Source organism: Astatotilapia calliptera, chromosome 17 (assembly GCF_964374335.1).
Source record: "Astatotilapia calliptera chromosome 17, fAstCal68.1, whole genome shotgun sequence".
Classification (NCBI taxonomy): Eukaryota; Metazoa; Chordata; class Actinopteri; order Cichliformes; family Cichlidae; genus Astatotilapia; species Astatotilapia calliptera.
Genome location: NC_137438.1, coordinates 9,466,602 through 9,610,780, shown reverse-complemented (window position 1 = coordinate 9,610,780; position 144,179 = coordinate 9,466,602). Strand labels below are relative to the sequence as shown.

The 144,179-nt window shown below is 41.3% G+C and overlaps 5 protein-coding genes across 20 annotated transcripts; 3 read left to right on the top strand and 2 right to left on the bottom strand.

Annotated features, from left to right (window-relative positions):
* Window positions 1–47,530: 47,530 nt before the first annotated feature.
* On the top strand, window positions 47,531–98,570 carry atp11b (ATPase phospholipid transporting 11B). 8 transcript variants are annotated; one of them, XM_080291742.1, is made up of 31 exons: window positions 48,717–48,838; window positions 57,181–57,297; window positions 59,095–59,184; window positions 60,952–61,032; window positions 61,370–61,477; window positions 63,473–63,601; window positions 64,209–64,312; window positions 65,544–65,591; window positions 65,789–65,853; window positions 65,986–66,067; window positions 66,148–66,298; window positions 67,325–67,522; window positions 67,820–67,978; window positions 68,115–68,302; window positions 69,802–69,870; window positions 70,071–70,144; window positions 70,390–70,493; window positions 71,328–71,509; window positions 74,322–74,525; window positions 74,656–74,809; window positions 74,966–75,068; window positions 75,165–75,310; window positions 76,190–76,249; window positions 76,758–76,885; window positions 77,196–77,334; window positions 78,705–78,770; window positions 79,448–79,551; window positions 82,235–82,400; window positions 83,412–83,497; window positions 87,082–87,218; window positions 90,044–90,179. In XM_080291742.1, the coding sequence occupies exons 1-30, from the start codon at window positions 48,788–48,790 to the stop codon at window positions 87,167–87,169; spliced, it is 3,444 nt and encodes a 1,147-aa protein (XP_080147868.1). In that variant the 5' UTR covers window positions 48,717–48,787; the 3' UTR covers window positions 87,170–87,218; window positions 90,044–90,179. The 8 variants fall into 8 exon arrangements, 6 of the variants coding, with proteins under 6 accessions (XP_080147869.1, XP_080147867.1, XP_080147870.1 ...); XR_013902776.1 differs by lacking the exon at window positions 83,412–83,497 and adding an exon at window positions 95,190–98,570 and having other exon boundaries at window positions 48,718–48,838; window positions 90,044–90,207; XR_013902777.1 differs by lacking the exon at window positions 87,082–87,218 and adding an exon at window positions 95,190–98,570 and having other exon boundaries at window positions 48,719–48,838; window positions 90,044–90,207.
* Window positions 98,571–99,784: 1,214 nt separating this feature from the next.
* On the bottom strand, window positions 99,785–114,839 carry mccc1 (methylcrotonyl-CoA carboxylase subunit). 2 transcript variants are annotated; one of them, XM_026147630.2, is made up of 19 exons: window positions 114,254–114,839; window positions 113,723–113,766; window positions 113,320–113,459; window positions 113,097–113,192; window positions 112,847–112,968; window positions 112,606–112,753; window positions 112,285–112,406; window positions 110,642–110,753; window positions 110,343–110,424; window positions 110,099–110,226; window positions 109,841–110,024; window positions 109,458–109,567; window positions 109,046–109,262; window positions 108,878–108,964; window positions 104,134–104,183; window positions 103,804–103,941; window positions 103,265–103,372; window positions 101,724–101,795; window positions 99,785–101,635 (listed from the first exon to the last, which is right to left on the bottom strand). In XM_026147630.2, exons 1-19 carry the CDS (start codon window positions 114,307–114,309, stop codon window positions 101,504–101,506), a joined length of 2,148 nt encoding a protein of 715 aa, XP_026003415.1. In that variant the 5' UTR covers window positions 114,310–114,839; the 3' UTR covers window positions 99,785–101,503. The 2 variants fall into 2 exon arrangements, with proteins under 2 accessions (XP_026003415.1, XP_026003416.1); XM_026147631.2 differs by lacking the exon at window positions 114,254–114,839 and adding an exon at window positions 114,019–114,037.
* Window positions 114,840–114,991: 152 nt separating this feature from the next.
* On the bottom strand, window positions 114,992–119,192 carry lamp3 (lysosomal associated membrane protein 3). The gene is made up of 7 exons (XM_026147632.2): window positions 118,953–119,192; window positions 117,388–117,504; window positions 116,887–116,966; window positions 116,167–116,292; window positions 115,913–115,985; window positions 115,637–115,807; window positions 114,992–115,318 (listed from the first exon to the last, which is right to left on the bottom strand). The coding sequence occupies exons 1-7, from the start codon at window positions 119,038–119,040 to the stop codon at window positions 115,179–115,181; spliced, it is 795 nt and encodes a 264-aa protein (XP_026003417.1). The 5' UTR covers window positions 119,041–119,192; the 3' UTR covers window positions 114,992–115,178.
* Window positions 119,193–123,393: 4,201 nt separating this feature from the next.
* Window positions 123,394–130,938, top strand: ankmy1 (ankyrin repeat and MYND domain containing 1). Of its 7 annotated transcripts, none has more exons than XM_080291736.1 (20): window positions 123,394–123,791; window positions 123,933–124,079; window positions 124,146–124,340; window positions 124,534–124,578; window positions 124,662–124,900; window positions 124,979–125,195; window positions 125,301–125,462; window positions 125,579–125,634; window positions 125,782–126,280; window positions 126,386–126,564; window positions 127,907–128,078; window positions 128,213–128,353; window positions 128,455–128,556; window positions 128,689–128,796; window positions 128,885–129,007; window positions 129,191–129,292; window positions 129,525–129,654; window positions 129,738–129,863; window positions 130,072–130,160; window positions 130,379–130,591. In XM_080291736.1, the coding sequence occupies exons 1-20, from the start codon at window positions 123,558–123,560 to the stop codon at window positions 130,451–130,453; spliced, it is 3,141 nt and encodes a 1,046-aa protein (XP_080147862.1). In that variant the 5' UTR covers window positions 123,394–123,557; the 3' UTR covers window positions 130,454–130,591. The 7 variants fall into 7 exon arrangements, with proteins under 7 accessions (XP_080147862.1, XP_080147865.1, XP_080147864.1 ...); XM_080291738.1 differs by having other exon boundaries at window positions 123,395–123,791; window positions 125,782–126,019; window positions 129,797–129,863; window positions 130,006–130,160; window positions 130,379–130,938; XM_080291735.1 differs by having other exon boundaries at window positions 123,395–123,791; window positions 125,860–126,280; window positions 129,797–129,863; window positions 130,006–130,160; window positions 130,379–130,937.
* Window positions 130,939–131,936: 998 nt separating this feature from the next.
* Window positions 131,937–135,617, top strand: LOC113009069 (E3 ubiquitin-protein ligase RNF14-like). 2 transcript variants are annotated; one of them, XM_026147139.2, is made up of 7 exons: window positions 131,937–132,203; window positions 132,663–132,793; window positions 132,915–133,850; window positions 134,036–134,114; window positions 134,255–134,464; window positions 134,927–135,093; window positions 135,181–135,617. In XM_026147139.2, exons 1-7 carry the CDS (start codon window positions 132,050–132,052, stop codon window positions 135,313–135,315), a joined length of 1,812 nt encoding a protein of 603 aa, XP_026002924.2. In that variant the 5' UTR covers window positions 131,937–132,049; the 3' UTR covers window positions 135,316–135,617. The 2 variants fall into 2 exon arrangements, with proteins under 2 accessions (XP_026002924.2, XP_080147462.1); XM_080291336.1 differs by having other exon boundaries at window positions 131,937–132,254.
* The last annotated feature ends 8,562 nt before the right edge of the window (window positions 135,618–144,179 follow it).

The window sequence follows — 144,179 nt, the reverse complement described above, 5'->3', positions numbered from 1 at the left end:
GTCGGACTGGAGCTCTCTGCCCTTTACCAATCCAGCCACGGGCCCATCCATCTGGCCCATCAAGACTCACTCTCATTTCATCAGTCCATAAAACCTTAGAAAAATCAGTCTTGAGATATTTCTTGGCCCAGTCTTGACGTTTCAGCTTGTGTGTCTTGTTCAGTGGTGGTCGTCTTTCAGCCTTTCTTACCTTGGCCATGTCTCTGAGTATTGCACACCTTGTGCTTTTGGCCACTCCAGTGATGTTGCAGCTCTGAAATATGGCCAAACTGGTGGCAAGTGGCATCTTGGCAGCTGCACGCTTGACTTTTCTCAGTTCATGGGCAGTTATTTTGCGCCTTGGTTTTTCCACACGCTTCTTGCGACCCTGTTGACTATTTTGAATGAAACGCTTGATTGTTCGATGATCACGCTTCAGAAGCTTTGCAATTTTGAGACTGCTGCATCCCTCTGCAAGATATCTCACTGTTTTTGACTTTTCTGAGCCTGTCAAGTCCTTCTTTTGACCCATTTTGCCAAAGGAAAGGACGTTGCCTAATAATTATGCACACCTGATATATGGTGTTGATGTCATTAGACCACACCCCTTCTCATTACAGAGATGCACATCACCTAATATGCTTAATTGGTAGTAGGCTTTCGAGCCTATACAGCTTGGAGTAAGACAACATGCATGAAGAGGATGATGTGGACAAAATACTCATTTGCCTAATAATTCTGCACTCCCTGTATGTGAGAACATAGCTCTTTTCTAACCTTGTGGTTCTTCACGCACCTGTACCTTTGCCTCTCGAGGCAAAGGTGCCGTTTCTGTGTTCTTTGTTTTCTTTGGTTTTTTCTGAGCCCAGGACTGGATAATCTGCTCCAGCTGCAGAACATCTGGGCAGCCTAAAAGACAGGAACTCTAGTTCATGACAGCTACACCTAAAACTGTTTATTGGTTTCACATACCAGGGACAATTCACTGGATTGGACTTTACTTTGAAAACTGTAACTATTTTTTTGGTTTGGATATTCCAAATAATGTGATGAAGCTGTGTTAACCTTAATTGGTCTGCTGTATTGTGAACTTTGGGCCCTTTTCCAGTGGCTATTGTGGTTTGGGAGGGGTTGAGAACTCACAACATTGGGTCATAAAAGCCTATTTGATTTCTTTTATTTGATTTCTTTTATTTCTTTGGTGTTGAGGGGTTTCCTTTCTGTCACCCGTGTGCTCCAGGGCCCCATTACAGTTTTTCTCAAATGCTAAAACACATGTCACAAACGTTACCACCAGGTCCCCCAATGTCCAAACACAACACCCTTCTCTAAAGCAACATAAACACAACCACACCTTCCCACTGCAAAACTCAAACTCCCACACCAAGAGAGCAGCTCGAAGCTGTCAAAACTGTAAACACTATACACAGCATTACACACTACAGCAAAACAATTGAAAACATAATGCTCAATTTGTGAGAAGGTTCTTTGTTCCATAACTGCCAATGCATATTTTAGAAACTATACAGTAACGGATCGTCGTAGATCTCTGCAGAGGATTAGGCATTTAGATTTGTGAGTTTCATATGAGTAGTATAAATCTATAGAAAATCCTGCATGTACGTACACTACTGTAACACAACTCAATGCAAAAACAGAATCTATTGCACACAACAGTAATCTTGAAAACATGAACAGGGTGTGAAGTGTATTTACGTTACGGTATTCACACCACACACACCACAATCACTGTGCGGCATCATGTCGCTGAGCTGTTGCTCGCATCTCGTCCGTAATGATGGTGCGAGGTTGTCTTGCTCTCCCTCCTGGACCTTCTCCTCTCCCATGTTGGCCTTCTCCTCTTCCTCGTTGGTTGCTCCTCTTCCTCCTCTCATTTGAACTCCTCTTCCTCATTGGCCTGCTCCTCTTCTTCCAGGGCCAGCTCTTCTCCCTCCTCTGCATCAAATTCCTCTTCCCCTGACTCTGCCTTCATCCATTGTGTTTGTTTGGAATCTTCAGCATACTGTGCACTCTGAACTTGCTTTTACATGAGGGTACAGCATTAGCAACAAGTGTCTTCAATTTTGAGTCATTGTGTGTAGTGAATGACGCCAGGTGTGTTCCTGTGTTCAAAGATTGGTGACTGTGGCAAGCATTTTGCATCACATGGGCTTTCATTTGAGAATATGAGCAGAGTTGTTTTGCAACATGTGTTTTAGCAAGGAAAAATGTGTTTAGATTTATGAGTACAGAGGGTTGTGTTTTGTGAATTGTGTCTTCATGTGACATGTGTTTATGGTACTGGAATATGGTGGCTACATTTAGTAAATGTGTTTAGACTACTGGTCATTTGGGTTACAGGATTGGCTTTTGTGTTTTAACATTTGAGAAAAACTGTAACATTGATAAACAGTCTTGGTTCATGAGAGCCATCTGAACAAATAAAAGGTGCCACGTTGTTTAAAAAGTGACTGTTGCATACTTCTGTCAAACCCAAGTTGCCTTGAAGTAGGGGCACCCGTCTTGTCTGGTCAGGTACAGAAGAAACGGAGCCCTGGAGCCCTTCTTCTGTGCCTGTAGCAGCCGGACAGCTGAAACCATTCTTACAGTAGTAAGTATCAGGGTCAACTGTACCGGGGGGGGTTATGGACTCAGATCCCATCACCTCTTAGTCGTCCAGGGCAGCCTGTGCATTTCTACACCCCTACATAGCGGGGCTAGTAGCCCCTTACATAAGCCAATATAAAGCAAGCACCTACCTACAGGTATACAGTAACAATTGGCAGACTGAGGGATGTTGTAACTTCTATGGAAACACATACAGGCCAGCACTTTTGGGTGGATTGAAGGTACTCACAGCTTAAACAGGAACTGAACCACTTCTTCTAATAAATATATCATTAAAATGTCATTAATATGAATAAGGTGTGTTTCTGCTTGTCAATGAAGTGTCCAGCAACTTTATACTTGTATTTTGTATGATCTAAAAAAAAAAAAACGCATGAAGAAACCACAATCATAAAACTGGCCTGCTCATTGCTAAGTATGTATCACCATCTAGTGAGGGGAAAGAGAACTGCTGGACCAAAGGAATATTATTTGGTACAGTTGACTGATTAGTGTATCCTTCACAGAGCGATCCAGGATAAACTGTATAAGTAAGTTCACATTTTACTCGGAAGCAGCTTGAGTATCCAGCCGTCCTGAGGACTGACAGTTCTGCCTGTAAACAGAATATTGAAAGAATATGTGATCAGAGAAACTGCATAGGGCAATGCAATTAAATCTGCTTATTTCTGTAACATTAACTTGAAAACATAGGCTGCAACTGTCTGTCAAGCATTAAGTGCATGCGAGAACTTTAATTACACAACATGTAACAGGCATTTATAAGGTTTACCTCAGTAAATAAGGTTATAATTATTCAAGGGTAAGTTTTAACCTATTTGACACTTACTGTGTTGAAGTACATGTAGAAACTGTAAAATGTCACCACTGTGTAAGCAGCATTTACACACACATTTATATATACATACACTTTTCAGAAAGCCATATCCTGCTTTGGTCATTGACAGCTGTGGGTGTTTAGTAGCACGCTGCCTCTTCAGAAGAAACGATATGGGGGTAACAAGAGGGACAGAAGGAAAACCAGGGGAAGAGGGAAACACAGATAAGGCACATGTTTGGTCTGGACGTGATAGAGGCTTCAGATAAACATGCCTGTCTGTCTGCCCCCAAACCCACACCTGACTCCATATGTAGCAGCGAGAAGAAGCACAAGCACGTGATCACTGCCTTTCTCCTTTCATCTCCATTTCTATCTAAAGGAGCAATCCAAAATCTGTGTAAGTGTGAAGTCCTAACAGTTTTTGGCATAATGCAGTAAGGTAGAGCATCTTATTGCATTATTTTGTGAAAAGTAGCCTGATTTAAAGACATCCCAATTCACACCATGCATTAGGCCAGGTCTATCAATGGATACTGGTTGGTGTGGATTTTTGGATGCTTTTTAACTTTTTTCCCCCATTAACATGACATTTGATGACTTGACTGTCACATGTGTTTGATTTCTAAACCATGGCACATTTACAGTTTCTTTTTATTGGTTTGGCGCAGTTTTCACAAGCAATTGGTACATTTTCAAAACTCTTAGTACTTATATCACAACAGATCATCAAAAGTGCACCTTTTTCAAACATTTCAGCATATTTCCAATTGTGTCAGTACAATACACATAATGACAAAATATCCTTTTCACTACACAAAATAAGTGTTTCATCTAAATAAATGTTTTGTTCACAGTTACTGCCTTTCATAATGTTATCACTATCAAATTTTTGATTTGCACCTCTTATTATTCAGTTTAATACATTTGTCTATCATTTAATTCAACTGATCTTAAAGTTTAATCAATGAATCATTCATTATGTCCATGGATTTTCAACTTGACTGATTGTTGTCTGGTCATTTGTAAGTTACACATTGCTGCAAGAGCTTTCAATCTAGAAATACTAATTGCTAATTGTTTCCCCCTGATGATCACAATTAGTTACCATATAAGTAGAACTGTGTTTGAGACTTTGCACTGTTCAAATATGGAGCAGGATAGACTCGTAGGGAGAGGAAACCTTCATTGAAGAGGTGGTGGTGGTGCTCCTCGACAGAGAGGTGGTCTTCAGAGAAATGTAGGCAGAAGACAACGCACCATCATCTCTAATGAAGTCCGGGCCATCATTGTTGACCATGTGGTTACAGTTTTTTTTAATTGGTATGGTACTATTTTCATAACTAAAATGTGCATTTTCAAATCTCTCAGTACAAAACTCACATTCGATCACATTTGTAACACCACTAGTCATCCTTCCAAATCTGATGTCATGAGTTCATTGTATTTGCACATATTTTCATTCCACTTAATCATTGTTGCAGAACATATGATCATTGTGATATATTCTGAGAACATTTGCTTTACTCACCCAAACAAAACAGTAAGATCTTTTTTCAACGTATTACTTTTACCAATCATTTCATACAGGAGCAAATAATACAAGGTAAGCGTTTCAAATTGTCCTTAGTGATGAATGAGTGTAACTGAACTGTAAAACTTTACACAGCAAATATTACACTTATGTTCAGGCATAACCAATATATATATATATATATATATATATATACATACACACACACACACACGAAAAAGGGAGAAAAAACAACAAGTCATTTACGTAAGCACAATATATTTTTTATTTTATTTTCATCACTTTTACACAATTAATCAAGCCGGTCATTAACATTGGGCCATGAGTTTTCATCAACATCACAGTGGATGTCTTCATTGTTCAGGCACCGTGGGAAAAATCTCCTGGCATGACGAATCCAGGCTTGACATTACTCAGCAGTTATATCACCACAAGCTTCACACATGGCTTGAAGAAGGGAGACATGCTCATGAGGATGGCGATCATACACCTTCCACCTCCATGTAGAGAAGAATTTCTCAATTGGGTTGAGGAAAGGGGAATATGATGTGTTTGAAACCATTCCTGAACCAGCTGTGCATGGTGGAAGCTCACATTGTCCCACACAACAACATAGATGATGTCTTCTCCTTGACAGGCCTGCTCCAGTTCATTTAAAAACAACTATCAGGTGTTCAGTGTTGTATGACCCTAGAACTGGTCTACAGCCTACCACACCATCTTCAGATATAGCTGCACCCATTGAGATGTTCCCCCCACGTTGTCCAGGGACGTGGATAGTAGCCCAATAAGGTTATGTCCTCTGTGTCTAGTTTTTGCCAGATTGAAAACGGCCTCATCAACAAAAATATACTTGTGATGATTCACAGCAGCGTCCAGCTCCATCACCCTCTGTTACAGTAATTGCATGCCAGTTTAGTGTTGTACCTGAATATATTCTGAACGCAGTTGTTTCACCTGGACATTGTTCCTCTCAAAAGGAACTTACAAATGACCAGACAACAATCAGTCAAGTTGAAAATCCATGGACATAATGAATGATTCATTGATTAAACATTAAGATCGGTTGAATTAAATGACAGAAAAATGTATTAAACTGAATAATAAGAGATGCAAATCAAAAATTTGATAGTGATAACATTATGAAAGGCAGTAACTGTGAACAAAACATTTATTTAGATGAAACACTTATTTTGTGTAGTGAAAAGGATATTTTGTCATAATGTGTATTGTACTGACACAATTGAAAATATGCTGAAATGTTTGAAAAAGGTGCACTTTTGATGATCTGTTGTGATATAAGTACTAAGAGTTTTGAAAATGTACCAATTGCTTGTGAAAACTGCGCCAAACCAATAAAAAAAACTGTAACAGAGGCTTTACCATGGCTGAGGCTGCCAGGTTGGTACAGCCTAATTTACAAAGGTCAACTGTCAGCTCTATCATCAGAACTTTTCGCCAAGAAAACTGGTATGTCTGCTATAGCAACTTCACTTCTAAAATATAGTACTCTATTGTATTGATGAACAACATGTAATTGTCAGTTTACAGTAATGTAATTTGTAATACTTCAATATTGACAGTATATGATTGTCCTCAGAATTAACAGGAGACAACCTGGTGGTGGTCGCCCACGTGTTTTGACTGACCAGCAGGAGTTGGCTGTGGTGGGAATGGTCAGGGCAAGGAATGACAGACGGCTGTCTGAAATCAAACAGGCTATTGAGAACAACAATGACACCTTTGCCAATGTGCCATCAATTAGCCTTCCAACGATTGCCCAGCTTTTGAAGAAGCACCAGGTTTCCATGAAACAAATTTACTTGGTTCCTTTTGAGAGGAACTATGTCCGGGTGAAACAACTGCGTTCAGAATATATTCAGGTACAACACTAAACTGGCATGCAATTACTGTAACAGTACTGACAACTATCAGTACTGACTTCTTAGACAACTAAGAAGCGCTTTGGGGTTCTTAGGGACTAGTAAAGCGCTATATAAATACAGGCCATTTACCATTTACCATTTAGTTGTAAAAAAAAAACTAACTAAATTATCATTTTAGAGGGTGATGGAGCTGGACGCTGCTGTGAATCATCACAAGTATATTTTTGTTGATGAGGCCGGTTTCAATCTGGCAAAAACTAGACGCAGAGGACGTAACCTTATTGGACAAAGGGCTACAATCCAAGTCCCTGGACAACGTGGAGGAAACATCTCAATGGGTGCAGCTATATCTGAAGATGGTGTGGTAGGCTGTAGACCAGTTCTAGGGTCATACAACACTGAACACCTGATAGTTTGTTATTTTTAAATGAACTGGAGCAGGCCTGTCAGGGAGAAGACATCGTCTATGTTGTTGTGTGGGACAATGTGAGCTTCCACCATGCACAGCTGGTTCAGGAATGGTTTCAAACACATCCTCGCTTCATGACACTCTATCTTCCACCATATTCCCCTTTCCTCAACCCAATTGAGGAATTCTTCTCTACATGGAGGTGGAAGGTGTATGATCGCCATCCCCATGAGCATGTCTCCCTTCTTCAAGCCATGTGTGAAGCTTGTGGTGATATAACTGCTGAGCAATGTCAAGCCTGGATTCGTCATGCCAGGAGATTTTTCCCACGGTGCCTGGACAATGAAGACATCCACTGTGATGTTGATGAAAACTCATGGCCCAATGTTAATGACCGGCTTGATTAATTGTGTAAAAGTGATGAAAATAAAATAAAAAATATATTGTGCTTACGTAAATGACTTGTTGTTTTTTCTCCCTTTTTCGTGTGTGTGTGTGTATGTATACGTGTATATATATATATATATATATATATATATATATATATATACATATATATATATATATATACACACACATACATATATATACACACACATACATATATATACACACACATACATATATATACACACACATACATATATATATATATATATATATATATATATATATATATATATATATATACATACATACACATATATACACACACATACATATATATATATATATATATATATATATATATATATATATATATATATATATATATTAGGGGTGCAACGATACACAAAATTCACGGTTCGGTTCGGTTCGATACTTTGGTGTGACGGTTCGATGTTTTTTCGATACAAAAAAAAATGTTCATGACTTTTTAATTTGTCATTTATTAAAATTATAAATATATATTTTAACTCAAAAGTACAGTTTTTAAATTTAACCCTAACCCTTGTGCGTGTTTTTTATTTTGACAGCGAATGCGCACCTGCGGACCACTTATGTGCAGCCCTGGTTATATAGCTCGTCATATTGCAGCCACAGAAATTCTTTTGTCCATGAAACCATAAAGCTGCACTTTCTTTTTGCCTTATAGTCTGATTTGTCATAACTTCTCCATTTTGTGGTAAGCTTTTCTTTGGCTGTCACTTCTTCACCCTGACCTGTCTTATTTGGCTCAGCAGAACTGAAATGCTTTTACACACGGACTCACATAAGCTCAGCGATTCTCTGCGCGATCAACCTCTCACATGTTTAAGCTGCGGGAGATTTCACTTGTCATATTTGCATAGTAAGCTAACGATTAATAAGACGATGTCAGAGGAATTGGTGCACAAATTATCATCACTCACAGATCAGTGCTGTCGCTCTCTATACACAGTTCGCGCGATTGCAAAGTGAAAGCAAAAAAACAAGCGCAAATTCAAACGCGATTTCAATATGTCACATATTGACAGTGGCTCACAGATGCCAATGACATAATTACCCAGCTACATTTCTGAAAGAATGCAAAAGCATTGACATATATTTTTACTTCCTACAATAGCCCGACGGGCAGGGAAGAGATAGATTTTGGTAGCCCGACTGAAAAAAATCGCTAGCTCCAGGACGTCGGGCTAGCGATATTGCAAGCCCTGTATCTGATTGAGGAATCACTCATCTTTGGAAAAGAGAGTTTATTACAGAGAAATGCCTCTTTCCAAAATAAAAGCTATACTATCCGCTTCTTCTGGGCTATATTCTCAGCAGCATAAGGAGAATCATGTGCTAACAGCTGTCTAAATGACTCGGCTAAAGTTAGTAGCATGCTTGTTGTTTTTGTCTTTGCACTAGGATGATGTCGGCGTAAATGTGCAGTCATATTCGTTGTGTTCCTACTAGTGCTTTCAGGTTAATCTCGTTGAAATGACCTTAACGCCACAACACGGCAAATCTCCATTAACGAGCTACCGCCGATCGCTCCGTGCATGGGGCTAGACGGCCAACACGTTAACGAGCTAACTGCGCTAACACACTAGTTCCCACCCATGTAATTGAGCATTGCATGGCACATCCAACATACTGTTTTACTTTAGTCCATGACTCGCTTACCTTCAGGGTCATACGTCACATGAAAACCAAAATAATTCCAAACGCCAGATCTGAATGAGGGTGGGGGAGGTCCATGTGTCTTGCTAGCTTGCCCTGCGCTCTTCCTTCTGACTATGCTGTCTGTGTTGAGTGCTCAGTGGATCTGCGCTCGACAGTGCAGCCTAGGCGGAGTAGTCGAACGCAGATTCACTGAGCGCTCAACACAGACAGCATCGTCGGAAGGAAAGTTGATCAAATAAATTACAAATGTTGTATTGTTCGATACATATGCGTACCGAACCGAAAGCACTGTATCGAACGGTTCAATATCGATACGAATATCGTTGCACCCCTAATATATATATATATATATATATATATATATATATATATATATATATATATATATATATATATTGGTTATGCCTGAACATAAGTGTAATATTTGCTGTGTAAAGTTTTACAGTTCAGTTACACTCATTCATCACCAAGGACAATTTGAAACGCTTACCTTGTATTATTTGCTCCTGAATGAAATGATTGGTAAAAGTAATACGTTGAAAAAAGATCTTACTGTTTTGTTTGGGTAAGTAAAGCAAATGTTCTCAGAATATATCACAATGATCATATGTTCTGCAACAATGATTAAGTGGAATGAAAATTTGTGCAAATACAATGAACTCATGACATCAGATTTGAAAGAATGACTAGTGGTGTTACAAATGTGATCAAATGTGAGTTTTGTACCGAGAGATTTGAAAATGCACACTTTAGTTGTGAAAATAGTACTAAACCAATTAAAAAAAACTGTAAGCAACCGAAGCTGATCCAAAGTGATTTAAAGGAAGATCTCCAAAAACCCCACTTTCAAAATACATGAAAAGCTGAAAGGTCTGTTTTGTTGTGTTAACTAATTATTGTAGAAAGTAAAATTCACAGTGATTTACTGGTCATTAAAATGTCCCCTATATAAGCTTCCTTTATAAGTTACCAATACTGATACAGGTAACTTTATCAACATTGCTGGCGTCGTATTTACTTCTGAACAATACCAAATTTAGTAGTGTCACACAGTACTACCAAAAACTGCTGGTTTCAGAAAAGAGCTTTGAGGGTTACTCCTAGTAATATTCAATAAACAAGACTTGTTTAAATGTTAAACTCCTTTGCCTTGGCTTCCAAACAATTCTCAAAGGTGTTAATCTGTTCAGACATCATTTCATTTCAGTCATCTGACCCCAAACACCTGGCTTTGATTTTTTTCTCCCTATTAGCTTCTCACTTAAAAGGTTATCACTGTCCCCTCGAATCTTATCTCATGCTCAGACTCTGCAAACACACCAAATCCGGATGTTGTGTGCATGCGCCTATAAAACGTGCTAATCTGTCAGCCCTTGTTTTATCCTTACTAAATTCTGTTTATCAGTTATTACAAATGCAAAATACAGTAGTAGCATTTACAGTCACCCCATGAGTGTGTGCACACACCAATATTCTGTCTCGCACACACACACAGTAGCAGAAGTAATGGCAGTATCGCGCATTACTTCAGTCAGTGCAGATAAGAGAAGTTGTGAAACGAACTGTGCAAATCTTTCCACTTCAGCTCAAACTCAGTCTCATATCAAAGGTGTGGAGCGATAACAGCTCGCTCTCGCTCACATACAAGGTTTTAGATAGAATTGGTAACTATGCTGGTGGTCTCTCACCCCACCCCCCTCTCTTGTCTGCCACTCTTTTAGATTAGCTTACTGACTGACTGGTATGCATGTCTCAATTACCAGACATAGAGTCAGACTTTAACAGCTGTGTATGTTAAGGAGAAGGTCGTGCATTTAGACAGAGGGAGCAGTTTTAGGTGTTTTTGTGTCTTCAACTGATACTTTTATGTTCTGTTAAAGGTTCCGTGACAGTTTAAAGAACATATACATCTAACGAACTGGCTCATAACTTTGATTGGACAAGAGTTTGTGGTCACATGATCCAAAAAGGGTATATTTTCCATGTTTTATGACAGTAACATGCTTAAAAACACAAAATCTTAATAGCAAAATCAGTGAATCAATAAAGTACAAAAAAGCATAACGTAAAATTTTGCACAAGTTCGCACGCAAGTTAGCAACGCTAGCGCAATGCAATTCCCTGCTGGGATTGAGCTACATAAAAGCAGGTCTCTTGAAGATACTAATCACCGCCTCTGATGATAAATGACTACTGCACAAACAGGATGTGTTAACTACTTCTACTTTTTTGCACAGCATGTATGCAGAAGCAGAGCTCAGTGTGTGTGTGTGTGTGTGTGCGTGCGTGCGTGTGTGTGTGTGTGTCAGGCTGCAGGTGTGCCATAAGTGTGCTTGTGTGTGGGACATTCTCTTCTGGTGCTGGAGCAGAACAAACATGGATTAGAGCCGCACCACCATGCAGGTACCAACAGCTCCCCGTTGGCCTGCGCGCACACACCTAGAAGCACTCATGTTCCAAACAGCCAGCTGCTGCGGCTTACATGATGTCAGGGCCATTAAAGTCATGTAGCTAGAGAGAGCTGGCAGATGAAAGGCTTGTCATTTAAACAGAGCAAACTATTAGAAGGCTCATAATCGCTGATGGACAGGCAGGTTTACGGCCTCAGGCGTGGAAGGGTGCAAAGGCCTGTAAGGTGGAGAGGATGTTAAATATCTAGGGTGTGTCTATGGAGGGGGAGGGGTTATGCCGTGGCTGAAGTTCAACACTTTGTAAAAATAGGATTATTCACTGTTAAAATCAATGATGTGATAAAGATGGAAAGAGGAAAAAATGCTCTGTCTGACTCAACAGGTCTGATTGATGACTCCAGTGTTGGCTAAGTCCTTTTCAAATATGCACTCATACACTCGCCCACAATCTGTGCAGCAACCCACTCAGAGTTCAGCCAGAGGTTCTCCTGATAACATTTACACATATGCTCAGTTGCACATGCACACCTTTAATTTGGCTGGCCACTGCTTCACACACACGCACATGTGTTTTACTCTTACTTGACTCCTGGAACAATGCTCAGAAAGATCAGAAAGATCATCACTTTGTTTCCTTCTTCTTAGCTGCACTGGAGTGTTTCTACTCTGTACGGGTTCAGCTGCTTTGCATTGCACCAATGTCATCTCTGCCATGCCATGCCAGAGTTATGACACATGTCCAGCTTTGAGAAAGTCATTCATGTGGCATGGATCACTGCTTTAGATACCGCCTGATCACTATGTCAATGAAATAGACATTTCTCATGTGGTAGAATATTTGTGGGGCCTTAACTGCTTAAGTAGAAAAAGGACTTATCGCTAAGTTGGCCATCTGCTAAAACAAACCATGCCACTGAGCATGTCTGAACTCATGGAGACACACCCGTCCAAACCAGCTGCGGCTCAGCCGGCCTCTACCTGGGTAGCCAAGAGAGGGAAGGAGCGAGAGAGATAGGGGCCTCCAAAAGGCCAAGGTCACCTGGGTCAAATGTTTCCATAGCGATGTTAAACACACAGACACACACACATATACGCACAAAGCATTTACACAGGCAGACATATGATTTGAGCTACAGGGTTACCACGGTGACTTAATGCCAAACGCATACGCCTCATGGAGAAGAGAATGCACGTGTTGTTGACACAGGTGCTTTTATCGCAGTTAATTTCGGAAACCTCTTCTGCATGCAGGTTCTTTCACCAGCGTCTCTCCTCCAAACCTCTGCTCTGCTTGTGGCTCATTTTCAGTCATCAAGCATTCCCATATGGAAAAGAAATAGTAAAAACTTATATGTGATTACTCATGAAAGTGGCCACTTTCTCATTACTTTCATACATTGTTTTAGTAAGTATCCAAAACATACAAGTTTCATTATATAATTTTTCAAGGGATCTTATATCTGTTTTCACTCTTATATGCTTTTCATACAAGTTTCACACAAGACAGATACAAACTTTATAAGATTTATATATATCTTTTCCATATGGGTTAGCTATTCCTTCCATAGCAACAAAAAAAGAGAGACGGTAAGTTGAAAGTTCAAACAAAACAGCAGATGGCGAACCAGAGTACAGTTTTTTTGCCAGCTACTGTGGCAAATTTCTTTTCAATAGAATGCCCTTCAGTTTTAATTACATTGGTAATAATTTAATAATAATATATAATGAGATAATGATAGTTTTCAAGTAAAGTAATTCTTTTCATTAGCAAAAGGGGGAGCTATATTTAATGGAGTCTTTATTTAAGCGTTTTTGGTGATTGGCAGTGCACATGTGGAAATTAAATCAGATCAAACTATTAGTTTGTGGGCATATGTGGATGAATTTCTCAGTTCTCAGTTCTCATTTTTTTGTCCACACTGATGCGTTTCTGTCATCACCTCTGTTTGTGTTTGTCTGAAGTTTGAGTTAACTAACCTCACAGGCAGGCAGGATTTCACCTACACCAAACCTCTCTGAAAGTGTGCATCTGTCAGAATGATGGAGAGCCGAGGGTTTTTTAAAAAAAAACTTTTTTTGCACTTTCAAGCAGCTGCTTGTCCTGGTAGAAATGAAGCAGATCGAAAAAAGCAGAGAAAGCGCACACAGCAACCTTCGTGCACACATACCAACCTTCACCATCTTACAGAAGAAGGAACCTTGTGACACATGAGATACCAAACAGTTTAGGAGCTCCGTGGGTGGTTGCACTGCGGCAGCTGCCACATGGCGTCACCCAGAAAGTCATGTGTTATCTCCAAGATTCTTGTGTGATTGCAATAAATGCTTTGCAGTGGTGTAAACACGAAACGAAGAAAATTGAGCAAACTGCTCCAAACCAAACTGTGCAATGTGCATGCGTTCGTGATGTGTCATGTGAAGGATCAATACAAATCGGAACTTACCTACCATCTCCACGTCCTGCTCTAGTTCTCAGCCCTGTTTCTCTATGTTCAATATTTGCCTGTTTACATTGCTGAAACCTTGCTAGGTGAAGTCACTTCCAACTGGTTGTCATGTCAATGTTGAAAGACCACTGGAAAAGCAGCAAACCAGACTTCAATACAGTTTGCTGCAAACAAATGTGTGGCAGTGACTCAGAAGGTTGAGCAGGTCATCTGCAAATTAAAATGTTGGTCGTTCAATCCCTTGCTACTCTAGTTTGCATGCCAAAGTATCCATGACGAAGATCCTGCACCCTGAGTTGCTTCTAAAGTGTTCACTGGGTGTTTGATAGAAAGCACATGCGTGTGAATGGGTAAATGACTTGATTAGAAAAGTACCATAAGAACCTGTTATTCATTACAACTGCTGAGACCCAATCTCTCTTTTCTCAGAGCTCTAAACAAAAAGTTTCAAAAATCTTAGATACTGAGCTTTGATGATGCACTACCTCAAAAAATACAAGTGTTCAGGATACAGATTGTCTTTATAAACAAACCTGGCTGTATTTCAACCCTGCAAAATAAGAATTATAAAGTGGCCACTTTCACATGTTTCTCCTCCACCATAACTACAGTACAGTGTAAGAAGTAAAAGTCAAGTAAACACTAAGAAAAAGTGTAAAATCTGGGATTTTTATAAGTGATTCATAGTGTGAAACTTTTGGTCATCGCTTCTTTTGAGATGAGAACTTTCTGGGTTCTAATCTCAACAGTAGTGCAACAGCTGGGGTGTAGTTTAGCTCAGTGGGTGAGCAGGCAACCACATGCCACAGTGGCCCAGGTTTCAATCCAACCCATGGGCCTTTGCTACATGTCCTCCCCCTCTCATTCCTCCCACTTTCCTGTTCTCTCCACCATATCACTATCCAATAAAGGCAAAAATGGCCAAAAACATAATGTCTGCCTACAACTCACCCTCGCTGGTTGTGCACAGAAGATGGATACATAAAGGCATGTACATAGTCAGCAATAATATTCAGGTAGACCGTCATGTTGACCTTTGGCATCAACAACATATTTTGACTCGTTCATTGGCTATTTTCTCTTTTGTTCTCATTCTTGGTGAAGCCTGTGAGATGGTCATGTGAGGGAAAACCCAGCATAGCACCATTTTCTGAAATGCTCAGACCATCCCATCTGTCACTAACAACCATCTAATATTCAAAATCACTTAAATCATCTTTCGTCCCCATTCTGATGCTCTGTTTGAACTCCAGCATGCCCACATGCCTAAATGTACTGAGCCGTTGCCATACCATCAGCTGATTAAGTCCTTGCATTAGTAAACAGTCCAAGACGCATACCTAATAAAGTGGTCAGTGAGTGTGTTTTCTATTGTCATACTGTTTTATTTGGCTGTTTTTGTATTCTGCATTCTGTTTTGGTCTATTTACTTTTAGAATGAAGCATATCTTTGCTTTAATTAGATAATTAGCAACAAGAGTGACCGATTATGAATTAGTGTTGTTATGGCATGCATAGGTTCTTTCTCTTCAGCACCCTCTGCTGGTCATAATGGGAATTCTCACCTGCTTTTATTTTGGTGGGGTTTTTCTGTGTTCCTGTGGGTAGAGGAAACAGGAAGCTGGTCGCTTGTTAGCCTGCAGAATATGTTGTTGCTCTTTAAAACGTTTCTGCCTTGGAGAGTTATTGCTTTTTTACGGGAAGAAAAGAATATCAATCATTGAACTACTGACGAAGTAAAAAGCCTTAAACTTACTTCCGCCTCCAATGTTCATTGAAACCGTTAGCTGTCTGTCAAGTTGGGCAAAGGGACGCACAATAAGGACAGAACAGTAAAAAAGCAGCTTCTCAGCGAGCAGAGATAATCAAAGACAGCAACTTCGTCTGCCAGCACGTCTCATCTCTACTACTGCTTACGCTTGCCACACAGCAGCATTGTGGGATGGAGGACACACAAGCCACAAAAGAAATAACGCAGCTGTCGGCTCTAGAGACCAGGTCAGTGGCCTCTATAGCATCGAGTGGATCATCAGCCAGTCAAGCCGCTGCTGCAGCTCGTGCTAAACTGGAGGCAGCTCGCGCACGAGCCGATTATGCCAAAATAGAGTCAGAAATGATGATTGAAAAGGCTCGCATAGAAGCCAAATTGAACACTTTACAGTATGAAAAGGAGGTAGCAGCAGCTATGGCTGAAGCCAGCATCCTTGAGGTTGCAGCAGAGGAGTCTGTCAAAACTGAAAGGAAACGAGCCTTTGAAGAGACTGCTGAAAGGACACGGCAGTATGTGGAGCAGCATCTACAGCCAACCGAGAGTGCTAAACCAGAGGAAGAGCATAGAGAGTCAACTGTTCATGAGTTGAAGCCCACGATTCAACCCAGGCAAAGCTTTGGTACTCCATATGTTGAATCTCACTTGTTCAAAATGAGAAACAAAGCCATTCCAACATCAGGGCTATCTCAGGAACCAAAGTCTGGTATTTATCCCCACTCAACACCGCACCCACCAGAGAGCACAAGGGAAAGGTCGCCTGATCGAGTCACACCTCAACTCCTACCATATGGCAGTGCTCAGGTGGGTGATATAGCAAGGTACTTGGCACGGAGGGATCTTATTAATGCTGGTCTCACAAAGTTTGATGACTGCCCTGAAAATTACTGGGCGTGGAAATCCTCCTTTCTGAATGCAATCAGTGGACTAAAACTCAGCCCCAGTGAAGAGTTGGACCTCCTTATTAAATGGCTAGGGCACGACTCAGCACGGCACGTGAAAAGAATAAAGACGGTGCATGTCTGTCGTCCTGAAGTTGGACTGGACAAAGCCTGGGAGCGTTTGGAGGAATGTTTTGGCTCTCCAGAGATAATTGAAAAAACACTGTTCGACAGGTTTACAAACTTCCCAAAGGTCAGTAGCAAAGATCCTGTTAAGCTGAGAGAGGTTGAGGCAGCAAAATCAGAGGGTTATCTCCCAGGGCTAAGCTATCTTGACACTGCACGTGGTGTCGCTCCAATTGTGGACAAGTTACCACACAATATCCAGGAAAAGTGGCTCTCTCAGGGTTTTAGGTATAAAGTTGACCATAGTGTCATTTTTCCGCCATTTTCATTTCTCTGTGACTTTGTCTGCAGAGAGGCACAAGCCCGCAATGATCCAGGCTTCAGGCTCTTAGCATCTACAACAGACCACTTTAGATCAGATACTACAGTGAGGAAGACCTATAAGGGTTTGGTCTCTGCTCACAAGACGGAAATATCACAGGGGAAAGCTGGCCAAGACAGCGTGAGAGAGCAAACCTGTGATGTGGAAAGGCAGTGCCCTATTCATAAAAAGCCACATCCCCTCAAGCGCTGCAGAGGGTTTCGCAATAAACCCATTGAGGAGCGTAAGACCTTCCTCAAGGACAATGGTATCTGTTTTAGATGCTGTTCTTCCACTAGTCACATGGCCAAGAACTGTAGCACAACAATCAAGTGTACAGAATGTGAAAGCAGGAATCATATCTCTGCCCTTCATCCAGGACCACCTCCTGCAACTCTCTTTGGTCATGGCGGGGAGGGCACAGAAGAGACAACTCAGCCTGTTATAACATCGACTTGTACCGAAGTATGTGGAGAAGCTCAGAGAGGAAGATCCTGTTCTAAGATCTGCTTGGTAAAGGTTTTCCCAAAAGCGCAGCCAGAGCGAGTGACAAAGGCTTATGTCGTGCTCGATGATCAGAGTAATCGGTCACTTGCCAGGTCAGAGTTTTTTGATGTTTATGGCATAGAGGGGTCAGAGTCTCCATTCACACTTCGTACATGTGCGGGAACAACAGAAATGATGGGTAGAAGAGCTACAGGCTTTGTAGTGGAGTCACTAGACGGAGCCACATCAGTCACGCTGCCGACAATAATTGAATGTAATAACATTCCGAGTAACAGAGCTGAGATACCTACCCCTGAGGTGGCAGCAGAACATGCTCATCTAAGGCCAATAGCCCATCTCATCCCACCACTCGATCACAAAGCAGAGATCCTCCTTTTACTTGGAGTGACCTACTTAGTGTCCACAAAGCGAGGTAGCATAGAAACGGTCCTCACAATGCCCCATATGCACAGAAACTGGACCTGGGATGGGTCATCATTGGTGACGTCTGTTTAGGTGATGCTCATAAGCCTGCAGCTGTGGATGCCTATCACACTAATGTGCTTGAGAACAATCGCCCATCCTATTTCAGACCATGTCCAAATATGGTTCATATCAAAGAGAAGTATGGGTCCAAGTCTGAGCGTAAAGCCTTCCCTACCACCGAAACACCTATAGTTAAGGCATGCACTCTTGGAAGCACCATCTTTGATACATCCGAGGACGATAACAAAATCGGCCTTTCTATTGAAGACAAACTGTTCCTAGAGGTCATGAAGAGAGAGATGTTCATAGATGACAGCAACAGCTGGGTGGCGCCACTTCCATTTAAGGGACCTCGCCAGTGGCTGCCCAACAATCGCGACCAGGCCGTCAAACGCTTATCCTCTCTTCAGCGCACCCTTGAAAAAAGGCCTGAAATGAAGAGGCATTTCTTTGCTTTCATGCAGAACATATTTGATCGTGACCATGCTGAACTGGCTCCTCCACTTGAGGTGGACAAGGAGTGCTGGTACTTACCTACGTTTGGGGTGTACCATCCTCAGAAGCCGGATCAGATCAGGGTTGTGTTTGACTCAAGTGCAAAGTGCCATAGCGTCTCTCTCAATGATGTTCTCCTCTCTGGACCTGACCTCAATAATAGCTTATTGGGAGTATTGTTGAGGTTCAGACGTGAAACTGTTGCAGTAACCGCTGACATTGAACAGATGTTTCACAGTTTCATTGTAAGAGAGGACCATCGAAACTATTTGCGCTTCCTCTGGCATGAAGACAACAATCCTGCCAATGACATCTGTGAGTATCAAATGAAGGTTCACGTGTTTGGCAACAGCCCCTCACCATCCGTAGCTATATACGGCCTTCGATGTGCAGCAGCTCATGGTGAAGAGGAATTCGGATCAGATGCACGACGCTTCATTGAGAGGGAGTTCTACGTTGATGATGCGCTTATGTCAAGGCCCACAGCCAGTGAAGCTATTGATCTAATGAAGAGAGCACAGGAAATGCTTGCCACATCTCACCTTCGCCTGCATAAAATAGCATCAAACAGCTCTGAGGTTCTTGATGCATTTTCTCCAGATGACCGTGCAAAGGGGCTTAAAGAGCTAAATCTGGAGACTGATGTGACACCTACACAGCGAAGCCTTGGTCTGATATGGGACCTAAAGAAAGACGCCTTTACCTTTCGAGTAGCAGAGACAGTGAAGCCCTTTACAAAGAGAGGTGTCTTAGCTACAATCAATGGTCTTTTTGATCCCTTAGAATTTGCTTCACTGGTTACAATCCAGGGAAAGATGCTGCTGAGAGAACTTTCAAGTGAGGCCCTAGACTGGGACACTCCACTGCCTAGAGAAAGGGAGGCCGAGTGGGATACATGGAAAGAATCTCTTGTCGATCTCAAGAATGTACATATTCCAAGGACCTACGCTTCTGCTACGATGTCAACAGCAATCAGAAAAGAGTTACACATCTTTTCAGATGCCTCCACTAAAGCCATTGCAGCAGTTGCTTTCCTAAAGACCACTGGCGAAAATCAGAACCATCAGGTGGGCTTCGTTCTAGGGAAAGCAAAATTGGCCCCACAATCTGCTCATACAATTCCAAGACTGGAATTGGGAGCTGCTGTTTTAGCTGCAGAGCTTGCTGAAGTCATCACAAGTGAACTGGACCTAAATCTTGAGGCAGTTGAATTCTACACAGACAGTCGTGTGGTTTTAGGCTATATAAGCAACCAGACGAAGAGGTTCTATGTATATGTTGGCAACAGGGTGCAGCGAATCAGGAGGATTTCAGAACCAAAACAATGGCACTATGTCCCTACGAGCTCTAACCCTGCTGACACACGCTCGGTGCCTGCCGCCATGCTTGGTGACAGTGCCTGGCTTAAAGGACCTGCCTTCTTGTTACAAGCTAGTGTTACAAGAGAAGCTGAAACCTATGACCTTGTGGACCCCGAGTTGGATGATGAAATACGCAGCTTTGTCACTCACACGAGTAATGATGGGTCTCTGCTTGGATCGCAAAGGTTCAGACGTTTTTCTTCTTTGAAGAAACTCCTCAAGGCCCTTAGTTTGCTCATTCATATTGCAAAGGTCTTCAAGAGCAAAGATGAAGGTCCCTCTTGCAGTTCATGGCATCATTGCAAACAGTCTCGCACAGCAGAGGAACTGACAAAGGCTGAGATTGTCGTCATCAAAAGTGTGCAGAAGGAAATGTTTGAGGAGGAACTTGCCTGTATTGCTAATGGTAAAGACATACCAAAACACAGCTCTTTACAAAAACTCAGTCCCTACTGTGATGATCAAGGACTCTTGAGGATAGGTGGAAGGCTCAAACACGCCAACATCGACTACAAGGAGAAACATCCTCTCATTATTCCAGGTGGTAGCCATGTTGCCAAGTTGATAGTAGAACACCATCACCAGCGAGTAATGCATCAGGGACGGGTGTTCACAGAAGGTGCAGTCCGTACTGCTGGATATTGGATTACAGGAGCAAGGAGGCTAATCAAACAGATTATCCACAACTGTATCACCTGCAACTGAGCAAAGAATGGCAGATCTGCCTTCTGATCGTATCAGCACCGAACCTCCTTTCACCTTCGTGGGTTTGGATGTATTTGGCCCTTGGTCTGTGGTCACAAGGCGCACAAGAGGAGGCCAGGCAAATAGCAGAAGGTGGGCTGTTCTTTTTACGTGTCTTAGCACACGTGCTGTGCACATTGAACTGATTGAGTCGATGGACGCATCAAGTTTCATCAATTCCCTGCGTCGATTCTTCAGTTTGAGAGGGCCTGTTAAGCAGATTCGATCCGATTGTGGGACTAATTTCGTTGGTGCTTGCCGGGAGCTAGGTTTCACACTGACAGACCCCGACGTGTCAAGCATTAAAACATACCTGGGAGAAGAGGGATGCACCTGGATCTTTAATCCACCTCACTCTTCTCATATGGGAGGAAGCTGGGAACGTATGATAGGATTGTCCCGACGTATCCTGGATGCAATGCTTCTCCAAACCCCGCACTCTCACTTGACACATGAGGTGCTTTCTACTCTAATGGCAGAGGTAACAGCCATCATTAATGCTAGACCTTTGTCTCCTATCACAACAGATCCTGACACACCCTTCCTGTTGACACCTTCCATGCTTCTCACTCAGAAGGTGTGCACTCCTCTTCCCCCTCCGGGAAGTTTTATTGAGAAGGATCTCCATCGAAAGCAGTGGAGGCAAGTTCAACACCTTGCAAACACATTTTGGACCAGATGGAGACGGGAGTACTTAGGGACACTGCAAAGCCGGAACAAGTGGCAACGTAACCATGCAAACCTCAAGGTGGGAGATTTGGTGCTCATCAAAGATGCACAAGCGAGGCGCAATGAATGGCCAATGGGACTTGTCAACCAGATCTTCCTGGATAAGGATGGCAGGGTCAGGAAGATTGAAGTGAGGGTCTCAAGAAATGGAACTATTAATACTTACCTGAGACCTGTGTCAGAGACAGTGTTGTTGATGTCCCCAAAGGACTGAGAAGTATGTGTGTCATGATGGTAAACATTGTATTCAGATATAATCTGTAAAATCTTGCAGTTTATGATGTTTCAGTTGGTTCATAATGGTATTTTACAATACCAGACGGGGAGTGTTATGGCATGCATAGGTTCTTTCTCTTCAGCACCCTCTGCTGGTCATAATGGGAATTCTCACCTGCTTTTATTTTGGTGGGGTTTTTCTGTGTTCCTGTGGGTAGAGGAAACAGGAAGCTGGTCGCTTGTTAGCCTGCAGAATATGTTGTTGCTCTTTAAAACGTTTCTGCCTTGGAGAGTTATTGCTTTTTTACGGGAAGAAAAGAATATCAATCATTGAACTACTGACGAAGTAAAAAGCCTTAAACTTACTTCCGCCTCCAATGTTCATTGAAACCGTTAGCTGTCTGTCAAGTTGGGCAAAGGGACGCACAATAAGGACAGAACAAGTGTGTTTAAGAAACCTTATTTCTGCAGCAGATTTTAGGGGGGTTTCCCCCCTCTGGTGGTTTCCATTGTGCATTACAAGGGAGCCAGTGCAAATTGTGTTTGTGTTTGAGTTTACTCATCCAATTTAGTGAACTGGATTTTGTGTGCTACTAGGGTTTCATGTTTTGGCAATAGAGTGAATAATTCAACAAACTGGAAAGAATACAGAGAATGTAGTTCACAGAAAAGACGTCAGTGTTTCAGCAACTCAGAAAAACTGCACAAAATTTCAAATTGAGTGTTAAGCAGTGAGATGCATTTACAGTTTTGCCCCCCCCCAAAAAAAAAAAAACAGGAAAGTGTAACAAATGCACAAAGAGTGTGTAAAGCTCAGGGTGTGCATTCAGTGTGATAACTGCAATCCTATTGGGTTTCCACACTGACCAATGTGAAAACACAAAATAGGTTCACCTAAAAGTCAGAGCTTGCACACTATAAATATTGCAGTACTGGACATGGAGGAACAGTGAAGAGAAATAGAGGAGAACGCTGGAGGAAGTATGGTTGAGGAGAACAGCTGAGGTAGAGCAGAGGCTGCAAATGAACAGATTGTGGTGTTTCCATGTAAGCTTCTCACGTGGTGCTGCCAGCTCTTCTCTTTCTGTCTGTTCAAAACTCACACTGCCCTTATATTTGCTGATGAGAGGGAGTACCAGCTATAGCTGGTGGCATGGTGTAGGTCCCGGGATCAAACCTTTGGCTGCTCGGACGCAGCAGCGTGTTGAGGTCTTTGTGTGCACGGGCACACACGCTCACACACATGTACACAAACTCACAAACCATTATCCAACATGAAATATCACACACACTTGTCATTTCAATAGCAAGGCACCCTTACAGAAAACAGAAAAATTATTATTATTATTATTATTATTATTTACTGCATGCTTTGAATGGTAAAAAAAATAGCGCCACCTGGTTGACAAATATGAAAAATTAAAAATTTAAAGGTAATAAAATAAAAAGAAAATCTTAACATAAAAGAATGCATTAGTTGATGTTCAGATAAATGTGATATCACACATTGTATTTTCAATTATTTTTACTGGGACATTTGTTTTTGGCCCTGAGAATCAGATGTGGTGTTTTTTGCATAGCTTAGCCATTTAAAACTAATGTCACAAGCTGAGACAACAATTTTAAAATTTTAAAATAAAAATTAATATCCACTGGCAAATATGAGCTATATTCATTCAGCACAGCCAAAATAAAAAACAGAATGACACAAAATGTCTCGAGGATCATCCAAGAGTTTTAAGGAAAGAACAGAATTCATGATTCTGCATTTACAGCGAGTCAAACTGGTCCAAAAGATTTTGTTCAGCGGTCTTCAGATATTTTGGGGATCTTTAAGATGTTTTTTGGCAAATGTAAGATGAGCATTTGCGTTCTTTTTGGTCAAAAAAGAACGAAATCTCTTTGGATTGATTCCACTGTTGCCAAGATTCTTTCTTATAGTTGAATCATGAACAGCAATGTTAACTGAAGCAAGTGAGGAGGTTGTATATAGGATTACACCTCAAAGTGCTTTGTCAGTCAAGATGTCAAAATGTCAATCTGTGCTGAAGTAACTTTAAAAGCCATACAGACATTTTTATTCCCCACCCTCCTTTTTTCCTTAACTTTAATTAGTGAGAAAAAAAGAATGTTCAGCTGTTCTTTTCTGGCTCTTCTGATGCTTCTCAATGAAAGGAAAACCCTCCGCGATCTGTGTGGATTATTTATGAAGGTTCGTTCAGTGGTGATCCATTTAACACAGACACTCACAGTTTGCCATCCATGACCCAGTCCAGTGAAGTGGATGAAGAGATACCCCCCCAATCCCCCCTGTCTCACTGGGTCACAGAGTAAGGAGGGCAGGGTAGCTCCTTAGGAAATCTAATACCACACACACGTACTTAGACAGCAGACACAGACACAGAAAAGAGCCAAACTGCAGTCATTTAACCAGTTTTAACTAGCTACTTGCACAAATGTGCAAATGAAGGGTACCTTGGCCTCTGGTAGAGGACTCAAGGTTGAAGGATAAGAGAAAGGGAAATTTATAGATAGATAGATAGATAGATAGATAGATAGATAGATAGATAGATAGATAGATAGATAGATAGATAGATAGATAGATAGATAGATAGATAGATAGATAGATAGATAGATAGATTATATATATATATATATGTATATATATATATCATTCTCCACCACCCTAGTTTTAACCTCGGGACTTCTAGGCCATATTCGGCACAGATGTTCCTGTATATTATGCTGGCCACTTGGTTATGGCGTTCCATGTATGCCCTGCCAGCTAGCATCTTACACCCTGCTGCTATATGCTGGATTGTCTCAGGGGCATCTTTACACAGCCTGCACCTGAGATCTAGCCAGGTGTGATAGACCCCAGCCTCTATGGATCTTGTGCTCAGAGCTTGTTCCTGTGCTGTCATGTTTAGTGCCTCTGTGCTGTCTTTCAGTCCGGCTCTGTCAAGCCACTGGTAGGATTTCTGGATATCAGCCACCTCCGCTATCTGCTGGTGGTACATACCGTGCAAGGGCCTGTCCTTCCATGATGGGTCCTCCTCTTCCTCCTCATTCTTGGGTTTCTCCTGCCTGACGTACTTACTGAGCTCAGTTGGGGCCATCTTCCTAAATTATTTGTGGATGTTCCTTGTCTCATCCTGGACCGTGGCGCTGACACTCACCAGTCCCCGGCCTCCTTCCTTCCGCTTAGCATACAGCAGGGGTCAGCAACCTTTCTGATGATGAGTGCCATCTAAAATTCCCTCAGAAGTCAATGTGCCATATGATTGCATTAGCAATAAACTTAATAACGCTCTATATCAACAGTTACACACTATATACAACAACTTTATAAAATTATATTTGTCTGCAGATGTTGGCATAGTGCAGATCAGCTATTTTGAAAAATCCATAATATCCATAGCAAGAACTCCATAACAGCAAATGAACTGTACAACAAAAAATGCAAATGCTATTTATGGTCTCCTCAAAACAATGATAAGTAAAATAAACTGGGCCAATATGGCATGTTTGTTAATACAGGGATACACATGTTAATGGCATCTCTGGTCTCCCACTCAGAGACACACGTCTCCGAGTGTCCAGCGTTCAGACGGCTACCTGAGGACACTCTTCATGTGAGAGAAAATCTGCTCACACAGATATGTAGAGCCAAATACTGTAGATAAAGCCTATGCAATGTTCTGAAGACAGTTAAACTTGTCAGGTAGTGATGTCCAGCAGGTGAAAATGGAAGCTCCATGAACACGCACAGCTGTGGATTCCAGCTGCGTTCGTAGTTCTGCAAACTTTGACCCCCACAGAGTTGAGGTTTTCAGTTCAATCAGCATTTCAATCTCCTCTGTGTCCAGGCAATTAATGCGAGACAAATCCAGCTGCTCATTAAAGCTTTCTGGTTTGCTCATCAAAGAAAACATTGGTGCATACACCTGAAAATGCATTGTGAATTCTGTCTCGAGTCTACGGATGTATTTCCATGGTGCTGATGCTGAGCGGACAGCTCCTGAAGCATTTGAAGTGTCGGAATGTGGAAATTTTAACATCGCTTGAAAAAACTGCCAGCTAGCAGCGTCCCTCTCACCAGTAGGCTACGTCATTTTTAGCCAATTGCAAGTTGAATCTGGTACTTGGGGTTGTTAGTTAAGATACCGTCATTAAGAAGCGGCACAACTAATGTGTCTATGCTAGTTAATTTGCGATGTGCACCACTGGCCCGGCCATTTATTTTTTTAATGCACCTTCTCAGATTAATTCACTGCGTGTCATGCCATCAGTTGACCCTTTGCGTGCCAGCTGTGCCACGAGTGCCCAATGCTTGTTGCGCACGAGACGCAAGGTCGTAACGCAGCAAGACTGCATCAAAGCGCCCCCTTGTGACATTAATAGGCAATAGCTTAAGATGACAAGAGGGGAATTTGCAGCCCTGTATTTCGCATGGGTTAGACCAGGGGTCGGTAACCTTTGTCTGTCTCTTCCTGTGAGATCTTCGCAATAATGGAGGTCGAGTGTATTTTCCTCAGAGTATGCACTGCTGCAAACCAGTTAATGAGACCAAATTGCTTATTAGATTAGATTAGATTAGATTAGATTAGAACTTTATTAATCCCTCGGGTGGGTTCCTCTGGGAAATTCGATTTCCAAAAAAGCACAGCACCGACAGAAGTTACAGAGTTACAGAATATTATATATATATATATATATACACACACACACACACATATATATAAATACAGAGACAATATAAATAAAATATACGAAGGGGATAAATAGAATAAATAGGAATAAAAAATAAAAATACAAGTGAATTGCACATTTCAAGTATTGAGGTCTATTGCACTGTTGACTATTTACAAAAGTATTGCACAAAAGGTATTGTACAGTGAGGTGAAGAGGCACTACAGCTTAGTTGTTTCCCCCTCCTTTGTCCTCCTGTTTCCCCTCCCTCTCCCCTCCAGAGAGGAGTTAAACAGTCTGATGGCGTGTGGGACAAAGGAGTTTTTAAGTCTGTTAGTTCTTGTCTTTGGGAGAAGCAACCTGTCACTGAACAGACTCTTCTGGTTGTTTATGGCCGTGTGCAGAGGATGCCCAGCATTGTCCATGATGTCCATCAGTTTCTTTAATGTCCTTTTCTCTGCCACTGTCACCAGAGTGTCCAGCTTCATGCCGACCACAGAGCTAGCCCTCCTGATCAGTTTCTCCAGCCTGGATGAGTCCTTCTTTGCTGTGCTGCTCCCCCAGCACACCACAGCATAGAAAAGTACTCCAGCAACCACCGACTGGTAAAACATCCTCAGGAGCTTCCTGCAGATGTTAAAAGACCTCAGCCTCCTGAGGAAGTACAGTCGGCTTTGGGCTTTTTTATACAGGTGCTCTGTGTTGCATGACCAGTCCAGTTTATTGTCCACCCACAGCCCGAGGTACTTGTACTTGTTGACCACCTCCACCTCCTCCCCCTCTATCTGAACCGGCAGTGGACCTGCTCTAGACCTCCCGAAGTCCACAACCAGTTCCTTAGTCTTTGAGGTGTTGAGTTGCAGGTGGTTTGTGTGACTCCATGCGACAAAGTTCCTCACCAGACTTCTGTACTCCTCTTCCTGATCATCCCAGATACACCCCATGATGGCTGTGTCGTCTGCAAACTTCTGAATGTGGCATAATTCAGAGTTGTAGCAGAAGTCAGAGGTGTACAGGGTGAAGAGAAGAGGGGACAGCACAGTTCCCTGTGGTGCTCCTGTGCTGCTGACCACTGTGTCAGACGTGATGTCCTTCAGCCTGACGTACTGTGGTCTGTCGGTGAGGTAGTCGGAGATCCAAGCGACCAGGCAGGGGTCCACCTCCATCCTGTTCAGTTTTTCCTGAAGCATACAGGGCCGGATGGTATTAAAGGCACTGGAAAAGTCAAGAAACAGGATCCTGACCGTGCCTTTTCCCCCATCCAGGTGTGAGTGGGCTCTGTGTAGGAGGTACAGGATGGCATCCTCCACTCCGACACCCGCCTTGTATGCAAACTGTAGTGGGTCCTGGGCATGTTGTACCTGTGGTCGGAGGAGGTTGAGGAAGAGCCGCTCTAGAGTCTTCATAAGATGTGACGTCAGTGCCACCGGTCGGAAGTCATTCAGCTCATTGGGCCGGTTCTTTTTGGGGACCGGGACGATGCAGGATGTCTTCCATAGGGCGGGCACTCTCCCCAGTCGCAGACTGAGGTTGAAGACTCGTTGTAGCGGCTCCCCAAGTTCAGCAGCACACGCCTTTAGCATCCTAGGACACACCTTGTCTGGGCCTGCTGCCTTTCTGGGGCGAAGCTTCCTCAGTTGTCTCCTGACCTGATCCACTGTGACACTGGGAGATGTTTGGGAGGAGGGGAGGGGGGGAGATGTCTTGCTGCTGAGAGAGGGATTGGAGGAGGGGGGTGTCATAGTGTCAGGAAGGGGGGGAAGCGAGGGAGGTAGGAGAGTGGGGATTGGACTCTGTAGTGAAGGTGAGGGTGAGGGTGAGGGTGGGGGGGTTGTGGGCTGGTCAAACCTGTTGAAGAAGTTGTTGAGTTCGTTTGCCTTCTCCACAGTCCCCCCCACTGTGCTTTTCTTGGTGTTGTGGCCTGTGATGGTTTATTACATATCAATGCTAATAAGCTACTCTTTTATTAGGCCCCGAACTCTGACCATAAATGGAATAACATCTGTCGAGTTATTTGTGTTGGAAAATCCCGGTGAGTCACACGCTTTCGTTAGCTACCTGTTAAGTTTAGATAATATCATTTTCCAACACATGCAATCGGGAGCTATAAGAATGTAATGTGTTGTTTTACTTATCCTGTTGTTCCTTACAGTGTGGTGTAAGTGTTGCATGTTCAAAGCTACAGATGTTACTGCCGATGCTGTAACATCTGTAGGTGTGATACTGCTGCTATGTGCGCTTAGCCCCACCTCCCCGCGGCCATACTACGATGGGGGAGGTATTCATATATAAATAGAAGTCCTGCCATTAATTAATTCTTCGATCTTAAATATGATCAACCTATCTCTAATGATCGGCTATGTACCACAAGCCTTCAAGCTAGCTGTAGTTAAACCTTTACTCAAAAAGCCATCTCTAGACCCAGCAGTCTTAGCTAATTATAGGCCAATCTCCAACCTTCCTTTCATATCAAAAATCCTTGAAAGAGTAGATGTCAAACAGCTAACAGATCATCTGCAGAGGAATGGTTTATTTGAAGAGTTTCAGTCAGGTTTCAGAGCTCATCACAGCACAGAAACAGCTTTAGTTAAGGTTACAAATGATCTTCTTATGGCCTCTGACAGTGGACTCATCTCTGTGCTTGTCCTGCTAGACCTTAGTGCAGCATTCGATACTGTCGACCATAATATCCTATTAGAGCGATTAGAACATGCTGTAGGTATTACAGGTACTGCGCTGCAGTGGTTTGTATCATATCTATCTAATAGACTCCAGTTTGTTCATGTAAATGGAGAGTCCTCTTCACACACTGAGGTTAATTATGGAGTTCCACAGGGTTCAGTGCTAGGACCAATTCTGTTTACATTATACATGCTTCCCTTAGGCAGTATCATTAGAAGACATAGCATACATTTTCACTGCTATGCAGATGACACCCAGCTCTATCTGTCCATGAAGCCAGATGACACACACCAATGAGTTAAACTGCAGGAATGTCTTAAAGACATAAAGACCTGGATGGCCGCTAACTTTCTGCTTCTTAATTCAGATAAAACTGAGGTTATTGTACTCGGCCCTGAAAAGCCTAGAAATATGGTATCTAACCAGATTCTTACTCTGGATGGCATTACCTTGGCCTCCAGTAACGCTGTGAGGAACCTTGGAGTCATTTTTGACCAGGACATGTCCTTCAACACACATATTAAACAAATATGTAGGACTGCTTTCTTCCATTTGCGCAACATCTCTAAAATTAGAAATATCCTGTCTCAGAGTGACGCTGAAAAACTAGTTCATGCATTTATTACTTCCAGGCTGGACTACTGCAATTCATTATTATCAGGATGTCCTAAAAACTCACTGAAAAGCCTTCAGGTGATCCAAAATGCTGCAGCAAGAGTCCTGACAGGGACTAGAAAGAGAGAGCATATTTCTCCTGTTTTGGCTTCCCTTCATTGGCTTCCTGTTAAATCCAGAATTGAATTCAAAATCCTGCTCCTCACATACAAGGTCTTAAATAATCAGGCCCCATCTTATCTCAATGACCTTGTAGTACCATATCACCCTATTAGAGCACTTCGCTCTTGCTCTGCAGGCCTACTTGTTGTTCCTAGAGTATTTAAAAGTAGAATGGGAGGCAGAGCCTTCAGTTTTCAGGCCCCTCTTCTGTGGAACCAGCTTCCAGTTTGGATTCGGGAGACAGACACTATCTCTACTTTTAAGATTAGGCTTAAAACTTTCCTTTTTGCTAAAGCATATAGTTAGGGCTGGACCAGGTGACCCTGAATCCTCCCTTAGTTATGCTGCAATAGACGTAGGCTGCCGGGGGATTCCCATGATGCATTGAGTTTTTCCTTTCCAGTCACCTTTCTCACTCACTATGTATTAATAGACCTCTCTGCATTGAATCATATCTGTTATTAACCTCTGTCTCTCTTCCACAGCATGTCTTTTATCCTGTCTTCCTTCTCTCACCCCAACCGGTCGCAGCAGATGGCCCCGCCCCTCCCTGAGCCTGGTTCTGCCGGAGGTTTCTTCCTGTTAAAAGGGAGTTTTTCCTTCCCACTGTTGCCAAAGTGCTTGCTCATAGGGGGTCATATGATTGTTGGGTTTTTCTCTGTATCTATGAAGCGCCTTGAGGCGACTTATGTTGTGATTTGGCGCTATATAAATAAAATTGAATTGAATTGAATTGAATTAAATACTTGCTCTGTTTATATTTAAATTTTTCAGTCTTAATAGAAACTGCATATTTCAGGTTTTAATTGTATTTCCAATGTAAATTACGTTATTTTTGCTTGTTAAGAGTTAAGAATGATAAACGTCACTGTCATTTTAAATCGATTATTACTTTTTAAACTCTTTATGTTCTTTATTGTGACATAATTGTGGTAAAATCATTTGTAAACTGTAAACACTGCAATAGTTACACCCTTGTTGCACACACTCCTTTCTACCCAGTAATGTTGTTGTCAATATTCTTGATATTTATTTATAATCACCTTTGTCAATCCTTGATATTTATTATTGAGTGATTTGTATATATTAGTGCTTTTTTCTTTTATAAATCTGTAGCATACTATGTTTTTAAATATTATAGTCTGTTTCTGTCACTGTTACTGTACTGGAGCAACTGTAATCCACATAATTTGCTTAGTGATTAATAAAGTATTCAGATTCTGATTCTGAAATACTGTAAGCTGTATCCTTCAAATTATTCAGTTATTTAAAATTAGTTCATACCACCTGTTTGAGCGGTGTGTTATTACTTGACAAATACAAAAATATAATACGTTTAAAGTAGTGCTGTCAATAGATTAAAAAAAATTAACTAATTAATCTCACAATTTTCTGATCAATAGCCTGGTCACGATTACATTTTTTCAACTTTATATTTAACCTTGTAACTGACATTTATGCAATATAATGAAGTAAATGCACGATAAACACAAAGGATGTATGCTTAAATTCAAAGAGAATTTGAATTGTTTTCAATCTTTTTGCACAGATTTTCTCCTGTAAAATCCAACTTAAAAAAAAAAACAAACCTATATACTAATAGGTAAAAAAAACCCACTAATATATAATATAAATTAGTGCTGTCAAACAATTAAAATGTTTAATCAGACTCATCACAGGGTTACTGTGGATTAATTCTGATTAATCACAATTAAATATCATTCATTTTTGTTCTATATTAATCGCATTTCATTTTGCATGAGCAAAAAGACTCGTGAAATAAAGGAAAATATATGCACACTTAACATGTTTATTGAACATTCATGTTAACAAAAAACTCTGTAAACACTTATCTCCTCTCTCTGTCACTCTTGGGGGGGCACTTCAAGTCCTTGAAAAGAGGAACCAAAGCTATGTAAAGCGCGTGTTCTAAACAATATTAATAGGTCTGCAGTTTGTTGCAATCCACTTGACATTGTGTCAGTGAATATTTCCGAGGTAGACTTACTGAGTCCCCGATGCTCAGTGAGTGGTTTGTCGCAAGCTGGGTGACGCGTTAGCCAAAGTCCTAGCAGCATACCTGACTAACGTATGCTTCACATCAATGTGATATTTTAAGCTGGAAGTGCTTCGGTGAAAAGGAAATTCCTTCTTGCACAATACTTTATGTCGGTCGACTGTTCCGTCTTGTTATTTTTTTAATACTCAAATTTTCCATCGAGGGGGCCAATGTGCATTTATCATCTTCCATATTGAGTTGATTGGTTCAGCTGCCCGTCACTACCAGATCAACTCCCCATTTGCCCATGTGCGAAAGTAACTACTTGGACAAACTGCCTGAAATATGTTGACAGAAACATTTCAGGGATTTTGAGTCATTCTGCACTCCAGATGCGTTAATTGCATTAAAAATTTTGATCACATTGATTATGATGCCAGATTAATGTGTGTTACCGTGTTAATTTTGACAACACTAGTTTAAAGTCAAAATGTGTGTAAAGCACTTTATATACAATTCAATTCAGTTTTATTTATACAGCGCCAAATCACAACAACAGTCGCCTCAAGGCACTTTATATTGTACAGTAGATCCTACAATAATACATACAGAGAAAAACCCAACAATCATATGACCCCCTATGATCAAGCACTTTGGCAACAGTGGGCAGGAAAAACTGAAGGCTCTCCCTCCCATTCTACTTTTAAATACTCTAGGAACAACAAGTAAGCCTGCACTGCAAGAGTAAAGTGCTCTAATAGGGTGATATGGTACTACAAGGTCGTTAAGATAAGATGGGGCCTGATTATTTAAGACCTTGTATGTGAGGAGCAGGATTTTGAATTCAATTCTGAATTTAACAGGAAGCCAATGAAGGGAAGCCAAAACAGGAGAAATATGCTCTTTCTTTCTAGTCCCTGTCAGGACTCTTGCTGCAGCATTTTGGATTAACTGAGGCTTTTCAGGGAGTTTTTGGGACGTCCTGATAATAATGAATTACAGTAGTCCAGCCTGGAAGTAATAAATGCATGAACTAGTTTTTCAGCGTCACTCTGAGACAGGATATTTCTAATTTTAGAGATGTTGCCCAAATGGAAGAAAGCAGTCTTACATATTTGTTTAATATTTGCATTGTAGGACATATGTTGCTCAGAGAGGGGCAGCCATCTGTTATGAGCGGTTGTGGTTGAGGGGAAAAATTCTTTGAATTTGATATTTTAATCGTTGTGTTTTAATTAGCTGTAACCTCCCCTGTGAGTGTTAGTCTCTTGTCTCTGTGTGTAATTAGTTCCGTTTTTATTTTGAATTTTTTGTCTCTTGTACTTTGCCTTTAGTTTTATTTTCATGTGCTCTATTATTTAGATTGAGCTCAGCTGTGTCTTCTTGCACTTATTCAATTCAATGTCAATCACAAAATCACAACAACGGTTGCCTCAAGGCACTTTATATTGAAAGGTAAAGACCTAACAATAATGCAAAGGAAAGAATGAAAAAGAAAGAGAAAGAAAGAAAGAAAGAAAGAAAGAAAGAAAGAAAGAAAGAAAGAAAGAAAGAAAGAAAGAAAGAAAGAAAGAAAAGCCCATGTCACAAACTGGAAATGAGCGTGCAGGTGGACCTAAGAGCAGACTCGATCGCTTGAAGTATTTACAAGATTTATTCATGAGAGGAATCAACTTAAACAAGAGCACGGTCATAAACATAAACTCAGCACAGGTGCTGTGGGAAACCAGGGGACAGAGAAACGGTCGAGCACGCGGAACACAAGAAGAGCACGGGCTGGAACTTCTGCAACAGAGGAGAGAGGTGTCACTGGACTGGGAAACGAGTGAGAGAGACAAGGCCAACTTTTACAGACAGGTAAGAGAGCGCAGGCTGTCATTAGCATCACAGTGGATTCTTTTGTCACACATTAGGTGATCAGTCAAACAGCTCTATTTATGGAATTCACGTTGAGTATAGATGGATATTAAGAAATATAAAATTTCCACTACTGAATGGACATTAAGGATTAAATTCAACCGTAACTGTAGCAACAAATCACATCTGTTGTCTAGAGGCACTTCACATTGGAAGGCAGAGACCCTATACTATACATGAATCCCACCAATCAGAGAGCCCACTATGAGTAAAACAATCAACAACAGTGGGAAAGAAAAACTGTTGCAACCTGTGGTAGAACCAGGAAATCTGTTGACACGCATTAGGTGTTAGGGCAACAGGTGCAAGTCTTCAGAGCAGTGACAGTGTGACTTTCTTTGTGCATACTTTAAACTGATTTAGTTTTCAGTTTTCTTGTCAAAATGCATCATGAGTAAAAACCAATCCTTGAAATGGTAATGAAAGAGTATTGTCAGCAAAGTTGAATTAAACAAGTTTTATTTTGATGGAAGTTTAAGTTAATTGTTCTGATTTTTACTAATTTTTATTATTTTATTATTTATTTAAGCCAATTCAAAGAGAGATCCCCTTTCCTGGGATGGCTGGGGAGGTTACAGGAATTCTAGAATAGCAAACTTTAGAATAGGCCAAAAAAAAACCAAAAAACAATCTTTTCCTGTTAAAAAAAAATGTAAAAAGACAAAAAAAAAGAAAGTTAGGTAATGTATCACATTTATATGATAGGTCCCCCAGCATTGGGTGCTTCTCTGGGACATTGGTTAAACATGTGTCCAAGACGTTCCGGCAGTGCGGAAGGAAAGAAAGAAAGGAGAAAAAAGATGAAGATGATAGTTCCAGTGATCCAAGCCATCAATCAATCAATCAATCAATCTTTATTTATAAAGCACTTTTCATACAGAGAAAATGTAGCACAAAGTGCTTTACATAGTTAAAAGCAGCCCACCCCACCCTCCAACTCACTCCCCACACTCTCAATACACATATATCCCCCCACCCACACACACATACACACACGCGCACACTTAAAGAGTAAAAATTGGGCTGGGCTCGCATGAGCCAAGTGAGGAAACACTATAACAGGGAGCCGTCTGCACCGGGAGCCGGTCACAGACCGCAGCCTCCAGGCTGGGCACACAGCAGGAGGGAGGCAAAGGAGCCCCCCAGCCAGTCTGAGAGGACCCCAGAGACCCAGCAGCCACGGTCAATAACAGCCCCGGTGCAGAGAGCGCCCTCCGAGGAAACACTGGAGATATGACGCAATACAATATATATAGGGTAAAATGATAAAATAAATAAGAACAGGATACAATATAAATATAAATAGAATAAGAAGATTAAAAAACGAATAAGAATAAAATCAAACAAATATTAGGTAAATCCTAAATTAATAATAGAATAACAGGATAGAATAAATAAGCATAAAATAAAGTGAATCAGTGAATCTTGAAGTGTGATGTGTTTTTTACGTGGGGATAGATGCTTGTTGAATTCCAGTTCCTTTTGGAGGAATGTCATGGTATTAAAGTCCCCCACATGAAGCACTTCATACAGCACCACTCCCATTTGCCACACCGTGGTGGGTCCAGGCCTGTATTTTTTGCGCCCGTAACATTCGGGAGGGGGTGTGAATAGGTGTACCTAATAAACAGACACAATTAACAACAACAAACAGCACAAATTGCTACATCTGTGAAGAGCAGGAGCTAAATATGTTACCATGGAAGATGCGGTACAACGATCGCTTCTTAGCAAAGCAGCTCAGTCCAAAGTCGATGATACGAACACGAGGCACATCTGAGCCGGTCTCAATCAGAATGTTTGAGGCCGTTTTGTGGTTCCCATTTGCCTGTGGGATCCCCAGGTACTTGTAGCTATCCTCCATGTCTGTAATGTTGCCTTCTGGTAGTTTGATCCCCTCATTTCTGACTACCTTCCCTCTCTTTGTTATCATACGACTACATTTCTCCAGTCCGAACGACATTCTGATGTCATTGCTGTATATCCTGGTGGTGTGGGTCAGTGAATCAATGTCTCGTTCACTCATGGCATACAGCTTGATGTCATCCATGTACAGGAGGTGGCTGACAACTGCTCCATTCAGTATCTTTAGCCAGTCCTGTGTGCGGCTTTTTGTCATTTACGCACACATAACATCCCCCAGGAATCAGTGCACCCCCTCCGGACCAACACTGCTCATCCAACATAAACCTGCCCACCTTATTAACCGGATGATGTCACTAGAAGGTGGGCTGGCCCAAATTTACAGAAGACTGAATATTAAATGAACTTATATAAACTTATAAACACCAATAAAACTATTCTATGAACTTTGGGGCCTTTTATACAGCCACCTCCAAGTGTATGTAAGACATTTGCTCATCAATAAGGCAACAAAGTTCTAGGGTTGTGGTGAGTTCGATGCAGAGCTGTCCTCATCTTCCCCAGAGGGCAGCGCAGGGAGGACAACCAGTCTGGCAACTGGCTGAGTGTAGACTCTCTCCTTCACCTTCACGTCAGCTGACCTGATGCGTCCATCAGGGCTAGGATGAGTTTTAATCACCCTCCCCACAGGCCAGAGAGCCCTGGGAAGCTGTGGATCAGCGATCATCACCACAGAGTCCTCAGCCAAATCAGCTGCTGTCGATTGCCACTTCTGGTGAGTCTGCAGACTGGGAATGTACTAACGGATGAAACGTGACCAGAAATGGTCAGCCAAAACCTGGGAGTGCTTCCAGCGACAGCGGCTGAGGAGCTCATTCTCTGGGTATACTATCAGAGGTAGCGATCCATCCGGCCACCCCATCAGAAGAACATTGGTGTTAAGAACATCCAAGTGGACTGCCCTGGTGGTAAGGCACTTGAATATGATTCCCCATCTCTTCTTAATACGCTGACCAACCTTGACCTCAAACGGCCCAAAGCAGTCCATTCCCGTAGAGTAGAAAGACGGTTCAAATAGACGTAGCCGGGCTGCTGGCAGGTCTGCCATCCTTGGCACTGTAGGTCTAGCTTTCCACCTTTGACAATCAGCACAGAGGTGTTGGTAGCGCCGGACAGCTTCACGCCCTCGCAGAATCCAGTAGAGCGCCAAAGTTCTGCGAACACCCGTGAGCTCCTTCAGCTTCTTCCCACGTGTCACATTGTCGGCTGGATTCCTTCCAGAGTCGACATATCTCCAGGAGTGCCTGTCTGTCAGCTCTTGTATCTCAGCTACACAAGTGCCAACGAAGACCTTAAATCGGCAGGATTCAGACCTCAGCCAGGTCAGCACTGTCGTAGAATCAGACCACAGGAATGTCTGGTCGATTCTAAGGGTGAGCTCCCTTTCCAGCACTTGTGAGAGCTGTGCCCCACTGAGTGCAGCACAGAGCTCCAATCGGGGCATGGAGTGGAACCGCTTAGGGGCAACCCTGGAACGTCCCACCAAGAATGACAGATGCACTTCACCATTTCTGCCAGTGGTCTGGAGGTAAGCTACTGAGCAATAAGCCGCTTCAGAGGCATCACAAAATATGTGTACCTCTCTCTGACAGCCGAAGGGGTCCACTTCCTTAGGCACATATGGTCGGGGAAGAGTAATTTCAGGTAGAAATTGCAGCTCTTCCTCCCAGGCTGTCCACTGCTGCATAAGCTCCTGAGGTAGGTGTGGGTCATCCCAACCCCTTTGCTCGTCCCAAAGATGGCAGATGATTACCTTCGCTCTGGTTGTGTAGGGTAAGATGAACCCTAGGGGGTCGTACTGGCTGACCAGGACCTTGTAGATATTGCGCATCGTGGTGACTGCATATGGAACTTGACGATGCTTGTAGCCTAGGACATCTGTGTGGAATAGCCAGCTCAATCCAAGGGTAGATTCTGGGGTATCTACCTTGTTCTGGGCCAGCCATAGCGCCACACTAGCAGAGCAGCTCTCTTCTGGTAAATGACTGATGACGTCACGTTCATTGCTGGCCCACTGTCGTAGGTCAAACCCTGCTGAGGCTAGGATGGCCCGTAACCTGTCGACAAGGTTCCTTGCCTCTTCCACGGTGGGGAAACTCTGAAGGCAGTTGTCCACATAAAAACACCTTTCGACTGAGAGTCTCACATCATCATCTGGCTGGCTGTTATCCATGACATGACGCTGCAGGGCGAATGTGGCACAGCAGGGGCTACACGTGGTTCCAAACGGGAGCACCTGCCACTCGTAGACTGCTGGAGGGCTCTCGTCGCCGATGTCTCGCGAGACAAATCTGAGCAGGGCACGATCTTCTGGTAAGAGACGAACCTGGTGAAACATGCCTTTAACGTCCCCACTCACTGCAACTGCATGCTCTCGGAAGCGTAATAGAACTCCCAGAAGCGACGCACCTAAGGTGGGCCCAGGCAGCAGGTAGTCGTTCAAGTTCTGTCCTCTGTACTGAAATGAGCAGTTGAAAACCAATCGGTTCTTGCCATTATGGCTCACCATGTGATGAGGGGTGTACCACGCCTCCTGACCTTCTGTCACAGGTGTCCCAGAGCCACACTTAATGATGGAGCCAACCTTGATAAACTTCTCCATCTCCTCCTTGTAGGCTTCAGCTTGTTCTGGGTCTTTGGCCAGCCTTCTCTCCACACCCCGTAGACTTGACATGACAGCGTCTTTAGTAGCCTCCAGTAGAGGCATCCCCTCCCGGCGAAGCAGTGGGGTGGCATAGCGGAGTATGCCTTCAACCTCTATTCGGACAGTTCTGGTGTCCAGAATGCGTATGGCCTCTTGGTCTTGCCTTGAACGAGTAACAAGCTTCTCGTTTTGGAATGGAATGACGTTGACTTGCCATAGTTTCTCCACATGTTTCATTAACTCACTGACCTGAGGTGCCACAGTTGTCAGCAAGCACTGCTGTGGTTGGGCAAGCTGGCCAACTATACTTGCTGGCCCTTGTAGCGCCCAACCTAGCCTGGTACGAATAGCAGCAGGCCCTCCCGGAGGTCCCAGCCTGACTGGTTCAACGGGGGTAACCAGATGGGGATGATCACTGCCAATGAGTAGCAAAGGTTTCACATTTATCAAGGTGTGGATCGGAAGGCCAATCAGGTGTTTATACCTTTCTCTGAGTTGCTCCATAGGATAAGTGTGGCCTGCAAGTCCGATGCGTGCAGCAGTGAAGGCCCCAGCAATCTTGAACCTGGTCCTCGGCCTTGAGGGAGAGGAAACAGAGAACGACACTGACTCACCTCTGACAGTCTGCACGTCCTGCCTAATCGTGCGCAGTGGGACGTCCTCTGTGATCCCTTGCATGCCTAACTTCTCGGCAGCCTCTGGCAGAAGCATTGTCCTCTCTGACCCGTCATCCAGTACGGCATAAGTGCTGATTGTTCACTTGCCATAATGAATGCAGACTTTGACGATCTTTAGAAGGACTCTGCAGCCTTCAGTGGGTCTGTCTAGATACAGGATGTTGGTCGCCGCCTTCGAGTCACAGCTCACCACCGCTGTTGTTGGTGACCCTTTAAGTGTTCTAACATTGACATCATGCAGTACCTGCAGGTGCTTCCCTTGGCAGAGGCTGCACGTCTTTCTGAGATTGCACTGGGCCGCCTGGTGTGACCGTGTGCAGCGCCAGCACCTCTTGTTACTCTTTATCCAATCTGTTAGCTGGTACTTTGTCAACTTGGATACCATTGTGCACTGACTGAGGTAGTGCTCTTCCATGTTACAGAATGGACAGTATGGCTTGTTCTTACTGGCCACACAACCTGGCCTCACAGCCTGTGGCTTTGTCGTTACCTCCTCAGGAGAGAGTATGAGCGTGCAGCGTTTAAAGCGTGGAAGTAATGACCTTTGATTGCATAAAAAGTGACAAAAACATTAGTGTCCGTTGTGCGTGGGAAGAAAACTTCTTTTTACAGCGAAAAAAAACCCCTAAACTTCCAAGCAAGCACCGAGTGCGCCACGACGTAATGGGAAACTCACAGAGAAACTCGCGGATTCTTCCACTGACCGCTGCAGCACACCTGCACCAGGGTAAACCTCCGCCTACCCTACTCCTGCTTTACAGGTGAAAATAGAGCAAAAGGACCGCTAGTCTTTGACTTTATTTATTTTCTGCTGTGTTTTACTTGCATCTATTTGAAAGAGTGAGTGTAAACACACACAAAAAAAAATTCTTCCAGTCAGAGAATGCATATAATTAAATTTTTGCTTGATGCATAAAGTTAAAAGATTAAAACTAATAAAATAAGTTTTAAAAAGGGACTTTTCCATTTGATTACATTTTGTATGATGGATTATGTAGAAAAAGTAGAATTGGGCTGAAAGATCTAACGCTTTATCACCCATTCAGGTTGTAAATCGTGTTTTTTAAAAGTAACTAAGTAACTACGTAATTAATTACTTTTGAACATAAGTAATCAGTAAAGTAATGGGATTACTTTTTGGGGGGAAGTAATCAGTAATTAGTTACTGATTACTTTTTTCAAGTAACTTGACCAACACTGCTAGGCAGTGGTGTTTCCTCAATTGGATCTGGCCACGGTGGTGGGGCAGGCCAGTCATCATCCTCCTCAATCTCTGGTGTATCACCCGGTAGCGGTGACTGCATTAACTTACTGGTTTGGAGAGAAGATGGGCCCTGTAGGCTCTGGACAGCTTCCACTAACTGTCTCATTTCTGCTCGCAGTGCCTTGAGTTCGACCAGATCTGATGACATACGTTGCTGGGTCTGCTGGATGAGGTGGCGCTCCTGATGGATATCCTCTAACTCTGCACTTATTTCCTTATTTGGATGTGTATAGGGGAGCACGAAGGGTAGAGGAGTAGAGGGATCATAGGCTTGTTCCCCATGCCTTCTCTCTGGATACAGCTGAAGGACCAATTAAATGTAGTGGAGATATCAAAGATGGCTGTGGCACTGATTCAGTCTTTGAGCACTACGGTCACCCCGGTGTGTCGGCCAGAACACCACTTAAGGCCAAACTGTCCCAGAGTATGAAAGAAGAAGGGAGCTTGAGGTTCCGTTTGAGGCACTTTATTGTCACCACTCAATTTCTGGGGCTGTAAACACAGCGGGTGTACATAGGTGTGTGTGTGTGTATGTGGCTTTTTGTCATTTACGCACACAGGCTGGAGAAACTGATCAGGAGGGCTAGCTCTGTGATCGGCATGAAGCTGGACACTCTGGTGACAGTGGCAGAGAAAAGGACATTAAAGAAACTGATGGACATTATGGACAATGCCAGGCATCCTCTGCACACGGCCATTAACAACCAGAAGAGTCTGTTCAGTGACAGGTTGCTTCTCCCCAAGACAAGAACTAACAGACTTAAAAACTCCTTTGTCCCACACGCCATCAAACTGTTTAACTCCTCTCTGGAGGGGAGAGGGAGGGGAAACAGGAGGACAAAGGAGGGGGGAACAACTAAGCTGTAGTGCCTCTTCACCTCACTGTGCAATACCTTGTGCAATACTTTTGTAAATAGTCAACAGTGCAATAGACCTCAATACTTGAAATGTGCAATTCACTTGTATTTTTATTTTTTATTCCTATTTATTCTATTTATCCCCTTCGTATATTTTATTTATATTGTCTCTGTATTATATATGTGTGTGTGTGTGTGTGTGTATATATATAATATTCTGTAACTTCTGTCGGTGCTGTGCTTTTTTGGAAATCGAATTTCCCAGAGGAACCCACCCGAGGGATTAATAAAGTTCTATCTTATCTCTTATCTTATCTTACATAACATCCCCCAGGAATCAGTGCACCCCCTCCGGACCAACACTGCTCATCCGACATTAAACTGCCCACCTTATTAACCGGATGATGTCACTAGAAGGTGGGCTGACAGAAGACTGAATATTAAATGAACTTATAAACACCAATAAAACTATTCCATGAACTTTTGGGCCTTTTATACAGACCCTCTGCAGGTAATTGGTGGTCGCAGCTTTCCTAGGGGGATGGATGTATATATCCATCCATCCATCCATTCGCTTCCGCTTATCCTTTTCAGGGTCGCGGGGGGTGCTGGAGCCTATCCCAGCTGTCATAGGGTGAGAGGCGGGGTACACCCTGGGCAGATCGCCAGTCTGTCGCAGGGCTAACACACAGGAACAGACAACCATTCGCACTCACATTGACTCCCGCATTCAGACCTATGGGCAATTTAGAGTTTTCAATTAACCTATCCCCACAAAGTGCATGTCTTTGGACTGTGGGAGGAAGCCAGAGTACCCGGGGAGAACCCACACAAACACAGAGAGAACATGCACAACTCCACACAGAAAGACCCTGCTGGCGGAATTGAACTCAGGACTATCTTGCTGTGAGGCAACAGTGCTAACAACCATGCCACCATAGATGGATAGATATAGAGAGAGAGATAGATATATAGAGAGATATAAATATATACATAGGTATATATATATATATATATATATATATATATATAAACCGCCCGCAGGGGCGTGCTGGGTGTTTTGTTTTTTTTATATATATATAAAAACACCCAGCACGCCCCTGCGGGCGGTTTATCCTTCAAGCTCGGGTCCTCTACCAGAGGCCTGGGAGCTTGAGGGTCCTGCGCAGTATCTTAGCTGTTCCCAGGACTGCGCTCTTCTGGACAGAGATCTCCGATGTTATTCCCGGGATCTGCTGGAGCCACTCGCCTAGCTTGGGAGTCACTGCACCTAGTGCTCCGATTACCACGGGGACCACCGTTACCTTCACCCTCCACATCCTCTCGAGCTCTTCTCTGAGCCCTTGGTATTTCTCCAGCTTCTCGTGTTCCTTCTTCCTGATATTGCTGTCATTCGGAACCGCTACATCGATCACTATGGCCGTCTTCTTCTGTTTGTCTACCACCACTATGTCCGGTTGGTTAGCCACCACCATTTTGTCCGTCTGTATCTGGAAGTCCCACAGGATCTTAGCTCGGTCATTCTCCACCACCCTTGGGGGCATCTCCCATTTTGACCTCGGGACTTCCAGGTTATACTCGGCACAGATGTTCCTGTACACTATGCCGGCCACTTGGTTATGGCGTTCCATGTATGCCTTGCCTGCTAGCATCTTGCACCCTGCTGTTATGTGCTGGATTGTCTCTGGGGCATCTTTACACAGCCTGCACCTGGGGTCTTGCCTGGTGTGATAGACCCCAGCCTCTATGGATCTTGTGCTCAGAGCTTGTTCTTGTGCTGCCATGATTAGTGCCTCTGTGCTGTCTTTCAGTCCAGCTTTGTCCAGCCACTGGTAGGATTTCTGGATATCAGCCACCTCCTCTATCTGCCGGTGGTACATACCGTGCAGGGGCCTGTCCTTCCATGATGGTTCCTCGTCTCCCTCCTCTTTCTTGGGTTTCTGCTGCCTGAGGTATTCACTGAGCACTCGGTCAGTTGGGGCCATCTTCCTAATGTATTCTTGGATGTTCGTTGTCTCATCCTGGACTGTGGTGCTGACACTCACCAGTCCCCGGCCCCCTTCCTTCCGCTTAGCGTACAGCCTCAGGGTGCTGGATTTGGGGTGAAACCCTCCATGCATGGTAAGGAGCTTTCTTGTCTTTATGTCAGTGGCTTCTATCTCCTCCTTTGGCCAGCCTATTACCCCAGCAGGGTACCTGATCACGGGCAGGGCGTACGTGTTGATGGCCCGGATCTTGTTCTTACCATTCAGCTGACTCCTCAGGACTTGCCTGACCCTCTGCAGGTACTTGGTGGTTGCAGCCTTTCTCTTTTCAGCCTATGCAGCTGTGGGGCATTGAGTCATAGGCCTTCTTGTAATCAATCCAGGCAGTGCACAGGTTGGTCAGCCTGGTCTTGCAGTCTCGGCTGATTGTTCTGTCTACCAGTAGCTGGTGTTTTGCGCCTCTGGTATTCTTGCCAATTCCTTTCTGTGTCCCGCTCATGTATTGACCCATGTGCCTGTTCATCTTAGCCGATATGATGCCTGACAGGAGCTTCCATGTAGTACTGAGGCAGGTTATTGGTCGGTAGTATATATATATATATATATATATATATATATATATATATATATATATATATATATATATATATATATATATATATATATATACATCCTGTATTTACTTATAGAAGTTGCAGTTTCACATCTCCAACATAGTCATAAGTACATAAGTAAACTAAGTTCTATAATAAAAATGAAGAGCTTTAAGACTCTTCTGGAACCTGATCTTAGGATCTTCTTGGCCTCTCACATTGTTTGCAACCATTGTTGGTTTAACCACACCTTTGCTAGCTGCACACTCTGAAGTGCCGTAAAATGGTAAATGGCCTGTATTTGTATAGCGCATTACTTAGGACCACACCAAGGACCCCAAAGCACTTTACACTACATTCAGTCATTCACCCAGTCACACACACATTCACACACTGCCGTATATCATATAAATGACATCAGTATGCCTGTGTGTGTTATTTTAATATACGTGCTGTAGTTCAGTTTAACTTCCACCTCCTGTGGCTTCATTTATGCATCACAAAGTTTGTCACTGTGGAAAAGATGTCTTCCAGTGAGTAAAAGGGGCTTAAAGTTTTTTCTCAAAAAGCCGAATGATTCAGTAAATTAGAAAAGTAAATTAGTAAAATTAAGGTTTTGGGCCTTAGAATGAGATTATGGCTTTGGTACTTTAGAACAACTGTAGTGTCTGTTTTAAAGTTTACTGAACTGCTGTTTTATATTTGCAACACCTTCTTTTGTCCTCAAGAGGGAGACTTATACCACATGTTAGATCTCCCCCACAGCTCTTTCCTTTGGATAGATGATTTAAAAACCTCCCACCAGTGACTATCAACTAACTTTTTCCCCCACTGCTGCCTCTCTCGAGGACCAGTGTCCAGCATTGAGAAAACTAAATTAAACCATTTCCCTTTTTTTCACGCCAGTATTCATTCTGAAAGCAATGTTTTATTTATTTATATTTTCAAGACTAATGGCCATTTTGTATTGATTCAGCCATCCACTTTAAAAGCCAGTCCATTCATTTTCTATCTCCCTAAGAGGCATAACGACCAATGTTAGGCTCCCCTGAGTCCATTATTCTTTTTTTTTTCTCTCACAGTAAGACATTTATTCATGCTAACGCAACAAGACAAATGCTAATATACCCACATATAAAGTGGTAACCGAAACTTGAGCAAGTAAGCTGGACTTGGAGGGAGCAGAGTCTGAGCTGATAGTGAGTTCTTGTCCTAAGCCTATTAGTACTGCTGGGGATACGTGGTGGTAATGATTGAAAGCCACTTAGCGCTGGTGTATTTACCAAGAGGATCATCCAGGGCATGGTTAAACAGGCCTGATGAATTAATTCAGTTTAATGTACATTGACAAGGAAAGGAAAGGAAAGGAAAGGAAAGGAAAGGAAGTTTTTAAGTTGTCCTACTAATTCAGGCTCTCATTGCCTCAAGTCATTTCGAAACAAAACAGGGTGTGCCTCACGCAAATGTAAGGCAAATCCAGAGGTCAAACACCCGTGCTTTCTTTCCTTGCACAGTTTACATGACAGCCTTTTTAGTTTAGTTTTGTCCATTTTTGATTTATTGCTTAAATGGATTATGAAGACCTCGTACCTGTATCCACATATCTACTTTCAACAAAGAACTCATGCAGTATTTCCTTTTAATGGAGTAAACGTACACCACAACACGTGGTGCTGGATCCCCCTCTAAAATAATGTGTGTCTAGAAACACTGCCACATGTTATGCAGACATAAAGATGCCATCTTTTCTACAGTGTAGCCCAGCCATGGTTGGAACATGTCTCACATGACACATGTAAAACATGTGTGGCCCAACAGTGTGTGAGGAGGCACACATGCAGGTAACTGACTTGTTTCTTGAACGGTGCAGTATGGTGAGTAATATTAACCTGTTAGACCACAGTACTGTGTTGCAAGCGAGATTGCAGTATAAGTTGAATTCAATACAAAGCTGGGCAGGCAGCCAAGCAATGTCTGGTGCCTTGCCATCCATTTCCATGACAGACATAGAGGGCATTATGAATCACTGGCCAGTCATCTCATGTCTCAGGTACAACACACACATTTCAACTGGCAGTTTCTATGTCTATGATCACTATGCAGCTGACCATAAAACTTAAGGTAAAAAAAGTACACTTAGATTACACAAGACATTTTCCTGAGAGTAAATGATTCAAATCAAAATAAAGGATTGGTTCTTTTCTCTTTCATGTGTAGGATGAGCTTGAATCACTATTTTTAGTTGCTTTGCAACCTCGGCAAACAACAGATTAACTGGAAAAAGAATTTCTCTGACACATTTTAGAAATGTAATGTTTTCATCTCAACAGCTGAAATATGCACAGCCCTGGCAGCCTCTCACATTAAAAACTGACATACTGTTTCCAGTCCAGCTGTCAGGTAGGAGCACCCAGATGTTGCTGCTGCAGTGGCGTTATGTAAGCCAATGTAAACCAGAGATTTCCCTTGCAGTCACATGGGCAGAAACACTGAGCTTCAGTCTCACACACACATGCAGACAGATAGCAGATTATCTGCAGGATTTGCAGAGTAAATCTGCTCTTTTAAAAAGTGACATTTCTGTTTTTACTGGATGCAGAGCAGAAACACAAAGCACACAATGGGGCTTGTGTCACTGGTTACTCTGTACGTGATAGATGACGAGTCCTTAAAGGCAAGACGTTGCGCACACAGTCACTCTCGCCTGCTGCTGACCTAAAGCAGTCTTAATCCCGGGTAAATGCATATCGGTGGCTTTTGGCTTAGTTTGTCTGTTTTTTGTTTTTTTGTAAGACTGCCATCATGAAAAGTCCAGCAGAAATCAGATAAACTGTGTGCTGTAGACATTAGACTCACTCTGGCCACTTAAGGAGCAAAGGTGAAGGTACTGGGGATGATGCAAAAGCATGCAAATACATGGGCGTCTTTCCTTTTGACAGCAGGCCAGAAACAGAGGAGAGGAAATGCTTGGGCAGCTGCAGCTGTTCTGGTCCAAATATAGCTGCTCGAACACATTGATTACACAGGATCATTATCACTTGCCATTTGCTCTTCTTCACTCTTCATCAATAGAAGTATCATGTTGGTGCTTTCGATCACGTACAAAGAGCACGGTGCAGTCCTGAAACTTACAGATACATAAATTCTCAAGCATTCCACGTTAGGTATCATTTTCTCTCTATACATTATCGACTGACTGGGATGCAGCCAAGTATTCAAGGAGGGAGGGGAAGTAATGGATGGACTAAGATGACCTCACTTTATGTGAGATGCCTTACAAGAGAAAATCTGGAACAACTGGTAGTTGGGCAGTTTTAGAAGAAAGAGATAAAGGATAAAAGATAAACCGACCAGTTTTTCCAGCTCATAGGTAGTTAGGTTTTACTTCAGGAGATGATAAATAAACAGTCTATTAAGATATTTAAGATACACTAGAATAAAACAAATGCACCTAAACACAATTTCCAGCTCCAATTCATACAAGATTCGCTAGCTGCCTAGTAAGCTACCTGGAGAACCTTGCACGATCCCTATTATACCATACATCTGCACTTTAATAGCACAGCTGAAATTCTTATATACACTATGAACTATGTGGAGTGAGGTCTATCCCGCACAGTATGGAAAATATCTATCCGGCTACTGTATCTGTCAGTCTATCTAGCTATCATTTTTAATTGCAGACAGGCAGGGGGCGTGCAAAGGCCACCGGAGAGCAGCCAGAGCTGTATCTGCACAGGCTGAGGCTGCTGGCAGAGGAAAAGTGATCGTGGCAGAGGAGAGATGTAGCAGCGCTGCTCGGTGGGACTCTGTGGCCAGCCGTCTGTCACTTCTTTTAAAACCAGAAATTGTTTTTGTCGGACATTACCGTGAATGGGAAAGATTGAATGCATCTTATAGCACAGTGGCGCCGTGTGAATGTGTCGTGTAATGCACCGAGAAGGATTGCCTCTCGGGGGAAATATTTATGTTTCGGGACGGTTTTGTTGGAGTAGCTAGTTGCTAGCGCTGGGCTAGCGACTGTGCTGGCTACTTGGAACGTATTCTGCAAGGATGATTCGGTGGATACGACAGCAGCTGGTAAATGAAACCGCACGTTCCATCTTCTTCATACATACCGCTTTCCTCTTATTAGTTCGCCACAGCAGCCAGTCTCCTTACGTATTGTAAGGCTTAGCCCGCGGAAAGCAGAATAAACTTTATTTAGAGAGCAAGCTAACATAGCCAATTGGCTGTTGCTGATGTGTTCAAAACATTCCATTTCCCCTTAGTGACAGTCAGGTGTAGGTTACGTTAGCTAACAATTACCTTATCTGCTAGCTGTCAGTAATAAAGAGTTTAGACCTCAACAAGGGACATTGGTTGAGTTAAAATTTGAGCTTGAGGTATAAGTTTGGTTCGAACTTTGATAGCATTTTAACAACTGTCGGGTGATTTCCGTTACTAAATGCACCTGAGAGTTAACTACCTTAACACTAGCTAGCTGGCTAACAACGTCAAACTTGGCAAAGTTATAAAGCGTCTCTGGCTTGCTTTTATCTAGTGTTAACGCACAACTTTCGCTTAGACTGAGCTCAGTTTCAAATGTTCTATTTAAATTTTGTTCAGGGGACTAATAAACTATCTTTAACTGAGCTAGTTAAGACGTAAGCCTCAACACTCGAGGGTAATAATTGACGTTAGCTTGTGTTATTTTAACTTTATTTCGGCCCACTTCTTTGTTCCCTGCTTTCCTTACATGATCTATATCTGTATGTATTATTTGAAATTGAACTGATTTGATTCGTCACACCGTATCCTGTTTCTGCTGTAATCACCTGTTGTTTGTCTGCAAACATGACGGTCGCATTGACGGGCGAAGGCATCAGTTAAACCACAATAGTGGCCCGTTTTGGTACAGTAGAAAGAACGAGTTCTGAATTATGGCTGAAGAAAGCTACAGTGTCACGGTGCTTGTGGCTGTAATCATGAAGGTCTGTGTGGTTATTTCACTATGTTTAAGCAGAGTTGGGATAAGAAGCACATTCAGTGATCGGCAAATGAGAGTGGCGTGACCAGTGGTGAAGAGCCATGTGAATGAGTGATTGCATATTATGAGATTAGCCACACACAAACGGTTGATGTCACCATGTCTACTGAGTTTAATCAGTGTTGGGGGTGTTTTTGACCTCTCCCCGCTCACTGTGCACTCTCTGTAGTTAAGGTTAAGTTAAAGTGACACTTATTAAATTTTATGAGTCATGCTCAGCTTCAAGTTTGCCTGTTTAAAAAAATCATTTTTGCTTTTGGAGATTAAGAGCACCACAGAGAGTTAGGGGTCTATTTAGAAATGGTACATAGTCTCCTCCTAATTTAAGATAGCTCAGCTCATTTGACCCATCCCGCCTAATTGACCTGGCTGCTTAATTAAAAGTGTAATTAAAATGCACCTTATACAGCTGGCCTAATGAAAACGTTTGTTGAGGGGCATTAGTCTGACCCAAATATCAGCTGGACGGTAGAATGGGGATGTTTGTTCACTCATACTATTTATCAGCTCTTTCTGGTGGAATGAAAAGGGAGAGGGGGGAGAGAGATGTGACAGGTTTTCATTGTCAGTCTTGGTTCAGTTACACTATAAAACAAACCAGAAATTAAAGCATGAAGAATGGTAGCAAAAAAGCAAAGTCTTTGACATACTAGTTTGCAAGCCTGGGAACTGGGTTTTCTAGATGTCTTTATGGAGACTTAAAGTCTGTATGTTATTGCTGACAGATATTAAAAAGACTGGTATAAGTCTTCCTGAGGTTTTGTATATAGTTTAAGTGCACTATGAGAGAAGTATTTAATGAATTACCCTTGCTTTACCAAGTCACGTTAATCATGATATAATCATGAAAAATAGAGCAACTATCAAGAGCGCAAATGAGCAAAAGGAAAAAAAAACATCTGTCTATAGTACTCATCTGTAGTCCATTGAGCAAATGGGAGTTTCCTACATTTTTTTGAGTCTCATTCAGGCTCTTTCCTGGATATTGCTGCAGCAGCCCTTGTAATAATCCACTGACACGCAGCAATAAAACATCCTTATGTCACCCATGATAAAATATCATTCCTTACTCTCTAGCCCTGCTCTGACTACTCTGTTGCTGTGGGTTGTACAACAATATTTTTTTTTATAATATTTTATATTTGGTGATGTAGTCCATCAGTTTAGCTTATATGCAGTTTATTTTATTGTATTGCTGTTGTCATCAGTCTTATGTTTAAAACTAGTACCCACTGTACATGAGTACATACTGTTTATTGCCCCCCCCTTTCTTTTTTCTTTTTACAACCATCTCACTTTTTTGTTAACATTTCCATTTACCGGTAGCTCATCGCGTTTGATTAAGTGCCACTTAATCTGTAATATGACCCCTTGGTTGTGTTGCGTTGCCATTATTCAGGGCTGTTCCCCCAAGGCATTGTGGGACTTGTAGGCTTTATGTGGGGACTAATTACCTGTCAGCCTTCAAATTGATGGGGGTATAGAGTCAATGGATGAAAACAAGCTGATTTCAGCTTTATAGTTTTTAGTTATAAGCCTACTTTTATCTTCATTTTCAGTGGTATAATGTTCATTTTTCATACAATGTTCAAAATATATTTAATGCATATATGGTTACGTGAAGGTGTTTAACTCAAAATTGTGAGGTACACCTGGTAGTGGTGTTAAAAATTGAGTAAACCCAGCAGGAGTAAAAGTATCTGTTACTCATCTGTTACTTGTATCCATCCACTCTCAGATTGGCAAGCAGTTTTCAGACATTTGTGCTATAGAAATAGAATGTCATAAATTACTGCACTTTTCACTCTAGACTTTACCTTATGTGTTCGGCTTATTACCGCTGGTCCTCAAAACAACAAACCATGTTCAACTGTTTAGGAATATTTTATTTTAAAATAAGTCAACCTCTTCATGTTATGTCTATCCAAACAAATGTCTGCAGAGCCTTCATTAGATAAACTTCCTGCTGCACTGCAGAAATCTGTAATCTTATATAGCAGAGCTGCATCGGATCCACAAAATGCTTTGGCAGCTACCTTGTGAATTGAATTAGCATAAAATTAGTCATTTTTAAGCACAAATGCCAAGTTTGTGCTTTGTGCCAAATGTCAAAATTTTAACTTTTTCTGTATCATATACAAAAATACAGAATATCTTTTAGTCCTTGGACTGTTGATCAGGTAAATAATCCAAAATATTTCCATAGCCATAGTCACACTAGTGGTTGCAGACTGCAGCGCGACTAAAATTGTAGGGCGGTGAGTTGTATCTATTTAACTTTGGTATGTGTCAAGATGGCTAAAAGATGGTGTCGGTCTGTTGTTAGGTTGCAACTGAATGGGGGAAGTCGACAATTACGTGCAGTTTGTTTGAAGTGTCATTAGCTTAACGCTGAACTATAGAGAAAACGGATCCTGTTAAAGCCGTAATGCTGGACTTGCAGAAGCATCGACTGAGGTGCTTCTCTCAATGTTCTCTTTAACATGAGAACATGTTTGTTAGAGCTACGCAGGTTTTTGTGTATTTGGCCATCAGTCATTTTAACTGTAGTTATTGTTCACCAAGATATTAATGATTGGGTAACTTAAATGTTAGTTCCGTGTTGTGCTCAGGCAATTTCCACAGTTGCCTGAAAAACTGGGTGACAAATAGGAACAGAATAAATCTCCAGTAACTGTTGTCTGGATTGCTCACAGCAGTTGCGTAAAGGTGTGTTAAGCATGATGTTTGCACTGTTAAAATTTGTAACTGCTTTAAGCTCTCTGTAAGGATTGACTAATTTTAGTGACTCATCTGTTGCTTTTCTGCCTGTGGGGAATTTTTTGGCTTACAAAAGTTACTTCTTGGCCCCTCACCATCTGCAGTTTCATTTTCTTTAAAAAGAGAACATTAAAATATCCCTGGTTAAGAATTCACAGTGAGCTGTTGCTTGCCATTACTAATAAGACTAGAAAAGTTGCAATATACATATTGCATTTTTATACTACTACAAATAACACTTGTGCAGTAAGCCATTAAGTTAATGGTTTACTGGTTTAATTTAATCATTAAACATTTGTCTACTTTTTCATTCCAATCCAAGACATTTATTAATGCAGTGCTACTGGGACAAACAAGAAAACAAAATGCTTAATTCTACATACTTTCCAATCTCCAGTTGCCCATTAACTTGAAGTAAAGGACAAATATCTCACTAAGACAAATCCACCTTTTAGCTGATATATATATATATATTCATTCATTCATGAATGATCCGGTCAAATAGACCTTTGTTTTGTTTTTAAACTGCTGCTCAGCCGTCAGTAAATGAGTGTTTGCAGACAAGTTGGTGTCTTCCCTTCAAACTACAGACTACTTAAATAATCTACTGTGGATTTCGTTAAGCCAATGGGAAATGCACTCCCTGTCTTGTGATCGGAGGATGCCAGGGGCTCAGGATATTTATGTTACTGAGCCCCAACATGTTTTACATGTGTAAACACACACACGTAAAACATCTTGGGGCTCAGTGCCTGTGTGCCCTTTCCTTAATTCTGCAACCACTTCTTCAAAATCCTAATTGGTCATGGTGTTACTACAATGCAGAATTCAGCTTCTTCGTGTACTTTCAACAATGCCTACTGAGCTGTGTATATCAAATAACTGTTGAACAACAGTTTCTTAAAGTTGCTGCAGTGGTTAATTGACCAATGTTTATATAATTTTATAAATGTAAATGCAGAAAAAGAGAGAGAGAAAATTTTCCCTCTTTTTTTCTCTGCCCATTTTTTTAAAGCTGTGAGCTAGGGGTTGGTGGTATAAATGGTATACGGTAGAAACAATATAAATTTGGCCAACGGTAGAGATTTTTACTATACGCTACCACAATAGCGCATGTTGATGGTGTCATCATCAAGCTGCGCCTGTTTTGGTCGAAAGCATTGCAGCAGCTGCAAACAACATCATCTGCAAATTATGCTGGGCGACAGTAATAGCAAAGAGACTAAGCACTTTTGGAATAAGAGGAAAGCCAAAAACTGCGCTTCCTCCACTTCCGTACCATTGATTCAATAATGCCGAATTCTCTAGCACCCGCTCTATTCCCGTGCTGTTGCAGTATATCAATGACTAACCTCATATTGTGGCTGGATCTCAGTTGTTCTCCTGACTGAAGTTTGGTCCGTGTATAGCATCCTGCTATGCAATTGCATTTGTCCCTAACCAGGAGAAACCCTCACGTTAATTTTTATCGAGTGGAAAAAAGCGTTCATCCTTCAGCTTCACTGTGCTAATGTTATGCTAACGTAGCTGTTTTGCTAGCGATTACGTAGGACATCATTATATACCAGCTAGTCCATCTTTCGTAACCCTACAAACGTCACTGCTTAGTTTTCTGTCTTCATTTATGTTGGAAGTGATAGCAGAGCTGTACGTTTTAATTTTTTCAGATATCTCAGTCAGAACATGGCATATCATGTTTAGGTGGAAGCTAGCGAGCTAACTTCCTGCTAACTTCTAACTCCGTTGAATTTAATAAATTCTGTTTTCATGGATGCCTGAATGTTAAACTTAATTGTTACACCTGGTAAAGCAGCAATTCTGATCATTTTAATAAAGATGAAAGAATTTAGACAGTTTTTAACTCTCAGTGATGCCGCAATGTTCGTTTGACTTTGGGACCTGAAGCAGACAGAGGTTTTGGACCCAGATTACTCCACAAGGCTCCTGACTACGGTAGCCGTAATGCTCCGACAATCTATCAGGCGGTGCGGCTTCATAGCTTATCAAAGTCGTACTAAAACATTTTTGAGTGCCGTGTACTACATAAAATCTGTTTTGAGGTCAATAAGCACAACCAGAATTCATACATAAGGCGCACTGTCGATTTTTGAGAAAAATTAAAGGATTTTAAGTTTGCCTTTATAGTGTGTAAAATACGTTATACAGAAGAAAAGAATATATCGCGATATACAGTATATCATTACCGCACATGCTTCAAATTATACCGTGATATAGATTTTAGGCCATATCGCCCAGCCCTACTGTGAGCAAATAATACAAAAAGAATAAATGAAGAATACTGAAAATATTGTTTCCACAAGTGGATAACTGATTTGATGCCATCACCTGCATTGCCCATTGGCTGAGTTACTGTATGACAAAGTCATATGAGCTAAAGGCTAACAGGTGTTCTGTTATTCAGTCATTGAACTGCATGTGCTGCATTCATTTTCACAACGGTCAGATGGGAGAAAGATGAAGAGACTGAGAACATTACAAAGTGCTAATGGTTTACATGTGTCCCTGAAAAGAGGTTGATCTTTCTGGGAGTGTAGTGACGTAACCCAGATACATTCCTTTTTGTGTGGTCGGGTGTGCATATTGCGTCACTTACATTTGTGAATAATAGGAAACGCCTCCTTTAGTCATCTGTGTACAGCAGTTGGGTGGGGTTTGTCAGACCAGTCAGCGCCAGAAAATCTTAGAAATGTCACTTGTTGAAAAGTTCACCTTGTTTGTCATTGGTGTTATTTTTCTTACATGTTGAGGGTGTAGTGACTATCAAAGACCTGCCAGAATATGCTGGAGATTTGAATTGCTCAATCTGAATGTAAATATGTTAGAGGTACGTTTTAAGTAGCATGTTTATGAAATATTTGCAAGTGACTTTAAACAAAAAGTGCTGCTTTAAAAAGAAATGGAATGCTTTAAATGTGAAATTTTAATATGCAAGTAAAACATGAAAGGTTGTTATGTAATTATATACAGTTCAACCAGAGTATTTAAGTATGGAAGTTAGCTTTGGACAGATTTATGTTGGAGACAGATTGCAATTAGAACATGGCCTCAAATGCAGATGTCCTGCAGTTTGTTTATGCAACAGAGGGAATTATGAATGTATGGTGCACAATTGTTGCAGTATTATAACAATGTGTCTGAAATATATCAAAAACTGTCTAATCATATCCTCCACTTATATCACAAACAATGAGCAGACTAGCCGAGAGTCCAAACACAGCACTGTCCTGAACGCAACACAGCAAACCCTGAAGCAGATGAGGTACAGCACGATACCTCATCGTTCTCACCTGAACGATATGTGTCGCCACTCATACAATACTGCCACGTAAGTGCCAATGTAGGAAGACAAGAAGTCAAAAGTGGAAGCAAAGACTTTCAAGCTTTTTGAACTGTTGCAACATCTCCCTCTGTATATCTGAGGGAGATATCTCTGAGCTTCTGTACTGAAATATTATTATGGCAGTAAAAACCAACATGATCATACCCTCGTGTCTTCAACCCAGATGCAGCAGCCACGGTAGAATACAGCAGGTCAGAAAAATTGAGGTGCACAATATGAACGTGTTTGTGTAGTTCTCAGTTAACAACAACATGGAAGTCTAAAGAGCTTGAAAAGCAGGTTGTTTTTTTTAAAAAAAAGATGTTTTTCCTCATATTTAAGAGGCTTCTTCATTTCTAAGTCCAAGGTATTTATCTCTAGTTGAGGTTGTCGCTTAGGAAGTGGTTGTTGACCAACTATTAGTTGTGTCATCACATAAGCCAAGATGTGAAAAAAGGCATCGGCCATTACCATCATGATTTCGGGTCAAACCACTGTGACACCTTGCCCCACCCTATCGTGTGACCTATTGAGGTCACCTGATGTGAGTGGGGGTTAAGGCACCTGAGAATAGATCTCAAGACTTATCAGTCCAAAAACCGAGAAGATATATGGTTTGTAAGAGGAATAAAATAAACCATCTATGCCACTCACTGAACAGAGTTTGTGGCTTACGATACCAATGGTCAGTGACCTACAATCCAGTCTTGAGATCCCTTCCCATGTCCCTCAACCCCCACTCACTGATGACTATATCTTTATGGTAAGTGGGATTTACACCAGCTGTTTCTGATCTAGTTATTCATGCCTTACCACATTGTTTGCAATAAGGCTTGTCTGCATTCAAGTTGATGGCATTGCTTGTAAAGTTGTTTTGCTTTCATAAATGTGTTATGTTGTCTAACTGTCTGAAAAAGTGAAAATGATTTGACTCTAGGGCTGTGCGATATGACCAAAATCTCATGTCCCGATAACGATATAAATCACAAGAATGTAACATTTTCTGTAAATTCTGTGAATCTCGGGCAGCTCAACTTGCGCGAAGTGTTTCCAGCTGAGCATCATGAACGTGGAGTTGAGTGTTTTAACTGATGCATGAAATGATACATTTTTTAGACATAAGTTGTAACGGACGCCTTTTTTTTTTTTCTTTTTTTTTGGGAAGTATTTATTACACAGCGTGCTGCGGGGAAAAGCCTGTTCTAACGTTTGAGTCTAAGGTATATTTTTAGCACCTGATGGCTCTTTTTTGCTTCTCATCCGTAAACATTCTGCAAACTCTTTCACGCGATTCAGTTTATTTTGAAAAGTCTCAACAGGATCTTGAGCTTTATTGTGAAAGGTTTACGTGGAAAAAAACAAGCGGACACGCGATGGTTTTACTGTCGTGCATAAAAACAGGCACTTGTCCATCTGTAGTGTGGTTATCTTAAATATAAGAGAAAGAGAGAACTTAAATTAATATAGCCACTACAGTGACCATCAGAACGATGAAAAAATATTGCCGTAAACAGTTTATTTTGCGACACCACGAAATAAACAATAGCGTAAAATGAAACGATGGACGTTTTTATATTGTCATCCGATATATATCGTTATATCGAACAGCCCTATTTGACTCTATACTAAAACTAAAACTTTTACCAAGTTTGTTGCATATGGCTGGCTTTTCAGAAATTTGCTTTTAAATGGAAACATACAGTCATCATAAAACAAGGAATGCCACATTGCCATATTCTCACTCTTGATATGTGTATTTACATTCTGTAACAGTAGCGTCGTGTCTGGTATTGCTTCTCTTTCTGTCTCTTACTGTAAAATCTATCAAGCCCCAAACTAAGCTGTGCTGCACTCAACAAAATAACAGCCCACAGAGAAATCACTTTACACTCCCAACTATACAGCAGCTGAAACCACAATGAATAGAAGAACAAAACGTTGCCCCAGGTGGACTTTAGTGCGGTGTAGACTTGCAGTGGTTTATCACACCACCAACAGTATTAAATAACTTGGTTTAAAATAAGATCATAATATTGCAATGACATCATTAACTGCAATTTTATAGTTAGTGTGGTGTTGAAGTGATGATGTTTTAAATCTGGGTAGCTATACAGTTTTGTTTTTTGTTTTTTTTAACCTTTCCTTACACTTGTCTGGTGTTTCTGCCTCACCCTTTTCTCCCTCAGGGCTTTGACCCCCCTCATCAGAGTGATACCAGGACAGTGTACGTAGCTAACCGTTTCCCCCAGAATGGCCACTACATACCACAACGCTTTGCCGACAACAGAATCATCTCATCCAAGGTATGTTACAATTATGATCTTAAAATTTGTGTCAAAAGTGCAAGGGGAAAAAAAAACCCCTCTTGATATGAACGCTAACATTTTGCAGTCACAGCAACTATGGCTACAGAAAAATTGTCATTCAGAGAAACTCTAAACTCAGTCTGGTTTCGGACACCAGTGTTGACCAGTGCTAAATACATTAGTGTGTATCTCTGGTGTGGTAGGAGAGAGATAAGCTTAAAGTGTGATTTGTTGATAACAGGATTAGCACAGACAGAAAACTTGTGTGTTGGTGAGAGGCTAGGTAGGTCAGCTAGAACACTGGCAAGACAAAAGGATAACAAAGAAAAGGAGCTAGGGCCTGCCTCCAGCAATCATGACTGTCATTGATTAGCTGGTAGATTAAATGATTGACGGGAGGGTTAAAGCACCTGCTTTAGTCAGGCATTGATTTGAAACTGATTTTGGATAAGGTAAATTCTGCCATTCGTGTGTACTCATACAGTTAGGTCCATATGTGTTTTATATTTTTCCTCTTTACACAGCAATAGAATTTCTTTCAATTAAGATTAGCTCGAAATGCAGAGCTTTGATTCAAAGGGTTTAACAAAAACATTGCATTAACTGCTTAGTAATCACATTTTAATATATGGTCCCCATTTTCAGCTGCTCAAAAGTTATTGGACAAGCAACTGACAACCAGTTTCAGGCGAGGCTTCATTATTTTATGTTAAATGGGGGTGACCTATATTGGCTGTTGACTCCAAATATTCAACTTGTATAATATAGCTTGTCAATGGAACTCCTAAAATGAGCTTGTGAGGTATGCGACACACACACACACACAAACAAACACACACCGTTTTTGCTCACGATCACGTTTTATTTATAATAACAATGCGTCGTGACAGCTCGTCCCAGTCCAGCCCTTTCAGGAGATGAGAAGAACTTCAGGAGGGGCCACATCTACAATCTAGTACAATAACCCAGGCACTAGCACAGGCATGTATGGGTGATAGTGGAACTGGGCTGCTAGTGTTTACTGATGATGTGACTGCTGATAGAAGCAGCAAGATGAATTGTGAAGTGTACAGGGCTATACTCTCTGCTCAGAGAGTATTTTAACACAGCATTGATGATGTCCATAGGATCCAGAAGTCATTGACAGCAAAGGATTTTCATTCAAGTATTAAAAATTCCTGTAATTTAAAATGATGCTTCTTTACTTCTGAGCCTATGGAAATTTGGGACTTGATTCAAGTCTTGATTGTTGGATTTTAAAATCCATTGTGGTGGTGCACAGAGGTAAAGCTACCAAAACTTTCATTCTTCAGAAACTTATGGACCTAACTGTCTGTAGCATTTTATCTTAATAAAGTAAGAGAAAGACTTAAACGGCACATTTATTGAGTAAATAAATGTGCAAATGAGCAACCAGTAATCAGTTTATCTGAAGAACACTTTAGCTCAGCACAGCTGCTCTACTCCTTTATCTCAAGCTCCAATTTGGAAATGTCAGTGAACACTCTAGCCATAGACAAGATATTTTACAGGGGTAATCAGAATATCATTTAACTATATTATTGTATTCATGTAAGGTCTTAAATATGGCCAGTATAAATACGACACAGTAAAAGTGTTTTTTTTTTCTGCTCTAATAAACAGTTGCTAGTACAGTAGTTTGAATACCTCCAATACACCATCTATGTATTTGCAATTCAATTCCTCTGTTTTACTTAGTAAAAAAGAACCTTTAGTAGCAATTATTCTGTCCCAGTAAACCCTGAAAGATGTTTTCTTTTTTTTTTATTTCAGTATACAGTTTGGAATTTTGTCCCCAAGAATCTGTTTGAGCAATTCAGAAGGATAGCAAACTTCTACTTCCTCATTATCTTCCTTGTACAGGTAACGATACACAAATGCATGTGAACACTCCTTGACGTATTTCCTCCTCTTAATACAAATGCCTGTGCTCGTTCTTGTGCTTCCGAGCATTGAGTGACTCATCGACTTCTAGGTACCAGAGCAGAGACTGGTCTGCCTCTGTATGAAAGCGACACACTTACTCACTTAGTAATATGTGTGTCTTTGCAGCCAGCCCTAAGCATTAGGCCTTCACTGTGCATCAGTCATTTTATGCTGAAGTAGGATTTGGCTTTCAAATTTTTAGCCTTCTGATTTATTCTGCACTGTGTAGTGAAGCCAAAGCAATCGCCTTGACTCTATTTCACCCACTCAACATGTCAGTGAGGCTGAAGTCACCTTAGCCTCAAATCACTGAGAGAGGGGCCTCTTTTCATCTAAGATGGCCAATTTGACCATTTAAAGATTGCTTTAGATGGGTTTCTAGATGACTGGTGAATTCTTCTGTTAGTGTAGCCATTTACAGAAAGTGTTTGTTAAAGTGTTAAGATATCTTTGATCTTTTCCTTGAGGCGTCTTCCTTTTAAGCAAAGTTTCACTTTACATTCAGTGTTGCTTGCCTAAAGCCTTTGTGGTTACGCTTGAAGCCTAACAAATGTTGCACATTTTCCTCACATGAAAAGTTTGCAGTGCAGTTGTTTTTTATGAACATGCATTGTTTACATTCATGAGTAATTATTTACTTTTTTATTTATTTATTGGATGACTACTTCCACCTGTAGATTAGTGCAACATAGGGCTGCTCAATTAATCGAATTTTAATCTAAATTACGATCTGGGCTTTCAACGATCATTAAAAATGACTGAGCCGATTATTAGCACCTCCCTCGTGCTTTACTCTCGCGCTGCTCCGTGTGGCAAATCGAGCGTACCTCTCTGCATGTCGAACACGCGTCACAACAATTAAGAGGACCCGAGGGAAGCTCGGAAAGCTAAGCAGAAGTTATTTGGAGAGGAGAGTGACTGCCGTTGGTTGAAAAGAGAGGTAAAAAAAACTTCAGTGGTTGGAAACATTATGGGCTCGCAGAGTCAGACGTGGATCAAGTAGACATAGTGTGTAAACTTTGCTACAGTGTCGTAGCTGCACCACAGAGCAACACTGCAAAGTTCACTAAACATAGATGTTTACATTTTTCATTTATTTCTTATATTGCAAACATTTGCACTGTTATCAGTATTTGCACACTATTTTATATTATTTTTTGACAATCTTTAAAGCCATTATTCAATACATTGTTATTGTTAAATAAATATCATCAAATAATTGAGATCTCAATTTCAGTGAAAATAATCGTGATTATCATTTTTGCCATAATCGAGCAGCCCTAGTGCAACAGTGTGAAAAAGTTGCCAGAAACCTGCTTATGAAACACCCCCCAATCCAAAACTAATATCCACTAATAAAAGCACTGCTCAATGGCACTAAATCATTTTAGCTTGGTCTTCAGTTTCACACATTTTGCTCAGCATTTCGTTGTGATTATTAAGACCAGGATATGGGGTGAGGAAATATAATATCCCAGTGACCCTGCTTACAAAGACAGTAATTCAAAAGTGTATGTGAGACTTGTTCTTATCTGATCGTTGACCTTTAAGGGAAGTTATACGGGTTTCCTGTTTATGCACATTGGCCACTACTTCTGTCGTATTTTTCAAGTTGCTCGTTGTTGCAAAAACCACTACCACTTTTACAGTCCCTTTTTTAGTTTGGCATCATCTCTAAACTCTGTTTTGTATTTTTCTTTGAAGTTAATGATAGATACGCCAACTTCCCCAGTAACCAGCGGCCTGCCTCTGTTCTTTGTGATCACAGTAACTGCCATAAAACAGGTGAGAACATAACCACATAGCGGCTTCCTCTTCCTCATGAAAATGTGGAACAAACATGCATGCGTCATCAATGATTATTGTCTATTTGTAGGCAAAGCTCAAAGCTTTTGTTGTTGTACAGAGCACATTTGAAATTATAAAGTATTGATTGAGAACATTTGAAGCATTCCTCTTTCTGACATTAAACACGTTTGTTTAGAATAACTTGCTAAATTTGGCCACTTCTGTTGATCAGTTTCTAGTAGTGCCACACATGCCACACACACAACCATAGTGGGTAAATAAGATTATTTTAACCACCTGCCATCTGCAGTTTGTAACTGGTTGTGTTTCACAGGGCTATGAGGATTGGCTGAGACACAAGGCTGACAATGAGGTGAATGGGGCTCCAGTGTTTGTGGTTCGCAGTGGAAGTCTGGTGCAGACGAGATCCAAGAATATCAGGGTAAGATCATCAAAGTTGTAAAGGACCTTAATCACGCCAGTTATTCCAGTTTAGAAAGAATTTCTTTGGTCCAAGAAAATTATGGTATCAAAAAAAGCTTTTTGCAACTCCTAACGACTCGTAACTAACTTTAGCTTGGATGTTAAAGTGTCATTTCTTTAAATTTGTTCCCATCTAAAGCTTATAAATTCACTCTAACACCTAATTTCCCATGGTACAGTATGCAAACACTCAGAGACCTGTTCAAATAAACCCTGAAACGGTGATATGATTCTGTTCTATGTATAATTGTATTTGTATAACTAGCTGCAGCATTTGCCCTTCAAACACTGTGTCATTTTATACCTCGGCTTGTCTGGTAATGGTGGTTGTGTGATGATTATAGGTTTTTCCTGATCTTATCTGACACTATGGAAACACTGTGGGTTGCATGTCTGGGGTCATCACTAAAGACATCACTAAATGTGTACTTTAGTAAAAGAATAAATGAATCACTTGAGGGGTTTTTTCCTCACAGGAAACTAAGTGCCAACAGGAGTGAAATTGTTTAATCTAATACAAAGGATGACTAGTTGCTTTGTGTTTGGTGACCTTTCAGAGTTAATTGTCCTCAGTCTATGGAGAACTACATCTACTTCTAACCTGCTACTCACAAACAACATCTAACTGCATAGCTTCTATTAAATAAGTAACATATGTAGTGTTGTATTACTCTGAAAAGACAAAAAGCTAAAAATTACAAACTGTAATCAAAGGAGCTTGCAAAGAAAAGTGTCTGGACTTCTTTAAGTTGCTTGAAGACGTTTCACCTCTCATCCGAGAAGCTTCTTCAGTTCTAAGGTCAAATGGTGGAGAGTCCCAGATATAAACCTAGTGGGAGTGACCCCCTACAGAGGGACAAAAGGACCCCCTGATGATCCTCTAATCGCCTGAGCCAAGGTGTGAAACTGGGCGTGGGTGATTGGGACCCACGCCCAGTTTCAGAGGTCCTTTTGTCCCTCTGTGGGGGGTCACTCCCACTAGGTTTATATCTGGGACTCTCCACCATTTGACCTTAGAACTGAAGAAGCTTCTCGGATGAGAGGTGAAACATCTTCAAGCAACTTAAAGAAGTCCAGACGCTTTTCTTTGCAAGCTCCTTTGACAACGATGACCTGGATGACTGAGAACCTTCACAGACATACAAACTGTAATATAACAATTAAACATATTGTCTAGAGTGTGAACAATACAGAGTTTTTGTTTGATTTCTGTTCCCACACAAAACATTTGAAACACTCCCAGCGAACTAAAATGCTTCACAACACTTCACTAACCAGTGAGAACGCTCAGTACACTTCTTGGCCAGGCTCTGGAGTAGTAAATAACGTGGAGAATGTACCTCTAACATTTCCATTTACCTAGGCAAATGTTCAGGCAAAACTGTATTCTTTACGTCTTTATGTGGTACTCTACCACATCCTCAAAGCACACCTGACTACAGGACGGCGTGTAGATCTTGCAGCGTGCGCCTAGTACCTGGGTCACATTGACATCAGAACACATTGTCACAATACAAAAACGGCTCTGGAGCTTGTTTAGAAGCAGAGTGAGCCAACGTCCTCCAAAGGGTCCAACTGTGGGTGTTTTCATGTACGCTAAAGAGCACAGAGGTCAAAAACAACCAAAAATAAACACATTTGCAAATTTCGATAACAGTTGCACCCCAATCATTTTTAACTTGCCTACAATATATATTTCTTAACAAAGTCATTTAGCTATTTAGTTTTAAACATTTTTAGATTTCTAAAATATTTGTTTGTGTGTGTGTGTACTTAGGAGAAAAGCTATCTGTCTGAAAACGTGTGATAATATTGCCTAAGTGATGCTAAACGTATTTTAACTCAATTAAACATCACCGTAAATGTGTGAATACAATTATTTGACAATCCAACTGAAATATAGTGAAAAACTGAACAGACTTTACCCTGTGCCTGCTTCTGTCTATCCATCTAGGTGGGAGACATCGTCCGTGTGGCTAAAGATGAAACGTTCCCAGCAGACCTGGTGTTACTGTCGTCAGATCGTCCAGATGGCACCTGTCACATCACCACAGCCAGTCTTGACGGAGAGACCAATCTCAAGGTCTGACAATAATATGAGTGGTGCTGTTAAACATACTTGGAGGTGTTTAAATCTCTTTAGCTTTGTCACTGTGAGTTTTCAGAAGCTATTTTCACCTTCTTTTCTTTATCGCAGCTCAAGCAAATACTAGATTTTTGCTTTGTTGAAGTGACACTTATATATTTCACTGTATATTTCTGTTTGGGTCATTTAAAGTATTATTTACATAAAAAACAATATTGAATTTCAGTTGTTGCAAACGTGCTGACATGAATGCATGGCTAATAACCTAGTCAGGAAAATGTGAAACCAATTTTATAAATCGTCTGTGATCTGAGTCACTGCAGTGAGTAATTTTTTTGTTTTGTTTTTTTGTTTTGTTTTTTTTTTTGCTTTTCCTCTCATTTTATCCGTGAGTTTTCACTGTTTTTTCTGTTATAATTTTCCCATTGCTCATTCAGAAAACCACATTTGTCCCACTTGAAGCAATGCTTCCCAGCCATCACTAATTAACCTGGTGTGTGTGTGTGTGTGTGTGTGTGTGTGTGTGTGTGTGTGTGTGTGTGTGTGTGTGGGTGTGTGTGGGTGTGTGTGTGTGTGTGTGTGTGTGTGTGTGTCTTTTTTCTAGACCCATTACTCAGTGGCGGAGACATCAGTCTGCCAGTCAGTCTCCCAGCTGGAGGCATTGCAGGCTGTGGTGGAGTGTCAGCAACCAGAACCTGACCTATACAGGTAATCGTCAATTAAGTGTACAGATCCTTCAAGATAAATCTAAGGGTATATTGTGTGGATTCAGACAACAGATGTTTAAAAAAGGTACTTAGTCCCATTAAACCACATAAGAAAAAAAAGCAACAGCAACTTTTTCTGGGTAACTAAAGCAGTCAGAGGGTTATGTAACAATTTGAAAAAGCTGCTCAGAAAAAAACATGTTTACCAAACGTCTGAAGAAAATCTCGTAATACATGAACAAGGCATCTCTCCATATGTGCAGGTGCAAAAGTAAAAAATATAAATGGTTGCAAGTGCAGGTGGATACTTAAATCTGAGGAAGAATTGGCAAAAATCCAGAGGTATGAGGGCAGATGCACCAGCTTGGGTTGTGTTTGGGTGGAGAAACCTGATTGAGTATACAGTCTTAAAAATTCCACTATGATAGCAACCTTTCCTGTCTGTTTGAGAAACTAAAATCTGAACTGTTACCTTTTTTTTTTTTTTTTTTTTTTTTTAAAGCTGAACTTTAAATGTAGGATGAAGATTACAATAGACATTCAGACTAATCAGTATTTATCAGTCATAAGATGTAAAATGTTTTTGTCATGCTTGGACAAATGGCTTCATTATGTAACTCTCCATAGGCCTAATTTATATTCACAAAGCACTGATTTATGTTGACTGTCCATTAGGGTGTTTTTTAGATCTTTATTGTAACTTGTCTTTTTTTTTGTGGCATCTTGAATGTAGAATATATAGATGCAGTATTAGAGGTCCATTACATTTGCTGCTCATTATCACAAAATGTATAACAATAAAAAAGAGAGCTTTTTTGTTGTCTTTTTGGGAAAATGCATTTGTTTCTTTATTATTTTTATTGTTATTATATATTATTAAAATTGCATCTGTCACACATTGGGTCGATATAGTCTGACCAAAATTTAATCTCTGAATGTCAGCTTTCTCTGGCATTTCTATTTGTCATTTCTTCTAAGTGCTCTATGAGTCACAAAGCTTCCTTAAGCTGCAGAGGCATTAATCCAATTACTTAAATATGTCAGAGAATGGTGGATGAATAAAAATATAAACATAGGCTTTAAAGTAATTTGGTCATCACAGTGCATGTAAGTCTCAGGTTTTCTGTCCTTTCCTGAATTTTTCCTTTTACTTTGTGCATGCGAACAGAGTATCCTGTTTGGTTTATCAATCCACTTAACTCTGTTTTTTCTTTCTTTCTTCTTTTTCCCAGATTTGTTGGTCGTATGACGGTGACTCAGCATGGGGAGGAGATAGTTAGGTGAGATGAGTTTTCTGTCTATTATAGTACCAGCTATAAGCACAAGAGCTAAGGATACAGCACCATTAAAAGAGAGTGAACATAAAAAAATAAATGAAAATTGTTACTTAAATATGGAGACTGTGCATTCATTGTAAGATGCATAATGTCATTGGATACAGATACAGATGTATTTTTCTCTTGTTTGTATTTGTCAGACCGCTGGGTCCAGAGAATTTGCTGCTGCGAGGGGCCAGGTTGAAAAATACTAAAGAAATCTTTGGTGAGTCAAAATAAAAGGAACAAAAATAAATGGTTCAGCAAAGCACAAACTTCACGTAAGAATGAGGCCGATTAAGAATTCACATTTTTCGCTACATTTGGAAGTATGATTTACCTTTTTGTGCTGTTGCAGGAGTGGCTGTTTATACAGGCATGGAGTCCAAGATGGCACTCAACTATAAATGCAAGTCCCAGAAACGCTCTGCCGTAGAGAAGTAAGCTATTTTATTATTGCTTTTTAAGATGTGCTTAATGAAGTCTCCAACTTAATATTTCCCAATGTTCACGATGTCAGGTCCATGAATACCTTCCTCATCATCTACCTGATCATCTTGCTGTCCGAGGCCATTCTCAGCACCATCCTAAAGTACGCCTGGCAGGCTGAGATCAAATGGGACGAACCTTTCTACAACCAAAAGACAGAAGCGGAGAGAAACAGCAGTCCGGTTAGTCTGCTTTGTTTTCACGACCAGAGGAATGCATTCTTATTGATCTGTTTTTGTGAAGACTGCAGGCTATCGGCTCCAGAGATTAGATGAGTTGAGATTTTAGTTGACATTCCACTTCTTCTCTCTGTTTACATTTGCACCCTGCGCTGTCCTTCACTTTCTGATCCCCGTAAAAAGGGGCCTATAATGTAATGTAGATGTAAGTTAATTAATGGTAAAGATTCTTTGAATTGACATGCACAGTACGTCTACAAAACTACTTGTGTTAGTGTTTCTAGATTTTGTGACAAGACACTAGAAAGGAAATGCCTGTCACTGGGCCAGCCTGCCAGCCTATCAGCCAACCTGCCAGCAGTAATCAGTCACGGGGAACAATAGCCCTTATGTATTGAGACAGCAAGAGATTAAAAAATAAAAATAAAAATCATAGTTGTGCACAAGCCGTCCTGCTTCCTGGACACCCAGGAAAAAAACCTAGGAAATAATAAAGCTCTTGTAAAGTCTGAACTCTTTCTAATATCCCGGTCCAAGGATAGCTAAACTTATATTTGTAATATTAAATCACACATTTCTGAGAGTCCTTCTTGTGTCTATAATGCAGACAAACGTATATCTAAGTCATTAATTATAATTTCTTTATTTTAATTAGCATGTTAGTCAGGCTCACATAAAGGCTTATACAGTGCAAACATGGCTTTTAATAGCTGCTCATATGTTCAGTCTGTGCTCCTTATCCTTTCCTGTCAGTTAAATAATCAGTCCCTTAATGTCAGTGAATTACCTCGCCTACTTTGGTTTCATTATTCTGTATATGGCTGAGATATATGTAAGCGAATTTATTGAAAGACAGTCTTAATATTCTCCTGCATTTTTTTGTAATGCTTCTCTCATACAGTTTATATAATTTCTCTTTCTTGCAGCAGTGCAAACGACTTGCATGTATATAAATTTACTTTATACTTTTCATTGTACTGCTCTCTTGTCCTCTCTTTAAATAAAAAAGAATCTGTCATGTTCTTTCAGATCTTAAAGTTCATCTCAGACTTTTTGGCTTTTCTGGTGCTCTATAACTTCATCATCCCTATCTCGCTCTATGTTACTGTGGAGATGCAAAAGTTCCTTGGCTCTTTTTTCATTGGCTGGGATTTGGACCTTTACCATGAGGAAAGTGACCAGAAAGCTCAAGTCAATACCTCTGACCTCAATGAAGAGTTGGGACAGGTATGAAAGAGGAATGAAGATGCCTATGTATGCATATTACAAAGCACACCCTGAACATGGATATGCATGGATGTCCTGCTGTATCATCGGAGTTTTAGTGTTGTATATAAAAATAGCATATACTGTAAAATATTTTACATTTATATGAAATATCATGAATTTTTAGTAATTTAGAAATATGAACCGGTTTGAATCGGTGAATTACGTTTATGTACATATTCAGTATACAGCATACAACTATGCCGACTTTAATGGTTAGTGTACTTCTGTGAGCATCTGTGTGTTTCTGTTTTTCAGGTGGAATATGTGTTTACTGATAAGACGGGCACACTAACAGAAAATGAAATGCAGTTCCGCGAGTGTTCAATTAATGGAACCAAGTACCGGGAAGTTAATGGCAAACTTTTACCAGAGGGAATGACAGACGACTCGCCAGATGGTTCTATGCCTCCCCTGGTATTGCATATATATATTGCAGGCTTGGTTCTTTTCTTTTTCTGTTTTTTTTTTTTTAAATAACATGCTGTGTTTGTATCCATCAAGAAAAGAGAGAGAAAGAAAATAAAAATTTATGTCTCATCTTTCCTTCCAGATGGGTGACGAATTGTTATTTCTCAAGGCAGTGTCACTTTGTCACACAGTTCAGATCAGCTACGACCAGTCAGACTGCCTGGCTGTGGGAGGAGACCCATTCTCCCATGCCAACGGGGTCTCTTCCAGTCCCATGGAGTACTACGCCTCTTCACCGGATGAGAAAGCTTTAGTAGAGGCAACAAAAAGGTAAGGTGACACTTGAGCTTCCTCTTCTGCAAGTTTTAGGTTCACAGGTTAAAATTTATGCACAAAAAACAGACTGACGAAGTTGTTGCTGTGCGTTGTGATGTTAGACATTAAGAGCTGGTGGTTGCACCGGACTGCAGAGGTTGCGACACAGGAAATGTGTAAATTGTAGTCTGCATCCCAGTAATGCCACAACAAAACGTCTTAAAGGTCTTTATTAATTTAAGGATTCCTCAAATCTTAGTCTTCTTTAAACTTTAAAGATGAGTTTGGTTTTGTCTGTGCCTTTCTAGATGGGTCAGTGATTGGCACTGGCAACTCACAGCAAGGTTTGTTCAAACCCCAGCTGGGGTCCTTTCGTGTGGAGTAAACACGTTTTCCCTGTGGCAGTGTCACTTTCCTCCAGATACCAGTGACATGCATGTTAGGTTAATTGGTGATATCCTAAATTTGCTGTGGATGTGATGTAGAATAGGTGCAGTCTAAAGTGCTGAGAACTGGAAATATGCTATATAAATGAAAGTGTATAAGAATCCTTGCTTTGACATGATTCATACTGTACTGATTGTGTTAGCTGCAAAGGGAAATTTGGTGGGGGGGGGACACTGAGGTTGGGCTGCTGACCACTTGTTCCTTTCAGTGTTGCAATAATACTATATGGGCAGCAATTCAATATCCAGGAAGCGATTCAAAAACCCAAGCTGACCACTGTGGGAATATGTCCTGAAAGGGCAAACGCAGTATTGTGAGCACATTCTGCTTTGCTGCTTAAACATTAGGCAGCTAAAGAAACTGGAATCAAAACACCACCTCTAGATCTACAAGAAAACCTTGATAAATTGATCATTTCTGCATGTAGCTGTTTAGGACCAAGCTATGGTTTGCTTGTCCACGAGTGTTTTAAGGTCTACTTGGGTCAGACTGACGTTAAGTTCATCGTTGGACGTTTAGCATAAGGCTCTGTTTGGATGTGTGTGTTTCTGCCCATTTTTATGAGAGCTATGTGAGTTCGTCCAAAGAGAACTGCAGTGCATCAATTGCACATGCGCTGGTCTGGCAGACTTCCAAGTGGGCTTAAAGGAAGCATAACCGGAATGACTGCCTGTCTGTGCTGTCTGTGTCGTCATCCATTGTAAATTATAATTTGTACCTTAAAGTAAATCCACCCATTGATTCAGGATCCTGTTTTGCAGGATCACCCTATGAAACTGGAAGTCCAGACAGTAGAGTTCAGTGCTTAGTGTTTTGTTTTTTCTGCTGCAAAACAGCTTTTAAAAAGTTTCTAATGCTGTGTAAATTTCAAATAAAGACAGAAAGCAGTCATTTAGACTTAAATTCCATTTATTCAAAGTACAGAGAGAATGGATGGATAACTGAATGAATTATGTATTGATTCGGTGTCCTGAGAAAAATGCTACAGCTTGCAGTTATAGGTAGTTGTTGTAAGATGTTAATATAAGTGCTGGGGTTTGTTTTATTTTATATTTTTTCTCTCTCAGGATTGGAGTGGCCTTCTCTTGCAGCAACGGAGATACCATGGAAATCAAAACTTTTGGCAAGTTAGAAAAGTATGTCACCTTGTGCATTTTTAAAATCACAAATAAGATTACAGTGGATTGTTGTTTTTCTTAATCTCACTCAGGAGATATTCCATGCTCTCATAGTTTTTAAAGTAAAATAATAAAAAACCTGCAGCCAAAAAATAAATCGCCCCTGTTCAAAACGAGTAACTAATCAATGTCTGACGGGTCTTTGTTTGGACACTCAGGTATAAACTGCTCCATGTACTCGAGTTTGATCCTAACCGCAGGAGGATGAGTGTCATACTGCAAACTCCCTCAGGTAATACCACGTTCTTCAGCTGAGCTGTACGTTTGTTGCAAGTGAAAAAAATGAAATTAACCATTAACAATAAAAACAGAAACATTGAGGAGTTGATAATATTCTAAAATAAGCGAAAAATGGAACGCTTATGTTTACAAGTATAATATAGTAAGTTTTTTTTGTATTTTATTTTATATTTTTATTGAAAATTGACATTTTAATGCATATTTAGCGTATATGTTCTTGCTGTGTTGCTTTTCAAGGAGGCAAAGTGCTGTTCACCAAGGGGGCGGAGTCTGCCATTTTGCCTTTCGCGACTAGTGGTGAGATCGAAAAGACAAGGCTGCACGTTGATGAGTTTGCCATGGTAAGATTTTTGTTATTTATTTATTTGTTTGTTTGTTTTCCTCTCTAAATATTAACCAGATGCTTATATTTTCACAATCATGATACAGATTCATCACCCCTTAAGCCCAATATTTTTGGGGGGGATTTTTCATCTGTTGCAGAAACACATTTTTTTTTTTTTTTTTAACCATTGAAGTCTCACACATCAGCTGCACATGTATTATTTAATAGGATACAAATGACTTACCTGTCTAGAGGTAATATGATTATCAATATGAAACTTCCCGATATCCCTGTGGTCAGATGTCTGAGACAAATTGGATGAAGTTGATACATCTGTCTTCAAAAGAAACCTTTAAATATATATATTTTGATTTATGTCCTCAGATTTGTGTCTGTATGTGTAGGCCTGACATTTTTCAGTGTTACAGTGATTACTTTTGGCTCTCTGTTCCCATTACATTGTAAATTCCTCGCCACAACAGACACACACACACACACACACACGCACTGCCCTCACATCATGCCATCATACGTCAGTACCCAGGAGTCGGTGGGTTGATTTGTGGTCATCTACCCCTTAGGCTCGCTCTGTGATTTAGAGTCAAGCTTTAATAATTTGTTTTTCTCGTCTTTCTTTCTCTTTGCTTCTTTGTTTCCTGGATTCATTTCTTCCCATCATTCTCTTATGATTTTTTTCCCAACCTTGCCGACATTTGACCTTACCATCTACCCAAACGTGGTGTCTCATTTTATCCTTCATCATTTTATCAACCTTTCTTTTGATATTTCTTCTTTTTCTTCCCTGTTTTGAATCATTTTTCTAAACTCCATTCTCCTAATTTAATTATAGAAAGGTTTGCGAACCCTGGTTGTAGCATGCCGCCACTTCAGTCCGGAGGAGTACATCGATGTGGACAAGAAACTAAACAGTGCCCGCACCGCGCTGCAGCAGAGGGAGGAGAGACTGCAGGAAGCCTTCAGCTACATTGAAAAAGACTTGCAGCTCCTGGGAGCAACAGGAGTGGAGGACAAGTATGGAGACTCAAAACATAAAATAAAATATCTTGACATTCTCATCACATTCATAACCCGTGCTAATCAATACAGAAAGGATTTTGCATTGAGTATCCACACCTAAAACAGTATTAAGGACAAACACAGTCTCGCTAAACTAATAATACACAAAGCAGGCTTTTGATGTGTGCATTGAACACAAAGTAATAATCTACAATCTAGGCTTAAGTAGAGTCAAGTGAACTAGGTAGACTCAGGTCTTTTTTTTTTTTTAATACAATGTTTGCTATAAATTAAAGCATCAATTCTTTTAAATCAAGAAGAAATTGTTTAATTTGGTCAGTACAATCAGTACACTGAAGTACTGTGGTTTGCTTTTCCAAACACTTGTGTGTAATCTGAGTCAATTTTTAGGAATGTGGGGTTAAGATAATGTTAATTGTAAGTGTTGCTCAATGCTACATGATTATGGGCATCAAATTAGATCAATTTAAACAACTGACCACTGTACTATTTGAAGATGGTCAACTTTAAAAACAGGATGCCATTGTACAGGAGTAGATGATTTATGTGCCACACAGGCTTCTGGATTTTTTTTCTTTATGCTGGCCAATTTCAGTTGACAATTTGTCCGTCCACTTTGGTGATCGAGATCTGGATACCTGAGCAGCTATTAGATAAAATCAAGAACTTGAAGGACCAGTAGGCTTATGCCATGGCAAAACATCTGTCACCCATCCATCTGTAATTTATCGTGGTTGAAGACACTTAAGTTTGTGAAGATGTTTCACCTCTCATCCAGGGGTCCTGGTTATTTAAAGTGTAGTTGGGTTACGTTAAGGGTGAAACCACTCTAAAGGTGCCAATATACCCTCCGTCGTGGCAGGAAGCCGCTGCAGTATTCTCATAAACGTCAGGTTTCACCACTCAGACAATATCGCGTCATGCGCTCTAATAAGGAGGCGAAGTTGTGAAAACCATCTCCCACACAACAAGCAACGCGGTGAGCATAAAAACTGTGAGACCTTGCCCCGTAATGAGCTGAGGTGTGAGTTGACCCATGCCATTTTTTTCACACCTTGGCTCATGTGATAACTCGCAACCTCAAAATGGGACAACCCCCTCCAGGGATTAAATACATTGCACACACCACCTTTTGGTTTTAGAACTGAAGCTCCTTTGAGAGATGAAGTGTCTTCTCAAATTGAAAGAAGTACACTTGCCTTCTTTTTAAAAAATCTTTTATTCAAGCTCTTAAGACTACCATGACTAGGATGAGACCTTACACAGACAGGTATTCACCTAATTTGGTCTCAAGGTGTAATGGTTAAGTCCTATTGGTAGCTTTACCGGCACTTTAGACATTTTTGCAAGAATCACTAGAATCACTTGGTCAGAGATTCATTTGTCATGTTTATCACTATTTGTGAGCCTTCTTGAGTTCTCAATGGATTTGAAATCTCAACAGTTTGTGCAGTACAGTGGTCCCTCGTTTATCTCAGGAGTTACATTCCAAAAATAACACGCGATACGTAAAATCTGCGAAGTAGCCAACTTTATTTTTTACAATTATTTTAGATGTTTTAAGGCTGTAAAACCCCTCACTACACACTTTATACACTTTTCAAAGACTGGCATGGACGTTTTCACACTTTTCTCTCTTGTTTAAACACTCTTAAAGCTCAAACCTTTGTAAAAGAAAATGACCAGTATTATAGAATGAAACCAAAGGCAGTTGCCTTTGACGGTGCAAAGCTTTTCGTCGACATTGTTGTGTTGGTTGGGGAGAAAGCTTACAAACATACAGTACAGCGCTTCAGAGTCACACTGCTAGCGATCAAAGATTTATGTAAATTTGACAAGCTGAACGCATTCTGTACTGTACAGAGACACGGCACGAGATTGATCGACAATGGTGTACAGCCAATCAGGACGCAGAACACAATGCGCTGTTTAAAAAACAAAAAAAAAAAACATGGAAAATTGCACACAAAAAAATATGCGAAACTCCGAGGCCACGAAAGGTGAACCGCATTATAGCGAGGGACCACTGTACGCCCAACTGCTGACAACAAAACTCGGAATCTTATTTCTGTAATTCACACATTCCCAAAAAAAAAAAAGTAAGTTTTGAGAAATGGACATCATCCACAGTGGATCAAATCTGCTTGTGTTTTGTTGTTGCTGTCTTAGGCTTTTTTTGTCATGGGCTTCCACCCCCCCCCAAAAAAGAGAAAAAAATTCAAAACTGAAGAAACACACAGGCAAAACAGACAGATAAACACAGTGGGGAAGATTTTTAACAGACAATAAATAGTCAGCAGGGAGAAGAAGATGTCACCTCACCGAGCCTCTCTGGAAATGAATGTTGATGTGTGTTTGCAGCCGCTCGCCATCTGCTCCTCACATAAGCCTCTTGCGTCTCCCACTTTGTTTATCTTTTTGCTCGCTCTCCCTTTTTCCCACTGCTCTGCTTCTGTATCTGAAATGAGATCCTCCCGGGGCACGGATGTTCACGGTCAAAGAATCTCCTCTGGTATGGAAGATGAGATGAAGGGTTCCCTCCAACATCTGTGTAACATGAAAAATGTAATGCCGATTGGCATAAAAATATTAGATCAGATCAACTGTCTTTGAATCTTTTGAAAAATAACTGCAGCGAAAAACACAAAGTAGTCAGTCACCCTCTGCTCACCAGTTCTTGCTAACCCTTCAGTAGATGTGTTAAATTATGAAGCTTAGTTTGATCAGTTCCATCAAGTTACCCACACTTTGTCTGCGTTACCTTGGAGACCAAAGTGTTTATTTTCTCTCTTTCTTGTATCCCTAGACTTCAGGACAAGGTCCAGGAGACCATTGAGGCTTTGCGACTCGCAGGAATCAAAGTATGGGTGCTGACAGGGGACAAACATGAGACGGCAGTCAGTGTAAGCCTGTCCTGTGGCCACTTCCACAGAACCATGAACATCCTGGAGCTCCTGCAGCAGCACTCTGATAACGAGTGTGCTGAGCAGCTCCGCATACTGTCCAGGAGGTAGGTGTGATTCTGCTGAAAGTAATGATGTTATCTGACAGCATACATGTTGTTTAATTTTGTGTGTATATATATCCCCCTGACCTCATATTGTGTTCTTTTTTTTTACTTTTTCTCTGTCTGTTCGCAGGTTAAGGGAGGACCATGTCATACAGCATGGATTGGTTGTAGATGGAGCTAGTCTGTCTTTAGCATTGAGGGAACACGAGAAGCTCTTTATGGAAGTGTGTAAAAACTGTTCAGCTGTGCTGTGCTGCCGCATGGCCCCACTGCAGAAAGCTAAGGTATTGTTGTCTTGTAAGCATTTTTAATTGTTTGTGGGTGGATGGGGTTCCTTTGTTGTTGTTTTTTTGGGGGGTTTTTTTATGTTTGTTTGTTTTTTGTCTCTGCAAATTTTCTGAAGCTCACCTGTGATGCCATTGTTACTTTGTTATGTCTAGGTTGTGCGTCTTTTAAAGACATCTCCAGAAAAACCCATCACCTTAGCTATTGGGGATGGAGCCAATGATGTCAGTATGATACAGGAAGCCCATGTGGGCATAGGTAAACACTTAGCTCACGTAGATACAGACTGTATTGTCTCACATGACATGGTATTAGTGTTCTGCAGTGTGATCTCCAGTATGTCTGTGTCTCCAGGTATCATGGGGAAGGAGGGTCGTCAGGCTGTGAGAAACAGCGACTATGCAATTGCCAGGTTCAAGTTCCTGGCCAAACTCCTGCTGGTCCACGGGCACTTCTACTACATTCGAATAGCTACTCTTGTACAGTACTTTTTCTACAAGGTAAGATCTAGAAAGAGACTTTCTACTTCCGCTGTAATTGTTCAGTCCCACTAGAATGAAAATACAAGACACATTCCCTGTGACTAAGAGAAATCGGTGTGTTTTTATTTGTTTTGTTTTTGTTTTTTTTAATTTAGCAAAAAAATTGCATGTATTTGCAGTAACTCCTTTAAGTCAAAAAGGAATTGCACAGGTTGCCTGGTGGGAGTCAACCCAGCTCCAAACAGTGGTGCTCTGCAATCATTTTCAGATTGGTGAAGGTTTGCAAAATATTGCTGTGTAATTTATAAATGCTCACAAATTCAGTCTCAGTCTGAGTGCAGCTGGTCTGTGATGCATCTCTTTGCAAAAGAAGACTCTGCCTAATTGGTTGCCAAATGGGTGTATTCTGGTTATTTTCCTATCTGAAACAAGTTTGCACAGGGCCTGTTTTTACATTTTCAAATAACAAATCACTTATCTGTGGAGAACTTCTACATTTCTGTTCAGGAGATTTGCTTGTTCTCTAAATGTGAATTCTGTGTCTATAGATGGCAACAGATTTGCAATTTTTGCTGATTTATCCCAGTTATTTGCTGTGTAATTGCACGTAATTGCCAACTTAACCCCATTCAGATAACAGACTGACTCTTTTATTGTCATTTTATCATTGTCGTGATACAATTACTCACTGACTTGGTTCCCATCTTCAAAGACACCATCTCAAAGGCAACGGGACTACAGGTTCACTGCACACAGTCACAATAATTTAGCTTGTGCCATGGCCTCCAACCACTGTTTCCCCTAGTGTGACCGTAGCATAACTAAGAGCGTGTTCAGTTGTGTCTCCTGTCACTGCAATATTTTTAATGTTTCTTTCCTTCACTCTGTCTTTTCTAGAATGTGTGTTTTATCACGCCGCAGTTTTTATACCAGTTCTTCTGTTTGTTTTCACAACAAGTAAGTCTCACACTCTCTGTATCTTTGTCTTTTTAATGTCAGTGGTGTTTTGGTCCTAATTTTGTGCTCCCCTTTACCAGCGTATCTTATTAGGTATCAGATTGAGTGCATTTTTATAGATTTTTTTTCTTTTTCGATGTCTCTTGTAGTGAATCTGTGTTAAATAAAAACGAAAATGGATCTTATTATTTATAGGCTTTAAAATTAAGAATCAGAAGTCTATTGAATTTCTGTCTTTTCAATTATTTATGTAGCATGGTTTTGGAAGCCAGTCCCAAAATATTATTAACCATGTAACACTATAGTTTTTACTGGGAGGCCATATTATAATCCTCTTGCCTCATCTTCTAGTACAGTGTGTGTGTTCCTACTCATTTGTTTTTCCGCTTTGCTCCAACTCTGCTCCGCCTCGCTCCCTGATATCTTTAAGGTCTGTTGAACAAGTTGTGGATATCAGTTCTTGTTAATGGGTCATTGATGAGTGAAATGCTGTCTCTGTCCAACCTAGACTCTGTACGACAGTGTTTATCTGACACTGTACAACATCTGCTTCACCTCGCTGCCAATCCTTGTGTACAGTCTGTTTGAACAGCTGGTCCATCCGCATGTATTGCAGAACAAACCTGGCCTGTACAGGTGAGCTTATATGTCATCTCTAGGTGAACACTACTTTGTATATTGTTTTCTGTTATGTCATCATCTATATAGACAGTTGGCCCACTGTTTCTTTTTTTTGTGTGTTAATTGGAATTTTATGTAATGTTTTTAAATTGGCTGTTAGCATCTAGATGCTGCTTGTTACATAAATCATTTTATTTTTCAGAACTGCTAAATTGCAATGTATTTATTTATTCATCACAGTGAAACATGCAACTTTGCTTGGATCCTATGAATGCTCTTAAGGATTATGATTAAAAAAAACCTTTTATTTATTTATTTTCTGCAGGGATATTAGCAAGAACTCTCTGCTCTCTTTCCGGACCTTCTTGTACTGGACTGTGTTGGGTTTCTGTCACGCCTTTGTCTTCTTCTTTGGATCCTACATACTAATGGGAGAGGACACCACACTTATGGGCAATGGACAGGTATGTGTTTTCATGCTCTATGATGCTGATATCAGTCAAATGTTAGTTCAGAGCAAAAAAGGGAAAAGTAGCAAACTGATACTATAGAGTAACCATTCGTGATTGCATCTTGTTGTGTTGCGGACATTAACGGGACTGTTTACCCGCTGGTATTTTTGCACTCACGTCTTCCCTTCATCTTGCACTTTTCTTATCTGTCTCTTTGTCGTTCTTTTTGTTTAAGAGCATAACAAATCTTCCCTTTTCTGTCCTGCTGCATATCTCATCATCTTTCTTTCTTTCTGATGTTTGGTATTTCCGAAAGCACTCACTTTTACTGCACTCTCTTGGTTGTCTTTTTCTTCTGTCCTTTGTTGATTACGCCTTTTCCCTTTTGCCTTCATGCTGTGCATGTCTTCAGATCTTGCGAGCTAACAGGCAGCTGGTAAGAGTCTGCTCTACAGATGAATGCATGTCTTCTTAGGGAGCTAATGAGAGAACTCCCAGAAAGATTTTCTTTTAAGTGAAATATTAAATTATTAGTAATGATGCTATTCAAGAGCATGAATTTAAGTGGCTAGTCTATAGCATTTACATTAGTGGTGTCTTGAAATATGCTGAATCAACTCATAGTAGAGTTACATGGCTTGGTTTAATCATTTCCTACCTCTCCTGTACCCTTAATGGCGATTTTTGAGTATATACAGTATTTTACAATATATTATATTTTGAGTTTGATGACCATTAGAATAGAATAGAATTTCTGCCTTTTTCAAAGCGTAGCTGCATAGGCAGAAACCATCTTCACTAACATCTAGTCAGATTTTTCTATAAGTAGGTAGATATCAGTTAGGGGACCGAGTTTGTAAAAGATTTTAGTTTAAATCATAATTCTGAAAGTAGCGAGCACAAACTTGAACTGTATTCCTATCACAGGTCCAGAAATGGTGTTTACTCCCCTGTGTGTCACTATTAGCCCTCAATGTTCGGACACCAGCAGGGTCCTGAACTGGCTGGCAACAAAACAATGTCTCCCACAGCTCTCAACCTATAAGTAGAACAGTGGAGCTACTGATGGTACTCACACAGTTGGAGGCCGAGGTCTTATTTTGGGCACCGTGATGCCAAAACAACTTGTTAACCAAGGCTACAGTCATAGTGAACTTGTCTCTCTTTGCACCACATGTGTAGACTAAAGCTTGTCAGTGATCCAAGGGAACAAGAGCAGTAGGGTAACGACGTCCCTTATACAGATGCGAACACACAGTCTGTACATTTATGCAAAGCTTCTGTTTTCCCCTCCTCATGAAATCATTTTCAGGAAGTGCCAAACTACATTGTAATGCTGTTTATTATTATTAACTGAAGTACTTGTATGTCTGTTTCTGTAGATGTTTGGGAACTGGACATTTGGAACACTGGTCTTTACTGTCATGGTCATCACTGTCACGTTAAAGGTAAATGATATCAAATATTATACCCTATCAACAAACCACTGTACTCTTTCTGAAGAATCAGTTGTGTTTGGAACGTTTTGTAATGTTTACGACACTCATGGTTACATTTGAAGCTTTCAGAGTAATGAGTGGTGGGTTCATATAATAGCAGGCACTCTCCCAGTCAGATTTGTATGTATGCTACCTGCTGAGAACAAAGCAGCAGGAAGCCAAGTTATTCAGTGAGTGTAAACAAGGGCTGGGAAAGAAGTATCCAGTGACACATCTTCAGCTTAGCTGGAGTTTTGCTTACATGTAGGAATTTATAATAAGTTGACAAGCTGACACTGAAGTACATCAGCAATTTATTTTTGAGTGTTTGAGTCTTTTCTCATGTAATGCCCTCTAAGGATGATGGCTGATGTTTGCATAGCAGAAAGCTGAGAAACACATGCAGTTTCAAAAGGAGACATTTGTATTGTCAAAGTCTCGTTAATGAAATATGTTGAAAGATGTTGTGATGAGGATGATGTCAGTGGCCATTAATTCGAGAAGATAATTTATCAGTGTCACCTCAAGGTCTCTCTTTATAGCACGGAGGAAGATTGATGTAGTTTATTGATGCACTGCCTGTCCCTGGATCCATGTTTTACACCCATCTTTCTTTTCCTCCCCCTCCTGTATGTGTGTAACGTCAGCTTGCATTAGAGACTCATTTTTGGACGTGGATGAACCATTTTGTGACATGGGGCTCAATTGCCTTCTATTTCATCTTCTCTCTCTTCTATGGAGGCATCATCTGGTAAGAACACCTTCTTGGCAAGTTCTTTTTGCTTCTGGAAAGTGATGCTTTTAAACTCAGTTACTTCCTGTGTGCTGTATGTTTATCTCAAATAGGTCTGGGTAACAGGAACAAAAAAAAAAAGCTCTTACCACTTTTTTTTTCAGGTTTTTTTTCTCATATATATTAAACATTTAAATATTATTTTCTGTTAGAAGCTGAGCATGACAAATGTACAATACACAGAAAAATAGAACAATATACAGATCTGTAATTCTGTGTGTCTACAGTCATCTAAAATATTAATTCTGACCAATAAGATGATTTATATAGATTCAAACAGTTTTTGGGGGGAACAACACCAAAAATAAACAAAGCTTTCTGTATATATCATCAGTAAAAATTCAGGAATCTTTCAAATATAAAAAAGAGAACATAAACTAAAGTGATATATTCACACAATTGTGGTGTGCTAATGCTTCAAGACAACAATCCATCCATCCGTCCATCCTTTCACTTATCCAATTCAGGGTTGCGGGGGCGGGACTGGGAGCTATTCTAGCTCCCGTAGTGCGAGAGATGGGGTTCACCACGTGTAGGTCGTCAGTCTGTCGCAGGCCTAACTGTCAAGTTTTTCTAAAATATATAAATAGAAATGGTTTGAGAAAGCACAAGAAGCACAGGATTGAAATGCATTGTTTTTGACCACAAATCCGATCAGGTGGTGAAGTATGATAGCTTTGCAGATCTCTCTACACTCCTGTGTAGCTGGGACAGTGCTGTCTGAGAGAAATGTTTACAGCTAGTTGAACCAGCAGCTTCAATCAACATTTTCAACTGTGCTTACTTGCATCATACAGATTACAATAAGGTATTGCATTGTGCAGGTAAACAGTTAGCTGTGCATGGTGTAAGCATGTCCTTGCTTCAGGTGCTTATGTGGCATTTATGTGGAAACGTGCTTTCAACTCATTTTGCAATGTATGTTGCTCTGCTTCTTTATCAGGCTTTAGCAAAGTCCTCAGATTCTTCTTTTGAATAATAAGCTTGTCCTTTTATGGCTGTCATGTTCACTAACGCTGCAGTAGCACAAACATTAGCACATGTGCTGCTGCCAGCGGCTCCTCCTACACTGATGTCAGTGTTCCAACCATGTCCGTCCCCATGATTGGTTTGACAGGGTACTATTCTCACTGGCCTCTCGTATTGTCTGTGAAAACATGGATGTAGTGAGTTCTATCGGCTTTATATTGAGCATTGTCTCATATTTCTATTGAGGGAAAAATTACTTCATAATGACTATTTTAGTGTTTTATTGCCCAGCCCTGATGTCAAACTATACCTCACACTAGAGCAGGGCGATATGACCAAAAGTATTTATCACGATATAGATTTGAAAATTTGCGATAACGATATAATTGACACTAGACAAAATACTTTACAACTCCACAATTTTATTAGTGCAAAAAAAAAAAATCAATGTATTTTCACTTAAACAAGCAGCTGTTTTTTATGTGCAATAAAGTTATATAAAAATTTTACAGTGCAAATGCAAATTCCTTGCTGACAGTTGAACCAAAAGGCATTTCCAGTGGAAACTGGCCGACATATCCTCAGCATAACCATGTATAATATCCACAAAACTTAAAAAGAGGTTATACACACACAACACGGTAATATTATGTCGAAGCACAGTACGTATCACTCCGCGAGGCTCCTGCCTATGATAGCCGTAATGCTCAGACAATCCATCAAGCGGTGCGGGTTCGTAGCTTAGCAAAATCGTACTAAAACATTTGACAGATTTTCGAGCGCCGTGTACGACATAAAATCATTTCAAGGTCGGTAAACACAACCAGAATTCAAACATAAGGCCCGCGGGATTATAAGGGGCACTGTCGATTTTCAGAAAAATCAAAGGATTGATTTTAAGTGTGCTGTACTTTCCAAACAACATGGTAATAACGACGGCCCGCTAGCACGCTCTACCAAAAATAGTGCTTTGTTGTGTATCTGACGGACGAAAGCTAAACCAGTTCCACACCACTGAAGTTGCAGCATTTTTACAAACCAGTTCTGGTTCATCAGTTTCATTCAACGATCCGCTTTCACCCATGTCATACTCCGTCGCCGCCGTGCCTTTTTCACCATGTGCGTATGAAAACAAAGGCACTGCGCATGCGTGTTTTACCCATATTCTATCGCGATATTTAATTTTCTTGTCGTAGCCCAACATTATACTGGTATTACCGTGAACGGAATGATATGGCCCAGCCCTACCTCACACGACTGCTTTGTTTTTGTTTTTTCTGGTAGTCTGCTGAGTTGAACAGATCAGTCTCGACCACGTTACACAGGCCAGTGAACTCACAGACTTGCAGGAGCCATGCTGATAATATTGGACCATAATGGATATTTGTAGTCTGACATCTGCACCAGTCATTAAACTCTGGTGTCAGGAAATAATGAAATTACTCTAAGAGCATGACTTCCAACTGCCAGTAAAACCTGAATTTATGGTGAACAGGGCAGAGTTGAGGCTGGCTGCCCATCTCTGTTGCTGTTTTGTTTTGTATGATTCTTTTTTTTCTTTTTCTTTTTTTGTAAGGCTAACCAAATGTTACTGTTGCTTTTGGACAAACTGGCTTGTAGATGTTTTCTAAGCATAAAATAGACATTGTTTCCTCTCCCCTTGCCCCCTCAGGCCATTCCTGCACACCCAGGACATGTACTTCGTCTTTGTGCAGCTGCTGTCCAGCGGTTCAGCCTGGTTCGCCATTATCATCATCGTCATAACTTGCCTCTTTCCTGATGTGTTGAAGAAGGTCTTGTACAGACACCTGCAGCCCACCAGCACTCAGAAGAGTCAGGTAATGAGGGGAGGAGGTGCAGGAGCAGTATTATAAAAAAGAAAAAAAAAGTGGAAAGTATGAATGTGAGATGGTAAGACATTTATAGGTTGTTGCCTGTGAGCCAGTGCTGGCCTAACTCTGTACTTTCTCTGGTTCACAGCAGCTGCCTAAGTGCTCTTTTGTTCTACTTGCTGTTTGGACTCTACTGTAGTTACTGAGAATACTTCACCCACTTCTCTGTTTTCACTTACATTGAAATCGTTTTAAAAAGGGTGAAAGCCAATGAGAGATGGCAGTATTCTTAAGTAGTTAACAGACTTTGAGAATAAGTCAGATATTGTTAGTTTATTACCAGATCTATGTAAACAAGTCTAAAAATAGTTTCTGTGGGTTTGGGGTTTCCTGCAGGCTCAGAATGAAAAAATTGGCAAAAGGGCCGAATGCTTTCCAGTAGTTAAACTTGTGTGTCAAGCGTTAGATTTAATACATATTCCTACTTGTTTCACACAAAGGGAAATTATATTTCCCGCTATTTGAAAAGAGCCTGGAGGGAAGAAATAAACTAAAATGCCACTGAAAGTTAAAATGTGACAGAGGCAGGGAGGAGAAAAGGTTCTGCCCATCGTGTTGTTTAAATGAGCCTATGTGGTCACAAGTAATCAACTTGGCAGCACAAGAAGGACTTGGTGTTTATACACACATTGCATGAGTCGCCTTTGATCACAGACACGCAGACCAGCTCCACACTGTGCATGGTCACCTTTCAGAGGACCCACACTGTTGCTGTATTGATTTGTCCAGCTGGAGATTGTTTATGTTTTAGTTTAGACCCTTCTCCTTTGAAATTTGTCCAGTCCTACATGGAGTTTGTATTTTCTGCTCTAACCTTTGTCCTGTTTTGTCTGTGTGTGCGATTCTGCGAGTGGGTTTGTGGTAGTGTGTGTGTGTCTGTGAGAGAGAGAGAGACTTTGATTTTTAACCTTTCTGTGTGTCTTCATCCTATCCTCTGTGTGCACTCTCCTGGTGTAGATGTATTCCAACCGTGTGGCGATAGGTGATGACTTCATCGCTCTGCAGCCTTTGTCCAGAGCCAAGAGCCAGCTGGGCAAAATTAGGTAGAGGAATTGAGTGACTCAGCCGTGGACTTAAAATACACCCAAAACAAAATTCAGAATATTATAAGGAGTGCCTTATTCAAATGCAATATTCTTGTACTGTGTGTGTACTTGTATTGTGATCCATCTGTACTTATAAATCTATATTTCTATGATTTGTCAGCTATTAACACCGAGTTGCTGCCCTGCTTTTGTAATTGAAAACATATCAATTCTTACCCTTTTTAGGGAGCTGTTCTTTGATAATGTGGCGTGGCCTGACAGTGACATCAAAGCATGCTGTGCACCTCTCTTCACATTAATTCTGTTTGGCCAAAAATACACAGCGTAGTAGTTAAAATCCTGTACACAGCACACTGCAAAAAGTCCGTAGAAAGTATTGCTTTATGGAATAAGCACTCCTGTGTAAGATCATTCATACAAAACTCAAATGTTCTTTTTCCCAGGTCTCAACTTTATTTGGTCATTTTTCTAACACTGGCAGTACACTGCAAAAACTCAAAATCTTACCAAGTATATTTGTCTTATTTCTAGTCAAAATTATCTCATTACACTTAAAATAAGACACAATCAGCTACAGGGCAACATTTCAGTAAGCTAAAGGAACTTGTTTCAAGACAGTGAATCTTGAAACTAGAGAAAAACTAGAGATTTTTCACTTGTTCCATTGGCAGATTTTTTCACTTAATACAAGATATTTTAGCTTAAAATAAGTGAAAAAATCTGCCAATGGAACAAGTGAAAAATCTCTAGTTTTTCTCTAGTTTCAAGATTCACTGTCTTGAAACAAGTTCCTTTAGCTTACTGAAATGTTGCCCTGTAGCTGATTGTGTCTTATTTTAAGTGTAATGAGATAATTTTGACTAGAAATAAGACAAATATACTTGGTAAGATTTTGAGTTTTTGCAGTGTACCACAACTGCAGCGTTGTGTACCGTCAGTTTTAGAGTAGGAGCCTTTGTTTCATGCCTGTAACTGCATGCCCTGCACAAGCCAATCAGCATTCTCTGTGACTGGGATGTAGAGAAGATATAAATGTGTGGTTGGAGATCATGTCGAAGAATCGGGTTCAAGCACTTCAGCCGCTGCATGTGTTGCATTTTCAGTGAGAGACTGATGTAGAGAATGTGTTCTGAGACCACTTGCCACTCCTGCCTGTCACAGCATGCCGCTGTCATTACCCCACCACCCGCTGCATGTACAAATGGATAAATGAATGGGGGAGAGAATGAATGAATGCCGAATCACCTGTGAGGGCTCGTAGACTCTTGACTCTTTCCCTCAGCGCTCATAACGTAAGGGGAAATGTGTTGGGGAGGCGGCTCTGATCGTCATTCTTTATCGCTGCAGCTGGTCAAACCTACCTCTTGACCATCAGCAAGTGGTCTTGTCACATGAGCACAATCTGGAATGCCCCTCACATGTTAAAGTGACACATGAATCAGATGCATGGTGCAGCCCATCAATCTACTACTTTTATCTATATGGCATGGTCACCTATCTCGATGTATGCTCAACTAAAACAACTCAATCTAGGACACGGAAACGCCCTCCTTAGCTCAGCGTTATCCACCTGCATGGTTTTAGGCAGATCCTCAGGGCAAGACTGCCACTCCCACAGCTGCATGACAGACTCTTGAACTGGTTTGGACTGTTTTGTACAGCAGCATGTTGCTATGAATGAAACCCTGTGTTGTCTCACGTATTTTTCATTGATTGAATTGAAGATCTTGCTCTTTCGTAGTTGATGTCACGATAAAAACCTGTAAGGAAAATGCTAACAATAGCATAAGCTCTCTTTGATAACACAAAGGCCAAAGAGCCAAATTTAGGGTGGTTCTCTCTTAATGAGTGAACATGAGCAAATGGGGAGTTTTTTATTCTTTTTAACTGTCCAAGGTGAGCAAATCTTTGGTTGATACAGAGGTCATATTTAGTTTTGCTATTATTACTTTTGTTATGAGCAAGGATCATGAATTTGTTTTGCTTCTGCATGTTTTTATAGCTTGCTAATTTGTATGGTTCCAAGGTGGGTGGGAGGAAATGTCACTTATAAAAACAGTGGGCTGGATTTACTGTTCATGCTAGTTTATAGCACACTTAGTCGCTGGTTTATACACTATCAAAGTAAACTGAATCTGCAGGATGTAGTTAGTGGGGCAGATAGATTGGGTTGCAAGTTGCTTTTTGTCCTCACTGACAAAAAGCCTGTAAGTTACAGTAAAGTTGAATCAGTTATCTGAAACTGTTGTAACAGCAACTAAATGTGCCCTCTATGACAGTAGGGTTTATTGCCTCTCTCGTTACAAGTTTTAGCTAGGCGTACCTAATAAACTACCGTCTGAATGTGTTTCGGGCTGCTTGTATGTAGATAAAGCTGGTCTCATCTCAGAAACTAAATGAGCAGAAACCAGCTATTGATTTGGAGAGCACAGGTGAGGGTACAGAGCACATTATGCAAAACAGATTCACTCAGTCTGAGCGATTTGTTGATTTTCTGCGTTCAAAATCTTAATGGTATATTCATGTTAATGTGCTGCATAATGCAGTATGTTCAGCTCTGCTGAGATAATTCTGGAACTATTCAGTTTCCTTTTTTTTTCTTAATTAGATTAGATAGAGGTAATCGTAAAAGAACCCAGAGGGCTCTCTAGGGTTTACTGTTGTTTGCCTACTCTGCAGCTCTGATAGATTCAGCAGCAGGTTAATTGCTTTGGATTCTAATAGATGTGCTTCTATCTCTGTTTCCCTCAAGATGCTTGTCATATGAATGAAGCTTCTTTCTGCTCATTTGTTGCCTAGTTTCACGGCCGTTTTTGAGCGCACTGGCCGTCTAGCCACTGTGCTTAGTTGTCTTTAACTTTTGTAGGAAATGAAGCCCTCCACTAGTGCCCTCATCAAAGCCCTTTACATTTTCTAAAAGACTTATTTCACTTATTCTCAACTAGTGATTTCTGATTATCTCGCAGTCCTAATTAAATTGTGATTTAAATGTGCAGCAGGGGACTTTGAACAAAAAGCAGGAAGCAGCTGGGCTTGTCAGCTCTTCTGCTTTGTCGAGAAGGTCACTTGTGAAGGGCTTTAAGAAGGAGCGGCGTTGATTTGGCCTCTCGGTATGAAGAAATGTATTCGAGTACACTGTAGAGTGAAGGTCAGAAATTCCCCCAATTAACTGGCCCCCTATAGTGCAGCCTGGACTGGCTCTTGACCAAATGATCGCTTGCTTGCTGACTAATGAATCCTCCAGTTAGTAAATAAGCAGCACTGGAAAACATATCCACTGTACCTCAAATTGTTTTCCAGCTGTACGAGACAAAAGCTGATCTGCATGTAAATCAAAATAAGAACAAATATTTGATACATTTAGAAAAATTGCACAATTAATAAAAGGTAGCAATTATTTGATCCAATCATCCAAATCGTTTTGTTTCAATAAACACCTAAAGATTGAACATGAGATGAAACTGCTAAGGATGTGTTTTGCAGTGCACCTGGTTTGCTTTTTTAGTGTTCAGCCAACCGTCCGCAAGGTTGACTGTATGACTAGCTAGTGGGGCTCACTGTAAGCATCTTGTGTCCTTCAGATGGAAGAGGGTGAGGGTTCAGTCGGCCCAGAATATGACCCTGTTAAAGCCCAGCGGAGCCCAGGGGAGGACAATTGGCACCTGCTAGCTGCTTATCCTCCCCCTGCTGCCCCCGGCCCAGACTCATGCTCCCTTAGGTAGTACCGTACATGTACTTCACTTCCATCTGCCCCCCTCCTTGTACAATCACTGCCTGGGCATCGTCTTCACCTGAAGACCAACCAACCCTGTGCACCCTTTCATAGCTGCACTCAGTTGCACAACCTGCAGCCCTTGATCATTAACCCATAACTGTTTGTCACAGCTGCTCCCACACAGCCTTTTAACTCGTTACTCAAATAAGATTCCTGTTTGTCTTTGTGTCTGTCCCACGTTGTATATGAGTGACCCCATGCTTTCCCAGCCAGTCACAATTAACTTCATCCTTCCCTTACCTGTCAGTGAATAACACAGTCCTTCCCTGGCCAGATGCGACTGACCCTGTCCTCCCCTTACCCAACCATGATTTTTTTTTACTCATCCTTTTCCCAACCCGGTCTCAATTCACCCCTCACTGGTTTCTGATCAGGTATGGGTTCAGAGTTTAGACGCAGAGAGAATGCTGTTGGCATGCTGACTTTGTCTTTGCCATGTTTTCATCTCATACGCAGTGATATATCTTTGCTTGCTTGTAAGGGTTTTACATCACCTTTACTTCCTTTTCAATTATGACTTTAAATATCTTTTTTCCCCATTAGTTCCATAATTTAATAGTTTTTGTTTCTGTGAGTTATTTTTGTGAGTGCTAGAAAACAAGATTATTCTATCACGCAGATTGACGTGCACTTTCTTGTTTCTCTTTAAAGCAGCAAAATGCTGTGCTCAGTAACAGGACAGAAAGCAAGAACGTAGTTGAAAGCTGTAATTAATATTGTGGTAAGTCAGCCAGAGGATGACGTCAACCATACAGCTGTCACTGAGGCCTTGGCTATTTTAATGGCAAAGCCTTCAGCTCTAGCATTCATTTTTCAAAAGGTTTACATGAGAATTATTAATCTTACAGTCTGGTCTTCTTTTGATCTCTGAATTATGTGACTGCCTCTTTCTTTAGAGGTTAAAAAATAAATGATAAAACCCAAGAGTTGGTTGAAAACACTGCAGTGCTGAATTTGGCTCTTTGTATTTACAGGCTCTGTGATGACTCATTGGTTCTCCACAGGTTGATGCAGGGGTTCATTTGTTTGAGTAAGCAAAATCATTATTGTTAGTTAATCTAAAGACAGACTCATATGGTGCTGTCTACTTAGAAAGGATATTTCTCCAACAGATAATCAGTAGAATAAGGTGTGTAATGTTCATAGCTACAGCTGTGGTTGTGCTTCTTTTCCTGTTTTCAACAGCCCCAGCTTTTCTTTTCTTTTTTTCAATAGACAAAACGCTGTACAATAGAACCTGAGTCTAAAAACCAGACATTTATAGTATAACCTTGGAGCACCTGACAGTGTCAGAGTAATTCATATTCACCGTGACCTGTCTTTGTTTTGCTGTCTCCAGCGAGGAAGCAGAAGTTTGGATTCATGCCTAGCATGTCTCCAGTTTCAGCTGCAGAAAAGCACAACATCCATAAGTGAAAGCACACTGGAATCCACGGGTCACTTACCCAGACACAAATGACTGTCAGCATTACCACATTAGAGGGGACATCGTGAAATGACCGCGTTTAGAAACCGTTTTGTACAAAAGCCAACTTTGGCGATATCTCAACTTTCTGATTCTGTACTATGACACAGTATCAAACTGTACCTGTGTGTTACTGGACCTTCAAAACAATCAAAACCTTTTTTCCTCAATACTATTAGCATAGTAGATTTATGAATTATGTTCATGTAATACACAGTAATAAATGGGACCTACACTTGAGAGGTAGTAGTAGGGAACACAATGCCAGCTGAATAAGTGCAACTCTACACCACTGTCACTTTTTCCTCGTTGTCTCTACTGCATCACCTACTGCCAGGTGCTTCCTTAGGTCAGCAGACAGGTTTCTCATTTAATTTAGCTTTATCTACGAGTGCACCACTGGCTCACTGAGCAATCTAGTTTTAAAAAAGTTTTGTTTGTTTTTTAAATAATCCCAAAACATGTAGTCTTGCAAAAAAAGTCCACTTAATAGAGAGCCAGCCTGAGCATAAGGAAGTAGAGAAAATGGGCTTATGGTTAGTTTATGTTAAATGTTTATGTTGATGCTAAGTGATCCATCACAGATGCGACAGCCTAGCAGAAAGACCTGCGTTGAGTTTTCGAGGCTCTGGAACAAAAAGTCATCTTTCCTTGAAGGTTTGTTTTGTAGTCGTAGTCTAATGCCACAGCTTCTGCTCTGTGAACAAAAATCCTCTGCTGAGGTGCACAAGGAGGAAAAGAATAGCTTTGGGTGGTCTTCATTTGCTGCAGATGCTACACAGCCTATCTTGTGTAATGCCCAGCTACTATCAGGAACCTAGAATAGAACCACTGCAGGAACTTTATGTATTTAGCATTTGATATTTGGTTTTGGCACAAGGCCGAAGACACTTGATCTGGTTTAACGTTGCCCAAAAATTATACAGCAGATCATTCTTAAGTTTAACTACAAACATGTGTTTTTTCTCATAGGATTTTGTTTTGTTTTTAAGTATTTATTTACCACATTTCAATCCCTGATGTAGCATGTTTTGAATGTTTTCCCTTGTACATCACTGTTGCTGTGACAGCATGCAAAACATCATCCTCCAGTCACTCTTTTCATACCAGTCACCCTGAATTGTTTTGGTTTTGATCTTTCTTTGTTTTCTTCTCTTTCTCCACTCAAATCTTGTTTTTTTTTTGTTGTTTTTTCTCTCCTTAATTTTCTGTGATTTCATTCTGTGCCACCTTTTCATTTTTGTTTTATTCACTTTCTCTCCCTCTGTTTCTGCGCTTCTTCCACTTTTTGCCTTCCCTCCAGTCTCTACCAGCCTCCCAGGTGCAGAACCTCAGCTGCATGGAATCCCTGTGCTGCTACCAACAGGGGCAGAGCGGCTGTACCCGCCTGGCCCGCCTCCTGGAGCAAATGACTGGACGCTGCAAGGCCAGCGCCAACAATTGCCACACATCCAGCCGCAACAACAGGTGGGGAAGACTACGACATCGAGAAAACGTGATTTTGAATGACGAACCCTCGGCACCTCTTGGTGTCAGAAATCTGGGCTTCAGTCCCGACCGTTGTAGCCCATAATGTGACTGCAGGTCAACTGTAAGTCTTGTTCAGATTTATAGTAATTTGAACTTCGTGGTGGGGAAGCTGGGCTCCAGGTGTTCCTAGAGGCTGGTTTTAGGCTGAATCTTTGCAGGACTTTGGGACAGCAGCCAAAAGAAGGAGTTAGAGGCTGAACATATGTGGATCAAGCCATCATGGACTGCACTACTATGAGTTTCTCATTTCCATCAAAGTCTGTGTTGGGAGTCTGGAGTCTGAACATTCTGATTAACCAGACAGAAGGGTGTGCTTAATGTCATATCCACAGAAATGCATCAGTACTCCATAGAACCAAAACCACAGGGTGATTCTGATGGCTGTGCTGTCTTACAAAGCATGCAGGTGTGAATGTTTGGCAGACTAACAGGGAGAATCTGGGTTACAGTATTATTTATTAATACACGATATACCGGTGTCCAGCGGGTCTGTCTTGTGTAACCCACACTTAAGGGTTTGTCTGTCTGTATGTTAACCCATGTGTCTGTGTCCTAACAACATGCTATGATCTGTTTGTCTTGTCTGTCACCCTTTCCAAAATATTCTCCAAAAATCACCTGGCAGTGAGTCTGATTAATAACCAAGGAATAACTAAGGTTTCAAGGAATTTTGCAATGCGCTTTAACAGATAACCCGAGCACTGTATTAAAGTCTGTTTGTTAGCCTTGTATTCACTAACAGGCCCTATTTTTCATTGGAAAGCTACTCCACAGACAATGGTTAACTTGTCCAAATAATAATGTGGATTTAGATATTTCTGGGACTGATAAGCTGTCAAAAACATTTAAGTGGGAAGCCGAAGCAATGAGATTGAACAGTAACTGCAATGCGAGGTCTTTGCTGCAGAGAGAAAATGAAATATTCCAGTTTACAGCAGAAAATGAGCATTTGATTATGCAGATTTCTTCAAAGCTGCAAGTCCACTTTGTGACAAAAGGATGATGAAACGGAAACAGTTTGATTATCTCTTTGTTTGTTTGTTTTTTGGGGGGTTTCAGCTTTAACAACTTCAGTTTATCGGACTGCCCAATCTGCAGTTTCACTTCTGTTGTGTCTTTTCACCCGAACCCTGGCGACTCTGTGGGGTCATCGATTTATCGACTGATCAGCCCTCTCTGCTGAGCGGTCATTATTTGTTTAAACAGCTTGGGACCCTCAGTATTGATCGCACTGAGTTAAAAGGTGTGAGCGTGTGTGTGTGTGTAAAGGTCACGACAGCATGCAGGGCAAATAAGGGATTCAGGGGTCTCCCCGTAGCCCGCATGGGGACTAATAAATGACAACGTCTTATGTGAAGAAGTTGTTTTTAATCTCTTTGAACATTCTCATAGTAAATGGCCTGTATTTGTATAGCGCTTTACTAGTCCCTAAGGACCCCAAAGCGCTTTACACATCCAGTCATCCACCCATTCACACACACACTTCATTATTCCCTCAGCCGTGGGGGGGGGTTTCTACCATGAAATGTTTTAGCAGATCTGATGTCAGGGTCATTTTGCTGAAGCCCCTTTGCTTCAGGGAGAAACTGCCACTAAATGCATGATTCAATTTAGATGAATTTCTTCCTGTGGGAATGATTGATTTTTGTTTTCTGACCTTGGCACAAACCAATCAGTCGTATTCTTCCAAGTAAGGACATGGCTGCCAGTTTGTTCTCGCCAAAGAATAAATAATGAACATCTAGAAAATGCTTTGCCTAGCTGTGCTTCATACTGTAAATACAAAAAAACAAAGTGGAGTAACAAACTCGTAGGTGATTCTGCAAGTTTATTTTCCTCCCTAACCTAGACGTTCCTCTTCTCGCTCTTCTTCACCTTTTGGGTGTGATGGCAAAAAGCAGGAAACTGCAAAGAACGCCTAAACAGGTAGTGAGAGCCAGCTAATATTTGGCCTTAATGCTAGGATACTGCCATAGAGGAAATGGAATATATCCACCCATTCCTGTATTCTATACTTAATGACTGGAAGGGACATATAGCAAGCATATGTAGTACTTATATAATACATGACGCATTTATCTCATATTTATTGGAAGCCCAGTTACAGTTGGCTGCTGTACTTGGCCTGTTGCTGGCCAAGGTTAAATATTTTAGTGACAAAGCAGAAATTTTTTGTTTTTGGATTTGTGGATTTGGATTTTTTTCTGGAAGTTTTAGGGGAAAAATGCAGGTTTTATAACAAAAAAGACTTCCTAAACAGAAAAAGACTGCTTAGGACACCAGAGGGGCTGCTGGGATGTGTAGTCTCAGTCTCAGTTTTGAGGTGGGGTTTTTTTCTCTTTTCCCTGCTACGTCCTCCAATCTTTTTCTATCGGATCCTGAAGCCTTATTATGCTTCTGAGAAGAGGCCATGATTGAAGGCGTGCTCGTTTTAAATCCCATGGTGTTCCAGTTGGGTGGAGTTATCGTCCCTACAGGAACAAAAACATGAATGCCCAGTGTATCTTGTTGCATGGGGGCTGCTGTTGCCTTTGGTATTTTGTAAACAATATAATCATGTATGTATCTATCTGTGCCTACACACACACACACACACACACACACACACACACACACACACACACACACACACACACACACACACAGTTTTTCTGTCCTCACTGTGTGCGTCTTTGTCCTTCCGTGTCTGAAATCTGCATAATGTTGTTGGACCTTCCAGATTAATTATTCATGTACTGTTACCGTCCCCTGTGAGCCGTCTTGTCAGAAATCTGCTTGTTCTTTTCCTCTTCTTGGGTTCACGCTGCCACCGTCTTATAACCCCCCCAAAAAACAGTTTTAGGTGTTAACATAGTTCATCGTAACCCAGGGAGCAACGATGGTTTTTAGTACTGAGATGCTTCACTATAACCCCCCCCCCCCCCCCCCCCCCCGCCTGTGAGTAGACAGCTGAGCATGTGACAGCATGTGAGAGCGCCCCCAGTCAAACCATTTGAGTCATGAGTCTATTTAAAGTCCCTGGGTGCCCCTGTAGTTTCTTTTCTTCTGTTTAGCAGGTATAAAAACAGTTGTCTTCATGTTGGTGTTAGACTAAAGGTTGAGAGATATACTTTGAGTAGTAGACCTACTGACATCTTTTGGGGGGGGTGTTAGGTGAGAGATGCAGCAACTCTGAAGTTGGACAACATAAAACAGTTGATTTTTGTAAAAGCTGTCCACACGTTTCAGACGTCACTCGTTCCGTCATGTGAGGTTCAGATGTGGTAGCCAGGCTTGGAGGTGCTGTTTGACGTCAGTGGATGCTGAGCTGTGGTCTCTCTGTTACTCGCTCGAGCTTTGAGGCGGAAGCTCTGATCGTGAACTCTGGTTCAGCTTTGATGTGAGTCAGCACATTGGAGGTTGGTGTGTTATGACTTAAAGGCGTTTCAAACAGTGTTTGCTGTGTTCATGTTTTTCTGGTCCCACATAAACCAAATGGATGAGACTGTATGGAAGATTTGTTTGTTAGATATTTCCAAAGGAGTCTCAGCTCACCAAGCTAATAATAGGGAATTGGCTGTATCTCAGTCATGTCATATAACATTATGCACTGTATGTGTTTGTGTTCAGTACTAAAGACTAGCAAATCCACCCTGCTGTTGTATATTTAATAGGCAGGATATCAGATGCTGATGATTATTTTGAAGCTGATAAATAATGAAAGAATGTTTCTGATGCTTGTTCATAATTTTATTTCTCTTTATGATTCTACTCATGAGTTGAGTAGCTCAAGTCTCTCCCCAGCTCCTCAAAGGGAAAACACAGGTGGAGAAAACAGCTAAACCTGTCTTAAACACATTTCTGGAGGCAATTGTTAGAAGAAGCACATCTACTGTATGAACCTGTATGAAGAACCCTAGTTGTAATGTTGAGTGTCAGGCTTGGCATTTTATTCTGGTATCTAATTCAGTTCCAGCCAGGATCGTGCCATCTTTAAAACTGACTGATGGTGCGTATCCACATGGGTGTTATTCTTTGTGAGTGATCACCCCAATTCCCAGCACTGGAATCTCGATGGGAGAGCCACGATATGATGATTGGCAAATACTCCAATAAGGGTGCAAACACTGACGTGTACTTGATTGGCTGTTTGCTCCCACCACAAACATCCTAAAGTAAATATCGCTCTAAATGGCACAAGTAATGGGTGACATCACCTTGTTTTTCATGAGCCCCGCCTCTTCATAGTGTAAAAAGCTACAGCCACAAAAAGATTAATGAAAACATCCCATTATTAGGGACCCCAACAGGTCAGAAACACCAGCAACTAGAAAAACACTGCAAAGCACACAAAATGCAAACGAAGTGGGAAAAAATACAATGGAAGTAGGAAAGAAAATCTCAAAAAACACAGAAGTGTTTTGGGGAACAGCTGTGGAAGTGACAGAAACCAAAACATGCGACGCACCGAGACACGCTTAAAAGAAGCAGAGGATTCCTGTGAGGGACAAAATAGATGCTGTAGATGCATGTTTGTCTCCCAACAACACTTCTGTTTGCTTTGTTAGGGTGTGTGGGGTTTGTTTTCTTGCAATGTGTTTGACCTCTCGGGGCCACCGTACAGCTTTGGTAAACAGTTGTGCCTTCTTTGGTTCAGTCACTGAGTGCAGGACTTCTAAATTGTGGGCCGTTGCTGATAAAGATTAGTGCGAGTTACTGAGGAGAGACTTGTGATACTCACTAACACCATCACACCATTACTAACCTCACTCATCACTCACTCTTCTCTGCTTCTTCCAGCCTGGTTGTGTAGATTGTAATCACCAACCTGTGGACAGCAGTGTAAGCTAGTGATAGCTCAGCCCCACTCTTACACCCACACACAGAAACCCACTTAGGCCAGCCTCCTAACCGTCACTCACCCTGCTGCCTGTTTTCAGGTCTTGGAGCGACACGGAGAACTTGTACTCCAACGATCGCAGCATCCTGACGCTGTCGCCCATCGAGGCCACCCACTGCTGACTCCCGGGGCCGCTGACTGTAGCACAGGGGGTCGGGGGGAGAGCCACCGCTCCATTATGAGTCATAATCACACCCCCCGCAACCTCAGCCACCATTTTCGAAACAATTTCATTTTAAACTCTGTTAATTCCCAGCAGGATGCAGCACTGCTACAAATGGGATAAGGATCCAAAGAACTCGTTTGAGTCTATGCTGAGAGGAACGTCAGATGGGAGCGAAAACTCTGAAGGAAATGGAACATGTGGTGCGAGCTATTTGTGCTGCTACGTGTACGCTTGAAGATCCGGTCTGTGTCTGAGCTGTAAAATGCCTGGATTCCTGCTGCTACTGCTAGCAGCGGATCTGCAAGTCCATCAAACTGGAAAACACCCTCCATAAAATCAGTTTTTAGTCACGTGAACTCCTCTGGAGCCCTTTCATTGTCAAAACAGCGATTTCTGACTGAGTACACTTTTTGCTGCGAGTGTCAAAGTGAGCATCCAGAGGATTTGTCAAGTCGACAGCAAGCCAGGATCATATACGTAGCAAAACATCCTGTTGCTTCCATAAACTGCTACAAAAACTCTTCATTCAGACCTCCCACCACAGCCCTGCAGCATCCAGAACATGAAGCCTCATCTCTACCGCGGTACCAAAGACCAAAAAGGATTCCGACTGGAGTTTAAAAGGAAAAGTGTTTATTTTTTTGTGCCTGATTGTACAGAAGCTTATATTGTTAAAGGAGACTTGTTGTTGTTCATGCTGCTTTTGTCGTCTGTTCTGGCCTCTTTGTCCCCCCCACCCCTCCCAGTGCACCACTGTGAAAGAGGCCCAATGTTTTAAAAAGCCATACGTTTTTGAAGAGGTCAGATTATTGGAGGTACTGCAGATGGACGCTTGTGGGGGCTTGTTGTTAAATTTGTTCTCCTCGAATGCCTTTTGTCACCCAGCCCGGCGACCAGAAGCATCTCAGCATTAAAGCCCACGAGGTCTGGCAGAGTCATCCATGTCAGCTGCCTAAAAATACGTCCGATTTGACACCATTATTTTATTTATGCTTTTTCTGGTGAGGCTTTAACGGTGAGATGCTTTTCCAAACCGTGGCTGATGCACGTCGACCCAAGACAGCAGAATGTGTTAAAGTTCAGAGGGGAAAGGAAAAGCAGAGCATTTGCACAAATCACATATCAAAATTATTTTGTTGGGTTTCTTTCTTTCTTTCTTTTTTTTTTCATTGGGAGAAGTCATTGTCACCGTTCACATCTGAAACCATTTGAATCACATTTTTTGCTGTTACATTGTTATTTTATTACCCCCCCCCCCCCCCCCCCATGTGTGTTTGTCTCCACCTGCTGTTGGAGGTGTGTGTGTGTGTGTGTGTGTGTGGATAAAGGAAACTATAACTTAATGCAGTTTTATAGAAGTATTCAATAGATTACAAAGTTTCTGTGAACACAGTTGTGTTATTCCACCATGTGTGCGTGTTGTGTTAAACTTGATCTTGATTTAACAGAAAGTCTTAGTCATGATTTCTGAGCGTGGAGCTGGAAAGACCAGGATGTAACCAGCAGAGCAAGTTGCATTATGGGAGCTGTAGGAACCACTTTAAGCCTGGATATCCATGCCTCTGCAGTGTTTTACTGGGACTCCTTGTCTGGCTGCTTTTTGAACTCAATGTGGATGTTTGATTCACCATCATCCCTTTAATACCTTTTTAAAAAAGGGACTAAAATACGCCGATTTCTTTTAGTTTCCTTTTTTTAAACTAGAAGATGGCTTTAAAAACACTTGGCGCCTCGCACAGCGGCATCTTTTCCCTGACCCTCCACCTCTTTCCAGCTCCACGACCCTCCTCCTGTAACACGCATTCAGTTGATCTCATGTCAAAACATTCCCTCTGTGTGAGATCTTGTAAGAGCCAGTGCACATCACAACTTGAAACATTGTTTGCTACACACACTAGCACATGACTGATGTTTTAAAATAGACGTAATAAAGTCCTCTAATGCTGGGGAAACAGCCCACATCACAGCGAGCTGAGGTAGCCGCGTGGGTGATGTTACGACATTCGTTTTTGTTCAGGTTGAACCCGTACACTCGCGTGAAGCAATAATCATCATTGTCACGATATGAGTCTGCTAAAAGGTCGGGTGATGTCATCACTGACCCCACCTCCCGACACCACATCAACCCAGATAACAGAGCGACCACTGAGCTCGGTGTTTGGGGGCATCGGCACTGCACACTGCAGTCTCTGCATGATATTTTTGAGCAGATGACAGGAGGAGGAAACGCAAGTCCTTCCTAACCAAAGGCAAGTCACAGAAAGCCCAAAACACCTGCAGTGTCAGTGCGGTTCTGATGCCCCCTTGTGCTCAATGTGGACACCAGTAGTGTCCAAAATAATGGTGTCACATGTTGGAGGTGGTGGTTACGTGGCTCCAAAACAGCCTCCCTTTTCAAAGTAGCAGAGTTGATTACATAACAGTCTCTGTTAGACTGAAACAAAAGTAATAACAGCTCGAAATTTATTCTCCACACTCCACCACAGCTGTGACGGCTGGAAATGTTTTTAATTAATGTAATCCACTACTAAGTGGCACCAAAGTGATCTTTTCACGGCTGTTTTGTGCCCGGGGTTCCAAACAGCCGTGAAAAGAGCTTGTGTGAAAACACGGACCAGATCCTATAAAGCGCTGCAGCACTGACGTCATCTGGAGGCCTTGTATCTGAGTTCAGATACAAGGCCTGGAGGGGTTTTGTAGAAGCAGATGATTACTCAGTCACATAACTCAGAGTGGTGACTTAATATTTCATCGCGCCTCAAGCCCCCGTGATCTTCACGTCCAAATGAGAACAAATGCCGTCAGGAATACTGGTCATGTCCATCCACTGAGGCATGAGCATGAGTGGAAATTGGTACTAAAGATCAAACCACTTGTTTAAGTTGAAAAGTAAGATCAGAGCTGGAGGCTGATGACTTCAGTGCCAAGGTGCTCTTTCAAAATAAAAGTTTGCAGACTTGCATGAAGTTACAAAACCCCTGATCGTAAATAGAGGGAGTTCAGATTGAAATGTCAGCTGCCAGTGTCGTGCAGCCTGTCACTCGGAGCCCATCAGAAAGATGCGGGGATGCATGTCAGTGCTCAGTTTGACTTCATGTTTGTTCCCTCCTCATCAGTAAGTCGTGCTGCACCTGAGCATTACTACATAATTTCTTCTGTTATCTGATGCTGTTTGTCTGTCCTCTACTGTCTGTAAACCTGTCTTATAGCTGAAGATGCTGTTCTATTTACGAAATAAAAACATTTTTAAAGAAACTGGTCTGTGGCCTCCACTCATTTAAAAACAGTCGTGGGAAGTTGGACCCTCACCAAAGGCAAGTGGAGCAGCTTACCACTGATAACGCTCCATGGAGTTAATGAGGGAGAGGCGGCACAAGAAGTGCAGCACATAGCTGAGAGGAATGAACACAGACTCCACCTACATGAAGAGCCATGAACATGCTGGGATACTGTCCATTTTTATTGCTTTCATCAATAATGTGAAGTGCTGCAGTCGTAAAAAGAAATTCCCTCAGTGTGAGAATTTTTAGGCAGAAAACCAGAGTTTAGTGCAACCTTTCAGTTAGTGTTCATGTCCTCATGTCACATCCTAGTAAGCTACACTCTACACCCCTTTTGTTCTCAAAACATCCCCAACCCTTTAAGGCATGGACTCCACTAGACCCTTGAAGCCGTACTGTGGTATCTACAACCCTAACCCTTACTGACAGGGGTGTGGTCCTACTGACTGACAGTTTGTCCCAAATAATGCCTGCTAGACCTGGTCTGCTATGAATCACCACACTGGACCTCTTATATGTGTGCATCCATGCTGTTGGAGTGTATTAGTAGTACAGATCATTTCAGAAGTGCTCTGGTTCATTGCTTAACACCAATTGGTTCTTAGTTTATAAATACCAGTCTTCTAACCAAGCTAAGTAGGTTAGCTGAGAATGTAGCAAACCATCCTAGCATCAAAAACAAGCACCAGCACTGAAGCTTCAAAATGCAGGGGCCCACACTGAGTGAGATCACCATGATTTAAACAATGTATGAACAGGAACTGGCACGAGGTAGTCACCAACCCATTTCCTTTATTGTGAGCACAAACACACGCCTTTAAGTTTCCGGCTGTTCTGTGTTTAACAGGCTTAACAAGCTTAACGGAGTGTGTTGAACAAACAGTTTCAGCGAGTGAGAAGTGCTGCAGTGGCTGCACCTGTAAAAGCAGGTGCACGTGGACAGTCTCAGCTGTTTCCAGCGTGAGGCAGCGATGCTCACGGAGCGTGAAGCCCGAGTCACAGTCGCGTGGATGAAGTTAAGATCCTCGGTGAAGCAGGCATTTTCACATCCCGTCACACAGCATTTAGGGCTCGACACAGGCGCGCAGCTGTTCCCATTAGTCACACTGAGCTCTGAGGGAGGCGACGCCAGGACACGACAGCCACAAACACTCAAAACACAGGCGCATCAGTGACGACACGGGACAGTTTACACTTTAAAAAAAATTTATTACAGAATTTGACTAGTTTATTATTTTACACCTACAAACAATCCAGGAAATGTGTTCATACTGACAGTTTTAGTCTACAAGATCTCAAAGCACACCGGTTGGTGAGAAGAGAGCGATCCACTTCACCGCCGTGTCTGTGGCAGATCACTCCCTCACTGGATTTACGCGGATGCAAACCATCTGTCCGCCAAAATCTCTCCGTGACTGACATTTCATCCTTCAGGAGCTACTCTGAACCGAGAGACAAGTGCGTGCAGAAATGCTGCACATGAGACTGACTCGTCACAGAATGCACTCTGGAGTGCTTGCAGCAGCAGAGTGGAGGGTTAAAGGAGACCTGTGGTTTTTTGTTTTAACTGTGACAGAGGTATTGTGAGTGTGAATAATGGAGAGTTTGGAGTCAGTCTGGAAGCACAGAGTGGCCAGATTCTAATTAATAAAAACAACTTGTGCTCACGTTGTCAACTTGACGCAACCTTTCCTGTACAGCGATGCTCTTTCACCCCTCCCTGAAAAGCCCAGACTGAAGCAAAGAGCCTCTGATCAAAGAGTAATCTGGCTCGAGGAGTGGTAGCTTTTGGTGCCAATTCAGGGAACCGACACGTGTTTGATGACTCAGCAGCAACTGTATAAGTCGGCGCTTGTAACAAGCCTCCTCAGAGGAGTTTAAGCCATTAATGAGAAAGCTGTTAATGTGCCCTGACATGAGCTTGTCAAAGTTAGGAGGGTTTAATCTGCTGCGATGGCGAGAATGCGAGAGCAGAAATTCAAGAGAAAAGCTCCCCACTCTCTTGTTGCTACAGTAAGGCGTTTCTTTCCTAAACGTGACCAAAATGCCACTGAGAGCTGTAGACATAGACGGGTCTCTGTGGCGTTGCAATCAACCCCCTAGCCTGTGTCTAATGTTCAAACTGCCTTTTTTCCTTGCTCATTCATTAGTTTTCATCTTAATTACAATTAAAGATCAATAGAAATCCCCAGCAAAGATATTTATGTGGTAAATAATCAGATACATTTTGAAAATCATTTTTTAGAATTACTGATGATTATTCTGTTGTAACCCTACTTTCTTCAAGAATCCTTCAGACAGTACTTGATAGAAAAAAAGTTTCATTTCTCATCTAGAAATTGTTTAAATACACAAACAGTAAAGAAACTAAAGGCAGGACTCAGTCTAACACAAAGACAGGATTTCGCCAGGTTTAACCATCACTGCACCTCCGACAAGCCTGATGCCGACCAAAACTGAAAGGAGAGATTATTCACTGACAGCAGAAAGAGAATATGGATCTGCCGATGAAGACGAATCCAGATCAGCTTCTAGTGGAATAAAACACTTGTTTGTTCTCTCTGCGTAAATCACACTTGCTGCACTGCAGACTGTATATTTCCCCGATGGTCATCCACACCCCCACTGCGGTGGTTTCATGCCCCCCGAAACTTTGAGAAATGCTGACATGTAGGCAAGAATTGCTGAGTAAAAAGAGCCGCTGTACATGATAGAAGTTCTAGCAGGAAGACATCCAGCAAACACGCGGCTGCCACATCTGTCTCAGACTGACCCAAACTCTTTGTCGAACAGATGATTTAAATCCTGCGGGAGGCCAAAACTGGCTCACACTGAGTAGCTTTCCCTCCAGCTCTTACACGTGCTAGCCCTCTTCTACCTTATAGTGTAACTGTGGCTTTGATGCATTTACTGGCTGCCTCCCTCCGCCTGCTCTTCCTCCTCCACCAGCTCAACCAGAGGAGCGTGGCGGTTGGCCTGAGAGCCCTCGCTGAAGAGAACCTTCTTGATCACACCTGACTTTGGCGCCCGGATCGTATGCTGCAGAGGCAAATACAAGAGGTGACATCATTAGAAACTCAGCAGTGTGTGTACACCGGCTAAAAGGCAAGAATCATCAGTGCCTCACCTCCATCTTCATGGCTATCATGACCATCAGTGGGTCTCCCACAGTCACCTTATCTCCGGCCTTCACCAGCACCTGGACACAGGAAAAGAGACTCGTTCACTCGTTCAATACAATAAAACCAAACCAATAATGTCACTCAGAAATAAAAAAGAAGTAACACACACAGTATTATGACTTCTTCCTTCATGCCTCCTCCACAGTCTCATTCCTCCGGCTGCTAGTGGATTTGAGGGAAGCAGTGATACACCCAGACATGTCCCCATAAATGTAATAAACAAGGCAGAGGGATTTACTATCACTCTCCAGTCATCACCAGTTGCTTAACTTGTTGTTAAGCAGCATTTGCATCTGTCTGAGCAGCGAGTTAACTGGAGGCATGAAGCAGAGACATTTTGTTGTCTGCTGATTTACAGCAGGTGTTAAAAGAAGCTGACAACATTAAGCAAAGTTTATTTGTTACCTTGTTACGAGTTGAAGAAAAACTGGGGCACAAACTATGATTGTCCTTATTTTCTGCTGTACATGATTACATGCTGATGCTGTTCAAGCAGCAGCCAATCAAAAGAAGCTAAAGCTACTTTTTCAAACAGTGGATGAACTAAAGAGATATACCAAGGCCCAGAAAGATGTATAAGAGCTCCAAACTATGGATCATGCAAAGATATTCTAGCAGAGTCCCAGATAAAAACATACCAAAATAGAAATGTGATTATTTTCCTATCAAAATTAAGCTAAACAGACTGATACTATTCTAACCTTTGTATAACAAAGGTTAGAGGTGGGACCACTTACCATCAGGACTAGGAAATATTCACCCTCTGAAGCATGTAAAGCTAATAATAAACAGACTGAACCTTTATGTCTTACAGCTGTCTAATTATAGTAATAAGCCTAAAAGGCACCCGTACAGTAGATGTGGGTCTGTTTTTTTAAATACCAGAAAGTACTAAGGTCTAAACCACTTACTGGCTCAACATTTATCCTCACAGCCATGACAGTGGCATCGATCTTTTAGCTAATAATCAGCAAAAAGAACAGAAAAAGGTCAGCATATTTCCTAAAATGCCAAACTTTTGTACCCTGACTGGATGGAGTTTGTGGCCTTAGGCTCCATTCATCAATCAGAATCCTTTATTTATCCCTAAGGAAATTATGTCATGGACTTTGGGTTACTGATGTCAGAATAGTGGCTGTGATTTATGTATTTTTATGTGTTCAGATACAAAATAAAGCTGAAGAACAAAATAAGAGTTGTATGGAATTTTTCATCCGCACTGTGTGTGTCATTTCCACATATTAGGACATCTCGTGTCATACTGGTTCAGCACTGACACATTCAGAGTGGATTGTCTGACTGTAACGTCTAAAATTATATACATAAGCTCTTCAGCTTGAAATTGACTAAGACTGCATTTTAACTGGTAAAGAAACTTTACTGGACAGCTTTTTACCCTCACAAAAAACTATTAAAACTTCAAATTGAACCTTAAAAGTAAACTTTAGAAAAACACGAATATCCTTTACGCAAAAGAAAAAGTCACCTTCTCTATAGTTCCAGTCATGGGGGCCACGGCTCCACCCTGAGCTCCTGAACCGCCAACACCAGCCCGATACTTTGGCACGGGAACAGACACCTGAGAGCTTCCCTCCTGCAGCGCAGAGGTAAAGACGTCAGAAAGTGCAGTGACAGCTCGCTGACAGCTGAGGTGAGAGGACCGAAACAGGTTTTTAATTCCCCCTGATGTCAGACTGTCAGAGTGATGTCAGAGTGGAAACAGAGACAGTTTGCGCGGCGACAGGTGAGACGAAAACATCTTTGAACCTCCAGAAGGAGCTTTTGCATAGGCAAAAAAAAAAAAAAAAAAAGGTTAAAAAGGCCACTTTTTCCTCCACTTCTGTTTAAGTCACTTTTCTATGTTTGGGAAACATTTAAGCCTTGTTTGGGCCATCAGTCACCAAACATCAAAGAGTTTTGCATAGAAGACACTGCAAGCAACATGATAGATGATAACTTGGATTTCAGTGGTTTTGAGGAATATGCAAAATAGAAATCTGTATACTGTGCATGTTAGATACATACAGTGGAGAACAGGTGCACCGTGTTGTCCAGGATCACAAGTTTAGGGCGGGACTCGACGCCATTGACAGTACAGTGCAGGAACGATGCCCCGCCTTCCATCTCCACCTCCCCTGTGACGTGATTCACCTCGTCACCAATCTAAAAAGAAAGCAGAAGTGATGCATTTGTGGGAAGTAACCTGGGTTTGTTTAAGCACCGACATCCCACATTGTACTATTGTTATTTACAAATTTGGAAAAAGAAAACTTTTAATAAATACCCAAAATATACAGATTATAAAACAGAATTAAGTATTTGTAGCAAAAAAAAAAGTTAACTTTCTCAGCTCACCTGCATACTGTAGCTCCCATCCTGGTTGTACATGATGACCACATCAACTTCTAGATGGAAAAAAACAAAACAAAAGTGTTAAAAACAGTCTTGAGATAGAGGCGGGAGAGACTGACACAAAGTCTTTAGTTAAATACAGTGGGGCAAAAAAGTATTTAGTCAGCCACTGATTGTGCAAGTTCCCCCACCTAAAATGATGACAGAGGTCAGTAATTTGCACCAGAGGTACACTTCAACTGTGAGAGACAGAATGTGAAAAAAAAAAATCCATGAATTCACATGGTAGGATTTGTAAAGAATTTATTCGTAAATTAGGGTGGAAAATAAATGGTAAATGGCCTGTATTTATATAGCGCTTTTCTAGTCCCTAGAGACCCGAAAGCGCTTTACATATCCAGTCATCCACCCATTCACGCACACATTCACACACTGGTGATGGTAAGCTACATTGTAGCCACAGCCACCCTGGGGCGCACTGACAGAGGCGAGGCTGCCGGACACTGGCGCCACCAGGCCCTCTGACCACCACCAGTAGGCAACGGGTGAAGTGTCTTGCCCAAGGACACAACGACCGAGACTGTCCAAGCCGGGGCTCAAACCGGCAACCTTCCGATTACAAGGCGAACTCCCAACTCTTGAGCCACGATCGCCCATAAGTATTTGGTCACCTCAAACAAGGAAAATCTCTGGCTCTCACAGACCTGTAACGTCTTCTGTAAGAAGCTTTTCTGTCCCCCACTCGTTACCTGTATGAATGGCACCTGTTTGAACTCATCATCTGTATAAAAGACACCTTGTCCACAGCCTCAAACAGTCAGACTCCAAACTCCGCCATGGCCAAGACCAAAGAGCTTTCGAAGGACACCAGGAAAAGTATTGTAGACCTGCACCAGACTGGGAAGAGTGAATCTACAATAGGCAAGCATCTTGGTGTGAAAAAATCAACTGTGGGAGCAATCATCAGAAAATGGAAGACATACAAGACCACTGATAATCTCCCTCGATCTGGGGCTCCACGCAAGATCTCATCCCGTGGGGTCAAAATGATCATGAGAACGGTGAGCAAAGATCCCAGAACCACACGGGGGGACCTGGTGAATGACCTGCAGAGAGCTGGGACCAAAGTAACAAAGGTCACCATCAGTAACACACTACAACGGCAGGGAATCAAATCCCGCAGTGCCAGACGTGTTCCGCTGCTGAAGCCAGTGCATGTCCAGGCCCGTCTGAAGTTTGCCAGAGAGCACATGGATGATACAGCAGAGGATTGGGAGAATGTCATGTGGTCAGATGAAACCAAAGTAGAACTTTTTGGTATAAACTCAACTCGTTGTGTTTGGAGGAAGAAGAATACTGAGTTGCATCCCAAGAACACCATACCTACTGTGAAGCATGGGGGTGGAAACATCATGCTATGGGGCTGTTTTTCTGCCAAGGGGACAGGACGACTGATCCGTGTTAAGGACAGAATGAATGGGGCCATGTATCGTGAGATTTTGAGCCAAAACCTCCTTCCATCAGTGACAACTTTGAAGATGAAACGAGGCTGGGTCTTCCAACATGACAATGATCCAAAACACACCGCCCGGGCAACAAAGGAGTGGCTCCGTAAGAAGCATTTGAAAGTCCTGGAGTGGCCTAGCCAGTCTCCAGACCTCAACCCCATAGAAAATCTGTGGCGGGAGTTGAAAGTCCGTGTTGCTCGGCGACAGCCCCAAAACATCACTGCTCTCGAGAAGATCTGCATGGAGGAATGGGCCAAAATACCAGCTACTGTGTGTGCAAACCTGGTAAAGACCTATAGTAAACGTTTGACCTCTGTTATTGCCAACAAAGGTTATGTTACAAAGTATTGAGTTGTATTTTTGTTATTGACCAAATACTTATTTTCCACCCTGATTTACGAATAAATTCTTTACAAATCCTACCATGTGGATTCATGGATTTTTTTTTTCACATTCTGTCTCTCACAGTTGAAGTGTACCTCTGGTGCAAATTACTGACCTCTGTCATCATTTTAGGTGGGGGAACTTGCACAATCGGTGGCTGACTAAATACTTTTTTGCCCCACTGTACGTCCCTCAGCTGCTGCTGTCTGCTTTATTTTTTAGCTTTTCGGTGACACTTTTTAATAGAAACACTGAATAATGAATACAAGTTCCTTAGTAATGTGTCACAGACCAGACAGGCTTTAATTTAATTTTTTTACACAATCATTAAATCGGATTATGAGTCAGTCCCAACTGTCCTCGACTACAAATTAACACATTTCTACAATTTCATTCATTCCTGTCGTTCTTTAGATTTAAAACCTCCAAAAACAGTCCAGTGACTAAAACCCATAGCCTGAAGTCACCACACGCACATGCTTATACACGTGTATCTGTATCAACTGCATAAAGACGAATCAGAAGCAAAAAGAAAGCCACTAGCATCACTAATAAAAATCACTCTTTTTATATCAGTTTTGTTGATTAGATTTCCATTTACTTGCACACACATTTAAACACAGATCTTTGTTTAATCTAATGATCATAAATAATTGAAAAGCTTAAAAGTTCTGTTAAATAAGGGAAACCGGACAAAGATGTTCATGCTTAAATGCCCCCAGTCTGAACCAGTGTGTATCCATGCCCACATGTGGAGCACATATATGCATTTCTGCAAATATAAAATCCAGATCTCTGTTGAGCCAAGAACTAATTAATAACTGTTGTCGATCTTTCCGAGTTGACTTTTAATAACTACTCCTTGACTTTCAGACCCCACTCCTACAAGACTCAAAGAAATTTCACCATTAATTAAATGTGACTAATTTACATTCACCTTTTATGTACCACAGGCCTTTAGGCTGGTAGTAGTTAAACCATTACTTAAAAAGTCATCACGTGATCCAGCTGTGTTAGCTAATTACAGGCCAATGTCCAACCTTCCCTTTATCTCAAAAATCCTTGAAAGAGTAGTTGTCAAGCAGCTAACAGACCATCTGCAGAGGCGCGAGTTTCAGTCAGGTTTCAGAGCTCATCACAGCACAGAAGCAGCTTCTTCCTGTGGCCTCTGACAGCAGAAACACCTCAGTGCAGCACTTGACACCTCTGATGACAACATTTTACTAGACTAGTCTAGACTATGCTGTTAGTGTTAAAGGAAACATGCTGCACTGCTTTGAATTGCATCTACAGTAACTACAGTTAGGTTCATAAATATTTGGACAGAGATAACGTTTACTAATTTTGGTTCTGTACATCGCAACTAATTACCAATAATTCAATGGGTTAAACAAAAAGATTGCATAAAAAAAATCTGAGGAACTAAAGCAATTTTTAAACATAATTTCTTTCTTTTAAGGGGCTCAAAAGTAACTGAACAAATTAAATAACTGAAAATAAGTCCTGAACTCATGGACTTCACCAGATGCTTGGTTTCCTCCTTTTTAATACTCTGTCAAGTCTTTACTGCAGCAGCTTTCATTGCAGCTTAATTGATGTTGACATAAGGAAGGAATTGCCCACACCTGCCCATGAAATAGCCTTGTGACCCCACTGTTCAATTACTTTAAAAAGAGGCTTGCACATATTAAGGAGCTGAAACTCCTAAACACTTCATCCAGTTTGAATGTGGATACCCCCAAATGAAAACGGAGAGTCTACATATTATGTCCATGTCTACTGTATAACTATAATTAGAATATGTTTCAGTAAAAGGGGGGGGAAAAAAAAAAACCCTAAACTTGTCAGTGAGTATATGGACCTAAGTGTGCTTCACGTCATGTACACAAGGACTCCTCCTGACACACAGAAGTCAGTGAGAAAACACTGCACACATTTGCATTGCTACACAGATGATACCCAGCTTTATCTGTGAAACCTTATTAAAAGAATAATTAAATTACAAGCGTATGTTAAAGACATAAAACCCTGGCTCACCTGTATTTTCTTCTAAATTCAGATAAAATTGAGGATACTGTATTTGGCCCCAAATATTTTAAAAACATGATATCCAACCAGAATTTTACTCTGGATGGCTTCTTCTAAAAGAACATAACAGGTAAGAGTACAAACGGGGATTAGAAAGAGATCGGGTTTCCCCCATATTACCTTTTCTTCATTGGCTCCAAGAAAAATCCACAATTACATTTAAAATCATGTCAATAATCAGGCCCCACCATATCTTAACAGCCTAAGTCCAAGTACCATAGTGTCCAAACAGAGCACTTTGCTCTCAGACTGCAAGCTTACTTGCGGTTCCTAGAGTTTCTAAAAGTACAAAGGGAAGCAGGCACCTGTCCTGTGGACCCAGTCTGTGGAAGACACCCTTTATTTTTAAAATTAGACTCAATCCATTCGTTTTTTAATAAAGCGCACAGTTAGGGCTAGATCAGGTGACCCTGAAGGCTTGCCTTAGTTATGCTGCTACAGGCTCAGACTGCTGGGGGCTAGCTATCAGTCTAGACTCATAATAAATGTAGTGAGACCTTTGAAGGAATCCATTAGGTGGGCTATCACAGATTACTGTCACTAGTTTCACACTGAATAAAAAGTAAAATCACAACCTTCTCCTGACTTACGATGTTAAATAATGTTTAGAAAAGAATTTCTGCAGAACCGACACACACGGTAAGGTTGACCTTTTCCTTATAAAATCTCAGAAATTCATGATCTGACCCTATCAGACATTTGTATTAACCTGCCAGTCATTGCGATTTAATATCTGGCAACAGAGTCACAGTATGGCTGTCACTTACTTTTATCTCCCACCTGTAGTGTCACATTTCTGTTAAACAGGATGTTGTTTCTCCAACCACAGCTAGAGCCAAATGGGGAGAAAGGATCTGGAAAACACAGATGCACAGGACTTAGATTTTCAGCTGTAATTTGTCCTGATCCAAACAATATCATCTCTGTCTCCTCACCAGTGGAGCTCTGGGTGAATCCCAGTGTGTGGTTCCTCTCCTGTAGTATCAGGCCGAGGGCTGCCTGACAGATTGTTGCCCCAGAAGGTGCTTTCGGAGTGGGGAAGAGCTCAGCGTAGTGCTGGGGGATGAAGCTGGTGCTCACATTTCCAGCCTCGAACTCTGGGTGGCCCGAAAGATTCAGCAGGAAATCTATGTTGGTGTTTAGTCCTACTATCTGAGGGCACAGAAGAACAGACAGGACGCAAAAACATCATTTTCAAGTGTTCGGCACCAATTTTTGAAGCTCGCACATACAGTGGCTATATGAAAAAAAATTTAAATCCTGTGCTCATTAAAAATAAAAAAAAAATAAAAAAATCAGCAGCACGACATGCAAAGCATCATTTAAGAGTGTGCATTTGTATCTTACATTGTACTGTCGTAAACAATACCGCAGCTTTTTTAAGGCAGCAGATCGGTCCTCTCCCCACACCACCAACTTGGCAATCATTGGGTCATAATGTGCCGAGACCTCGTCCCCTGAAACCAAACACAGATAAAAAGCTCCCACCATTTAACTTTATTAGTGCCTTACTGCAACAGATTCCCATTTCTGATGCTGTGGGCCAGTAATATGTGGGGCTCAGCAGTGAGGAGCTCCAGGACAGAGCTAAAGCTTTGGCACCACACTTGAGAGAACTGAGCAATCCACCATCGTTAGGACAACATCTACCCTTAGCATAGAAACTAATACCCTAAAAAAGAAAAATAAATTTATTCTTTACCCTATTTGTATATATAGTTGACTCCTACCTTCTCTGACGCCAGTCTCTATACGTGTATGTTGGTCTGGTGGGGGAGTGGAGAGATGCAGCAGAGGCCCCGCCCCAGGAAGGAAGTCATTATTTGGGTCTTCAGCATAGATACGAGCCTCAAATGAGTGTCCCCTTAGCATTATGTCTTCCTGAAGGAGAGGCAAGCGCTCCCCTGCTGCCACCTGGAAAAGAATTTCACAAATCATTTTGTCACCTCAAAAACATTCTGCTCTCCCCTTCCTCCCTCCTTCCTCACCCTGAGCTGCCACTCCACCAGGTCAGTTCCAGTGATCATCTCAGAGACAGGATGCTCCACCTGCAACCTGGTGTTCATCTCCATGAAATAAAAGTTGTGCTGGGCATCCATAATGAACTCCACCGTACCTGCACAGAGAGACAAACAGAATGATGGCCCTTTTTCTCCCTGCTTGTGCAAAAGCTGTTTTACTGTGAGTCTGGATCACTCTGGTGCGATGAATGCAGGAGAGGGAGTGTTTTACCTGCTCCAACATAGTTGACAGCCTTGGCTGCTCTAACCGCTGCTTCTCCGAGTTTTCTCCTCACTTCAGGGCTTATACCAGGCTGAAAAAAAATGCCACAAAACACAGAAACATGTTCATTTAAGTGGGAAACAAGTTATTATTTACTTCACTAAATGGAAAAACAAGAATTATTTTTCCAGAAATAGCCGATGGACCTATCACGAGGTTAACCTCAGGCCAAGATCATTTCAGTTAGATGTGTTGATCCAAATGTATTCTTTCTCCTTAACTTTGTTCAAACTTTATCACTCACTTACCCCTGGTGCTTCCTCTATGATCTTCTGATGTCTCCTTTGAACGCTGCAGTCCCTCTCAAACAGATAGACGGCATTGCCATGCATGTCCCCAAACACCTGGACCTCCACATGTCTTCAGGACACAGGAATATGAGAACTATAAAAACTTGTCAACATGGAATTTTACTGTTGACTCATCATATTCTATAACCACGTAAATTTGTTTTTAAAACTGCAATACTAGGGATGGTTATCGAAATCTGTTCTTGTTGAGAACCGATTCTCACTGTTTCAGTTCCTTGGAATTGTTTACCATTTTTGCAAACGATTCCCTTATCGATTCCAGTCGCCCCGAATGACGTCACCACGTTGCGGAGCGTCATTCACCTGGCAGGAAACATGGCGGCTCAAACGCTCAAAAGTTTGGTCATACTTTACGAGAACCGATGACAACAGGGCAAGTAGATATTTCATTAAGGGAGGAAACACTACGAATATGCAAAAGCATTTGCTCACAAAACACACGATAACCTTAAATGAATGTCGTGTTTTTAATTCCGATCCGGACTTGTGAATCTCAACCCAGCAGCAGCGGTAACGTTTGCACGTCCTCTCCCGTTAATGCGGCAGGTAAATAATCAACTAACAGTGCATATTATGTTAGCGCGAGCTGCCTTATTACAAAACCTCCCATTACTGTGCATTTAGGCACATTTAGGTTACACTAGTGCATCTTGTTGATACCTTGTTTATGTTAATGATTGTCCAGTAACCTTTATGTTATCGTGAATATCCCCAGTGAGGGACAAAAAAGGATATTTCTATTCTATAATAGCTTATCTGTCGGAAACTCACTGTCTGCTACTTTTTTTCCCCCTCTTCCACCTAACGTTAGGTAGTTAATCTGTGGGTCAATATCAATTAATTATGTCTATAAACAGTTGAACCGTGCATCAACCAAGAAACTATGGCATACAACCACATTTTTGATTAGTAACTGTCTTTTCTAATTCTGTTTTACTAGTATTAAGCACATGCGCATAGATGAGTTTGTCCTGTGAAGAGGTTCATGTACAGTCATGTCAGCCTGGTTATCATCTGCAGCTGGGAACAACATATCAAACATGAGAGCATGTGCAATCATAAATTCATAAACTGAATCATCTCTAAACTCTGAAAACTTCTGATTTCAGACTGAGTAAAAAAATTATTGTGATTTAATTTGAAGCTTTATTCGAACTTATGGACAGAAGGCATATTTGTTAAATACTACTAGCAATTTAATTTGCATTCCCAAATATTTTTACTTATTTCATTTTTATTCTGATGGTCCTTTTGAGTTATTTTAAAACACATTTGATTATTTTCAAATTCATGTTTCCTGGGTCATTATTCTAATTTGCTGTGGTAGGACGAGACAACAGAGTGATATTTACAGGTGGGTAGACTTGAGCAGGCGGAGCCTAGAACAGGAGGTTAGCCCACAGGAAGTGGAGTTCACAGTTATTAAAACTGTTGTTGATTAATCGAAGAAGAACTGGCAAATTAGTCGACTACCAAAATCATCTTTAGTCACAGCCCTACCTCTCCATCACAAAAACAAGACAACATTTTGGCCACACGGTGGTGCTGAAAACTGCCTAGTTAACAGTTAAATGTGTTACCTGGGGTCCTCCACGAACTTCTCGATCAGCATGACATCATCATTGAAGGATTTTCTGGCTTCCCTCCGTGCTGACTCCAACTGCTCCAAGAAGTCAGAGTCTGAGCGTGCAATACGCATGCCCTGCAAAATTTTAAAGACAGATGAGTTAGGGTGGCAAGAGTTTAAAGACCACTGACTAACTCAAAGCATAACTCTGTTCTGGGCCCAACTTAATGTCAATCTGTCACGGTGTTGACGTGTATCAGCTGATAAAGGCTGGCACTGAGATCAGCTAATCTGCCAGGATTGGACAAAAGCTTGACTTGATGCATCCTCTCACCTTCCCCCCTCCTCCACGAACTGCTTTGATCATCACAGGGTATCCAATCTGGACAGCCTCTGCCTGCAACTTCTCATTAGATTGGTCCTCTCCATGGTAGCCACCTATAATTGGCACGCCAGCAGCTGACATGATATGCTTGGATGTGCTGAAAAACAAAGTAAAATAAAACACATGAGTTGAAACACATGGTTATTATTTATCTTTCCTATAAATTTGGGTTACAGCAAAGAGACCAAACCTTTTAATGCCCATATCTCTGATGGCAGATGAGGGAGGCCCAATAAAGATGATTCCTTCCTGTTTACATGCCTCAGCAAACTCTGTGTTTTCTGACAAAAAACCATAGCCAGGATGGACCGCCTGCAGATACAAAATGTCAGCAGCAAATAAGTAGATTTAAAAAGGAAACACAAAAAACGGTTACAACACAGAAATCAGACATAAGTGATTAAAGAAGGCTAAATACTATAATGAAAAGAATTCCTTACGTGTGATCCAGATTTTTTGGCCACTTCCAAAACTTTGTCCATAGAGAGGTAACTCTGCTGGGAGGGTGCAGGGCCAATATGGTAGGCTTCATCTGCCTTGAATAATAACAAAGCAAATACAGGTTTAAAAAACAAAAACAATGTCATATTTTATCAATTAAAGGCAGCTTCAGGAAATTATAAACAACTACTTCTTATAAAGTAAAAGGATCCAGTGTCTCACCATAGCTACATGCATGGAGTGTGTGTCTGCATCACTGTACACCGCCACTGAGCGTACACCCATCTTCTTGGCTGAACGCATCACACGGCATGCAATCTCTCCTCGATTGGCAATCAGCACCTTTTCTATCCTTCTCACCCCTGGAAAAGACAAACATCACTGCTCCAAACAACCTCAGCAAGGTGAAGGACTTGGACGTACAGTGTGTGCAAGTCAGTATTTGTAAAATTGGAACAAGATCAGTTCAGAGATTAATCAAACAAACATGCTGAACACCATCAGCTCCTGAAATGGCTGCATGTTGCTTTTCTGTGTAGTGCATGTGATTTTTGGACTTTTTGCATCACTCTTAGTGGTTACTCAATCATTTGGAAGTTTTGCATGTATATTTATGCTTCCTCACCTCCTGAAACAAGCCTCACGCCTCTCGTGCTCCATGACAGCTTCCTGTGGAGAGACAGAAATAACAACTTCAGCACCACTCGATACTACATAGGCTGAGCTGCTGCTAGAGCAACACAGCAGTGGCACAGGCAGTTCATCACAATACGCATTCAAGAAACACATTGCAGTCAGAAACAAACTCCAAGCTAATTTGAGCTAGTTAGACAGCATGCGAGGTTGCTCCCACAAATATGTTGTGCTATGTTGTGTTAGCACCATTAGCAACGCTAGCAGACAATTTGCTAGCCATTTAACCTTGGTCCATTCTCATATATATCAGGACAGAGTCTCGGTGTTGAATGCAAATAACATTTTCTGCAGGTCAGAAGTCGTGTCCACAGGCTTAATGCTAGCGCCGTGTGCTTAGCTCGGGGAATAACATTAGATAGCCTCCCAAATTGACACCTGTAAGCTATCGTTAAAAATGAGTGCGCTAATTGTCGAACCCTCTATAAGACAAAACAGCCCTTCAGTGCTCTTAGGTACTCACTGCGTGAATATCCGCAGGCCCTGCAGAGTTGGGAAACTTAAAATAACTGCAGCCATAGCCACCAGCTGCTGAGGCTAGCTGTGCTAGCTAGCTGAATGAGCACCTGAAAAAAAAGGTCTCGGTGCTGGACTGGATAAGCCAACAAGAGAAATGTGATCGACTAAACTGTATATCCCAAAACCACAGCGACTCTCCGGTAAATTTCGTTATCATTATTTTTGACCTCTCCAAGGACTCGTAGGGGCGACAGCCAATTAGAAGGGAAGGATAAGGAGGCGGTGAATAAGCTGCAGTTATCAAAAGTCGTCAGCAGATGGCAGCATTTCTCTGTCGAAAAGCTTGAGAATTAAAAGTTAACAGGGACTCGAAGTACAAATTTTACTGCATTCAGAACCCTTAAATTATTTAAAGTATTATTTTTAATTTTTGTGCAGTAAAATACAACATAATGCAATGAGTATTAGTTTGCCCCCCTTTCTTAAGGTTACAAAGTATGATGAATAGAGACTATTTAATAACGATGTTAGTCTGTACTCTCGCACCCATTTGCTTTTAATGGCATTATTTATAGCTTTCTCGTGCGATTAAAAATATTCCACTCTTAAATTATGAACAATATTTGTTTCAAACGAATATTGAACATGCAGTGAAAAAAAAATATCAATTAAAATTACACAAGACATTAATGAAAGCAACAACAACAACAAAAAAAAGAAAAAAAAGAAAAGAAAGACAACATTTAAAAAAAAGTTTTATTTATTCAAATTGTAAATACCAGACAAACCGTCTTTGCTGTTAACAGAAGAATGTGACAAGCCAAATGAAGGTTTAGGAAAAGAACAAGTGAAAGAGCAAGTGTATGAACAAGCCAATAGCACCCCCCACCACCACCCCCAGTCCAGTTTCACAGTGAACTCTTCGCCATTCAAATCCGTTCGTATCCATCTCTGCGGCGATCTCTGACCACAAGGAAGCTCATCAAACTGATAAGAATGAGACACACGACGGCTGCCCCGATGATGATGGGAATGATTCTCTTGTTATAGTCAGCCCAGCACTCCACCTCTGAACCATGGAGAGAAACAGAGCAGCAATTATGTGTAGGATTTAAGTAAAATACCTTTTTTTTTTTTTTAAATTCTTTTCAATAAGAAATTTAATGTCTAATATTAAACTTTTAACATCTAATGGGATGTCTTTACACACAGTCAGATCATAACAGAGCTCTCATTCTCAAACACGGGACCACAAAAAAGGCTGTAAACCTGAAGGGTTGTAAGATGTTGTCCAATTTGTTCATTTTTTCTGCCTCAACTCTAAAAACCTAACTTTGGGCAGGAGATATTTGGTTTCCATTCATTTGTTTCTGTGAAAGCTAGTCACCTTTTCCATACTGTCCTTGAGACAGGTTGAAGGCCTGCATCTGCACAGGAACCAGCTTGATCTTCAGCTCAGACGACATCAAAAGCAGATTCTCAGACTTGCACATGAAGCTTTGACCGTTAGCAGTTTTGAACAGCTTTTCATGGGCCAACACACCTTTGTAAGTCTTGTCTGTTGGGAAGAGGATGAAGCACAAGAGTAGTTAAATTTTCAGTTTATGCTGGGCATCTGAATCACACACCAGCTGTTTGCTGCGTCTTTTCCTTTGGCTCTTACTGGAACAGTCTTTGCAGACAGGCATGGGAGACAAATGTGCATTCATCTCGATGACGTAGAAAACAGTCTTCTCCTGGGGACAAAAACAAAAACATTTGAGCTGATTCATAAACAACAGAACATTACAGCCTCGATGTGAACGTGGATAAGGCAGACCTAAACTGAGTAAAACTGACTATGATGTGAAGAAAGGTATCCACAGCAGGCATGAGGATGACACGGAGAGTTCACCCAGCAGTGAATGAGTGTTGTACCTTTTTGAATTTGAACTGCAGGCTGGCACCATTGTCTGGCAGTGTGAGAGAGAGAAGAGCCTCTTCTTTGCCACAGTAACCACTGACCCTAACTCTGGATGGGTCCAGGTCAAAATACCAGGTTTTCTGATTTCAAAAGGAGAAAAGTAAAGGCTCAGGATCAGCATTACAAGTCACCATCTCCTCTCACTTTGTTTGATTTCTGCGTTACATTGAAGAAAAAGACAAGCAAATCTTTCCTTCTGTGCTGGGTCACATCTGGATCAGTCAGTGAAAAATAGGAGCGCCTCACAAATGACTTAGAATCAGATGATGTCTGTTAAATATTGGAGCCCAATCAATGTCGCGCCCAGTGTCTCAATTTTAATCTATATTATTATAGCATAGAAAGAAAAAAATGATTACACTGAGGTCAGGTGTAAACGACTTTCAAACCGATTGACTCCCATGTGAAACGATCCAACTGTAACTGAAAAAAAAATAAATAAGCTGACGGCAGTTGGAAATTTTTGCAGTGAGAAACCAGCTTGTGACACCTCACAAAGACATGCTGATACAAACTGATACAAACACACACTTTTTGCAAAAACTGCTGAAAAGCAACAAAATAAAATTCATACTAATACACAAAAAGCATGCCATTGACCGACCACACACACACACACACACACACACACACACACACACACACACACACACACACACACACCAGCCGCTGACCTTGTTTTCAGTGACCAAGAACTCTGCTCCCATGGTAATTCTGATGCAGGGTTTCCCTCTATCTTTCTTCACATAGTTTCCTGCACCCATATATTAAAAAAAACAAAAAACAACAACATAGTTTTGAACTCAAGCATGCAAAATTATAATGCATGCCACTTTCAAATATTTCAGTTAGTCACCTTTAAAGCCATCACATCTGCATCCTTCTCTGAATAGTAGTCAACAAATGAACCGTAGGCCATCTGTTTTACACACTCATGTTTCCCCAAATTCTTCACGTATGCACAGTGAACTATGAATCAATATTGCTTGCAATTCTTAGCCTTCAAAATATGAAATTAATCAGCATGACAGACGATCATTTGTGTCAGGTTTAAAGGTTATTTTATCTTCCTTACGTCCCTCTACCTCTTGTCCCATTACACCAGCATCTCTTTGTCTGCTGTAAATGAACAGGGGATTTGGACCATGCATATACATGGAATAAAACAGGTGTACCTGTTTGAGGAGTGGCCTCAGATGGCTGCAGGACCGGCCGGTAGATCTGACCCTTGGAGTGAAGCTCAGACTCCAAAGCAGGCTGGATGGAGCCATTAGTGCTCTGAAAGTGGACACCTGGTAGAAGATCACACCTGTTATTTTCATTGTCTGGTCATACCCAGTTTCTTTTTTTTTTTTCTTATCCCTTGCATAAAGTTGTATATCATTTAGAAATGAATAAATAACCAGTGGAAGTCTTCGCAAAATACAACACAGAACCCTCTTTCAGTAAGTATTTACCTGAAAAAGGGAAAAAGAAAGAAAGAAACTGGTCAAATGCATTAAGGGGGGAGTGCAGTAGGTCCACTATCTTGAATGCCCTTCACCCATTAACTCCAGTCCAACACAGCTACTTCTTTATTAACCCAGAGAACCAGAAACGATTGAGCACTCCAGTTATTTGGAACAGTCTGAACCAGTATAGGAGCACAAGTTGGATGAGTTGGAATACTGTTAGTCATGATAATAAGTGGAGCAGTATGGCTCATTTTAAAAGCACAGCTGCAAAGTGCTTTACTGTTCGGATAAAACTTACATTAAAGAAGTCAACATACACTATACACACAAACATGCTTTCAAACATACAGTCATCCATTCATTTGTACTGTGCACATATACTTCTATAGAAAGGTGTGAACACATAATAAGGAAAAGCTAACTTGTAAAAATAAGTTTTCAGCTGCCATTTAAAACTGACTAGCCGACAATGGCTGTTCCAAAGTTTAGTAGCTACAACTGCAAAAGCGTGGCCACCCGTGTATTTAAAATAAATGATCGGAGAGGCCGACAAGGTCTGTGGCAGATGCAGGAGCCTGTCCATGTAGGTCTTACATGGACAAAAAACCCATGAGCTGATGGGTTTTTTTAATGTTACAGCCAGGGGAGGTTTGAAGCTCTAATTCTTGAGTCAGCAGAGCCTTTTACACACTGCATGCCTTAGCGCTCAGCAGCTCTGTGGTTTGTCACTTTACAGCCAAGTTGCTTTGGCTCCCAAACATTCTTAATATTATTTAGCATTTTTGCTCTTCATTAATTTCTGAAGTGTTATGCAGGTAAGTGGGGGGGAAAGGCTGTCTTAATGAGTGTGGTCAACAGTAAAAATAATTAAAAGTCAAGTAATTTTAAATGAGTCAACAAAAACAGCATTTCAGAAGGTGCAGAATTTAATGACACAGATAATAGTGCATGCAGCATGAGAAGTACTTCTGCTCAGGTCATACCACTCTTTTTTGCTAAAACCACAGAGTGACAAGCGCGACATCTTTGGGACAGCTAAAGACCACTGTGTGGGAGAGGAAACCAGCGCAGTCTCATATATGACGTTTACCACACTACACTCTTGCAACGAAATATTACCATTTAAACAGAAGTGGAAACAGTAGTATCAAAAAGAGTGAGAGTAAAACAATTGAAAATGGAAGAACTTTGGTTTTGACATGTAAATAAAAAACAATCCTGTCAAGTGAGTTTAAGGTCACCTGTCTGTGGATGGTTGAACTCCACTTGAATGCTATTAGACTTACCTGGAATGACAGCAGCCAGGAAGAAAAGATACCATCCACCTCGGTGGCCTTTTAGCATCGCAGTTAGAAGACAAAAGAGAATAGCCATGCCACTGGATCAGAAGTGCAGCAGCTGTGCCTTGATGTCTAATTGTGAAACTGTTGAACACCTAACACCTAAATGAAGGGTGCAAAGGAAGTGAAGTGACAAAGGGGGTGGGGCAGAGACCGCTGCCTCACTCAGCATTGACACATCTGAAACTTGTTTTAAAAAGACAAGTTTTAAAGCCTTCCAGCTGTTAAATGCAAGTACCTTTGTATTTAGTGTTCAGAGAAATCAGGTTTTAAATTCTATGAAAGTGTTCTGTTCAATGAATTCCTAGTTTTTAGGGAAAATATTACTGGTCTAGTGAAAAAGAAAAAGATTACAATTCCCAGTCACATATTAAAGGGAAAAAATGAACCAGCAGAGCAGAAACTCTTTTAAATGTCATAATCATTCTGTTTCCCGCTATTAATTTACATGGCACAGGCTGGCACTAAAGTGTCAGTTACAGGAAAAGGGTCAGGCAACACATGAGCATGCTCACAGATTCAGCTGTAGGTGATTGGGGTTGAAAGACTATTTAAACAAGAACACAGAACGACAAAAAAAAAAATTCATCAGACATTAGTTATGTAACCAGGTTTTTGCATATATTTTGTCTTGGAGCATTATCCAGCATGTCTATGTACATGGCATCACAAAGATGCAATAGGATCTGGATATACTGGGTCCTAGTTCAAGCCAATTCAATAAGTCGAGACAAATTCTTAAAGAGTTGGGAGTCGATCAAATAAATAAATCATCTTGATGTCTCTGGTAAAGCAGGAAAAATAAATGTCCTGTGGAATATTCCGAAGTTTAGCCTGGGAGTCAGATGATGTTTCACTTCTCATCCAGAAAGTTTCTTCAGTTCTAAAACTAAAAAGTGAAGAGCCCCAGGTATTTAATCCCTAGTGGGGATTGTCCCTTAAAAGGGCTGTTAACCCATTATTAATCATGTGCCTCATTACATGAGCCAAGGTGTGAAAAAAGGTCGTTACCACTAGAGGTTTCAGGTGAAAACACTATGAGACCTTGTTGCGCCCTATCATGTGACCTACTCACCGGATAAACAATGTCACTTGGGGTTTTGGGGCCTGGCAAGGGACTGCATTGTAGATGGCTGACAGTTGGTATCGTATGCCACTCTCTCTGTTCAGTGATGGCTTCTTTTACTTCTCTATCAATCCATCTGCCTTCTTGTTCCAAAATCGGAACCGTGGCATCTTTGAAAGAGTGACCTTTATCCTTTAGATGCAGATGTAAACAGAGTCTTGTCCTGTCGAGGTCTTTCTCCAATGTAGAGGTCTGAGCACGCCTCACTGTACTGCACAGTGGTTGGCTGAAATTGTTTTTAACATGAAAACAGAACAACACTGCCCACAAGCAGCAAGACTGGTGACTGCATTAAAATACGAAATAGGCACTAGACTTTTGAAAATGTCAAAGCACAGCTCACATAATACCTCTTATCAATCATAAACTTAATATGTTGTCATTTTGCGCCAGCTCAGGTTTCTCAAAACCTGAGATGTCCTTCTCTGAGCTTTCACCTTCCTTTTTAATCAAAAAGCTCAACTGTGGGAAGTTAATTTTTAAAATGATGTTCAGAAAATAGAAATTTTACAAGAAATCCACAATAAAATAAAGAATATCATTGCATTACATCACTTTCTGTTATTTAGCAAGATCTGATGTCCAGAAGCAACAGAGGATAAAAGGAGGAAAAAATGTATGTAGCATGTTTCTTTCATCCATAGCACTTAAATAACCTAAGGTTATTATTAAAGGAACCATTTTTGAGCAATTTATTACTTAAAACATCTCTAGAGCAGCAAAGTGATTAAACCAGAGCCGGAAGCACAAACTAGGAGATAATCAGGAATTAAACAATGGTGCTTAAGCAGGCAGAGTACACATATTGCACCACAAAGGCAAAAAAATGAAAGAGATACAGACCACTAACTACGGGAGTGGAAACAGAAGGGTAACAAGAAGCAGGTGTTGATAGTCAAGACAATGAATTAGGGGAGGGAGTGAAAATTAAACACAACGCACAAGTTACAAATAAGTATCAAAATAAAAGAGGAAATGAACAACATCATGGCTGAAACAGAAATGCAGGAACACGAATAAAGTCAACATGGAGGAATACAGAGGATTAAAAGATGAGGATTAAAACACAATGATATCTACAAACCAAAACACAGTAGTCAAGTAAACAACTAAAACATGAAAACAAGTAAAACTTAAATCAACATGAAAAAAATAATCTGGGAAAACACAGAGAACCAAATAAGACCAGAAAACGCACTGATGATAAGGAACAATAATAAACACCTTTCTTTTGTTTTCTGTATACTCCTGTTTGTCTATAATCCCCCTTGAATGAATACTGTTTTTATTTATTCCTGCTGTCTTACTCTTTATATATTGTAAAGGAGTAAAATACTCCTGTACCACATGTATAATGAAAGGAAAGCAAATCACAATGCGCAGTAGCGGTTTTAGATATGGGCGACATGGGCGGTTGCCCGGGGCACAACGCACAAAAAAAAAAATGCTCATACTCATGCTGACCCGATGTCATGCCAGCGCATATTGGGAATGGCATAGGCACCATCGGTTTTCTATCGCCCATTTGCTGGGAGTAATGGCGCCCTCCGTTAGCGATGTGCGCCTGCTGCTTGCGGCACAGGGAGGAGAGGGCAGGAAGGCGGGGGATTCACTGGCTGGCTGGAGCTGCATCTAATAACCAACAATAATATGATACAGACTTATAATTTGCACCGATGTTTTTTCGAAATTCTATACGCGAAAAGTGAGCGCGAAAGCCCTCGGTGCGCCTGCTCGCTGCTGAAGTCAAAGTAAAACTTTATTGTCATCTCTGTTACATACAGTGCAGTATATAGAGAGATGAGAGGATGAGGCTCCAGTTATAGCAGTGCAAGTAAACAAACAAGAGTAAGAAAATAAATATACACTTTAGGACTCGGGGTAAAGGGATCAATAACAATTTGAAATTTATAATTTACAGTTTGATGATTTAAAGTCTCACACACAACCTGTCGAAAGGGGAGGGGGCCGGCTGCTTCCAAATAGAGCACATTTCATTCATAATGATGTAAATCCAAGCCCATCATATTCATGATTTGAATCCTGGGTTGTGCGAAATCCTAGAAATACACCTTAGACAAAGTGAATCTGTGAACTAAGGTGTAGGTCTATTAGATTATGTTGTGGTGATCCTCGGGTTGGGGGATTTGTGTTCATACTGGAGTGCAAAATTAAAAGCAATGGAAGATGGACAAGAAAAGTTCAAAGCCATCAGGTGCTCATTTTAGAAAAAGGAGAAAAGAAGAGGAGGAGAAACGAGCAAAAGATGCAGGTAAGCAGATGTGTCATTGGATAATGGCACGTCATCCTGAAACAATCAGAATCAGAATACTTTATTAATTCCTAAGGAAATAATGTGGGTTACAGTTGCTCCAAAAAAGAAATTGTAAAAATAGTAACAGTAACAGACTAAACTCCAAACAATGCATTATGTTACAGATTTTAGTCAGTGTCAATTGTTGATTTGTCCTGTTCTCATTGTATGACGAATTATGGTGAAATTCAGTATGGTTTCAACAACAGCTCTATGTTAATGTACAATCCTTAATATGTTTTGTGTGTGTGTGTGTGTGTGTGTGTGTGTGTGTGTGTGTGTGTGTGCGCGCGTGCGCGTGGGGGGGGGGGGGGGTATTTTCAACTTTTTGCCTCGGAGAGCCTCGGCCGCGGGCTTGGACCTCAGAGGGTTAACCCAACAAATCATGAAAAATTAAGTTGTACATTTTCCTTCATGACAGTGCAGATTTCTGGCATTTTGTGTAAATTCAAGCATGTAACAATTTGATTTTTTTTCTACCAAAAAAGTGTGAAACACAAGTTAGACTTGAGTTTGTAAATGACCCGTTCCATGTTGTTTACCTTTCTGGATTTTTTGGTCTACATATTTATTTATTATACAAGCTGTACAGTACATAAAATCAAAATTCACATGTTTTCTGTAACCAAAATGTTAATTAGGTGGGCTACGGAAAATAATTAAGTTTTAGACTATACTTAAATGAAACATGTATACTTACTGCACTTGAATCCTTTTAACCATATGTAACACCTGCATATGTGGGTTTACCGCCCCTGGTAAACAAAGATAATAATACTGTCCACATTGTAACCAAAAATTAAAAGTGTATTGATTCATAAGAATAAATGTATTTATTTACGTATTTATTTGCTTTATTTTTACATAAGTACAACCAAGCAGAGCAAATGTTTTTGTTTTCCTTCTTTCTTGCGCATGCGTGAGATTGAGAAACCCACTTCTCCACCTGCGCGAGCTCTGCTGTTGTCATGACAACCAGTTGCTTACTGCAAAGTTAAAACACAAATCTGACTTGTGAGACCTGAAGTTGTCGCTTCCAAACAAACACTGTAGTTAGTCGCTAAAGTGAGTTGTCGCTGCCCTCAACCGGACTCGGGAGAACGCGGGTAAAATGCTGTCGACGACCTTCACAGGTGTGGCACCGGCTGCGGGACGAGGAGGTGCGGAGCCGGTTACGACACCGGGGTCAGTTAGACAAAGCAACGACTGCGGAGGTGCTCGGGTCGGGAGGGAGATATCAGAAGGAATCGGTGTGCAGGAGTGGCCCGACGGCTCCAAATATGAGGGAGAGTCTATAAATGGCCTCAAACACGGCAAAGGAAGGTACAGCTGGACAAATGGAGAGGTAGTGTGTGACATATTAAAGAATTAAACAGTTTCACTAGAGCATTTACTACCCCTTAGCTTTTAGGGTGTGAACACCTTAAAGCCAAGCTAAATGTAATTTAGATACAAATACACGCGTGGGTTGTTTTCTTTGGTGTAGTACTATGAGGGCTCTTTCTACAAAGACTACAAGCATGGAGATGGACTGTATTGCTGGCCCACGGGCCAAAAGTTCATTGGCAAGTTCTACCTCAACAGAAGGGAGGGATATGGTCAGCAAGTGTTCTCCGATGGAGCTGTCTTTCAGGTAAGCTGAACCGTTATTTAGATTATAGATGCATCATAAAACAACGCACCTCTCCCCTCCTCTCAGGGCTTGTACCACATGGATCAGAGGTTTGGTCCAGGTGTGCTCAAATATCCAGATGGGCGAGAGGATGTGGGTCTGTGGCTCAAGGACCAACTGCTAAGGCTGTGTACCCCTTTGGAAGAGAGATTTAGCCTGAAGAATTTTCCTGAATATTCTGCCTACATGGATCCATCAGTCACTGCAAAATCCCCGACTCAGGTACATGCTGTGTCACCTAATAGTAATAATAATGAATAAGAAATAAGAGGCTAGAAATAAGAGCAGTCCTTAATGCTGTGTCATGCCCTTTCACAGCTGTAACACAGATAGTGTTTACATCAGAAAATCTGATGATTAATATTTTACTGCGTACATCTAAACTTACCATAAATGTACCCTTCTCACACCTCAGTCTATCTCTGGTAGTCTACAGCAACAAAAAAGGACACACTCTGAGGTAAGTCACAGCTTTTAATGAATAATTGGATGAGCTCTCTGAGTTAATATGACGCAGATCAGTTAACACCTCATCACCTTCAGGAGGATGAAGACAGAGATGTGCTGTTAGATGAGATTTTCATCTATCCACCTGGCATGGAGAGTTACTCAACAGATGGGGACCACTTGCCACTCCCCCCTGGTCGAAGGACAGAGCTGGATCGACATTTTTATGGCGAGCTGTGGGAGCCGGACGCTCATCCTTACCAAGGCTATGCAAGAGACCCACTGTCCACAATGCCATTACAGACCCGCCTTCAAGCTCACATACACAACCACAGGTCAGACTGGGTCCAAACACTGACAATTAGATCTGTGAGTCTGCAACATTCGTGGAACTTCATGTGTTTGTCTCTCAGGCTGCAGGCTGAAAATGTGGGCTGGGACACGGCAGCCGTTCTCTCTATGAACAGGGACAGTTTTGGTCCTAAAGGGCCTTTGGAAGTCAGTTCAGAATTGCTTATCCAGCACTCCTCCAAAGGAGACCTGCACGCTGTATCACAGATCCTCAGGACTGGTTTAGTCTACCCTGATGTAGCAGATTCGCACGGACACACAGCTCTGATCGCTGCCACCGTAACACATTACTAATTTTTGAACACAGCAAAATAAAAGGTTTTAACATTTTGCCCGCGGTTAAAATCTGAAGTAGTCTCATGTCTCATATTCTGTTTCTGTCAGGTAAACTGCCACAATGATGTGATCCACCTGTTGTTGGACATGGGTGTTGATATTGACAAGATGAACTGTGAAGGCATGTCTGCCCTCGCTGTGTGTCATGTCCTCTACTATCCTTTTCAATCTCTGCACATCACTGGAGCTGAACCACCTGCTAGAAACCAAGTAAGATCCAGCACGAGGCACCGTGACTTTGGGTTTTACCAAAAGTTCAACTCGTCTCAGATACCTATGGTTTTCTCACAGATAATTTCCCTTTTTCTTGACATTTATTTTCCCAGATCAGCCAAGTCGACCTCAATATGGACACATCGTTAATTAACAACCTCTCTGACCAGTAGGATTGTAGCTAATGTCCCTTCACACACACATTGTTCACTATTAACGATTTATATTCACACACATTGCTAAATGAAGCCAAACAACAAAACTGATTATGAATTTTTGGATAAAATACTGCTGTATTTATTTCTTGTGTTTTCAGATCAATAGAACCAACTGAACACATTTCACTTCTCAACCGTAAAGCATCCAGTGACAGTGAACTCCTCTCTGAGCGCAGGGTCGGACTGAATGATTGTGTCGCACAAGCTGAACACACACAGGGGGAGCCAAGGACAGAGGAAAGAGAGGACAGACACTGTGAGGAGACAGAAAGCATGAGGAGCAAAGGGAAGCAAAGAAAGACAGAGAGCAGATATGATCAGAGAAGGGAACGAGGAGTAAGTGAGGTTGAAGATACAGAAAGAGAATTTAAAAGGGGGGATAAGAAAGACAAACAGGGTGAGTCTGCTGAGACCAACGAGTTAAGCACAGATCACCTGGAAGAGGAGAGTTGCGAGGAGGATGAGAAAGATGTGGAGGATATAGAGGGTAGCGATGAGAGTGGAAAAGAGGACGTGTCTTTTGTAGAACGCTCCATTCAAGTGCTGGATGGTCACATTAAACTGGGCACCGTGCAGTGGAAGGGAGCTCAAGCTAAGGTAGCAAGCAAGGGTTCATGAGTAATGCGGAGTGATGCTTCTCTGTGATTGGTTTGATGAGTTGGTTTAGTTCACTCACAACTGTTAATGTGTTTGTCTTTGCAGCACGGCAAAAATCTGACCTCAAAACAGAGCTTTGACTCCACCTGTTGTCTCAGAAGCTACGAGATTCAAGTCACAGACAAAATGATCCAGCTCGCTGCTGAAGCTCTGAGTCGCACAGGGGTTTCCATGCTCTGCAGCACGCAGGAGACAGTACGCAAAATGGCTGCTATGAAAATAGAGTCAGTCCTTTTTCTTTCTGCCTCAATTTACTTTTTATTTTGTATTTAATTTGCTGCTGGCTCTAGTGATCACTCTGATGTTCTGTTTCACCATGCATATACATCCATCAGGCATAACATTATGATTACTGAAAGGCGCACTGAATAACACTGATTATCTTTTAATTATACCTGTTAGTTGGTGGGATATTTTAGGAAGAAAGAGAGCATTTTGTCCTCAAAGTTAATCTGTTAGCAGCAGAAAAATGGACAAGCGTAAGGAGAAGTGAGCCAATTTGACAAACGTTTATTGGCTAGAGGATGGGGTCAGATGTGGCTCTTGTGGGGTGTTCCCAGTCTGCAGTGGTCAGTATGTACCAAAAGTGGGCTAAGGAAGGAACCATGGTGAACCAGCATCAGGATCATGGGTCGCCAAAGTTCAGTGATGCATGTGGGGAGCAAATGCTGATCCAACAGACCAGGTACTCAAAAAAGTTATTGCTAGTAAGTTGCAAATAAGTCAGAGTGCTCATGCTCACCCTTGGTGAAAATACCAACAATGGACACGTGAGCATGAGAAGAACATTTATTCTGTGTGTGCGTCGCTTACCTGGAAAACTCCTGGCTGCACTATGTGAAGAAGGCAAGCTGGCATAGACAGTATGATGCTTTGAGTAGTGTTCTGCTGGGAAGTCTTGGGTTCTGCCATTTATGTGGATGTTACTTTGACATGTACCACCTACCTAAACACTGTTGCAGATCATTTACACCCTTTCATGGAAACGGTACGCCCTGATGGCTACACCCTGCCACAAAGCAAAAATGGTCCAGGAAAGGTTTAAGGAGCACAACAAGTTGGAGGTCAGATCTCAATTCAGTCGAGCATCTTTGGGGTGTGCTATACAAACAAGTCAGATCTATAGGAACCTCACCTAGCAACACAGAGGAGGTAAAGGATCTGTTGCTAACATCTTGGTACAGATCGCACACCTTAAGGGGTCTAGTGGAGTCCATGCCTCGATGTGTCAGAGCTGTTTTGCCTGTAAAAGGGGGACCGGGACAATATTACCCATATGGAAAAGATATATATAAATCTTATAAAGTTTTTATCTGTCTTGTATGAAACTTGTATGAAAAGCATACAAGAGTGAAAACACATATAAGATCCCTTGAAAAATTATATAATGAAACTTGTATGTTTTGTATACTTACTAAAAAAAATATATGAAAGTAATGAGAAAGTGGCCACTTTCATGAGTAAATCATATATGTTTTTACTATTTCTTTTCCATATGGGTAGGCAGGTGGCCATAATGCTATGTTTGATCAGTGTAAGTAACCTGTGTGTGTTCTGTCTGAGCAGGCACCGCATTCGTTTGGGCACCATGAAACTGTTGTTGGACCGTGGAGCTGATCCCAACGCAGCCAGGATCCCCATGCCCGTGCTCTTTTTAGCCATTATGGCAGCTGACACCGAGAATGTGAGGAAACTGCTGCTGTGCGGAGCTCGCACTGACATCCCTCTTCCACCAGAGGCAGGAGCTCAACTTTTAAACAAATTTAAATAATATTTTGTACAGGCACAAAAGAAAAAAAAAATCCACAAACACAGAAAGAAAAAAAAAAGCACCTACATTAAACTCACCTGAAAATCTGCTTGTTTGTATAGAGGAAAGGCTTGTATCCCCTGCATGTAGCTGCAGCACTGCCAGGTCCAGCAGGTCCCAGAATCACACAGCTGCTGCTGCACGCCATCACCGACCCAGACGTACGGGCGTGCGACCAGGACGAGATCTACGAACCAGACAAGGTGTGTAGGTTTTAGAGTCCTGGGTTTTAGAGGTAAATGTGTTTGTGTTAGTTAACCTTTTTTTTTTCTTTTTCTTTTTTATGTACTTATATATGTTATAGATTTCCACAAAGGCCACAGAAACACTAACTACCAGCCCACATCTCAAAGAAGGAGGCCGCACCGCTCTACATTTTGCCTGCCAGAGAGAAAGTGACTACAGGGTCGGAATGCATACAGTCACAGCTAAACACAGCACCACTATTTAATGATTACGTTACTGCTGCATCAAAGCAAAGTGCGGAGAACTGATGAATATTTAAGGTAAAAAAAACCACCTTTATTTTCCTTCCCAGAATGCCAGTGAAGTGGTTGCCATCTTGCTCTCCCACAGAGCCAGTACAGACCTTCTCTGGAGCGGCCACTCACCTCTCTCCTTGGCTATAGCAAGTGGCAATGAAATGGTACGACCTCGTTGTGCATGCACACTCACACATGCACGTGAGAGCCAAACCTCTCTTTGTCCCACACTATTTGTTGTTCCTCGTTTAGGCGGTAGACGAGCTGTTGAATGGAGGTGCAGATCTCAACTTACCCCTGGGCTGGAGGGTGGGCAGCGCGCTTTGTGCCCTCACCAACATCAACTACCACTTAGTTGGGCACAGAATTAAGCTGGTACCCACACAAACACATAATGACGACGAAACGTTTTTAAAAATTAATTTATTAACATTTGTACTTTTTTTGTGCAGCGATCAAAGATAAATGTGTTCTTAATGACTTCAAATGAGTCACTTTTGTTCAGCTTTCAGAGAAAATAAGTTTTCCTAACATCAGTACGGCTTTTGTTTGGTTTAGTTGGACACGTTAACTAAGGCTGGAGCTGATATCTTGATGCCAGTTACAGTGTGTGGCATTGTTGGAACTGCAGTCGATTATGCACGCTACTCCTTCAAACAGGTAACACTCCAGCCATACTACATTGAATGAATCTAATGTGAATTGCTGAAGAATGTCCAGTGACTATCAGCTGTAGGTACTGGCAGTGCTGCACCTTACTGGTTCATCCAGTATTTTATGTTAATCATGGAGGGCCATGCTGGTATACACGGGGGCTGAGTGAGAAGGCTTTTTAGAGTTTTATTTTTATATATATATTTATACTCCTGTCTGCCTTTATGCTCCTATTTAGGACTCACATATTGCTTATACTCCTTTCCACGCTTTGAGCATTCGGGAGAGAAAAATATTCGAAGCACGGCAAAAGCTACTGAGCAAGATGGAAGACTTGATGAGGCAGGTTGCTGCTGAGAGGGAAACTGGTAATATAGAGAGAATAGCTTCCACTGGATACTTGGTGTAATGCACTTGTCCTTTTATTATTGAATATGCCTCTAAATCATAGAGTGTGTGTCCGTGCATGTGCGTGTGTGCGTGCGTGCATTTGTACTGCATGATTGGCAGGAGACCTTTCCTCCAACAAGGCTCTTGCCAGAAATAAAAGCCTACCAGAGGAAACACAAGAGCACAGGTACACATACACTCACATTCATCTACAGTAAGGTGCTGCTCTAGTTCCTTTTTCCTGTTGTCTGTCATTTAAACTTTTACTTCAACTAATGTCAGTTTCTGGTAACTTATTTGTGACTCTTTTCGTGTAAACCTGTTCTCAGGAAACCAGTGTTAAAGTTCTGCTTTCACTGCGGTCGCTCAGTGTCTGTGAATCTGACCCTGGGCAGGCGCTGCAACAAGGTCTCCTACTGCTCCAGGGCCTGCAAGCTCAACTCCTGGGAAGAAAGACACAAGAAAGAGAGCGTCCAGGTATCAGGTGGGAGTCAGAGACCCTCCTTCCAACAGTTAGAGCCAAACTTCAGCAGCCTTAAAATATTTGATGACATTTTTTCACAAGTGCTTTGAATAAATGAATCACTTATCTGAATAATAAAATGATGTTTAGAGAACAATTAATGATACAGAGAATTTGTGAAATGCTGATTCAGTTTTGGAAGAATAGAGCATGTAAATACTGTATTTCTTTCTTTCCAGCATCTGTTGACAGTGCCCAGAAAAGTGCTGTGTCAAAAACCCAACGAAGTCCCAGGGCTTTGTCTGCCATCTTGAAATCCAAAACAGCCCCCAAGCCACTGAGTGTCCAGTTCAAATCCCAGAGAGAACTAAAGCTGTTGAGCAAGGCAGAGAAAAAGTTGGAGAGCCAAAATCCACTCAATCTGAGGGAAAACTACAGCCACAACTGATGGATATTAACATTTCTGTTTCATTATGTCTAATATTGACTACCTAATTTAACAAAGCACTCAGATCACATCACTGTATGTGGTTGAATGGTGGTGGCAGCATTTGTGCCATAATATTTCTCATATTTGTAGCTGTCAGATTACAATATAAAATAGCATTAACTGTAAATTGTGTTATTATTAACTTGTGCTGTTGAATCAGATTACCTTTGTCATTGTCAAGTGCAGTCCCTGTGGCTCAAGAGAAAAAGTTTAAATAAAATTTAAAAAAATATATAAAAAATGAGGTCACTGTCTTGTCAAAATAAATGTTTTTGCCCATGTTCTTCATTCCCATGATAATATCTGGCTGAGTGTTTCATGAGAAAGGTGAAGCATGACAGTTATGCCACATGTGGTCTATCAAAGTTCAGTCTATGATGAGGAACAAGGGTATAGATGACAGTTTAAAAAACAGCAAATGGACCTTAGATTAAATTTTTATAGTTAACGTCATTCTAATGAATATGATGATAGCTTCTGTTTTTCACTTAGCCAGTCTGCGCAGTTCTTGTTACTTATACATTCATGAAGTATTAAAGGCTCGCCTTACTGTCAGTGAAAGTAGCATCACAAATAATTCGTGTCTCATTAGATTTGTGTCTTCCTGGTTTCAAACTGGGGATCTCTCACGCATTAGCCTGAATTGTGAACCGCAACACTAATGGAACAACTTTCTATAGGAAAAAATCAAACCCTGAATATTTCATTATAAGTAACTTTTCTTTAGCACCACCCTTAGGTTGTAATATATGCCTACTGACTGGGGAGATAAGTGTTATGTCTTCCTCACTTTAGAGCCTGACTAGATTTTATTTAGGTGTTGCTATCACAAATCATGATCCTGAGGGTTAAAAACAAAACAAAAGCTGGAGCAGCTCTTTTTCCCCACTCTCAAGACCATCCATTGTGTCATGAATAGGACAGAAACTCCACTGTTATCCCTAAATCTGAGATCCAACTAATGGATGGACTCTTCTCTTCAGCATCTGAATATATAATTTTATGTCACATCTTAATCGCAAAATAACTCTCCATGTCGGTTATTTTGCATTTGATACACCAAATAAATAGACTCAAAAAATCATTTTGTAAAATCCCTGTTTGGATGCATCATTCAGACATTCCCAGTAACATCATAACACAGACTATTTGTGCAAAGAAAGGCTCATTAAAGGCTCGTAATGATACATGCTGAATTGCCTGTTAGACTGGTTTTCATCAGCAGCAGGTTTACAGTAGGCTGAGGTTGCTGCCTGTACTTTGTTTCATACGTCATCATACGCTGATGAGTCAGAGGGACGGACAAACAAGGACCAGGAACAGGCTGGTGTGACCCAGAGTCACCTCAGCCTCAACAAGAAGCAGGAAAACGTATTCAGAGAAGGAAGGCTTCTTACAAAACCAGACCGAGGAGAAAGAGATGACCGAGGACTTGGAGGAGCAGGAAGACGAGCTGCTCGCTCTCCAGAGTATCTTTGATGCGGACGAGTTTGTTCGGGACGAGTCGAAGTCTGCCGGAGAAATCCGAGTATGTGTCGAGCTTCCTGTCGGCTTCAGCGTGGCTCTCAGAGAGGGTAAATCAGAGGCGCCGGGGTTGTCAAACACGCGACTGCTGGACCGAAAAGGTCCGATCTGATGTTTTTGGAAAATGTTGGTTTGGAATATTAGGAAGCACCTTTACTGTTACAGCCTTAATCATCTACTTAAGATAAAAATGGGTTTTATGTAGCCAATGATGTAAAATGAGTTAAACACTTGTTCTGCATTAGGCGAGCCCGTAACAATTTAATGAGCATGTTTTTGTTGGCCTTAAATGGGAAGTATGATGTATGAATTAAATATATCTATATTAAATATACCTTTGAACAGCTTAATGTCATCAAGCATCATTTATAGCTTTTGCTATTTGAGTTCATGTGACAGAATATATCAAATATTTTCTGTCGAATACACCCAAATTATTTAAAAACAAATAAACAAACATTACAGAAAGAGATTAGTTCATCTGATGAGCTCGTATTTTTCTTTCTAAGGTGAAAGTCTGCGTCAGTATGATATTTCCTTCCTTCCACCGCTGCTTTTGAACTTTGGGCTTCCTGAAGACTACCCTTCCTCCTCCCCTCCCTCCTTCAGCCTCACCTGCAGCTGGCTGACTCACACACAGGTAATCAGCAGTCAAGTCATTGTTGGTCACATGTTCAGCCTGCCAGTGTGTGAGAGGTTCACAGGACATTGTAGAGGCTCAGTAAAGATGACAACAATCTATTCTCCCTCTCCCTCCACAGTTGGCTGCACTGCGTGCTCATCTCGCTGATCTCTATGAGGCCACTGGGGGAGCTGTGGTGCTCTTCTCCTGGGTGCAGTTTCTCAGAGAAGATGCTCTGAGGTTCCTGAACATCCACAGTAAGCTGGATCTTCCTCCTGATGAACGCAGCACCCTGCATTATAACCAGGACCAACACGATGCTGAACTCTCAGAACCAAAGAACAATTCAGAGCCAGAGTTCTCTGTACCATCCTCGGAAGTTCAGGAGAATCCTTCAGACGGGAGCAGCGCAGACTCTCAGGGAGCTTCGGCTTTAGACTCCTGCAAGCATGACCAGAATGATCTGAACTCTCACCAGAGCCAGAGTGATCTAACCTCAGATTATCAAAGAGCTCTTTCTCCAGAGCCTGCACTCCAAAACCAAACCACACACACTCCAGATGTGACAATCCTCCAAGCCTCAGAGTTTAATGTTGATCTCCAGGATGATCTTTCTTCATCTGCAGAGAAATCCAAGCATCATCAAAGTGTCCGGGAAGATTTCTTAAATGAAGGAGATGCTTCTCTCTCATCGCTGCTTCCCTCTACCTCCTCAGGCACGTTAGATCCAAGTGAACTTGGAGCTGCTTCTCTGCCGGTCCAGCCCACAGATTCTCCTCAGAGTGAAGAGCAAACCCTCTCTGGTCTCTTTTTATCTCCATCACAGACTCTGCTGTCCCACATTTTGATTTATGATGCGGCCCAGAAACACAAAGTGTTTGCCACCACTTTCTTTGACTGCGGGGTTTGTTTTATGGGCCGGCTCGGGTCCGAGTGCGTGAAGCTGTCACCGTGTGGCCACGTCTTCTGCCGGGCCTGTCTCTGCGAGTTCTGTACGGTTCAGATCACAGAGGGGAACGTCCGGGATGTCACCTGTCCTCAGGCAGACTGCGCTGGTGCCCCTACACCTGCACAGGTAGAAGCTACACGCAGCCTTCAACCTGCAGAATGGTTTCAACAACTGTAGTGTTTGGTCCTTTCATCTAATATCAAAACACATTTTAAAAGCTGTTAAAAATAGCTACAGGTAGAAGGATCAAGCACAGAGGAATTTCGGCCTCACTTTGTGTCTCTGCTTTTTCGTCTCTGTTGTGTTTGTAGGTGCAGAGTCTGGTAGGGGAGATGCTGTTCAGCCGCTATGACCGTCTCCTGCTGCAGAACACTTTGGACAGCATGTCTGGTCTGTTTCTATTGCTGTTAAACTGAGTGTGTCGTAAAGTTTTTCATACACTGATTGGAATGTATTTATTACATTTCTGTATTAGACCAGACAGAAAGAACATCTTTAGCTCTTTTTCAATAAATGTTTTTGTCTCGCAGATGTGACGTACTGTCCTCGAACATCCTGTGGCTCTGCTGTTATTTTGGAGAAGTCCAGCAATGCAGTGCTTTGCTCTGAGTGCAGCTTTGCCTTCTGCGTCACGTGCAGAATGACCTACCATGGATTAGAAGAGTGTGAAACCAAGAAAAAACATGCAAGAGATGCATTGCAAACCGCTTTAAAAAGCCTAGACTTGCCACAGTCACAAGGTACACAAAGGCACACTATTTCAATGACTATGTGGATATCTCTTATGTTTACTAAAAATCCAAGTATGTTTTTTAAACTGATAATTTTTTGGTGTACTGGTTATTAATGTTAAAATATTCAGTCACAGGACGAGTGGTGTGAATGTTGTCCTGTTTCAAAGAAAATCATAAAGTCAGTCATTTCAAAGCAGGAAGTACAAGAATCAACATAGAGATGTCCCAGTATTGTGTCTCGTGTCAGTGCAGGACTCAACAGCATCAATCCAAGTGCAGCAGCCTCTGTAGAGGTGTAAGATTACTTTACAGCACTTACAAGTCACGAATGCGACTGAAAAAAATATATTTATTTGATCCGATTCTAATAGTAGCACTTTGTTTGATTAATCTTTAACCCTACACTGAAGGCTTTTTGTGTGTTGATGCAAATGTTGTTTTGTGCTCTGTGCTATCTGTGTCTCTCAGAGGGGTTGAGTGCTCTCTTGAATGACTATAAACATGGCAGTAAGGAGAGGAAACGCCTGCTGGTGAGCAGATATGGTAACATGCTGGTAATGCTGGAAAGTAATCTGAATGACACCTGGTTGGCCAACAACAGCAGATGCTGTCCTCACTGCTTCAGCAGAATCGAGGTATTTAGTCATGTGCGCACGGAGAGTTTCTGGCTGTTTTGAAGTCATGTGACTTTGCCTGCTCACGTGTTGTGTTTCATGTTGCAGAAGAATGGAGGATGTGACCACATGTTATGCACTCAGTGTGGACAGGACTTCAGTTGGTGCTGCGCTCTCAGACTGACAACAAAAAATGGAAAAACGCACTTACAAGAATATGTCTGTGAGAACCACCGAAAATAGCCTCCCAGTGCTTCCGCTACTTTCACCAGCAGCCCATCATTTTGTCACATTAAAATCAGTTTTATTTAAAAAGATTAAAAGAGAAATGAGATCTGATTGAAACAAAAAACAGAAATTTACATCCTGTGAAGTGTTTTGACCCAGACATGTCATACTGTATCATGGTCAGCAGAGGGCGCTAAACAACAAGAATGACAAAGCAGTAACATGACAAGTTCCTTTTGGTAACTTTAGAAAAGCTAATATGTAAAACAGTCTGTTTGTTTGTTATTTTCAATAAATTGATACATGAATTTAACAAATGATGAACTGATTTATTTAACCTGGATGCTATAAAAACACTTCAGGAAAATATCCTCTGTAAAACTATACAATAGCAAACCTGTAATGTAGAATATCTTATACACATATTTCTATATGAGACGTTCTTGCAGCTGTTTCTTAGATTCTCTGAGATCTACAGTGTACATATTAATTATTAATCTTCGTCTACTCTTTTTTGACTTAACCTCATGTTTTATCACTGTTGCATATGTAAAATCACAGCATAAGGTCCTCACTATGTGCCTGTAAAACATGTTCTCCCTAGTTATAATTGTAGCTCATTGTTGTCTTCACTGTCAGTAAACCCACTGTTTTTGTTTTTCAAGTAATGTATAAAGCGTGTGGTTGTAATTACTACCTATAGCCACAGTTCCAGCAGTCTGGAAAAAGCCTTTTTTACTCCAAAAGATTAAGTTAAGATTCATTAAATAATTAAATAAATGTGTAATTCATTCATTAAAATGATAAATGAAAAATATATATGAATACACAATTAAATGTCAATTCATTTCATTTAAAAGATAATTATTTATTTCAAATTTTAATAAATTAAAGACGCTACTTTCTTTACTTACTTTTTGATTCATGTATTTGTTTAATTCATTTTGGCACATGTGGGTCTCAAGACTCATGCACACATTTTCTTTTATTATTAAATCATCCGGTTCATACCAGACCATTAGAATATTGTGCCTGACACCTCCAATTTTGTGTAATATCAAGGCTACACTAATAGAGATTGGTTAATATGTGTTTACAATCATTACGGCGTGCCATGATGATCTGGTTTAATCTCTAATGGTGCCTTAGGAACAAACAGGTCGAGAACAGTAGTCTGTAAGCAGGTTAAAAGGCTCATAGCGGTCCTGTATACTTCATTTCTACAGAGGTCAGTCTGTGTAGCAGATAGTGGCGAAGAAGAGAAAAGCTTATAACCCTTGAACTGCATGTCTCATTTCCCTTGCAGCAGCAGGCTACAGGTAGATCACCAACTTCCTGTTTTGAAACGTCCCCCTCCATTCTTGCACTGTTCTGTCACAACACTGGAACAAAGACCACTGCTGCATACAACTGGAAATCTACAGATGTCTCGTATATCAGGCCAGCATGTTTGACTTTCTGTGTCTCTTCCAGGAAAATCCCGCTTCCACCCCAGGGGGAGGTCATCACTTCCTCATAAATGTCTAAACAACACTTTGCTTTTCTAAGGCAAACTGTTGCAGCAGGAGCCCTGGCCTGGAACTCCTGCTGCACTTGTACTTGACAAGCCTCTTGGTGGTTCTTCTGAGAGAAAAACAGCAAATGAAGAGGCACTCAGAAAATAATCATGTCAAGGACTATAAAAGACAAGTTATATGTTTCTACTGAACTATGGAGAGCAGTCATTTAACAAAACAATCTCAAATAAAATGAGGAGAAGGACTGCATGGTGAGTAAATAATACAGAAATCTTCTTTCCTGGAACTGAACAGGTAAAAAAATAAATCAGGTGAGGACAATGGAGGCAACACAGACCTCAAAATGACACCCTGGACAGGTCACCAGATAACACAAAGAGACAGACTAACTGCATGTCTGCATGAAGCCCGAGTACCCAAGGAGAACCCACACAAGCACAGGAGAACATGCAAACTCCATACAAAAAGGCCCCGGTGAGATGGTGGAGTCTAACCCCTTCTTGCTGTGAGGCAACGGCTCATTTCATTTTTTAATCTTCTTCACATAGAACAATTAGCAGATGTTATAACTGACATGTATTACAACTCTGGGACAATATGAGATCAAGGAAGAAGCTGGCAGTTGACTTTATGCATTTGTAAACAAAGAAGAAATTGTCACTGTGACAACTTTAACCCCTTGCATTGGGGATTTTGTATATTATTTATTTATTTATAGTTTTATTATTACATAAAAATATAATATAAAGCATCATGAATTCATACCAACAATGACTTCTCTGTGTCTTTTGTAAACTTCATTAGTCCTGCCCGCATTCAGTTCCAGTAATTCTGCAGATACCTACCTTTAGTCGCACCAGATTTGTGTTACTTCCTTTATAATTACAGACTTTCTGCTGTTATTCGTGCAGAAAAGGTAAAAAGAAATGCATATACAGTGCAGCACAAGTCTTGAGTCATGCCTCATTTCTTAATATTTTGCTAGAAATATGGGACACAGGTGCGCTGATTCATTAAAACACCTGCAAATATGTTGTGTATTTTAATCATGCTTCAATAATATTGAGGTCTGTCAACTGGCGAGGCCAGTTCATTGAATTTAATTACTGATGAGGCTTTCATGGATCATCTGCAGCCCCAGATATATCTCTCAGGTCTTTGCTGCATTTATTTTATGTTGTGGACATGACTTTCAGGTAATGATCATCTGCTGTAGACAGTTTTTAGGCTTCCTGCATCTTCTTTTGTCCTCCATTAGCCCAGTTTCCTCAATTTCTTTGAGAACACACTGCACACCATGCTGTGATTAGTCGGTTTTTCAGTAGTAGTAGTTTCAAAGTTGTCCAAAGGATAGCTTTGAAAAAAAGCCTGGAGAACTGTTGCTGGAGACCACTTTAAAACTGACATGAAAGGCTGGCTCCTTGGAAGCAAAACATTAAAGAGAGGGGTTGCTAAAGACTTTTGCACAGTACTGCACGCACACATCAGAACCAAAGACCAATAACAGCCCTGAGTGATGGTTGTTGTTTCAGTCAGATTCATATTGATGTCTCACTGAGCTGACTGTCAGACGTGTGCTGAGCTGTCAGTTTGAAGCAAATCCCTCTTGAGTCTTCTAGGACCACTGATGCAATGATGTGAAGTAGCACTGCATAGCCTTGCATTTACCATAATGAATTGTAAATATCGCTGTTTTAATGCAGAGTAAAACTTTTTTTAAAAACGCCATTTTATAAATCATTATAACAAAAAATAACAAAAAACAAAAGAACGAACAGATCAAATGGCCATCCCATCCTTGATGAAAGCTAACGACTTGTGCTAACGGCCTGTGCACCACATTTCCGGCAATCTGTTCATACTTTTTTTGTGATATCCCGCTGACAGATAAACAATACCAGGGGCGCAGAAACAGCTTTCCTGGCAGAAGTAATATCAAGGATAGTGAGTAAGGCCTGGTTATCAGTGCAGTGGAAACTAGGCTATGGAGGAGCGTCTTCTCCCTGTGAGTCAATAACAGCATCAACTAACAGAACATTTATTTCCCCTGGAGCGGTAGGAGCCGGGTCGTGGAAGAGAAAGCTTGAGACATGAATTCACTGTAATAATTATTAGCTTAGATCCATTATAGTGATCGCCACATTTATTCAGACCCCCCCCCCCCCAAACGCACACACACACACACACACACAGAAGTTGTTCAGGCATCCATTTAGTCAGTCAGTGGTATATTGGCAACACTCTTCAGAGGCACTAAAGGTATGCTGAGGTTTTCAAGGAGATTACAGGAGCATTATGGGAGGTTTGGGGGACCCCACACTATAAATGAAGGTGTGTGTGTGGGGTGTGTGAAAGATCTTCTTTAAAATAAGTTTTCCCCAAGGCTTACAACAGCTAAAGGTCAAGAAAGACCCTTAACTGTGTGTGGTTTCATTGGGAGTTATGGGCTGTAACCACAGTCTGGAACTGATGTGTACTCAGAGTGCTGTCAGCGTGAGCTGTTAGGAAGCCGTCAGAGTAGAGAGCTGCAGAAAACTGTGATTAAAAGTAGTTTGGCAAAAATGTAGTTCCACTACATAAGTCAGTCTAAAATCACAAAAAGCATGAAGGAGACTGTGTGCACAGCAGCGTGTGTGTGTAGTAATTAGTGAGTTTTAGAGGTGTTGGGTTACGGAGCTTGAACAGAGCCTGGGGAGCTGTTTGTATGTTGGGCTAATTTAATTACCTCTTGGATCTATAGCACAGACACAAGAGTTGAATCAAAGTCTCAGAATGAAAGTTAAAAAAATAATAATAATAAAAAAAAGCACTCACAAAACTTTTACTGTCTCTGGAAATCCAGCTGTAAAAACAAGTAGAAATGTCTCTCATTTTTTGTGAAGAATCCTTATTATGTGTTTGTTGCCCTCATTTGAAAATCAATGGCGTAGTACCACTGGTGAGCATGGCTAACTAATCCCGACTGTGTGCCTGTATGTGTAGCTAAACTGAAAAAGTGTTTCAGATCATGGTAAGCCATCCATTTGGATCTAGTTCTATCCAGACACCTGACCTGACCTGACCTGAGCAAACTGTTCTGTGCCCATTAACATGGTGTCTTTAAAATTAGACACTCCAGTTCACCTAATTCTGCAGTCACATCAGTAAAACCAAAGAAAACACTATGGAAATAGAAAAAACGCAGCAAAACCTTAACAAAAAAGGGGGAAGCAGTTTGAAGGGGTTTTGAGGAGACAATAACGTGATGGACCAACTGCAGAAGTGACCAGCTAACAATAAAAGCTAATAGCCAACATGCAGCTACAGTGTTATATGAGTCATTCAATTAAACACACATTACTTGGATCTTTTTCTCCCTCATAAGAATCCTTCACTTCTTGTAAACAGGTCTCAGTGCAGTCTTTCACATGTTTCTGATTTCTGTCACTTCTTCAGATCTTCGGTCATGTTCTTGTCTTCCCAAAAACACTTCCGTTGTGAATTTTTACAGTTTTTTTCTATTGGTGTTTTATTCAACATTTGTGTGTTTTGTGTGCTTTTGTATTATTTTTTTCTATTTGCTGTTGATTTCCTAACTTGCAGGGCATTTGACCTTTCTGGCCCATATGGAAAAGGAATAGAAAAAACTTATAAAAGACTTGCATCAGATGGGGCCTACTTCATATAGTGAATCATATAAGGCTTATATGATTTACACATAAAAGTGGCCACTTTCATATATTGTTTTAGGAAGTATCCAAAACATACAGGTTTCATTTATACAATTTTTCTAGGGATCTTATATCTGTTTTCACTCTTGTATGCTTTTCATTTAAACACAGATACAAACTTAATAAGATTAATATATATATAACTTTTCCATATAGGGGGGCCACCATATAATTCAGCATGAAAAGCAGAATTTGAGTCAAGGGTTTCTACCTAACCGCACAGTGTTGCCCATCTACCCTCATCTGCTCAGTCCAACAGTCCAGCGCATGGATAAAACACAGAAATGACAAATATCACACACATTTGCAACAGCTTCGGCTTCTCACCTCGTAGATTTTAGCATAAGGAGTTCATTAGAGGCAAATAATGACAACAAAGACTAAACAACATATGGTAGAACACATTTTCTAAATAAACATCAGTGTATTTTTATATTCACTGCAAACGTGGGATTTTTTTTTCCAGTACCATTTTGCAGATTCCTCACAGCACACAGACATTTCCAAACAACCAGCTGTGTAAACGTCATTAAATACTCCTGAACAGCAGCCTTATAGTCTCAGCCTGTGGTAGAAAGATCTTAACAGTTATTAGGTATGACTGTACTCATGCACAAAATAAACCAGATACATTTTATACAGTGCGATACGTAACACACTCTGTCATTTACTGCGAAGCACTGAAGTTTAACTTATTAACCTGTGCTGCTGAAGTAGAGCCGCAAATAGATAAGTGAAACCAATAATTATTAAGTATATTGTACTCACATTCTCTATAGTTTCTAACAAGTAAACATAGAATAGAAATGGATACAGTGCCCCAGATAGTAACTGTTTCAGCACATTAACATACTAAATAATAACTAAACAGTCCAATTTAAATCATTTGTACTGGTTAATGGACATATGTTGATGTAAATACATTTATTTCCCACAGTGCTTTTATTTATTTACGTTTTTGGCCTTTGTCTGTGTGAAACATTTGTCCAATTAATAGAAATCCTCTGATGCAAAAACCCCAAAAGGCAAACAACAAAAAAACAACATAAAAACGTTTCAGCGCTACAATATCCTTCCAAAAATAGTCTTGTGTAAAAGGATCACTTAACTGGTGGGCTGCTGTGTTTCAGCTCATTAAGTGCAAATTGTGTTTGCCACGTTTTTTCAGGCTTAATCGTTTATTTTCAGCAAGACCCTTCTGCTTCTGAGATTTTCCTGCTACGCAATAATTTTGTCATTTTTTAAGCTCTTGAAAAGAAAACAGACGTTTTAGAATCAAATGTTGATTACAAACACTTTAAGTCCTTGTAAATCCTCTTGAGGCCCGACTCGTGTGACATATCGATCGGTGCGTGCACACTGACACAGATTGGTTCCTATTATTTCCTGTGCACGCTGCCCTTTGTACCTGGAGCTAACGCCAACCTTTCTACAATACTAGATAATTAGCTTGGCATCACCTACGACGTGCGCTTATGCAAATTAGTCTGTTTCAATGCTCCTGGATGCAATTAGACCTGTAAACACTCAGAGCAACGTGTGGCGTCATGTTGAGGGAAAAATGTAAAGTGATTACAGCGTTCAGAGGGGTGAGTCGGTGCATCAAACTCGCCCTGTAGTTGATAACCAGCTGTAATTGGACTGGCACAGACAAGATCAGGTGGAAATCTATTTGAAAGTTGGGGGATGGCAGACGCATTCTGCCAGAGCAAATTAAACATTAGCTCCAAGATTTCAATTCAATTCAGTTCCGTTTAAGTTTGTTTATATAGTGCCAAATCACAACTGTTGTGACATTTTATTTATCCCTTAGAAGCCTACCTGAAGCTCTTTCTGTCAAATTTCAGGACTGCTTATAGAACAAAATGACTGGGTGTGCATCAGAGGTTAGTGATGGTGGTCTCTGCCTGTGCAGCTACCTTTGGAAAAACCTGCAAACTGTTCTAATGGTCATCAACCACGTCTTTCCTGATGTACACTGAGGTGTCAAAACTCAACATGAAGGGAAGGTCATCAAATGTCATCTTTGTGGGGGGAAAACGACAGAGATCTCGCACACGTTGGCGGGAATATGCAGTTTTCCACTAGTTCACCTGCCACTGGCCCACGTGTGTCACGTATGCTGGTAGCCTACAGCCCACATGAAATTAACTTGATTGTGTGACCATGGGTTAATGTAAAGTTAATGAATAAGATGCAGAATAACAACAGTATGTGTAAGCGTAATAGCGCCATGATACCGATCCCTATCCGTCAAAGAATTCACCTCTACATCCCTGTGAGAGCCACATGATTCCCCCAGAAACAACCAGTACTTCACTTTGTGTTGGTTTTGACACAGACCAGGGATTTCTGGGGCATCTTGATGGCAGCTGATACTTTGCTGGTGTGTGGCACAAAGACAGGTTGCGTTTAATGTTTTTTTAATGTCATCAATAGGTTGTGTGAGTTACAAATAATGCTGCCCATTTGCCATCTGAATTTATGGTAAATGGGCAGCATTTATACAGAAGTTACGCGACAAACTTACTATCAAACAAGGAAATATTAAGTATCAGTGCCTCATGTTAAGTGGTAAAAAGCCACAAAACAGGTGGAATTATCACAGAAAGGGGTCCAAACGCTCCACTATGAACATTTCTGTCTGGATCTTTAGGCTGTATTTGTAGGAGCCCACTAGCTTCCTGTGATCTCCTCGTTTTCTCCAGCTTATCATTTCCTGCACTTGCAGAAGGTTTTCAATAGCTGCACTGGAGTGTGACTCTCATTTTGAGTCCAAGAGCCTGTCAGCGTAATAAAAGGTAATGCTCCCAGCGCTTTCATGTAAGACAAAGCGTGTTATTTCTAGGAGGAGGAGAGCTATTAACAGACTGCAACTCTGCCTCAACGCGCAAGACTAGCTCACCCACGGCTTTTTGTTCCTGTTTCATTAAACTGTGCGGCAAGGTGGGCTAATAAATAGGCGAGCACTTTAATTTGAATGCCTTCTGCTTGTACGTCCCTCTAGCTCTGCCTTGCTGTTGCGTTTTAATCCCCAAAAATGCCACAGCGCTTTGTTCTCACAGTGCTATTCCCCCGAGCATCCTAGTGTGTGGTCAAGTGTGTGTATTTGTGCTCTGGAGACAAATATAAGATGTGAGCAGCTGCCTCTCCCTGCAGCAAACAAAGCCAAGCAAAGAGAAGGCCAGGATGCTGCTTTCAATTCCGCTTTCCAGCTCATCTAATTATATGAACTGATCAGACTGATTTAATTACTGAGGAATGGTTTTTTTCCGCAAAAGCAGATTTAAAGGGGAGGTTTTTCTTCTCTTTTCAATAACAAATTATTGATTTTTGAACACAGGTGTATGCTGATAATCTTTTTCTGTTACAATGGGGGGAAAGCACCGTTCTATTTTAAAGGATTAGTAAGAAGGGCTTTGAATGACAAGCTTTTCTGCTTGAATATGTACATTTTGTGACCCCTTCACTATCATTGATATCTGTGGCGAAGATCAGCATAAAAGACTCATTTTATTAGTACTTATTTTTTTAGCAATTTTAAATGTGACTATAGACTTTGAATGCCTTGTGACAACTTGCTGTGTTCGGCTCAGGACCATTAAACTGGAACAGTTAATCCAATTTAACTTCAATTATATAACTTTTTTTT

Coding starts and splice junctions, on each gene's coding strand:
- atp11b (XM_080291740.1), top strand. CDS start 48,788: ATGGCTGAAGAAAGCTACAGTGTCACGGTGCTTGTGGCTGTAATCATG. Junction 63,602..64,208: donor ACGGAGAGACCAATCTCAAG/GTCTGACAATAA, acceptor TCTTTTTTCTAG/ACCCATTACTCAGTGGCGGA. Junction 67,979..68,114: donor ATGGTTCTATGCCTCCCCTG/GTATTGCATATA, acceptor CTTTCCTTCCAG/ATGGGTGACGAATTGTTATT.
- mccc1 (XM_026147630.2), bottom strand. CDS start 114,309: ATGGCTGCAGTTATTTTAAGTTTCCCAACTCTGCAGGGCCTGCGGATA. Junction 108,965..109,045: donor ATTCACCCAGAGCTCCACTG/GTGAGGAGACAG, acceptor TGTGTTTTCCAG/ATCCTTTCTCCCCATTTGGC. Junction 103,942..104,133: donor ATGGGAGCTACAGTATGCAG/GTGAGCTGAGAA, acceptor CTTTCTTTTTAG/ATTGGTGACGAGGTGAATCA.
- lamp3 (XM_026147632.2), bottom strand. CDS start 119,040: ATGGCTATTCTCTTTTGTCTTCTAACTGCGATGCTAAAAGGCCACCGA. Junction 116,967..117,387: donor TGAGGCCACTCCTCAAACAG/GTACACCTGTTT, acceptor ATATGGGTGCAG/GAAACTATGTGAAGAAAGAT. Junction 115,808..115,912: donor TGTCTGCAAAGACTGTTCCA/GTAAGAGCCAAA, acceptor TCTTCCCAACAG/ACAAGACTTACAAAGGTGTG.
- ankmy1 (XM_026148182.2), top strand. CDS start 123,558: ATGCTGTCGACGACCTTCACAGGTGTGGCACCGGCTGCGGGACGAGGA. Junction 128,079..128,212: donor ACATCCCTCTTCCACCAGAG/GCAGGAGCTCAA, acceptor TTGTTTGTATAG/AGGAAAGGCTTGTATCCCCT. Junction 129,008..129,190: donor TTGGGCACAGAATTAAGCTG/GTACCCACACAA, acceptor TGTTTGGTTTAG/TTGGACACGTTAACTAAGGC.
- LOC113009069 (XM_080291336.1), top strand. CDS start 132,050: ATGACCGAGGACTTGGAGGAGCAGGAAGACGAGCTGCTCGCTCTCCAG. Junction 132,255..132,662: donor GCGACTGCTGGACCGAAAAG/GTCCGATCTGAT, acceptor TTTCTTTCTAAG/GTGAAAGTCTGCGTCAGTAT. Junction 134,465..134,926: donor AGACTTGCCACAGTCACAAG/GTACACAAAGGC, acceptor TGTGTCTCTCAG/AGGGGTTGAGTGCTCTCTTG.